Source organism: Pipistrellus kuhlii, unplaced genomic scaffold, assembly GCF_014108245.1.
Source record: "Pipistrellus kuhlii isolate mPipKuh1 unplaced genomic scaffold, mPipKuh1.p scaffold_m20_p_1, whole genome shotgun sequence".
NCBI classification, from domain to species: Eukaryota; Metazoa; Chordata; class Mammalia; order Chiroptera; family Vespertilionidae; genus Pipistrellus; species Pipistrellus kuhlii.
In genome coordinates this window covers 84,376,777-84,520,955 of record NW_023425404.1, presented here as the reverse complement: position 1 = coordinate 84,520,955, position 144,179 = coordinate 84,376,777, and the positions used below count along the sequence as shown (strand labels likewise).

Here is a 144,179-nt window from a genome sequence, read left to right as displayed (position 1 = left end):
TTGTTTGCAGACAAATACTAGTGACCATCTCAGTGCTACACAAACCACTCTATCATATCGCCATCATGGTGAAGGGCAAGATGAGGAAGAGGCGCAGTACACTGGAAGCCTGGGTACATCACATGTGCTCCAGAAGGTGGAAGAGAAACCCTCTGAAGATTCAGTGGGCAATTTAGTGAAGTTTTTAAGGGTCTGTTGGTAAGAGCCTGCTGGGATACCTCTTTCAAACAAATGCAAATTGCAACATCTTGAATCTTTCACAAACAAGAAATATGGTGTTTAGCAGGTCTCTTTGGGTTCTGGCTGCCACACATTTCACATCTGGGAAACTGGTCCAGTCCATGATGCAGTTAACAAAGAAGGCTGTCTGCTTTGAAAAGTACTCCAAGCAGGAAAGAGCACTGCATTTGGTCTAGGCCATGGTGTCATCAGCCCTGCCACTGGGAGCATCTGATCAAGTATATCCTGGGTTTTAGGAATTGCCAGTGGGACAAAGATGATGCAGTGTGGCACTCATGACAAGCTCCAGTAGGTCTCTATGATTCTGTAGGCCATTGTTAGCAAAGAATGACATGTCTTGGAAAACTTGGCCCTGCTAGAGATGAAACACTTAACAATGGACCTTTAAGTAACCATGAATCCAGAGCTCACATTATAAGTTAGGTTCTCTCAAAACTTTCAACTCCTAATTCAATAGAAAATATTTTTAAACTAGAGCCCTGGTGAACAAAATTTGTGAATGGGCCCTCACCGGTTTGGCTCAGTGGATAGAACATCGGCCTTCAGACTGAAAGGTATCAGGTTCGATTCTGGTCAAAGGCATGTATCTTGGGCACATCCCCAGTAGGACATGTGTAGGAGGCAGCTGATCAATGTCTCTCTCTCATCGATGTTTCTAACTATCCCTTTCTCTTTCTCTCTGTAAAAAATCAATAAAATATATACAGTATATATTTTAAATATTCATGAACGGGAGTTGGGGAGAGGTGTCCTCAGCCAGCCTGCACCCTCTTCAATTCAGGATTTCTCGCCTGCCTGCTTACCTGATTGACCCTAACCACTTCTGCCTGCCAGCCTGATAACCCCCTAACTATTCCCCTGCCAGCCTGATTGACCCCTAACTGCTCCCCTGTTAGCCCAATTGCCCCTAACTGCCCTCCCCTGCAGGCCTGGTCACCCATAACTGCCCTCCCTTGCAGGCTGGGTCCCCCCAATTGTCCTCTCCTGCAGGCCTGGTCACCCCCAACTGCATTCCTCTGCCAGCTCAATCACCCCTAACTGTCCTCCCATTGGCTTGGTCTCCCCCAGCTACCCTCCCTTTCAGGCCTTGTCCCTCCCAACTGCCATCCCCTGCAAGCTTGGTCACCCCTAACTGCCCTCCACTGCTGGCTTGATCACCCACACCTGCCCTCCACTGCCGGCCACCATGTGGTGGCCATCTTGTATTCAAATGGGGCTGGTCACCCTTGACCACATTGAGATGGCCATCTTGTGTGTTGGAGTGATGATCAATTTGCATATAACCTCTTTATTATATAGGATGCCTCACATTAAATGTAGTGGCTTATCACATTGAATTCTCACTTCCAAAGCGTACCTCACTACTGCTGGCCTAAAATGACCCACTGGTCAGCAATAGGTCTCAACATCAAGCCTCTGACATGACACAGAGAGACCAACAGGTCTTGTGGTGACAAATGAACCTTTCTCATCTTGGCAGGGCTAGAGTTTTATCCTCGTAGGAGTAGATATCTACCTGCTGTAGGTATGGATGCTGCCTACAGAATGTCAGCTATTTAAGCACCTCTCAAAGGCTCATACTGGCTGCTGTATAAAGGACTATACTCAGCAAGGTTGAAAGATAGCAGACTATTTAGAAGGACTTGACAGTAGCTCAGATAAGAGTTGATAAGAAATGATGGTCATTTGGCAGTGGAGATAGAGTTGATAGGATTCAACTTTAAAGAAATAATTAAAAGATAAACAGTATATTAAGATAAAAGGTAACTTCTTCTATGTCAGGCCTATGTTTCTATGTTTTAATAGGCAATATGTTCTCCTTGATTATCCTCTGACTCAGTGAATCCTTCGATAAAATTGCAAACAATGTTTCAATAGTCACAAAGAGAACAGGCAAATATCTAGTGAGTATATGCTCAGAAAGGGTGTTCCTTTTGGCAAATTGAACTAGAATAATTCCCAAAGTAGTATTTATTCTTTTCAAAATTATGCATAACAACAACTGTCTGGGTGAACTGACCTCTCTAACCCATGCACTAATGTATGGGTAGGCTTATAATTTAGAGCATTCACTCAGGAAATTCTGAAATTAATATCTTTTCAGAAGTGTTGTTTCATCCCCTCACACTTTCTGAATATATCAATTTAACACACCAATTAGTAATTCTACATTGCCTTCTAAATTCTGCACATGATTTTCTAATGAAATGCTACTTTGCCAATCCTAGTGATGTCCTTTAGAATTTGTTTTTGTACTAAAAATATCTTTTATTTTGTTTTTGATAAAAATAGTAACTATTTGAAAAGGTCCATCCAAGTGAGTGTTTTCTAGATATACCACTGTGACTTCAACACAGTCTACTTCTCTGTGAGATTTTCATTCACATATCGCATTCATACACATACACCATTCCCATTTGTAGGAAGCAAATTCTTGGCACAGGTTAGTTTATGAAACAACAACAAAAATAAAATACCCCTTGCTTTTAATCATCCATACACATTTTTCTAGAAACATGCATAAGATGTACTATAAAATATACAAGGCATACAACACAGCATGCATGTATTTATTAAACCATTTAATATTTTTCTAAGATATATTAATTTTATGCCATGATTGCTTACTACTCAATGTCAAACATTAATTTTAATTTAAAACTAATGATTTCAAACCTTGGATAAAAGATAACAGTTCTTACTAAGAGCCATTTATAAGGTAGATTTTTAGGTAATTTATTATGTTGGATGCATGCAGAAAGCTTCCATTCTGTAGGAGTTTTCAACTAACATGAGAAAAAGAAAACAAAGGTAAAGATAACAATTTAGCTACTCTCCTCTCATTTGGGTATTACCATGGTTTGAGAGCTAGGGATAAACATTTGTGATGGGAATCGAGAGCAAAAGTTTGGGGAAGAGATAGTTATAATGTGGGTGGAAGGCGTTTTAATCTATTTTATTTTTAAAAAATCTTTATTGTTTAAAGTATTACATTTGACCCCCTTTTTCCTCCAATGAACTCTTCTAGCCCACTCCTCCCCTCATTTCTGGCCTTCACTACCCTTTTGTCTGTGTCCATGAGTTATGAATATACAGTATATGCATATAAGTTCTTTGGTTCATCTCTTCCCATTCACCCAACCTTTCTGCCTTCCCTTTGAGGTTCTAAAGTCAGTTATATGCTAATATGAATCTGGATAATTTTGTTCAACAATTTATTTGTGCATTATTACCACCAAGCCTGCAATATAAGAAATGCTGAAGGGACTGTTATAAGAATAAATTGAGAGAGGAAAAGAATACAGGTATAAAGAATGAAAATGGAAATAAATAAGTAAATATCAATAATAACCTTAAATATAAATTAATTAAGTGTTCTAATGAAAATGGTAGCTGACTAATGAGCACATTTTCTATGTTTATTGACAATTTAGATTTTTTTGGTAAAATCCTTGTTCAATTATTTGTCAACTCCTCTATTGTCTTTTCATTTTGATTTGTAAGAGTGTAGTAGCCGGCTTGTAAAACTTGCCTCCAATGAGCCTTACCTTATGTGTTCGTGCCTTGTGTACCTCTCCCTTGAGTATGAGTGTGGATTGAACATACTAGTAGTGACTCACTTCTAATTAATAGACCATGGCTAATGTTATTAAATGTAATCTCTGACATTAGGTTGATAAAAAGACAGTTACTTTTGTCTTGCTGATCTCTCTCTCTCTCTCTCGCTCTCACTCTCGCTCTCTCTCTCTTGCTCTTTCCCTCCTCTCTCCCCCTGTCTCTTGGACAGCTGCCATGTTGTGAGCTGCCCTATGGAGAGGCCCACTGATATGTCCAGGCTATACCCCATAAGCACCTGATGCCTGCAATGGTCATGTGAGTGATTTTGGAAACAGAATATGAGCTATCAACTGTAACCCCAGTTGATAGCTCAACTGCAATCTCAGGAAAGACCTTGAGTCAGAAACACTCAGCTAAGCCAAGCTTGATTCCTGACTCACAGAAACTGTGAGATAAAAAATGTTTACTTTAAGCCCCCAAGGTTTGAGGTAATTTGCTTCACAGCAATAGATAAATAATAAAAGAGGTCCTTTATATATCCTGAATATGAGTCCTTTGCCATTTATAAATATTGTAAATATTTTCTCCCATTCTTGGCTTTTTTTTCTCATTATTGGTTTTTATTGATAAGTTCTTATTTTTCAGGTATTTTGATTATTATATTCTTTTCTGATGAGTGCTATGTTCTATTTAAGAAATTTTAAGAAATCTTAACTTTTCTAAAGCCATAACTTCAATTACTGCAGTTTCAAAAGAAAAAATTATTTATACAAGGATAATATGTTTCCATTAATCTATTTATCTATCTATCTATCTATCTATCTATCTATCTATCTATCTATCTATAAAAGCCTAAGTGACTATTGCACCAAACAACGACTGAACAGGCTGCAAGTGGAGCCTAGGCCAGCAGGACGGTTAGTGAGGGATGACCAAACTGTGCAGCAAGCTGTGTGGGGCAACCAGGCCAGCAGGGGGGTCAGTGAGGGTCAACCAAACGACAGAGCAGCAGACTGCATGGGCAACGAGGCCCACAGGGGGCGGATGGGGTGACCAGGCTAGCAGGGGGGCAGTAAGGGGCAACCAAGCCAGTGGGGGGTATGGGTGACCAACCAGTGGGAGGGGGGTGTTAGGGTAGACCAGGCCAGCTTAAGGGGGACAGTTGGGAGCAATCAAGCAGGCAGGTGAGCAGTTAGGAGCCAGTGGTCCTGGATTGTGAGAGGGATGTCAGACTGCTGGTTTAGACTGGATAAACCAGCAGTCGGACATCCCCCAAGGGAGCCGATTGGAGAGGGTACAGGCTGGGCTGAGGGGAGCCCTCCTCTCCCTCCCCCCATGTTCGAATTTTGTGCATTGGGACTCTAGTCACATTATAATAAAAAATATTTATTGAACAATCATTAAGAGAAAAGCAGCAAACTAGATGCTTTTTCCACATGATATCATTCAAACTTGCAAGGTACTATGTAACAGAGTGTGAGACCTGTATAAGCCTTTCAAAATCCATCAGTTGTTATTTATTTACTGACTATTTTCTAACATAAACTTGTCATTTGGAGTTTTGATTTGTCTAAAGGATTTTCTGTCCTAATGAGGCAAGGGAGAGATGGCCAGTATGTTTGAAATTAATAAATTTTGCTCCTCAAACATGTCAATATTTTGTTCTTTTCCTTTTTATTTCTGTGCAGTAATTTCAGATTTATAAGTACTAGAAGGTGCATTGGACTTCAGACGTTCTGTCTTATCGTCCAGGGGTGAGCATTTGGTAGTTATGTGAACTTGGGCAACTCATTTAATCTCTTTGAGAGTGTTTTGGTGTTTGTGAAGGGAACATTTTTCCTGTCTTGAGCACCCAATATTTTGCCTTTTTTATAGTGCTCTGGTTTTCCCTGGGTAGTGACCTTATTGCCATTGGGTGCAGCATTGGTGACACAGGGCAGGAGTACTGCCATCCTACTAGGAAGACAGCTGCATCCCTGCAGGCTTAGTCTCCCAGCTCTTCTCCCCATCACAGCATAGCTAAGGAATAGACATATACCCTACACTCTGCTAATCAGAAACTCATTCTGATGATGCAATGGGGTGAAGCAAAATTGGAAATTAACTTGTTTTGTTGTATTCATTCCAGTGCTCTTGACTGGCATTCAAGTACTCATGTTCTGTTTCCACCTGTGCTATGTAGTAGCTTCTGAGGACTGAATTACATTAGGTTGCTAAAGCAAGTAGCACAGTAACTTTCCCTTAGTTATTGTTCAATAAATGCTATGCATCATATTGTGGTTATTAGGAAACACATATTCTAGTCTGGTTAATGAATTTTTCTTTTGAAAATACAATAAAACAAATTGTGCAGTTCAATTTTAATTTTCAAAATGTTTATATTTAGCAAAACAGATCAGCTCCTTTGGGTGTCTGATTCATGCTTTAATTCAACTTCTTCATTATAACTGAAGGTCTTATCTCTGTAAGTAACTGAATGTATAGAATGAAAAACTTAGCCTAACCTGAAACAGCTGTTGAGAAACTGACTTCCAGGTTACTTGTGTGCATCTGTGCTTTGTTTCTCCTTATGGACTATGGCATCTAAAGCCTGTTAACAATTGGACAAATACATGTTTAATTATTGAATCTTCTCATTCTGAATATCTTGCTGGATGTAGGTGTTTACCTCTTTGACTTAAATCTTTATATTCTTTGAATGGAGCAAAATTTGAGATGTCAGATTGTTTATATGTATGAGTATAACATTTTTGGGGTCAAAAGTATCTCAGAAAAATTGTCTTTATCCTCACCTTTCTTTTCTAAAAGTGTTTGGGGCGGGGTTGGGCAGAATAGGACAGTCAGTGAAGAAGATTGAGGGCCCTGGAGGGGGCATGAAAAGGGGAAGTGGGGCTAAGACAAAAAGAAAGCCCCTGATCCTCATAACTAACAGGGCCTGTGATAGCCCACAATCTCCAGTTTGTGTCCTGTCTCCTCCTGTTCTCCTCCTAATCCAGGGCTTCCAGGACAGTGCAACAGATCATCTAGGCTTGCAGGTCCATCGGCACTGGCAGACTCTGGGGAGGAGATGGAAGGACAACCTGCAGACAGGACAGAGGAAAAGTTGGAGTTGCAGCAGGTGGCCTGGGAGGAAACTTGGGAAGTCCAGATGACCTCTGAGCTCCTGCTATAAAGAGACTGCTTATGAATTAAGGTTGTCTCTAAATATTTTGGAATAATACACCAAAAAGAATACAACAAAATGCAATATTTTGCTGGAGCAATAACTCTGTTACTCACTCTTTTGTATGAAGCATGATGAAATCACAAGCAGTACCTCACATCTCTACAGAAAATACCTCATCTCCAAGCTTGTTTTAAAACCCAAGGCTTGGCTTTGGCCCAGCTGAAGGAAACCCCAAGTACCAAATTTTTCTTGGAGCAAAGCAGCTCAGCAATGGCCACACAGAGCCCCTGTGTGCATACCTCAGACCAGGAGGGGAGCAGTGATCCATGCTGGCTCAGTGCCTTCCTGATTGTCCACCACCACAGGCCCTTGCTGTCCCCTTTGGGACTGTGGCTCCTGAGACCTGACCTTTGATACTTTCTCCATAGGTATTTCTGTCTAAATGTAGACATGTATCTTTCCCCTCTAGAAGCAGAGGTTCATAAAATTCTTTAGAAGGTAATAAAGGATAAAGTTGGAAATTTGTTTTAGGAAAATGGTGAAGACTCTAAAGTGCATAAAATAAAGCTTCCCCAAAGAGCAATTGCTAATGTGTAGAAATCAATGTTCTGTGTCCCAGGTTCATTACAATCCGATGGCACATTGGCTTGGCAGGAATAGTAGCCAACCCCTCCCCCCAACTCCTCTCACTTCTCCAGTTTGAATGCTGAACTCAGATATTTGAAGGTCCAGCCTCGTGTAGATGACATTGCTCTGCTGGACTTTCATTTCCTCCTAGAACCTTCTTCTTAATTTTCTTTCCAGAAACCCATCTGGTTATACCTCTATTTCCTTACTTGGCAGTATATTTGTATTGCAACTACCCTGGACACTATGAGTTCAGCTCTGATTCTTGGCTCAGGAATTGAGTCCAGGAAATTTATTTTATTCATTTTAAATGATTTGCATGGATCTTGAAGGGATCTATGGATTACAGGTTTTGAAGGATCTAAACTTTTATAATCTCTACTCTTGGTTTACTTAATTCTTACTGCCCTAGTTAATTAGTCTAAATTATATCTAGGGTGAGCTTGTTAAAACACACACACATTCCTTGGCTCTGGCCTAGCCCCTGATAGAGTAAATGTGGATGGGCCCAGGGTCTGCTTTCTCAGCACATTCACAGGAAAAGCTGAAGCTGCTGGGCGGAGACCACAAGGAGCCGTCTGCTGGGTAGAGCCTACCTACCCAAAATGCACAGGAACAACTGGAGATGTTTGGATAAACAGAATCTGGGATCCCTCCCTGGATGAACAGAATCAGAATCTACATTTTAACAAGGATTCAAAGGCTTTGGACAGGCTAAACGTATGCTTTTTGGTTGGTCCTTATTAAATGGAGGCACTTATGCTAGCAGTGTGCCAAGGATGAACAAACAGCAAGTGAAAACATTATTTTTATATTAAAGTGAACATGGGTATATTAGGGGGTGATATGAACAGTTAACACAGCTTTTTAAAGTGAGAACAAGAAACTGAAGTAACTTCTGCCTTGTAGCAGGTAATTTCAATCTTTATACCTAAGAATCTTGGACTTGTGTGATTATTGCCATCCTCTTTATAAATAATTATATTAGGAAGCTTGAGAAGCTGGAATTCTTTACCTGTTTCTGAAAGTTAGCACTTGAGCCTGGTTCTATTAAACATGATGTGGCTTTAAAAAATATGATGTGGCTTTAACAGTGACAGTATCTTCATGAAATGTTCTTGTCATAACTAACAGGAGCTAAACATTTGGTAACCTCATTGTACCATTCCCTATTCCCTGTGTCTAGCCCAAGTTTCCAGTTATTGCATCTTCTGTATCAGTAAGTACTGATGAGTAGTTTCCCTTTTCTCTCTTCCGTACTCCTCCCCCCACTAGAGAATTCACTTTTTTCAAATCCTATTTTACTTAGAATTATTATATGAATCACTTCTTTGCATGCAATCATAACAATAGACAGCACTAAAGAAAGACTGTCCTCTGTTCTCTCACAATAACTCTGACATGTTTCCCCAGAGAATTGGGTGGATTCTGCTTTGCTGAACATCTAAGGAAATGCAGTACCTAGAAAGCAGCCTTAGAGATGACACTAGAAGTTATCTATTCTTTAGAAGACAATGAAAAGATGCAGAGCAAAAACTGTAGAGTTATATATTTGAGAAAGAGGTAAGTGCATGGAAACACGTGAAAAGTCATATTTGAAATTTGATGGTGAAATCATAACCACCAAAATCCCTTGCTAGCAAACTGTTGCTTTTGAACTTCTGACTCCACAAGATGGAAAAGAGCAGAAAGACTTAGCAGTGAATTTAATATTTCAGTACTCAGAAAACAACCTTAAAATAAAAATAATTCTTATTATTTCTCTTATATAGATTAAGAATACTATTTATTGTAGAACTTCTTTCTGGTGATCGCTGATGTTAGTGATGAAATAAGGGGCACATAATGAAAAATCACAAGGGATTATCACCAAAAATTATACTTGTTCATTTGATTTGGTCTTGATACAAAATTGTTCAAGTGGTAAAAGCTCTTCTCAGCCACCGAGGAATTCTATCTGTGAATTTGAGAAGAAAATGTTTTGTAAAGAATGAATTTTCATAGGATATTCAGGATTATGGCCATTTGGGGGTTCACTTAAGAATCTGGGATCCACAGGAGGCACTTACATGCAAATCTAAGCCACACTGCATGGAAAGGAATATCAGCATTCCTTTCCCTGTTCTTAAAGCTGCCCTCTCTATGCCTACATCATTCCCCCTAAAAACTTCCAACCTTTTATTCTGATGTATGCTAATTAAATTGGAATGTTCTCTACTCTAGAGGTAAGGGAATGGAATTGTCCAGAAAAGGAGAATGGTTTCCACCTTTGGGTTTTAACCATGAGAGCAACATTGACCAGATTTCAGAACTCAAGAAATGCTCAGACAATGTGATGCTTGTTTTGCAGCAAATAGCAGTTTTGTCACAACCTTTCTTTTTGCATCTTTGCTATGTGCTTTTGAACTGCGTTACTCATACCCCTCTCAAAAGCAAGAATAATCACATGAGAAGAATCACTCTCAGGACTAATAATAGATGCATAAAACCTGATGTCCTTGGGATTTCTCACATGATCGTTAGAATGCAAAGTATAGAAGATGATGGAAGTTTAGTGATTATGAGTTTTGACTCTAATTTCAATGTTGTCATTAATACATCAAATGTGATAATGTCATTATACTTTGTGTCCATTATTTAGTAACAAAGAAACAGAGAAAAGCTCTTAGAAGGAAAACTTTTCATTTTGGATAATAAGCTAGAGCTGAAAGGAAGCAACATTGCTTTGTCTCTGCCTTTTAGGCAACCAAGATACCCACAGGACATGAAACTACTAAATGTTGCCTGGGTACAGATGCCTCCTGAGGGCCTAGGTGTCAAGGACATGTCAGAGAGCATTTGGCTCCATCTGCTTGTAAAAATAGTGGCATTAGGGTCCCCATATTCCTTTCAGCAAGTGAGAGGGCACACCCAGGGTGTCCTAAGGAAATGGGCTGCACTCTGTCTTGCTTCATTGGTGGTTGTAATGTCTTTCCTCTCAGGAAATCTTGGTATCAAAAGTGCTGAACACAAACAAAAGTGTGGTTTAGCTTCCTGGCCCCTTTTGGTTCTGTGTCTTTATTTTCTTGAACACAGAGATTGGGAAATTTTGTGAGTAAGCTTAAGTGAAATATTTCTTTTCAAATTCTCAGGAAATAATCTGTTATCAAGAGTTACTTTGATATAATAAACAATAAAATAAAATAACAACATTATAATAAGTTACCTAAAACCAGGCATAATGTATCCTAAAGACACTAACAACAGTAGTATTTGAGTGAGCAAAATAGATGAAAAAGAATATTTCATGTGAAACCCAGACCACACTCAACCCTTTTGATGTAATTAAAAACCTTTCAGTCTGCTTTAAGGGTTTGGCCTTTCCATGCTTTCTGTCGAGAATTTCCACCAGAATGCTAGAGTTCTGGGAAGCTGGCAGCATGTCAGATGTGCTGAGTGATATGGAGCTGGCTAATGTGGTTCCTGGAAGAAGCAATGACTTTTCTCTATGTGCTGCATCTTTTCTGACACACCTCAGACCACTCAGCGTACTCCTTATAGATCTTGGTTAAAAGCCATTTCCCAGCCCCTGAAGTGCAGCTATCATTCTTGTGACTGGTTATTTTTGAAGTTTTATGAGATGATGCGTGACCACATTACATTTGACAGGGTATATAACCTTAGATTTCATTTGGTAATACTTTTTCATTAAAAATAAGATGTAATAAAGTTTGAAATATTAAAAATAACTTAATCATAATTCTTGCACAGTTGCTATCTTTTTTGTTTATTATACATGTTCATGTTTTACATAATGGCAATCAGTATTTTTTTAACTGTGCTTTTTTAAAACAACACTTGATCACATTTTTCACATTGCCACATATTTTTCTGATCTTTTTTTTCTCAGTGACTGCATGTTAGTTCATTGTGTAATGTGCTCACATTGTGCTATTGTTGAACATTCAGATTGTCCCTTTTCCCCATTAATGCTGATAATGTTATAGAGAATATTCTATCTTCATAAAGAATTGGCTTCTAGAGAATTATGTTCTTAGAATGAAATCTTAGCAATAAAATTACTAAGCCAAATTTATGACCATCTTTGTTGTTCTGAACATGCTGTGTTATATTGCTTTCCCCCCCAAAAAAATATTATACCAATTTACAATGGCAACGGTAATACAGCAGTAGATTTATACATTTTTTTTTTTTTTAGCAAATCCCTGACATAACTTTTTGTTCATTCAGATGAAAATAGTTCCTCATATTTGCTTTACTAGTAGTATGCACTTCTTTGGTTATACTTGTGAAAATATCAATTATTTCTATGTGTTCTTTTGCCTTTCCTCTTACATAGATTATCAGTGACATATTCTATAATTTTTGCTCTGCAATGAATCCATCACTTTTGTAATGGGGTCTAGAGAACCCACAGAACTGATTAGATCTCCATAATCTACCTGTTTCTCCCTTTACCTTAAGAAATGGTTTTATAATGATACTAGAGGCCCAGTGTACGAAATTCATGCATGGGGAGAGGGTTTCTCCTCAACCCAGCCTGCACCCTCTTCAATCGGGGACACCTCAGGGGATACTCAACTGTCAGTTTAGTGGGATCAGGTCTAAACCAGCAGTTGGACATCCCTCTCACAATACGAGACCACTGGCTCCTAACTGCTCACCTGCCTGCCTGTCTGATCGCCCCTAACTGCACCCCCTAACAGCCTGATCACCCCCCCAACTGGCCTGGTTTCCTCCAAATGCCCTCCCTGCCCCACCCAGCCTGGTTGCCCCTTAGTGCCCCCCGCCTCCTGCTGGACTGGTTGTTCCTAACTGCCCCCCTGCTGGCCTGGTCATCACATACATTCTGCTGGTGAGTCGTTTGGTTGTCCCTGGCTAACCCCCCTGACAGCCTTGTTGCCCCTCACAGCCTGTTGTTTGGTTGTTACTGTGAGGGTGTTGTGACCAATTTGCATATTACCCTTTAATTAGTACATATTTTTGACTCATAGACATTAAGGCCAATTGTTTGTCAGGTCTATTCTACTATGAAGAAAGTTGTCAGTAGAAATAGCTTCAAGCCAGTTTTTCCTAGTGGAATATTTAAGTGCATATCTTAGCAGCAGAGCTCAACTTTCCCAGCACGAGCTATAATCTTAGTTAAAGACCTCTCTATTCTGATGGGAGTTTAGGCAGCCAGTGCTCCCCTAACCAAAAAATCTGCTATTTATCCTAACTTTAATCAGTATCCTGAGTGCCTAGCCTATAGATACTGCTGAGTGTCTTGACATATATTCCATCTGTTCCCTGGTCCAACCTGCCTATCTCCTAGTCCTCTTAGCAGACCACCATCTCTCAACTTAGTAGGAAGCCGAAAGCCTAGAGCACCTCTCCTAACCTTGATGTTTCTTCTTTTTCCCTGGGCCCAGGCTTCCTCATATTGAAGAAAAGCAAAGAATAAAAATTACCTACCATATTCCAAAATAGTCCCTCACTTAGATGAAAGAATGAAAAAAGAAGATCACAAACAAGTATATATTCCATGATCTTTAACATGAAAATCCTTACAGAGGTAGCTTAGAGGAGTGTCAGGATTTTTTTTAAAACCATCACTTGATATGTTTATTGATTTTAGAAAGAGAGAGAGAGAGAGAGAGAGAGAGAGAGAGAGAGAGAGAGAGAGAGAAAGATTAATGTGATAGAGAAACATTAATTATTTGTCTCCCATATGTGCCCCAACTGGGGATCCAACCTGGAACCTAGGCCAGTGGTCAGCAAACTGTGGCTTGCGAGCTATATGCAGCTCTTTGGCCCCTTGAATGTGGTTCTTCCACAAAATACCACAGCCTGGACGAGTCTATTTTAAAGAAGTGGCATTAGAAGTAGTTTAAGTTTATAAAATTTGGCTCTCAAAAAGAAATTTCAATCGTTGTACTGTTGATATTTGGCTCTGTTGACTAATGAGTTTGCCGACCACTGACCTAGGCATGTGCTCTGACTAGGAACCTGAAACATTGAGTGTCCTAGATTTTTAATCCGGTTCCCCATGCAGCCTCCCAAACTCAGATTTAAACATTCTTGCTTTGTTCTTGAGAATTCACTGCTCACTCTAGAATAGGGGTGTCGAACTCAATCAGAGAAGGGGCCAAAATCTATTGTAAAATCCAGCCTAAATCGCGGGCCGAATGGTTTACTGAACAGTCATAAACTGTCATTGTGATGGAAACGCAGCGGAGTGCAGTGATGACAGCGCGGTGCGGCCCACATTGCAAGGCCTGGTGGGACTGATTTGGCCCGCGGGCCTTGTGTTTGACACATGTGCTCTAGAAGAATGAGTGAAGGGGTGAAAATAAAGAGGCCAAGAGTCTGGTGCTAATGAAATCCTTCTCTAGGGAAGGCTCAGAAATGATCAGGACAGAATGTTGTCCTTTCACAGGGAATTCCTGGGCATAGATTGTCTCACACAGGCCTGAACAAAGGTGCCAGGAAGAAAGGAGCTAGCAGAACCTTTGCTTTTGCTAGGACTGGACCCACTCTCCTTTGCTTTTTTCTTACTGATTTTCTTTCTCACTTTAGTCCAACCTCCCACCCAAAGAAACAAGAAAGCTACACAATCCCTTTCCACTCTGTCTACCCTGCAACAGCTCAGATCACACCATAGTCTACATAGGTCTTTAATAAAATGGACTACCTTAAATACAAGGATAGATTTACTTTCATAAGATGTATGACTTCAAAATGCCGTTGTGTGTGTGTGTGTGTGTGTGTGTGTGTGTGTGTGTGTGTGTATCAATTTGTATTATTATTTAAGAAAAAAGTTTGGCCTGGTTAGTGTGGTTCAGAGGTTGAGCATCAACCCATGAACTAGAAGGTCATGGTTCAATTCCTGGTCAGGGTATATGCCTAGGTGTAAGCTGGATCCCCAGTAGTGAGTAGGCTGGAGGCAGCCAATCAATGGTTCTCTTTCTCTCATCATTGATATTTCTGTCCCTATCTCCTTCTCCTTTCATCACTCTGAAATCAATAAAAACATATTTTAAAAAGAAAATTAAAAAATTCTGGTAGTTATCTTTTGAAAGTAGGCTGCTAAGAAGATTTGTCTGAGTTTCCTGAGTTTGTGCCCGCAGGACAGTGGAAAACTGTTGGCAGTGAACCAGAAGGTGGGAGAACAAGAAGCCCAGGATCTGCCCTCTTCTGGGGGTAAACCCTCCCACAGAGGGTCAGGTGCTAAATGTTTCTCTGGGAGCCATTAAAGAAGGCAACCAAATGCTGTTTGACTCAGAAAAGCACATACCTTTTGAACCTTAGAAACAGCCTCTGGCTTGAGAGTGAAACTAAGGCTCAGAAAATGCTTCTGAGTAAATGTCCACCAAGTGAAATGGGATCTATTAAGAAGCACTTTATGGTTTCCAATGGAGCAAATATCAACCAGAGTAACCAGGCTCACTCAAGGAAAAGGTAATAGTGCCCCTGGCAAACTCAGGAAAATAAAAAACATTCCTGGATTTTGAGATGGGAGAGTGCAGGACATAGAGGCTGCCCAATTCACTTTTGTGAGTAACACTTCCCCGTATTACATAATTTCCCTCAGAGCCCATGCAGTACACAAAAATGTGTGCTAAAGAGGCTTTCCTTCACAATCTAATTTTCTGCACACCATGACCAGCAGAGCCTCTACACACCAAGAGTCTATGATTGGCCTTGATGACTTAGTAGTGGGAGATCAGAGATGGGTTCCTGGGATTCCTTTCACATCCTCTTCTTCCTCTCATTAAGCAGTAATCACCATGATTCTCAAATTTAAAATTCACTGCAGGTTGATTTGGCCTGCTTGCCTCTTATTCATATTCAATCAACTTAGCAGCAAGGCACTCTTAGGACCCAATTTCTAGTTTGAATTGTGTTATCCACATCTTAGAATAAATGAAGACCGATGGGAATGTGGACTATTGTATAGCTGGGTAAATCTCAGGTGAAGAATGGATTGGGTGTTGGCAGATATGGACATTGGAATATGGTGACATCCGTACCTTTCTTCACCTGCTTCCCTCTGAAGTGCCCACTAGTCCTTCTGGGTAAACACTGAGCAGCGTGGTAATGCCAGGACAAGCAGTGGGAAGAAAATTATAGAATGCCATGGAAGGTATTCCTGCTTTGCAGAAAAGAGAAGCTGGGACTCAGGGAGTTGTCTTTTGCAGACTCAGTGGGGCAGTGGCTCAGTGCCCACTGCTATTCTCATGCAGAAAGACATGTGGTCTGAATTCTTCTGGGGTATGTGTGGTAGGCTTAAGATTGCCCTTTCAAGTAGCTCTAACCTGGGGCCTTGAGAGGGTTTTCTCCAAGCCCTCTTATTTCCCATTTAATTTTTATCTCCCATTTTACATTCTTCTCCCTTTCTCAGTTTCCCTACCTTGAGTATTTGATACTATGTCAACCACTGAATACCCAAACTACTCATGGATATTTCCTAAAAAATATTTTAGCTGGCAAGAGAATCATTACTTTTTTCCCCCTGGTAAACTCTGTTTCTCTAATGTTTACTTGCCACTACCCCAAGTGCCCCATTGGATCCTTTGCCTTGATTCTTTCCTAGATTATCTTCTAATACCACATATCCAATCCCTTCACTCTGGCCATCTGGTTCAATGCAACAAAAATAAGATATTTATAGATACTAAAAAATAGCATATATTTGTCTTAATTGATAATATGATACCTTAATCCAGGGAAATGACTTCAATGCCAGGAATTTCAGGCTCTCAGGCAGGATGAGGCTGAATATATCAGTTTTTTTTGAGTCTTCAACTCCCCTTTGCTACCCCAGTGCCATGTGCTCTGATTATGCTTAGGGTATCTTAATCATCAGTCACACACGCTATTGTCCCAAACCTATATGTAGGTCAACTACTTAGAGTGGCCATATTTTCCAATCAGAAATGAATATATATATATGATCTGGAAAAAAAGAACTTTAGGTTGTAAATTTATAGATAGAACAAAGAGAAATCTATGAAAACACATTATTTAGATATAGAATAAAAAGAATTCTTGTTAAGGAGGAAAAAATAAGAAACTGGAAGTTTCTCAGATATTTAAGCTTGATGATTGTTTGGTTGCTACATCAAGTTGTAACACTACAGTGCTATAGTAATAATAAAAAAAGAGCCTTGGTTCCAGACACCTGCATGTTTTTTTGTTGTTGTTGTTGTTGTTGTTTTTACTTTCATTAGATTTATTTTATTTATTTATTTTTTTTAATTTTAATTTTATTTTATTTTCCCCCCTCCCTCCCTCCCACCCATCCCCTCCCTCCCCAGAGCTTTATGTCCATTGGTTGTACTTATATGCATGTATACAAGTCCTTCAGTTGATCTATTATCTCCCCCAGATCCTCCTCCCCTCCCCACTGAAATTTGACAATCTGCTTGTTGCTTTACTGTCTCTGTATCTATCTTTTGGTTCATCAGTTTATAATGATCTTTATTATCCACAAATGAGTGAGGTCATGTGGTGTTTCTCTTTCATTGATTGGCTTATTTCACTCAGCATGATGTTCTCCAATTCCATCCAGGTTGCTGCAAATAATGAGAATTCCTTCTTCTTTATGGCAGCATAGTATTCCATTGTGTAGATGTACCATGGTTTTTGGATCCAATCATCTGCTGACGGGCACCTAGGCTGTTTCCAAATTCTGGCTATTGTAGATTGTGCTGCTATGAACATAGGGGTGCATATATCCTTTCTGATTGGTGTTTCTAGTTTCTTGGGATATATTCCTAGGAGTAGGATTACTGGATCAAATGGGAGTTCCATTTTCAGTTTTTTGAGGAAATTCCACACTGTTCTCCACAGTGGTTGCACCAGTCTGCATTCCCACCAGCAGTGCACGAGGGTTCCTTTTTCTCCACAACCTCGCCAACACTTGTCGTTTGTTGATTTGTTGATGTTGGCCATTCTGACAGGTGTGAGGTGGTACCGCATTGTTGTTTTGATTTGCATCTCTCGGATAATTAGTGACTTTGAGCATGTTTTCATGTGCCTTTTGGCCTTCCTTCTGTCTTCTTTTGAAAATATTCTATTTAGGTCCATTGCCCATTTCTTAATTGGATCATTCACCTTCCTTTTATTTAGTTGTATCAGCTGTCTGTAGATGTTGGAGATTAAACCTTTATCAGTGGTGTTATTAGCAAATATGTTCTCCTACACCGTGGGCTTTCTTGTTGTTTTGTTGATGGTTTCTTTTGCTGTAAAAAAGCTTTAAATTTTGATGTAGTCCCATTTGTTTATTTTCTCTTTAGCTTCCATTGCCCTACGGGCAGTATCAGTGAAGAAGTTCTTTTGGCATACGTCTGAGATTTTGCTGCCTGTGGATGCTTCTAGTATTTTTATGGTTTCCTGTCTGATGTTTAAGTCCTGCATCCATTTTGAGTTTATTTTTGTGTATGGTGTAAGTTGGTGATCTAGTTTCATTCTTTTGCATGTGTCTGCCCAATTTTCCCAATACCATTTATTGAAGAAACTGTCTTGACTCCATTGTATATTCATGCCTCCTTTGTCAAATATTAATTGAGCATAGTGATTTGGGTTGATATCTGGGTTCTCAATTCTATTCCATTGATCTATATGTCTGTTCTTGTGCCAGTACCAGGCTGTTTTGAGAACAGTGGCTTTGTAATACAGTTTGAAGTCTAGTATTGAGATCCCTCCTACTTTACCCTTCTTTCTCAGGATTGCTGTGGCTATTCGGGGTCTTTTATTGTTCCAAATGAACTTTTGGAGAGTTCTTTCTAGGTCAGTGAAATATGCCGTTGGTATTTTAATGGGGAGGGCATTGAACCTATAGATTGCTTTAGGAAGTATGGACATTTTGATGATGTTGATTCTACCAATCCATGAACATGGTACATTCTTCCATCTCCTTACATCTTCCTCTATCACTTTTTTCAGTGTTGTGTAGTTTTCTGCATATAGGTCCTTTACTTCCTTAGTTGAATTTATTCCTAGGTATCTTAATTTTTTTGGTGCGATGGTAAATGGAATTGCTTTTTTAGTCTCTGTTTCTGTAGTTTCACTGTTGGTGTATAGAAATGCCATGGATTTCTTGGCATTAATTTTGTATCCTGCTACATTGCCAAATTCATTTATTAAGTCAATTAGTTTCTTAATGGAGTCTTTTGGGTTTTTTATGTACAATATCATGTCATCTGCAAATAAGGATAACTTTACTTCTTCTTTTCCAATTTGGATGCCTTTTATTTCCTCCTCTTGTCTAATTGCAATGGCTAGTACTTCCAGTACTATGTCAAACAGGAGTGGAGAGAGTGGGCATCCCTGTCCTGTTCCTGTTCTTAGAGGGAATGGTTTTAGTTTTTGCCCATTGAGTATAATGTTGGCTGTGGGTTTATCATATATGGCTTTTATTATTTTGAGGTATGATCCTTGTACTCCCACCTTGTTAAGAGTTTTTATCAGGAAAGGGTGTTGGGTTTTATCAAATGCTTTTTCTGCATCAATTGATATGACTATATGATTTTTATCTTTCAATTTGTTTATGTGATGTATCACATTTATTGATTTGCGGATATTGTACCATCCTTGCATTCCTGGAATAAATCCTACTTGGTCATGGTGTATGATCTTTGTGATGTTCTTCTGGAGACGATTTGCTAGAATTTTGTTGAGGATTTTGGCATCTATGTTCATGAGGGATATTGGCCTGTAATTCTCTTTCATTGAGTTTTCTTTATCTGGTTTTGGTATTAGGGTAATGCTGGCTTCATAGAAGGAGTTTGGAAGTGTTCCTTCCTCTTGGATTTTTTGGAATAGTCTGAGGAGGATAGGTTTTAGTTCTTCCTTGAATGTTTGGTAAAACTCTCCTGTGAAGCCATCTGGCCCTGGGCTTTTGTTTGCTGGAAGCTTTTTGATGACTGTTTCAATTTCTTCCCAAGACACTGGTCTATTGAGATTTTTAGATTCTTCCTGATTGAGTTTTGGAAGTTTGTATTTTTCTAGGAATATGTCCATTTCCTCCAGGTTTTCCAGTTTGTGGAATAGAGTTGTTCATAGTATTTTGTAACAATCTGTTGTATTTCGGTGGGGTCTGTTGTTATTTCACCTCTTTCATTTCTGATTTTGTTTATTTGGGTCCTCTCGCTTTGTTTCTTGGTTAGCCTGGCTAGAGGTCCATCTATTTTGTTTATTCTTTCAAAGAACCAGCTCTTGGTTTTGTTGATCTTATGTATTGTTTTTTTGGTCACTATGTCATTTATCTGTGCTCTGATTTTTGATATTTCCTTCCTTCTGCTTACACTGGGCTTTTCTTGTTGCTCCTTTTCTAACTCTTTGAGTTGTAGAGTTAGATCATCTGTTACCCTTTTTTCTAGTTTTTTGCAATAGGCTTGTAAGGATATGAACTTCCCTCTCAAAACTGCTTTTGCTGTGTCCCATAGATTTTGGATTGTTGTGTTTTCATTGTAATTTTTTTCCAGGATGTTTTTAATTTCTTCCTTGATTTCTCTGGTAACCCAATCCTTGTTTAATAGCATGCTGTTTAGTCTCCATGTGTTTGATTTCTTTGGATTATTTTTATTGAAGTTAATTTCCAGTTTTATGCCATTATGGTCTGAGAAGATACTTGATATGATTTCTACCTTCTTGAATTTGAAGAGACTTTGCCTATGACCCAAAATGTGGTCTATCTTTGAGAATGTCCCATGTGCACTTGAGAAGAATGTATATTCTGTGGCTTTGGGGTGCAGTGTTCTGAAGATGTCAATTAATTCCATCTGGTGTAGTGAGTCATTTAGGATTGATATTTCTTTGCTGATTTTTTGTTTAGATGATTTGTCGAAAGGTGACAATGGGGTATTAAAATCTCCTACTATGATTGTATTGCTATTAATCTCTCTCTTAATGTCCTCCAGCAGTTTTTTGATGTATTTGGTTGCTCCTGTATTGGGTGCATATATATTTACCAGGGTTATTTCTTCTTGTTGGATTGTTCCCTTTAGTATTATGAAGTGGCCTTCATTATCTCTTATTATGTCCTTCACTCTGAGATCTAATTTGTCAGATATAAGTATTGCTACCCCAGCTTTTTTTTTTCATTTCCATTTGCCTGGAAAACTTTTTTCCATCCCTTCACCCTCAGTCTGTGTGCATCTCTTTTTCTGAGGTGGGTTTCTTGTAGACAACAGATGTATGGGTCTTGTTTTCTTATCCAATCTGTTACCCTATGTCTTTTGATTGGAGCATTTAATCCATTTACATTTAAGGTTATTATTGATAGGTGCTCATTTGATGCCATTTTTATTCTATACCCGTGTTCCTTCTTCACTTCTTATTTCTTTATTTTTACAGTAGACCCTTTAGCATTTCTTGCATTGCTGGTTTGGTGGAGATAAATTCCTTCAGTCTTTTTTTATCTGTGAAGCTCCTGATTTCCCCTTCAATTTTGATTGATAGCCTTACTGGGTACAGTATTCTTGGATTCAGACCCTTTCTTTGCATGACTTTGTATATTTCATCCCATTCCCTTCTGGCCTGATAAGTTTCTGTTGAGAAATCAGTTGCTAGTCTGATGGGGGTTCCTTTGTATGTAACTTTCTGTCTCTCTCTGGCTGCTTTTAAGATTCTTACTTTGTCGATGTTGTTTGCCAATTTAATTATTGGATATAATGTGCCTTGGAGTCTGTCTTCTGGGATTCATTTTGCTTGCGACTCTGCGAGCATCTTGAATTTGTGTGGTTTTTTTCTTCTCTATTTCAGGAAAGTTTTCTGTCATTATTTCTTGAAATACTTTTTCCATGTCTACCTCAGTTTCCTTTCCTTCTGGAACCCCTATTATTCGAATATTATTTTGTTTTGTATTGTCCCAAAGCTCCCGTAGGCTCTCCTCCTGCTTTTTAATCTTTTTTTCTAGAAGTTGCTCTACTTGGGTATTTTTTTCCATCTTATCTTCTAGCTCACTGATGCAGTCCTCTGCTTCATCTAGTCTACTCTTGATGCTTTCTATTGAGTTCTTCATGGTAGCGATGTCATTTTTCATTTCTTCTTGGTTCTTCTTCAGTTCCTCATGGTTCTTCCACATTTCTTCTTGGCTATTGTCAAATTTCTCTTCCATTCTTTTTAGCCATCCTATGATCATTACTCTGAATTCTTGCTCTGACAGGCTGCTTGCCTCTGACTCGTTAACTTCCTTTTCTGGTGATGCCTGCTTTTCTTTCACGTGCGGACTATGTTTTTGTCTCCCCATGGCCTCTCTTTTCAGGATGTCTGGTTATGTGGTATTCCTTCTCCTGCGTTGATTTAAAGGAACAAAATGCAACAATACCAGGTACAACACAAGAGGCACTTAACAGGAATGTATTTACAATATTAATAACCTCTAATAAAGGTGACCACTAGAGAAAGGCAACTTAGGGGATAGGAGAGAAGGAAGAAAGGTAAAAATAAAACAAAGAGAAATTAAAAAAAAAAATTTAAAATTAAAATTAAAAAAAATAAGTAAATAAAAAAAAAGAGGGATAAAGAGATAGAAAAAGAAGAAAAAAAGTAATGACAAAATGAAGTTGGAAAACACGGGAAAAAAGAAAAGAGCGCGCGAGAGAGAGAGAGAGAGAGAGAGAGAGAGAGAGAGAGAGAGAGAGAGAGAAGAAGCAAACTAAAAGAGAAATGGGAAACAAACTATATATATGTGGAGAAAATTGCCATAGAACAACCTCTGAACCCAGCCAATGCCAGTAACAATACTTGGAGATTAATACAAACTACAATATCCACTATTATTAAGTAAGGCTATGATATACAGAAGTAAAAGAAACAAACAAAAACAGGGGATTTAAAAAAAATACAAAGCAACAATAACAATACAGGAATAAGCATAACAATTTCACTAAAAAGCATAAAAATGCACAATAATCAACCTTCACACAAACCTTCATGCAAAAAGGATAGAGGGGAGAACAGTTTTGTTTTATTTTTTTAACTAGATAATATAGTGCAGAGATTGGTATTTATACACTTGGATCAGGGGTTGGAACTTAGGTCTATAAGTATAGTGAGAGCTTTAGCAGGGGGTATACAGAAAGAGTAGAGGAAAAACTAAAGCTGGAAAGGGATAGGATAAACTGTAGACTAAAGGGTAAAGTTTAGTAAGAGAGTGATGGTTTAAAGGTTGAATTGAGATAGGGTTGAATAATGCTATAGTAGAGATTAAAATAGAATGAAGGTTACTCCCAATGTAAAATAAAGAAAAAATAAAATGGTACTGGAGAGGAAAGAAAAAAAAAAAAGAAAAAAAAATTGCCAAATAGCAGTAGTAATAATGATGATAGAGATTGAAAAATGTAATAATTGAAAAGGTAAAATCAAGTAAGGAAAAAAGAAAAAAAAATATTTCTTAAGTAAAAGATATGAAAAAATGAAAATTAAATAAAAGATGTAAAAAATGAAAATAAAATAAAGAATAGTAAAATTAGCATAAAAATGTCCAGTAGTGGTCATTCACTTCCTCAGTTAATGTATTTGGCACTCCTGATTCTCGGATCAGACAGTCTTGCAGTTCCCAGCATTCCACTGCACTTCAGTTTTGTAAGGTAATCCTTAATTTTAAGTAGGCTATATCTTAGTTATTAGTGTCCATTTATTTTTGATTAATTAAAAGAAAAAAGAAAAGAAAGAAAGAAGAAAAAAAAGGCGGTTTGTAATTCAGCTCTTAGGTGTCAGTGTTTCCGGTTTGATCTCCCAGTCTTTTTGGGTGCTCTGGCCTTCTTTCTCTATGGCTCTAGCTGGCAGGGTGCCATACTATCCCAGACTATCTCTTCTGGGTCCGATCCCTTGTTTCCAGGAAGGCAATTTCCCCCTGCAATTTCTAGGATATGCCCAACTGTGCAGTCCTTCCCTAGTATTCCGAAGCTAGGGGGTGAAGGGGATCAGGCGCCAAGGTGTCCAGATGTTCCGCTCTTGGCGGGACAGCCGCAATTCTTAACACTCTGTCCCGTGTCCCCTGGTGTTTTTTTTTTTGTTGTTTTTTTTTTAATCTCGCTTCTGGGGAAGCTTACATCAAACCCAGCCCTAGGTGTCGCTGCAGCCTTCTTTGGGCTCAGCTCGCAGGCGCTCCCCCCTACAGTGGAGGCGGGGCCTCGCCGGAGCTCCGGCTATGGCTGCCTGCGCTGCGGGACCAGGAAACCTCAGGCTTTCCCCGCAAACTCTGACCTTTCCGTGGGTGACCGAAGAGCTCCCTTGAATCCACGTGTCTGCGCTGATTAGGGCTTCTCAGCTGCTCGATGGACCTCTCCGCTGGGGTTTTCCAGGCCTCAGAGAAGCTACTCCTTTCCTGGTAAGGTGGCAGAGCCCCCGAGCTGCAGCCCTCAGCTCGCCGCCACCTCAGCCACCAAGGCAGTGCTGGCCACCTGGCCAGGAAATCCTGTCCAGCGGACAGCTCCCTACCTTCCTTGAGAACTCCGCTGCCCCTCAGCTGCCAATCAACATTCCCTGAGCTGCTCAGACGCTACTTTTGTCTGTTCTGGGACCAGAGTCAGAACAAGTCCGACTGTTCGGTCGCCATCTTCAAGCTCCGCCCCCAACCTGCATGTTTTTATCACAGCAGAGACAACCATGACTTAGAACAAATTTTTTAATACTTTTAAACAAGAGAAAAAAATGTGTAAAATACAGTGTTTGTGTTGGCATCAAGCGGATCTCAGTTTTGATCTTGGTTCTGCCTGGTTAAGCAAGTAACTTATGTCATCTCTTAGCTAAAGTTCACTCATATATAAGATAGAGATAGTAATAGTACTCATCTAATTGGTTTATTCATATTATGACTGATACATAATAAGTGTTCAGAAAAGAGTAGCTATAATTGCAAAACTAATACAATACTGTGATTAGATTAAATTTACAGTTCTTTTCTATCTCATTTATTAAGAGAGAAAGTAGAGGAAAGAAAAGGACATGTTTATAGGTTATGACCACAAACTTATTTTTTTCTCCATTTTTCCCCAGTGATCTAGAAGCAACCTAATTCAACTTCAGAATGAATGACTCAGCCAGTATCCTTCCTTCCCCAGCCAATCAAGAACATTTCTGGGGAAGAGGTAGATGGTACATTTTAAGTACAATTCTTCAGTTTCATTTCCCAGATGAGCTCTGTCAGAATTTAGAATCTACTTCTCTAATACTGGCCTTCTCCGGTGAAAAAAACTCAATCTATAGTTGGCCATATGTGAAATTGCACTTGTGGAAAAAAAAAAACCCACACAAACAAACACTAAACACCAGCTAAATCATCATCCTTCAACTTTGTGGCATGCAGGAAGCTTTTAACCTCCCAACACTTAAGAATTTGGGTTTTAGAAGCCATAACTCAAAGGTAATATATGAATCTTTTGCATAGAACTTCCTACCATGCTCTTTTTCTGTGGTTCTCTTCTCACTCACCTAAACCTCATGAGAGTAAAAATAATGATCAATCACACAAAGTTGGACTTGTCTAAAATAACTGAAATGTGATAGAAAATGAGTGCTAGGAACACACAGCAGCAGACACTTGTTATCAAGCCAGAAGATTACTCATTAATAGTTGGCTCTGGTTGATAGAGTGTCATCCCTGAGCCTCTGCACTGTGTCCTGTCAGTCTAGGGTCCTCTTATGCCCTTCAGCAGTCACATCAATTCAAGTGGCTTAGCTGTTAGTGTGAGCCAGTAGCTCCAGTCAGCAAAGGCAGTACATCCAGTTCAGTGTTTGTGGGCCCACAGCAATCAGGTGCACAGCAATCAGGTGCATGAGCATCATAAAAAGTTAGCTCATTTTTGTGTGTGATCATTTTAATCTTTTTCATTAAATAAGAATCTTATAAAGGATTAATGTGAAAATACTATGAAAAACTATATGCCAACAAGCTGAATAATGTAGGAGAAATGAACAAAATCCTAGAAAAATACAATCTCCAAAAACTGAATCAGGAAGAATCAGAAAACATAAATAGGACAATAAAAACTGATAAAATAGAAGCAGTATTTAAAAAAAATCACAACAGCCGAAACCGGTTTGGCTCAGTGGTAGAGCATTGGTCTGCAGACTGAAAGGTCCCAGGTTCGATTCTGATCAAAAGCATGTACATTGGTTGCAGGCACATCCATGGTAGGGGGTGTGCAAGAGGCAGCTGGTCAATGTTTCTCTCTCATCGATGATTTTAACTCTCTATCTCTCTCCCTTCCTCTCTGTAAAAAATCAATAAAAATATATTTTAAAAAATCACAACAAAAAAATCCCTGGTCCAAATGGATTAATAGGGGAGTTTTACCAAACATTCAAAGAAGAACTAACATTTATACCCCTCAAACAATTCCAAAAAATCCAAGAGGAAGGAATATTTCCAAGGTCTTTTAGGAAGTCAGTATTATTGTAATTCTAAAACCAGATAAAGACACTATAAGGAAAGAGAATTACAGGCCAATATCCCTGATCAACATAGATGCTAAAATTATCTACAAAATATTAGCAAATCAGATCCTGCAATACACTAAACAGGTCACACAACATGACTAAGTGGGATTTATTCTAGGAATGCAAGTCTGGTACAATATTTGCAAATCAATAAACATGATGTATCACACAAACAAATTGAAAGACAAAAATCATATCAATAGATGCAGAAAAAGCATTCAATAAAATCCAAAACCAATTTTGATAAAAAACAAAAAAAAAAACAAAAACACACACACACACACACACACAAACACACACACACAAAACAAAACAAAACAAAAAAAAAAAACCTCTTAGCAGAGTGGAAATAGAGGGGTCATTACAAAAATAAGTAAAGGCCATGTGTGACAAACCTACATTAAACATCATATTCAATGGGCAAAAACTAAAACCATTTCCCTTAAGAATAGGAACAAGACAGGAATGCTCAATCTCACCACTCTTATTCAACATAGTGGTGGAAGTCCTAGCCACGGTGATCAGGCAAGAAGAAAAGATGAAAGGCATCAAAATTGGAAAGGAGAAATTAGAACTCTCATTTTTCACAGAAGACATGATCTTAGTGATTAATATCACTAAAATGTCCATACTACCCAAAACAATCTATAGATTCAATGCAATTTCTATTAAAATGGCACATTTTACAGATCTAGAACATAGTATAGACCCTAAATAACTCCAGAAATCTTAAGAAAGAAGAACAAAGTTGGAGGGATCACAATACCAAATATCAAGTTATACCACAAAGCTACTGTAAGTAAAAGAATCTAGGAATGGCATAAGAACAAACATTTAGATTGATGGAACAGAATAGAGACCCCCATAATTGACCCAACCCATTATGCTCAATTAATATTTGTCAAAGGAGGCAAGAGCATACAACGGAATCAAGACAGTCTATTCAATAAATAGAATTTATTGAATAAAATTGAACAGATAAATGGAAAAAATAAAATGAAACTAGACCACCAACTTATATCATACACAAAAATAACTCAAGGTGGATAAAAGACTTATATGTAAGTTGTGAAACCCTAAAACCCCAGAAGAAACCATAGACAGCAAAATCTCAGACATCTCTCATAGAAAGATGATTACAGATACATCTTCTAGGGCAGTGGTTGGCAAACCACAGCTCATGAGCCACATGCAGTTCTTTGTCACCTTGATTGTGGCTCTTCCACAAAATACCACGTTCGGGTGTGCACATACAGTGCAACTGAAACTTCGTGGCCCATGCGCAGAAGTCGGTTGCACTGTTGATATCTGGCTCTGTTGACTAATGAGTTTGCTGATCACTGTCCTAGGGCAAAGGAAACTAAGGAGAAAATAAACAAATGGGACTACATCAAAATAAAAAGCTTCTGCACAACAAAAGAAACTATCAACAAAATGAAAAGGGAGCCCACTGCATGGGAGAACATATCTGACAATAATACATCTGATAAAGGGTTAACTTCCAAAATATATAAGAAACTCATACAACTTAATAAAAAGAATACAAAAAATCCAATTTTAAAAAAATGGGCAAAGGACCTAAATATACACTTCTCCACAGTGAATATATAAGAAGGCCAAATGACATATGAAAAAATGCTCAAAGCCATTGATCATCAGAGAGATTCAAATTAAAATGACATCTTCAGAATGGCTATCATCAACAAATGACAAGTGCTGCTGAAGATGTGAAGAAAAGGGAACCTTAATACATTGCTGGAGGGAATGCGGAATGGTACAGCCATTGTAGAAAAGAGTATGGAGTTTCCTAAAAAAATTAAATATGAAACAGCCATTTGACCCAGTGATCGTACTTCTAAGAATATATCAAAAGAAACCCAAAACACAATTCAGAAAGAATGTATGAACTCCTATGTTCATAGCAAACCAATTGACAATGGCTGAGATCTGGAAACAGCAGATAAGTGTATATAAAAGCTGTGGTATCCTTATTCCCCCATTGAGCCCTCTTCCCCACTCATGCCCTAACCTTCCAGGTATCTGTATCCATTGGTAAGCTTATATGCATACATACAAGCCCTTTGATTGATTTATCCTCCCTTCTCCCACCCTCCTTTTCCTTCCCTCTGAGGATTGACAGTTTGATCAATGCTTCTCTGTCTCTAGATCTATTTTTGTTCATCAGTTTATGTTGTTAATTATATTAAAAAGTGACTGAGATCATATTATATTTATCTTTCTCTGACTAGCTTATTTCACTTAGCATAAAGCTCTCCAGTTTCGTCCATGCTGTTGCAAATGGTAAGAATTCATTCTATTTTTACCGCAGTGTAGTATTCCATTGTGTAGATGTACCACAGTTTTTTAATCTACTCATCTGCTGATGGGCACTTAGGCTGTTTTCAAATCTTAGCTATTGTAAATTGTGCTGCTATGAACATAGGGGTGCATATATTCTTTCTGATTGGTATTTCTAGTTTCTTGGGATATATTCCTAGAAGTGGGATCAATAGGTCAAATGGGAGTTCCATTTTTAGTTTTTTGAGGAAATGCCATACTGTTCTCCACAGTGGCTGCACCAGTCTGCATTCCCACCAGCAGTGCATGAGGGTCCCTTTTTCTTTGCATCATCGCCAGCATTTGTCATTTGTCTATTCTAGGGGTGTCGAACTCAATCAGAGAAGGGGCCAAAATCTAAAATCCAGCCTAAATCGCGGGCCGAATGGTTTATTGAACATTCATAAACTGTCATTGTTATGGAAACGTAGCGGAGTGCAGTGATGACAGCGCGGTGCGGGCCACATTGCAAGGCCTGGCGGGACGGATTTGGCCCGCGGGCCTTGTGTTTGACACATGTGGTCTATTCGTTGATCATAGCCAGGACACATATGTAATACCTTAATCATTAAGAAAAAAAATACTTACTTTCTTTTAGTTCTAGCACATAAGGTTCTTAAATAATCCTTGAATCAAAGTGTAAATTATATGCCAGGCACTTGCAGCTATCTCATATAGAATGTCATTTAATCTTTATGATAATTCTATGATTATAAAATCATTTTGTTTGCTTCTTATGTTGTTGTGGTTTTGTTTTGTTTTTTTCCATGAAGAACAAAGCTGAAGCTTAGAGGATGTAACTGGTAGAAACTCACAGGTCTAATTAGTGGTTATGACAGGATTCGACTGTCACATCCTCTCCTCATTGGTTCTCTAATTTGAATGAGCATCACGATCACTAAAAGGTCTTGCTAAAACAGAATGATAGGTCATATACTTAGAGCTTCTGATTCAAGAGGCCTGAGGTGGGGCCAGATAATTAGTATTTTTAACAAGTTACCAGCATCAGCTGATGATGTTGATCCTGGGACAACACTTTGAGGACCTCTGCATGACATCATCCATGCATCCTAATCTGTGAGCATCTGCACTCTTAGTGAGACAGTGGATGGCTGACTTTGTAAGTAGGCTAATAGCTAATTTGTGTATCAAGCATATCAGTAAATTGAATAGTCCTAACTTCTTATCTGTCTATCTATCTATCTATCTATCTATCTATCTAGTTTTAAATACAAATAGTTGCTGTTCTGGTCACCAACTGACAAATTTTCTGAAGGTGTCACTGAATTTGTGGGATTGTTATCATTATGTGTTCTCTCCTTGTGATATTGGAAACACAAGCCTGTTGTGTTGAAGAGAAACAACAGATTTAACATTATAAAGGAAGATTGTAATAAGCTTCCAATAATTGTGTAAATTATGGCTTACCTGTATGATGGATAACTACACAGTCAATAAAAATATGCTAGTCAAGTATATTTTTATGGTCATGAAAAGATGGTACAGATCAGATGCTCTGTGAACATAATATATTTTTGAGATTTATGTATATTTTTACAGAACCTTAATTAAAATAGAATAAATAAAAGATGAATAGTACTTTAAAAAAAAAGCTGTGATACATTTTTATCATGGAATACTATTCAGCAGTAAAAAAGAAGGATCTCTTGTTCTTTGAGACAGCGTGAAGAAACATGGAGAGTATTATGTTAAGTGAATAAACCAGTCAGAGAAGAACATGTATCATATTATCTCACACATTTGTAGAATCTAATGAGCAAAATAAAATTATGAACAAAATAGATCCAGAGACATAGAAAAATAGAACAGACTGATGAATCTCAATGGAAAGGAGGGGGTGAGTGGTTGGATGGGAGGAGACCAACAAATGAATTTATATGCATATATGCACAACCCTTGGACACAGACAGTAGGGTGGTGAAGGCCTGGGGCAGGGACAGGCACAGACTAGAGGCAATCAAGGGGGAGGGGTGAGAGGGACAAATGTAATTCTTTCAACAATAAAGATTTAATTAAAAATAATAAAATAAATAAATTCACAGGTACCTTCCCAAGACCCTTTTCAAATAGTCTGAGAGATGATGCTTTTGTAGTGTAAAGATGGATGGAGAAGGAAAGCCTTTGCTGGTCAAAAATTAATTTTAACCACTTAGATTCAGACCATTATAGTCTTCTGAATGATGAGTCCCAGTGTTGATACAAGCCAGGATTGTGCTCATCTCTGCTTTTAGTTCGCTAAACTTACTGACTTATTTTAAAAAGATTTATTAGCTATGTGCTAGATGTCTAAAAGAAAAATGTAAAGAAATCATAATCCTTGCATCTAAAAAACTCTGTCTCCTAGGGGAGGTAAAGAACCAGTGATTGCACTATTGCTGTAAGGTGACCCATGGTATGTGGAAATACCACAAAGGTTCCTGGAAGAAGTGACATCTGAGGCCAAAGAAAAGAGTCACTCCAGAAGGAAGAGTATTGGCATTCATGAAGGAGTAGAATTCTAGATTGGAAATTTAATCTAAAAAACACAAATGACAGTTTTAATAATCCATTTGCTTTCAGAAATGTAGTGTCTCACTTGTAGTCAGAGATGAAACAAAAGTTGTTTGTGCTGAGTGACTAATGCTGAGTTCGAGTTGCAGTGCCAAGCCTCTCAAGGAAGAATATATTGCATTACAGTTGGCTTTCTAGACTGATGTGCGACTTTTCTAATCTGTCATGGGCCACAAACACGCTTGACAAATAAGTCCTTGCTGTGGAAGGCAGTGAACAAGATAGGCAGGCAGTAGTGAGGTCAAATTGGAGTAGGAGTGATAAAGTTGGATACTGTCACACCTCTCTAGGTGACAGACAATACAGATAGAGCTTTTACTAGGGATTATGGCAGTGAATAAATGAGTCTTTGTCCCAACCCTTTTTCATCCAACCCAATACAGCTCCTTGGTTCACCCAAATGCTCTGGGAAGCTAAAATGTTGCGACTGCAGTGCCCTGGAGTAGACTGAGAGAATTCAGGCCACTGACAGGAGATTCTAGCCACTTTGGTTCCCACTCTTTTCCTGAAAGATGCACACACATGGACACTTGTCATCATTTCTTACAGTTACATCATCAATAAGCATGCTATATTGTGTGATCCTCTCAACTCACACCAACTTACCCGTTCACTGGGTCATTGACAAGAATAAGTGAAAGCTCTTCCTTTGCAAACTATAAAGTACTATATGAACACAGATTACTTGTGTTTCTTATTATCATCAATCCTGTGAGGAAGGTGAGGCATATATTATTAATCTATATTTTTGCTTAGAAAGGAACATAAAGGACAGGAAAGAAAATCTATGGACTAAGGAAAGCCAGGATGGTTACCTTTACAGGAGAAAGACATCCAGATGGTAGATTTTCCAAATTCTTTCTAATTCAACAATTTCAAGTTTTAAATAATATGATTTTATTTTTTTTTTCTAAGTTTCTAAGGATTTTTCTGATAAAATAGTCAGACGTTTTTTTTTTTCTTCTTTATTTTTCTCCCTATAAACAGTAAATGTGGTATGCTACCACCAAAAACAAGGTAGCGCTGAATCAAACTGCAGATTTTTTTTTTTATTATTGTAGAAGATCAACTTAAAAAAATAAATGAGGAGTGTGTGTTTGAGAGGGACAGGTAGGCAGGTATGACTTTTACAAGCAAACTGGTCCCTTCACCATTCCATGTCAGACATAGCAGTTTCAGTACACATAGCAGTTTTGTTCCTGTCTGCTCTGGAATGTCTCTGTTCTAACCTGAACTGGACCCCCCTCTGTGACCTGTTTTTGTCATTTGTAGCTAATTCTGTAGTGGTTGTAGGGTTGGGGAGCAGGGCTGGTATGTTGGAGTCTAGAACTCTCTGTTGCAGAGTCTTACCTGATTAAAGGAGCCAGGCCAGACACAATGAATGTTTTTCTCCCACTTTGCATTAAATACAGGACATTGTAGCATTTAGAGTCTGCTGGCCTGTCAGCTAGGTAAAATCACTGGGCTTCCTTAGGTGGGGTCCAGGGGAGAAGGATGGAGAGTGGATGGATTTTCATTGGGCCCATCTGAGCCATGAAAGAGAAGGTGATGCTGAAAACAACCGTCATTTGAAAAGGATACACTTCCAAAAGCTTCAGGCGGGACCTATGCTGAAGAAGTAGGACATGATTTTAGTGGGGGCAGCCTAAGTCTGGAACTCATCTAGTTCATGCCTTTGTTCTAATATCCATAGGAATAATGCTCCCTCTCACCCTCCAAAGTTTCACTCTAATTTTAGATATGACACTTTACCTAAGATATTCCAATGTCCTGACACAGATTGTGCAGTAATAGAATCCTGGCTAACATTTACTGAATACCCATTATGTACCAGGCATAACTCCAAATCCTCTAAACGTACTTTAATCTTTAAACCAGCTCTACCTTGCAGATATCTTTCTTCATATTATATACATGAGGACACTGAAGTTTAGAGTGATAAAGTGTAAGTCTTCCATAATACCAGAGAATTATTAAAAATAATAACTTTTGGGGTTAAAAATGGTGGCAGAGTAAATGGATGCTACATAGACACACTTCCAGGATGATACTAAAATACAAACAAAACAAAACAAAACAAAAAACAAAAACAAAAAACCCAACCTAAATAATCAACTGTAGACTAGCTAGAGAGAACCCTGATAACCAAGGACAAACAGCAGAGACTGCATTCAGACTGGTCGGAAGAACAGAGATGTGAAAGGGCTGGCTGGGTTCCCACAGACAGCAGCTCAAGTTCTGGAGAGAAATCTCAGCTGTGGGGAGTTGCCATTGAAAACTCTGGGGTCTAATTCCCAAGCAGGCCACACCAGGATGGAGCATCAGAACTGAAAAAGGTGCCCACACAATAACCACAATAACTGGCTGTGAAAAACAGCAGTATGATTATTTGCAACAGAGAGATGGCTGGAAATGCAGGCATCCTCTTAAAGGGTCAATGCAAAAAAATCAGTGTGCAGCCATACACCTTTGTGCTTCAACAGAGGGAGGGAAGAATGGATGAAAGCTCTGTGAGCAGAATCTAGGGTTGGGTGATCTGGGGTTAGAACACTGAAGGCAGACACCCCTGTTTCCTGTGCTGAGTCATTCCCTCATGTTGTGGAGGTCCTCTTTCTCAGGCAAACATTTGCTATCCTGCTGTTTTTGCTTGAGAAAAAGACAGTTGACCTACACTATTGGAAATTCCCTTGCCCCACCCTGTGGAGTTTGTGAGGCCCATTAAGAGACTGAGAATAACAATTAGCCTCCAGGCAGAATAAATTGTCCCATATTGTTGGAAAACCTCTCACCCCATCTATGGCTGATTGCTTGAGAGCTATTCAAGACTGAATCCAATCAGTCTTTAGGCAAAGGTGGGGCTCTGGAGGCTTTGAGTCTTTGCTGATCTAATTAGTCAAAAACAGTAGTTGGGGTCCCTGCCTCATACACTATCCCAGATTGCTCAATTAGGGAAAAGCCAGCAGTACCCCAAGCACCTGAAGCTGGAACCTTCAGGACCAGCTCCATGGGGGAAGGAAGTACAACTGAGAACAAGGTCCATCAAAGTGTGAGACTCAAGGCAGACTGATCCTCTGGGACAAGGAATTCCTGACTACTGGATAGCTGAAAACATTGGGTTTAAATCTAATTGGCAGCAAGTTAGAGGGGAGATCTCTTACATACATGAGACATCAACAATCAAGTTCTGATTACAACAGGAGAAACAAACAATGCACACAAGGGGCATTCTTAGAGCATCCAGCTCAGGTGAACAAAGAGACTACATCATAGAATCCCTCAAAAAACTTTCTACATAAGGCCATCCCACAAAGACTGGGAGGCATAGCATTTCTATGTAATACATAGAAGCAAATACAAAAAGTCAGCTAAAATGGGGAGATTAAAAAAATCCTCAAATGAGAGAAAAGAGGGAACTCTCTAGATAAAAACTAAATGAGATGGAGGCAAGCAATCTATCAGATATAGAATTCTAAGCAATGGTTATAAAGATGATTATGGAACTTAAAGATGCAAATTACAATAGCATGAGAAGGGAAATAGAGACCATGAACAAGAATGAAACAGAAATGAAGAATGATATATCTGACATCAAGAACATGCTGGAAGGGATTAACAGTACCTTATATGAAGGAGATCATCAAATCAGAGATTTGGAAGACAAGGTAGAAATAATTACCCATTTAGAGCAGCAAATAGGAAAAAAAAAAAAAAAAGCCGAAACCGGTTTGGCTCAGTGGATAGAGCATTGGCCTGCAGACTGAAAGGTCCCAGGTTCGATTCCGGTCAAGGGCATGTACCTTGGTGGCAGGCACATCCCCAGTAGGGGGTGTGCAAGAGGCAGCTGATCGATAATTCTCTCTCATCGATGTTTCTAACTCTATCCCTCTCTCTTCGTCTCTGTTAAAAATCAATAAAATATATTTTTTTTAAAAAGAAAAAAAAATTAAAAAGCAAGAAGATAGCTTAAGAAAACTCAGGGACATCATGAAACATAACAACATCCGCATTACAAGAATACCAGAAGGGGAAGAAGATAAGCAAGGAACAGAGAACCTGTTTAAAGAAATAATAACAGGAAACTTGCCCAACTTGGTGAAGGGAAGTGTCACACAATTTCAGGACACACAAAGAGTTCCAATCAAGATGAACCTAAAGAAACCCACAACTAGACACATCATAATTAAAATGGCAAATGTTAAAAAACAAAGAAAGAATCTTAAGGCAACAAGAGAGAGAAACAGAAAATTAACTAAAGAGTTCCCACATGAATGTCAACTAACTTCTCAATAGAAACACTTCAGGCCACAAGAGAGTGGCATGAAGTACAAAAAGTAATGAAAGCAAGGGCCTAAATCCAAGACTACTATATACATCTAAGATACGATTTAAAATTGATGGTGAAATAAAAAGCTTTCCAGACTAAGCAAGATTAAAGCAGTACATTACCACCAAACCAGCAATTCAAGAAATGTTAAAGGGATTGCTTTAATAAAAAGTAAAGGAAAGAGAGAGGATCATAGGATTAAAGAAAATAAAAATGGCAATAAATAAATACCTATGAATAAATACCTTAAATGTAAATGGATTAAATTCTCCAGTGAAAAAAACATAGAGTGACTGAATGGATAAGAAAACATCACACACACACACACACACACACACACACACACACACATATATATCTACAAGAGACCCAGCACAGAACAAAAACTACCCTTATATGGAGAGTGAAAGAATGGAAAATTATATTCCATGATAATGGAAAGGAAAAAAAAAAGCTGGAATAGTAATACTCATAATAGTCAAAATACACTTTAAACAAAGGTCATAACAAGAGACAAATAAAGCCACTTCCTAATAGTAAAGGGAATGATGCAACAAGAAAATATAACCCTTGTAAACATATATGCACCCAATATAGGAGCACCCAAGTACATTAAAATACTCTTGATAGACTTTTAAGAGAGATATTTAAAACAAAACAGTCATAGTGAGGAACTTTAACTCCCCACTGACATTACTGGATATATCTTCCAGACAAAAAATTAATAAGAAAACAGTAGCCTTACATGCCACACTAGATAAGATGAATCTAACCAATATGTACAGAGAATTTCAACCCAAAGCAATAAAATACACATTCTTCTCAAGTGTGCATGGAACATTTTCAAAGATAGACCACATGTTAGGGCATCAAACAAGTCTATACAAATTCAAGAAGATTGATATAATTTCAAGCATCTTCTCAGATCACAATGGCATGAAGTTGGAAATCCAATATTAAAAAAAATTCAAAACAGTCAAATATTATTTGGAGGTTAAATAGCATGTTATTAAACAATGAATGGACTAACTATGAAATTAATCTGGAAATTAAAAACATCCTGAAATCAAATAAAAATGAACACAGAACCACCAAACCCTATGGGACACAGTAAAAGCATCCTGAGAGAGAAGTTCATAACACTACAGACCTACCTTAAGGAACAATAAAAATGACTAATAAACTATCTAATCCCACAATTAGAAAGAGAACAGCAAGAAAAGCCAAGAGGATATAGAAGGCAGGAAACAATAAAGATCAGAGTAAAAATAAATGGCATAAAGACTAAATAAACAATACAAAAGATCAATAAGCAAAATTTATGAACCCCTAGCCAGACTCATCAAGAAACATAGAAAGAGGACCCAAATAAATAAAATCAGAAATGAAAGAAGTGATATAACAATGGATTCCAAAGACATACAAAGGATTGTATGCTGTGGGGAAGCATGGGGCTTGGTTGGAAAGTTGGTAAGAAGGAATCTCCAAAAGGTCAGGGTCCTCCAGGAAGAACTGGCTAAAGATGGCCACCCCTGCCTTAACTTTTACAAACAAGTCTGAGCCCCTGGGTGTTTTACTGGAATCTTTATGTTTGTTTTTAGATGTGCTTGTTTAAAGGACACAGCAGAGACATGTGTCTTCTCAAGGATACTTACCCTGCTGCTAATATCTAGACGTTAATTTTAACTCAAGATGTTCTTTCAATAAAAGTCTAACTAAAATCAGTTTGGTTCAGTGGATAGAGTGTCAGTCTACAGACTGAAAGGTCCCAGGTTTGATTCTGGTCAAAGGCATGTACATTGGTTGTGGGCACATCCCCAGTAAGGGGTGAGCAAGAAGCAACTGGTTGATGTTTCTCTCTCATCTATGTTTCTAGCTCTCTATCCCTTTCCCTTCCTTTCTGTAAAAAAATCAATAGAATATATATTTTTTAAAAAGTATAATGAGGCAGGTGAATGGGGCTGTTTGGTTTTTTAAGCCAAGCAGTCCTTTATCCTCTCTTTCACAGAAACGTGTGTCAGATTAATCATTCATCCATTGCTCAGGGTCTGCAGGTCAACTTGGACAAGTGGCTCCCCATGTGAGGACTGAGGAATGCAACGAGACATGGTGTAAACCTCATAAACAAAGAGTAATAAAATAAAAGTAACTAATGTCCCAGTCCACCTTTTTGATTACTCATTCACTTACTGTAGAGATTTTTGTTTGTTTCTATTCTTAAGATCTCTTCTATATGCAAGATTTCATATTGTTAGTCTACTCAGAAAAAGAAAAATATGAGAAATAATTACTTAAACTCCCCAAGTATTTATCCTGGAGGGCTGGAGTTATAGAAGTACCCTTGAAAAGGCTGCAGAAGTGGCGGCAGCAGCAGTGGAGGGGGAGAAAGGAGGCACTCCTCTTGTAAAGAAAAAAATGGTACTTTCACATTAAAGTCATTAAAAGCCCAGGAATTACTACAGTCCTGAGAACAAATCCTGGGACCTTGCTTTCTCCCCACATACACCCACCCTTTCTCTAGCCTCCTGAGTGTTGTCAAGGTCATGTTTCCTCTGTTATGCTTCTTAAGAATATGTGTATATTTTCTACTGGAAAAATAAGCCCATTTCTGAAAGTAAGAAGAAAACAAAGTTTTTCCTGTACGTGCCTAGGAAGCAAAGGTTTTATATATATATCCTAGAGGCTCAATGCAAGAAATTCATGTAAGGGGCTTGGCCCTCACAGTCCCAGCTGCTTTAGCTGGCCCTCACAGCCCCTCATAGCTTTGGCCAGCCCTTGCAAAAAGGATGAAATTCCATATCATTTGCATTATTCTTTAAGTATCTGGATTTATAGAAATACTGGCAGGAAAAATTAGGAGAAAGAAAAATTTTATTATAAGACTGAATGAATGAAAAATAATTATGTAGTTTTTTAACTTTTGTTGAAAGTATTGCTGATTCGTACACTTCTTGATTTTCTGGTATAAGAAAGCAATTTGGTAAAATATATTTCTCTCCCTACTTGTTCCTCCCAATATCTCTTTTTATTCTAATTCACTAACCTTATGTGTTACCTCTTCCAATTCCTCTCTGTACTATATGAGAGCTCATAAGCAGATTTAGTTACATATAATTCCTAAACATGATCAGATTAAAACCAAGCTAACCTTTCTCTCTGCAGGCAGATTGTATTACAGCAATCTGATTAATGCTACTGTGCCTCCTATCCCTCCGTGTAAGTAAAATAAGTGGTGTGACTCCTCTGCTGAAGCATTCCATTGGACAGTTTGTTGAGGAAATCATGCCCATTTGATGGTCCTAGGGGACCAACAGGTTATAGAGTGAAGCCCATATGGTCATTTGCAAGCCAACCACACGAATATTCTGGCACACCGTGCATATAATACTAGTTAAATCAGTTATGCATGCATGCCTATATTTTGGACTGAGGGAGGGATGAGTCCTTCATGATCTCGAATTCTAGGCATGCCAGGACACTTTATGGAGATTAGGCAATACTTTCAGCCCTTTGAAATTGTGGCACAGTGACTAGCAGAACTCCTCTGGCCACTCTAGTATAACTTTTACTGATAATAATAATATTGACAATAGCCTGATTTACACCACTCACCTCTGCCTTTGTTAAGGGCCCCAATCCACTAATAAGCCATAGTTCATCTTTTCTAATACAGGTTGGAGAAGGAGCTTATTTTGCATCCTGTATTGTTACCCAGAGTATTATCCCATTGAACACCAGCACTATTATGGTACTCAGGAGACAACCAGAAATCCTAATACCTGTTAATCTCACCAGGAAATTGCAAGGCTCATAAACTCTTAAAATATTAGAAAAAGCATTGAACTAATTATGGCTCAAAATATTTTTGGGAATGTTCATTGCAGCAATCATCTCAGCTAATGTTATTCTTACTACCTCCAGCATCACTGTGGAGGCCCTTTCTAAATCTGTACAGGCTGCCACATTTGTAGACAATATGGCCTATAATGTAACTAGAGAATTCAATATAGAACAACACATAATAAAAAAGTAAATATTAGCTAGATTACAGGCAATAGAAGCACCAGTGAATATTTGGGGAAGACAGGATGTTATAGCATACAGGCAAGTACTCAATTGTTATTGAGAGCATAAGCACATATGTGTCACCCCTTTAAAATGAGAGAATAGTCACAATAAGTGGATTGATGTTAAAAAGCAATTATGAGGAGTCTTTCATGATAACCTTACGGAAGAAGTAAACATGTTGCAAAGGCAAATTAAAGAGTCTTTACTTGCTATCAATGAACATGAATAGCAAACTATGACTTGGAATACATTAAAGGAGAATTTGGAGTAGATAGACCCCACCACATGATTTCCTAGAATCAATTGGTACCTGATAGGACTAACCATTGCTGTTATTGTAATTCTTTTTGTTTTCCTTGTAATCTACAAAATCAGAACTTGAGAGTGAACGTGCTTCTTGGGCGCTGACATTCCAAAGCAGAAAGTTCACCAAGACTTGGTTGGAAAGTTTGTAAGGAGGAATCTCTGAAAGGTCGAGCCCTCCAGGAGGAGCTGGTGAAAGCAGTGGCCCCTGCCCTGACTTTTCCAAATAAGTTTGAGCCCCTGGGTGTTTTACCAGAATCTCTATGTTTAGTCTATAGACATCCTTGCTTACAAGACACTGTAGATGAATGAATCACCTGCTGATAGTATCGAGAAGTTAATTTTAGTTCAAGCTGTTATTACAATAAAAGCCTAAGGAGGCAGGTGAATGGGACTATTTGGTTACTCAAGCCAAGCAGTCCTTTATTCCTCTAATTCACAGAAATGTATGTCAAAGTAATCATACATCCATTGCTAAGGGTCTGCAAATACTATGAACAACTAAATGCCAACAAACTGTACAACCTGGGTGAAATGGGAAATTCATAGAAACAAAAAATCTTTCAAAATTTAAACAAGAAGAATCAGAAAACCTGAGTAGGCCAATAATAACTGTTGAAATAAAGCAGTTATTTAAAATATTCCAGCAAACAAAAGTCCTGTACTAGCCGAAGCCAGTTTGGCTCAGTGATGGAACGTCGGTCTGCGGACTGAAAGGTCCCAGGTTCAATTCTGGTCAGGGGCAAGTACATTGGTTGCAGGCACATCCCCGGTGGGGAGTGTGCAGGAGGCAACTGGTCGATGTTTCTTTCTCATAGATGTTTCTAGCTTTCTATCTCTCTCCCTTCCTCTCCGTAAAAAATCAATAATATATATATTTTTTAAAAAAGTCCTGTACTGGATGGATTTACAGGTGAATTTTACCAACCACTCAAAAAGGAAATAACACCCATCCTCCTCAAACTATTCCAAAAAAATTCAGGAGGAAGGAACACTTCCAATCTTTTTTTAAGAAGCCAGCATTATCCTAATTCCAAAACTTGATAAAGACACTACAAAGAAAGAAAATGATAGGCCGATATGATATCCCTGATGAACACATATACTAAAATCCTCAACAAAATATTAGCAAATTAGATCCAGCAATATATTAAAAAGATATATACCGTGATCAAGTGGGGTTTATTCCAGGTATTCAAGGCTGGTATAATATTCACAAATCAATAAATGTGATATATATATCACGTAAACAAATTGAAAGATAAGAATCACATGATCATATCAATAGATGCAAAAAAACATTTAACAAAAATCCAGCTCTTTTTTTTTTTTTTTTCATAAAAACTCTCAGTAAATTGGGGATAAAGAGATCATACCTCAACATAATTTAGGCCACATATGACAAATCTACAGTCAACATAATACTTAATGGGCAAAAACTAAAAGCATTTTCTTTAAAAACATTAACAAAATAAGGATGCTCACTTGCACCACTCTTATTTAACATTACACTGGAAATGCTAGCTGCAGTAATCAGACAGCGAGAGGAATAGCATGGCAACAAAATTAGAAAGGAGGAAGTAAAATTGTTATTACTTGGAGAAAACCCTAAAGATTGCACTAGGAAACTACTGGACTTAATAAATGAATTCAGTAAAATAGCAGGATACAAAATCAACATCTACAAATCAATGGCATTTTAATCCACCAATAATAAATTCTAACAAAAAGAAATTTAAACTAAATCCCAATTACCATTACAATAAAAATAAGATACCTAGAAATAAACAACCAAGGAGGTAAAAGACCTGTACTTGAAAAGCTGTTAGACATTGAAAAAAAGAAACCAAGAAAGATATAAACAAATATAAGTATATACCATGTTCATGGATAGGAAGAATTAACATCATTAAAATGTCTATACTACACAAAGCAATCTACAGATTCACTGTAGTCCCTATTAAAATACCAATAGCATATTTCACAGACCTAGAACAAATTTATGTGGAACCATAAAAGACCCCAAATAGCTGCAGTAATTTTAAGAAGAAATAATGAAGTAAGAGGGATCATAATACTGGATATCAAACTGTCCTACAAAGCCATTATAATCAACACAGTGTGGTACTAGAACAGGCTTATAGACCAATGGATCAGAATAGAGACCCCAGAAATTGACCCAAACCATTATGGTCAAATAATATTTGACAAAGGAGGTAAGGACTTACAATGGCATCAAGACAGTCTCTTCAACAAATGGTGCTGGGAAAATTGGACAGAAACACGCAAAAAGATGAAATTAGAGAACTAACTTTTACCACACACAAGAATAAACTCAAGGTAAATAAAAGAAGGCAAACCATAAAAATTTTAGAGGAATACACAGGCAACAAAATCTCAGACATATGCCAAAGCAATATCTTCATTGATATAGCTCCTCGGGCAATGGAAACTAAATAAAAAATAAAAAAATGGTATAATATAGAAATAAAAAGCTTCCGCACAGCAAAATAAACCATCAGCAAAACAACAAGAAACCCCACTGCATGGGAGAACACATTTGCCAATGATATCAAATATAAGGGTTTAATCTCCAACATTTACAGGGAACTCATACAACTTAACAAAAGAAAGACAAACAACCCAATTAAAAAAAATTGGTCAACAGACCTAAATAGATACTTTTCTAAAGAAAACATAAGGAAGGCCAAGAGACATATGAAAACATGTTCACAGTCACTAATTACCCCAGAGATGGAAATCAAAATGACAATGAGGTACCATCTTACACCTGTTAGAATGGCTATCATCAACAAATCAACAAATGACAGGTGCTGGCAAGGATGTAGAGAAAAAGGAAGCCTTGTGCACTGCTGGTGGGAATGCAGACTGGTGCAGCCACTGTGGAGAACAGTATGAAGTTTTCTCAAAAAACTAAAAGTGGAACTCTCATTTGATCCAGTGATCCCACTTCTAGGAAAATATCCCAAGAAACTAAAAACACCAATCAGAAAGGACATATGCACTCCTATGTTGATAGCAGCATGATTTACAACAGCTAAGATTTGGAATCAGCCTAAGTGCCCATCAGCAGATGAGTGGATTAAAAATACTGTGGTACACCTACACAATGGAATACCAGGCTGCTGGAAAAAGGAAGGAACTACAACCATTTGCAACAGCATGGATGGACCTGGATAGCAATATGCTAAGCAAAATAAGTCAGTCAGAGAAAGATAAATATTACATGATTTCATTCCTTTGTGGACTATAATAAACAACATAAACTGATGAACAAAAAACATATCCAGAGACACAGAGGCATTGATCAGACTGTCAAACCTCAGAGGGAAGGTAGGGGAGGTTGGGGTAAGGGGGAAGAGATCAACCAAAGGACTCGTATGTATGCATGTAAGCCTAACCAATGGACATAGACACCAGGAGGCTGTGGGGATGAGCAGGGGGGGGAGAAGGATGGGTAAGGGGAGATAAGGACACATTTGTAATACCTTAAACAATAAAGGGAAAAAAAGAAATTTAATTCTAAGGCATAAAACCTTAAAAATCTTAGATAACATAGGCAGTAAAATCCCAGATATCTCACTTAGAAATATGTTTATAGATACACTAAAGTCCTGGTACATGGTTTCTTATACCAGTGGCATCCCTTGGTATGGCCTGCAGGGATCAGGCCAAAATAGGCAGTCTAATGCCACCTGCTGCTCCTGCCTGCAGCTCCTGCTTATCCTGGCCCTGCTGTGCCTGCTGCTGCAGCTCAGTAGTCTCTCTGCTGCTCCAATGCGGTCTCCAGGCTGCAGGGGCAAGCCTTGAGCTCTGTATCTGGTGCACCTTGGTCAACTGAGTGGCACTCTTGCTGTGAGAGCACACTGACCACCAGGGGGCAGCTCCTGCATTGAGAATCTGCCCCCTGGTGGTCAGTGCAAATCATATTTACCAGTGGACCAGTCACTTAGTCTTTTATATATATAGATCTCCTAGGGCAAAGGAAACTAAAGAAAAAATAAATAAATGGGACAACATCAAAATAAAAAGCTTCTGCATAGCAAATGAAACAACTACATCAAGTTGAAAAAGGAACTCAATGAATAAGAGAACATATGTGCTAAAGATACCTCTGATTAAGGGTTAATATCCAAAATATATAAAGCATTCATACAACTCAACAAAAGGAAGATAAACAATCCAGTTAAAAAATGGGCAGAAGTCCCAAATAGACATTTTTTCAGAGAGGACATACAATTGGCCAAGAATCACATAAAAAAATGTTCAAAGTCACTAATCATCAGATTAATGCAAATTAAAGCCACAATGAGATATAACCTCACACCTGCTGGAAAGGCTATCATAAAAACCAACAAACAATAAGTGCTGGTGAGGATGTGGTAAAAAAGGAACACTAGTGGGGGAGAATGCAGATTGGTGCAGCCAATATGGAAAACTTCCATTTGACCCAACAATCCCACTTCTGAGAATATTTCCTAAAAACCCAAAATACCAATCAGAAAGAGTATATGCACCTTTATGTTCATAGCAGCATTATTTATAATAGCTAATATTTGGACACACTCCATGCTTCCATCAGTAGATGAATGGATAAAAAAAAAAATCTGTGGACATTCACACTATGGAATACTATGCAGCTGTAAAAAGAAGAGATATTTTTCCTTTTGGGATAACACTGACGGTCCTGGAAAATATTATGCTAAGTGAAATAAATCAAATAGAGAAGGACAAATATCACATGATCTCACTTATTTGTGGAATCTGATGAACAAAATGAGACCCTAAGTAGGGAGACATGGAATAGACTTACATACCTGGATATGGGGTTGGGTGGGTAAGAAAAGATAAAGCAAAGAATTTATATACTTATTTGCATAGCCCATGGACGTGGGCAATAAGGTAGTGAAGGCCCTGGGGGAGGGGGAAGAGGGAGAAAAAATTAAAACTCCTTAGGTGGCCCATTTCTTGTGAATTTTAAGCAACTGAGGTTAATGTAAGTATGCCTTTACATGAGAGAATTGGACTTAGAGAAGATAGCCTTGGTCTAAGGAATTTTTTGATTAAGTGTTGTCCTTTGAATGTGACACCAATAAGAAGATTTATTGCCATTAGGGATTGTCTTGGGGACACTTGCACTCACATAGAAAGATCCTTACTCATAGGCCTCCATTTAGGCCCCCTTCATTCTTTGTGTGGACTTGGCTCTTTGACTTAGGGTTTTGTTTTCTTTTTTACATATTTTCATTGATTTCTTAGAGGAAGAGAGAGATAGAAACATCAATAAGAGAGAATCATTGATTGGCTACCTCCAGCACTAAGCCCACAACCCAGGCATGTGTCCCAACCAGGAATCAAACTGCAACCTTCTGGTTCCTAAGTCAATTCTCAGTCACTGAGCCATGCTGGCTGGGCACTGACTTTTGGTTTTTAATTTGCATCTGCACCTGCCTCAAAAGAATTCCTGCTTCTGTGGAGCTGGGCATTTGCCTGTCAGAGATGTTAGTCATTTAAATGGTAAACTCAGAGAAGACTTGCTATCAACTAATCCCCTTTGCCATTTCAAATCATTCTGAAAAGCTTCCCAATTTAACTACAGTGAGAAGGCTCATCTCTTCTGAGGTCTCCACTGTGGAGCCAGGCTTCCCTCAGAGTCAAAGCCCAAATGGTGAGGAGTTTCTTAGAGAAAACTACTTTGGCCTCCAAAATGGTGGCAAGAAGCCTTGAAGCACTCCACTCGGGGGGCTTCTGCTCTCTCATCTGGGGTTCTTGGCTGGGATGGGAGTGGGACAGAAGAACACCTGAGAGCTCAGTGAGAAGGTCACACTTCTTCAGATTTTTTTATTACTACTGTTTAGAAAAGAGGATTATTCATTGACATAAATGCTTTTGTTTCAATTTATGTTATCTAATAAAGAAATTTTTATACCAAAAATTGGTGTAAGAATACATTTATGAACATAATTAAAGCACCATTTTAACTGTGGAAATGGTTCAATTTATAATTCTGCCTAAAAAAGAAAACAAATTATCTTGGCATTAAGATAGTGGATTAACTTGCCTGTTAAAACTAAAAATCTATCCCAACTCTGTATCATGGGCCTGATCCTTCAACTCTATTCCAATTTCCCAAAAGGGTAGGCATTTTTCTTTAATACTTTATTATTTCACTCACCACCAATTACATAGATAGATTCAAAGTCTCCTAAGGTGTCTCTATAAAATTTTGCCTATATTTCTCAAGTTGAATTTTTGTTTCTCCCCCAAGTCTCTGGAAGCAGGATCTGCACTGTGTGGTCCTCACTGGCATCTTCTGTATTTCTGACACAAGCCAGAGCTTTTGGAATCCTTGATTGAGGTACAGTACATTTAGATTTAATACAAGAAACCAATGAAATGCACATCATCCCCTCTCCTATGGCTTATCAAGAAGGTACTTGGGACTGCAATTCTTTATCCAATGTCTGCTTCTTTATGCCAAGATTACTAAGTTTAAAGAACTGTCTTAAACAACAAAAACCCCTACCTACATTAGCAATTAACATTTACTTCCTTATACAGTAATTCCATTTTCCCTCCTGCTGTTCTAGGAAAATGTGAATTAAAAAGTCTGGTGCTGCTCAAGGGCAGTTAATAGCACTGAGATGACAAAAGATCTTAGAACAGCTGACAAAGGGAACTGGGCTCTGGTTCAAAGTCACGGCAGGAAGAATGTGCCCTGTGCAGCCTGTGCTTTCTGCATGAAGAATGAAAAGAGTCCCATCACCCAGGATAATGCAATTAAAAAGTACACCACTGGAATCCACCCCATGCCACCTTGTTCAAAATTGGGCCTCAAACCTAGGGTCCCAACTGAAATTTGAAGCTTACGCATCTTGATCCACAGGGAAGGAGAGGGGGAATTTGGTCTGCTTCCTTGTGTAGACAAGTGCCTGTTATCAGAACAGAGGGACATATGTTCATTGCCTATGGTAAAAAAATTATTAGAGTACTCAGGATGGGTGGATACAGAGAGACATACTAATGTCAGAGGAGAAGCTAATTAAAAGCAGGGTCTCAGGACTCTCTTCCTCCTTTCCACTCAGTGTTTCTGCTGTACACACACAATTTAACATGCACAGAGAAAGGAAAGCGGCCATCTCTAATTGCCCCAAAATGACATAGTGTTTGTTGTGGAGAGGGCTGCTCTGTCCAGGTGAAAATGGCTTTCCTGACTAGTGTGCTCACACAGACTCTCTGGGGTCTGATATAAAGCTGGGATTTTTTTTCTCTAATTTTATTGAGGAGATAAAATTCAGGGTGCTGATTCCTGAAACACGGAAGTAATCTTTTAGGCAATTGCTATGACATTGGATTGGCAAGAGCTCCCAGAAGAGAGGAAGGCCTCTCTCACTAACCAGAGCCCCATGTGATGAAACAGTAGAGAAGTAAGCATGGCTGCGCACTGTCACATGGTTTTATGTGCCTCACCAGCAATCTTTAAGCTCAACTGCTTTGCTGCAGGATGCTCACTGCAAAATTTACACTTATTCTGACTCCTGATATGTTTCCAGCACACACATTCCATTAGGAAGTCAGGCTGAATGAGCAAGCTTATATCAGTGGACACTGTGCTGCAGTTGGCAGAGAAAGATTCACAGTATTTGTTCCCATGAAGGCTTTAATGCAAAGGGACAATTTACAGCATGCTTCTGTCCAATCACACATTTTCTCTATAAAATATGCATTTGCAAAGAGTAGAGGAACATGAAGAAGCTGGGGAAAATATATTCACACACACACACACACATACACACACATACACACACACAATTAAGGCAATCAAAGAGGTTTGATTACCATATAATGGCAGTTAAAATGTACTGAGGGCTGCCTCTGTATCAGGTACTGTCCTAAAGCTTTTCTAGGTAAACCAAGTGATGGATCTTCCTAACCAGTCACCATTTATGAATTTTCTTCTCTTTGTCTTACCTTATGCAGAGTAGCAGCTATGGGGCCTCTCCATTGACAATGGTTCATAATTCCTTGGGGAAGGCACAGAGTCACAGACTGAGACTTAGAGCATAGGGAGGCAATGTTTTCAGTATATACAACTAAAACTGTACTTCAGAGGGAAGGCAGAGAAGGTGGAAGGAGAGTGGAGAGAAGTATTTTTTAAAAGGTGCAACTCCTTTGGGAAGAGTTTGAGCATCAGAATGAATGATAAGGGTAGGAAGAAGGGCTACTCTAAAAGCTAATACTCTTCTATCTACACTCTATTGGCAATTAATTACACACCACTACATCACATCTTTCTACTACTATCTAGCATTACTGCCTTTAACTTTTATTGTTTCATTCTTTGTGTGTTATTGGCCTATCTGTTTAACTATCTGGTAAGCTCTTTGAGAGGGAAAATTAAGTTTTTAAATCACTTTTAACCCCTGTAGACCTAATAAAAAACCTGGCCCATATATATCAATTGATAAATACATTTATGTTCATTTTTCTTCTAGTTTGAAGTAACAAAAGGATTTTTTAAAATATATATTTTATTGATTTTTAACAGAGAGGAAGGGAGAGGGATAGAGAGTCAGAAACATCGATGAGTGAGAATCATGGATCAGCTGCCTCCTGCACACCCCTCACTGGGAGATGCGCCCTCAACCAAAGTACATGCCCTTGACCAGAATCAAACCTGGAACCCTTCAGTCCACAGGCTGACACTCTATCCACTGAGCCAAACCAGTCTCAGCAACAAAAGTATTTTGATCTAGGACATACCAGAGGAGAAATCCTACTTTTCCCATCTTTTGACATTCAAGGCATACCCATGGGGCCTATATTAATCTAATCACTAATCCTGAGTCTCTGAATCTGGAGAAGAATGTAAAGTTAAAGAAAGAATTTAGAAGTCATTCATGGCAGTGGCATACCATGGCATCAAGCAATGGCAGTAGAATTATCTGGTGCCCTGTCCTTATAGATTATTCCTTCCATCTGGCCTTCAGAGCCCCCTATGTTATCATTTCCCAAACCTCCCAGAGATTCTGTGAACTGAATACCATCTTCCAAAAAGCTCCCTCTGTTTGTCTAGGATCAGCAGAACTAGTTGCTTGCAACTCAGACTGGAGGACAGAGATAAAGAGATATGTTAACTTATGGACATCAGAAGTTTTAAAGGATTTTAGCCAAGATGTAACAAGAATGAATTTGAATTTTAACATTATTAAAAGTCTATTGTAGTTTTCAAGCTATGTCCACAGGACTCATTTGGTTTTTACAGAAACCAGAGAGGCAGGTACTATCTATTATCTTTCTTTTTTGTACCAAAATGAGAATGTAATTGGGAGACTCCAAGCCATTGTTTTCCAATGAGAAACAGCTAATTACTGCTTATGTCTATGCCTCCCTTGTCTTACCTTACAATTAGTGCACAGCTCCTTCTATTACCCCATGTGGTGAGTGCAAAACCGGGTATATGGGAAGTGAGAGAGCAGATTTCAGGGCTACTATTAGAAGTAGCATGTTGTTTCAGCTTTACACATACACTCCCCTTCAGAAATTCTTATAAACTCTGTTATCATACACAACACCATTTATTCAGAGGGTATATCCACATGAGAAAAAAGATAGAATTCCCAGAACACAGTAAGTCTGAAAATTCTTCTAAGAGCCCAAAGTTGTAGTTAGGAATTTATAGGTTCACACATTTATCTAACTGCAGAGACATGCACTCTCATTAGGGAAAAGTTTAAAGTTTGGAATCCTTAGATACCCAACAACGAAAAGAGGTATATTAATAAATGGATTGAGTATGGTATTATGTAGCCCTCTGAGAAGTAGAAAAAATTGATAGTTAAATCATAATCTATGACTTGAGATATGGAGACAGTACTTACTTTGTAGGATTATTATCAGGATTAAATCCAGTAGTCTGTGGAAAGCTCTTAGCATAAGACCCAATATAGAGCAGATACTCTGTTCATTCTCTTATTTTGTCTCCAGAGGCATTAGGGGGAAAGCAGGGACTTGTTTCCTATATTGACAGAGGTCAGAGAAGATCTTAGCACAGAGATCCATGGTTCTAATCCAAGTCTGTCAGGCAAAGGCTATGGAGAGAGGCTGGAAAGGCCAATCATGCTGCCAGAATTTTTTTTGTAATAATTTACCTGGAACTTATATGACCTATTCAACCTTCCGGGGTGTTAGAAGAAATAAACTGGTATATAGCTTGAAATAAAACACACAGAAATCATTTCATTTTTTATTTTTATATTTTCTAAAAATCAATCAAAATTTTTTTTCAAGACACAAGATACTTTCAAAAATGAAGAGTATTTTTTATATGAAACAAATTATTTTTCTAAAAGCAAATTTTATTTTCCCAAATATTTGACATGAACAAGCTATAAAACTCTTAAGGAGTTTAGTCAGCTGTGCAGATTGACTTTTGAAATGTAAAATAAACCTTTACTTAACAGATGTCAGAAGTGTGACTTTGAGAGATAATGACAGTTTTTATAGTAGGTTGGTGACAGAATTTCTAAGAAGAATGAATAAAGATTTTGGTGCCAAGTCTGGGGAAAAATGACAACATGATTATTAACAATTGACTGAATTGAGGAAAGCAAAAATAAGTGTTTTAATTTGTTTGATTAGACAGCATAAATTGTTCCATAAATATCAGTAAAATACATTTAACAAAAGGATAGGCTGCACCTACAGGTAAGAATTAGAGCAACTCAAAGACCCTTCATTCCTCCAAAATCTTCATGAATAAAGTTGATTTATAATCATTTCAAAGGCTTCAGACAAGAATTAAACAGCCAGCTGAAACTGGTTTGGCTCAATGGATAGAGCGTCGGCTTGGGGACTGAAGGGCCCCAGGTTCGATTCCAATCAAGGGCATGTACCTTGGTTGCGGGCATATCCCCAGTAGGGGGTGTGCAAGAGGCAGCTGACCGATGACTCTCTCTCATCGATGTTTCTAGCTCTCTATCTCTCTCCTTTCCTCTCTGTACAAAATCAATAAAATATATTTTTTTTTAAAAAAAGAATTAAACAGCCAGGGAAGACTTTAAATAATGATATTCAGACCTGTACCCCCAAGCAGCAAATAGAGAAGAGTATTCAGTGCTGACACAGTCATTCCAACTGGATGACATATGGTTAGCAGCCACTGCAATATTTAGTAAAAATAAAATTTTAAGCAAAATCAAATATGCTATTTCAGCATTTCACAATTTTCCCCTCAATCCAGCTTTCCTGCAACCAAGCAACTTCTGATGCAACTCAAGTTCTGCATTTCTGCAAAGCCTTTTGGACTCCTCTGTTCTCCAGGCAGCTCTCTCCAAGAATCTACAGATTTCTGGTATATAGTCTGCACTGCAGCATTGAGCATTGGCCTGCCATAGTCTCCTTGAGCCAGAATCCCTATATCTTGAGTTCCACTCTAGGCAACTTTCTCTGCACTCTGTGGTGTCTCTCAGGAGATGATACACAGGGGATGATAGCTTCACACAGGGATCCTGCTCATTGCAGGAGAGGTGAGTTTGGGGAATAAAATAGATAACTTCACCTTTTTCTCAGTCTCCTGGACTATGCTTGATCTTTCCGACCTAACAACCGTGGTGCCAAAGGAATGAAAAGGGACCCATTAAAAGAGAATATTTTGATGAGTCCCATGAAAGGACAAAGTTTTGGTTACTTGACTCCTTTCACAAATATTTATCCCCAGGATTAAGCAGGCCAGAGCCCCTCCTTGTATTTCAGTGGGGAGAGCAATGTTTGATTTAGTTCCCAAGTCACCATATATGTTAGTTTTGTGTCATAAGTTGGTCTTTCAAAGAAGGTGCACAGCCTACTACTCCTTTCCCCTTAAGTTATGAAAACATGGGAGGTTTTATCTACATCAGACAGTTTTGGGAACAAAGTAAACTGACAAATGGCAATAAATAATGTTTAATATACAAAAATTTGATAAAATATCTGAAACCAGTTTGGCCTAGTGAATAGTGTTGGTCTGCAAACTGAAAGGTCCCAAGTTTGATTCCGGTCAAGGGCATGTACATTGGTTGCGGGCACATCCCAGTAGGGGGTGTGCAGGAGGCAGCTGGTTGATGTTTCTAGCTCTCTATCCCTCTCCCTTCCTCTCTGTAAAAAATCAATAAAATATATTTTTTAAAAATATTAAAATTGTTTTTGATAAAACATAAATTCTTGTAAAGTTTTTGTAGATTGTTGAGACATAACTTGCCATGTAATCATTAAGATAAAGTTATCAGAGGACTGGGTAATAATTCTGTAAGGTCATAAAATTCTAATATTAACCATTGTCCTTAGAAAACTTGAAAAGTATTTATATCTGGATTACAAACAACATTCCTGCTAGCCACACTTATAATATATCACAGTAACACCAAATTTTAATTTTTTCTATCATTATTATTTATTCTTATACTTTCCTGGAGAGATCATCTTTGTATCCTAAGGACCTAAACATATTTTTTGGGAAAGGCCAATGTGGCCAAGTCCAAAAAGACTGGCACTTCAAATTTGGTTGTGAACAGATTTACAAATTGGTTACCTCCTTTAATTAAGCAATCATAATTCATTTCATCTCCTCTATTGAATAATTTAACTTCTTTAAAATAATTGCTAGTGGTATTCTTAGAATTTACAACATATATTTTAAATAATGTATGTCTAATTTTAAATAAATTATACTGCTTCATATATAAGAAAAGCACCTCAAAATGATATACTTCCAATTCCTCCCTCTTGTCCTTTTCGGTATTATAATAAATTTTATTTTTACATGTGCTGAAAACATGCATGCAGCAGAGACCGGTTTGGCTCAGTGTATAGAGCCTCGGCTTGGGGACTGAAGGGTCCCGGGTTCGATTCCGGTCAAGGGCATGTACCTTGGTTGCGGGCACATCCCCAGGAGGGGGTGTGCAAGAGGCAGCTGATTGATAACTCTCTCTCATCGATGTTTCTAACTTGCTATCTCTCTCCCTTTCTCTCTGTACAAAATCAATAAAATATATTAAAAGAAAACATGCATGCAATACATTACTATTTTTCTAAAAGAGATATTTTAAAGAAATTCATAAGAAAAAAAAGTAAGTTATATTTTCTCTTATTTCTTTGTATAGATCCAAATTCTGACAACTATCATATTCCTTTTTCCTGAAGAAGTTCCTTTAATATTTATATAGTAGGTCTGCCAAGGGATTCATTCCCTCAGTTTTTGCCAGCCTAAGAAAGTCTCACTTATTGTTCTTTAATCTTGTTTCTCCTTCACTTCTGAAGGCTATTTTCATTGTATATAGAAATCTGGGTTGAGAGTTATCTTTAGCATGTTAAAAACATCATGCCATTTTCTCCTTGCTTATATGTTTTCTGATGAAAAGACTGCTGCAATTTTTATCCTTGTTCTTCTGTAGGTAATGTGCCTTTTTCTTTATGGCTGCCTTCAATATTTTCTTATTGTCTTTAGTCTTTAGAAGTTTGAATATGACATGCCTATATAGTTTTGGGTGTTTACTTTTCTATGTATTTTACTTGATATTCTCTGAGATATGTGGTTTGGTATTTGTTATTAATTTTGAAAAATCCTCTGCTATTATTTCTTAAAATATTTCTTCAGCCCAATTTTCTTCTCTCTTTCTGGAATTTTAAAAAATATATATTTTTTATTGATTTTTTACAGAGAGGAGGAGAGAGGGATAGAGAGCTAGAAACGTTGATGAGAGAGAAACACCGACCAGCTGCCTCTTGCACACCCCCCACCAGGGATGTGCCTGCAACCAATGTACATGCCCTTGACCGGAATCGAACCTGAGACCTTTCAGTCCACAGACTGATCCTCTACCACTGAGCCAAACCAGTTTCGGCTCTTTCTGGGATTTTAATTATGCATATATTAGGTGATTTAATATTGTGTGAAATTCTTAGATGCTATATTCTAGTTCCCACCTGCACCTAATTTTTGTTTTGTACTTCCATTTGAAGAATTTCTATTGATCTATATTAAAGTTCACTTATTCATTCATTTTCTATATCAAGCCTACTGATAAACTCATGGAAGATAATTTTCACCTCTATTGTGATTTTTTTCCTAACACTTCATTTGATTCTTTTACATTTAAAAAATATATTTTATTGATTTTTTTACAGAGAGGAAGGGAGAGATATAAAGAGCTAGAAAGGTCTATGAGAGAGAAACATCGACCAGCTGCCTCTTGCACACCCCCTACTGGGGAGGTGTCCACAACCCAGGTGCATGCCCTTGACCAGAATCGAACCCGGGACCTTTCAGTTCACAGACCGACGCTCTACCACTGAGCCAAACTGGTTTCGGCTGATTCTTTTACAGTTTTAATCTCTCTGCTGATATTACCTATGTTATCTTTCTAAAAATTCTTTATTATTTAAAGTACTAGAGACCAAATGCATGAAATTAATGCATGGGTTGAGGGGAAGGTGTCCCTCAGCCCAGCCTGCACCCTCTCCAATCTGGGACCCCTCGAGGGATGTCCACTTGCCTGTTCATGAGATTGGACATGAACAGGCAGTTGGACATCCCTCTCACAATCCAGGACTACTGGCTCCCAACTGCTAGCCTGATTGCCCCTAACTGCTTCTCCCAGAAAGCCTGATCACCCCCTAACCACTCCCATGCCAGCCTGATTTATGTCTAACTGCTCCCCTGCCAAACTGTTTGCCCCATCTTCCCTCCTCTGCCAGCCTGGTGACCTCTAACTGCCCTCCCCTGCAGGGTTGATTCCTTGCAGGTCTGGTTCCTCTCAACTTCCCTTCCTTGCAGGTCTGGTGCCTCCCAACTGCCCTCCCCTGCTGACCATTTATGGCATCTATCTTGTGTCCACATGGGGGCAGAATTTCTAACCACATGGGGGCAGCCATCTTGTGTGTTGGAGTGATGGTGAATCTGCATATTACTCTTTTATTAGATAGGATAGAGGCCTGGTGCATGGGTGGGGGCCAGCTGGTTTGCCCTTAAGGGTGTCCTTGATTAGGGTGAGGTTTCCTTTGGGGTGTGGGGTGGTCTGAGCAAGGGGCTTGTGGTGATTTTCAGGCCAGCCATCCCCCCTGGCAACCTAAGTGGAGGCCCTGGTATCTGGAATTTATTTACCTTCTACAATTGGAATTTTGTAGCCTGGAGAGGAGCCAAGTCTTCTGCTCACTCCTTGGCCATCAACCATTTCTGTTTGGATTTGTTTACCTTCTATAATTGAAACTTTGTAGCCTTGAGTGGAGGCTTATGCCAATTAGGGCAGGCAGAAAGCTTGGCTTCCTCCTTGCCTGTGAAACCCATGCCTCCCTCCTATTCTCTGTGGCTGTAGCCATCTTGGTTGGGTTTATTTGCATACTCTCTCTAATTGGCTGGTGAGTGTATCTGGTGGGTGTGGCTTGTGGGTGTAGCGGAGTGATAGTTAATTTGCATATTACTCTTTTATTAGGTAGTATTACATGACTCTCCTTTTTCCCTCCATTGACCTCTCCCCCAACACCCCACCCTAAGCACAAGCCCTCATCCCCCACTACTGGCTGTGTCCATTGGTTTTGCTCATATGCATAAATACAAGTCCTTTGATTGATCTCTTAGCTTCTCTCTCCCCCTACATCCCCCCCCCCCCCCCCCCCCCCCCCAGTTCTCTCTGCCTTCCCTCTGAAGTTTGATGGTCTGTTCAATGTTTCTATGTCTCTGGTTCTATTTTTGTTCATCAGTTTATGTTGTTCATTATATTCCACAAATGAGTGAGATCATGTGATATTTATCTTTCTCTGACTGGCTTAGCATAATGCTCTCTAGTTCTATCCATGCTATCGCAAATTGTAAAAATTCCTTCTTTTTTATAGCAACACAGAATTCCATTGTGTAGATATACCAAGTTTTCTAATCCACTCATTTGCTGATGGGCACTTAAGCTGTTTCCAAATCTTAGCTATGGTAAAATGTGCTGCTATAAACATAAGGGTGCATATATCCTTTCTGATTGGTGTTTCTGGTTTCTTGGGATATATTCCTAAAAGTGGGATCACTGGGTCAAATGAAGTTCAATTTTTAATTTTTTGAGGATATGCCATACTGTTATCCACAGTGGCTACACCAGTCTACATTCCCACCAGCAGTGCAAAGAGTTCCTTTTTCTCCACATCTTCGCCAACACTTGTCATTTGTTAATTTGTTTATGATAGCCATTCTGAGATGGCACTTCATTGTCATTTTAATTTGCATCTCTCTGATGATTAGTGACTAGGAGCATGCTTTCATATGTCTCTTGGCCTTTGTATATCCTCTTTCAAAAAGTGTCTATTTAGGTCTTTGCCCTTTTTTTGATTTGATTATTTATCTTTCTTTTGTTGAATATATTTGTCCAATTTTCCTAACACCATTCATTGAATGGACTGTCTTGACTCCATTGTATGTTCTTTCCTCTTTTGTAAAATATTAATTGAATATAATGACTTGGGTTGATTTCTGGGTTCTCTGATCTGTTCCATTGGTCTATATGCCTGTTCTTGTGCCACTACTATGATGTTTTGTAATATAACATGAAATCTGGTATTTGTGATTCTGCCAACTCTTTTTTTTTCTTCTTTCTCAAGATAGCAGGGTCTTTTTTGATTCCATATGAATTTTTGGAGTATTTGTTCTCACTCTGAAATGTGCTGTTGTTATTTTAATAGAGATTGCATTGAATCTTTGGATTATCTTGAGTAGTATGGATATATTAATGACTACAGGTCCAGTGCACAAATGGGGTGTTGGGGGTGTCCCTCAGCCCAGTCTGTACCCTCTCCAATCTGACTGCCTGTTTAAGCCTGATCTCAAATAGGCAATTGGATATCCCTCTCTAATCCAGGAATGCTGGCTCCCAGTGGTGCGCCTGCCTTCCTATCTGATTGCCCCTAACTGCTTCTGCCTGCCAGCCTTATCATACCCTAAACACTCCCCTGCCAGCCTGATCAATGCCCAACTTCTCCCCTACCAACCCGATTGCCCCTAACTGCCCTCCCCTGCAGGCCTGGTCACCCCTAACTGCCCCCCTGCCAGTCTGGTCACCCCCAACTGCCTTCCCCTGCTGGCCCAGTAACCCCTAACTGACCTTCTTTGCCATCCTGGTTGCTCTTAACTGCTCTCCTTTGCTAGCCTGGTACCCCCCAACTGCCCTCACCTACAAGCCTGGATCCCCCCCCAACTGTCCTCTCCTTCAGATCTGTTTGCCCCCATCTACCTTCCCTTGCCGACCTGGTTACCCCCAACTGCCTTCCCCTGCAGGCATGTTTGCCCCTAACTATGCTCCCCTGCTGACCTGCCCATCCCTAATTGTTCTCCCCTGCAGGCCTGGTTCCCTCCAACTGCCCTCCCCTGCAGGCCTGGTCTCCCCCAACTGCCCTCCTGTGCTGGCCCAGTAACCCCTAACTTCCCTCCCCTGGGTCCCAGGTGCAGGGTGAGGCAGAGGCATTTAGGGTCAATTAAGTCAGTAGGTGAGCAGTTAGGTGTGATCAGGCAGGCATAGGTGGTTAGGGGCAATCAGGCAGGCAGGCAAGCGAGCGGTTAGGAGCCAGCAGTCCCAGATTGGGAGAGGCAGTTGGACATCCCCCGAGGGGTCCCAGATTGGAGAGAGTACAGGGACTCACCCTCCCCCCATGCAGAATTTGATGCACTGGGCCTCTAAGAAATAGTAATACAAGAATAAACTATTTTTCATGTTCTCACAACTATAAGCATACTTTTGCCAACCTCTGTATACACATTGATTAAAATATGATATTAAGGATTAACTCATATTTGATTATTGTAAGAAAACTATTTTTTTTTTACCATCTTATCTGTGGAAATACACCTGAAAGAATGTATCTATTGTATTAAATAGATGGTTATTTCTACAGTTTCATAAGGGTTTTTTTTTTTTACTTAGAGAAATATAAAAGCTAGAATATAATGTGTGGGTTTATGTGAGAGAAAGGATAGTCAAAATAAAATAAAATAAAATAAATAATAATAAGAGCAACATAGAAAGTATTAGACATTATACATATAAAAAAGATACCAGGTTGATGCCTACTAAGTAACAGTAGAATTATATTACTCTCGTGTCATTTCTAGGATTAACAGCAACAACATAAAAAGTTTCTGGGATGCTAATTTTGTAAAGAGGAAGGTTAAATTTTATAAAAAATAAACTAAAAGACAATATTTTCAAGAAGTTTCATACACTCTAGTTCTGGTGCTCTGCCTTATAAAGACATGTTAAATTAGCGATGTTTGTCATTGCTTCTCACATTGCAAATGATTGAAATGTTGTTGCAGAAAAACTGTGAGGCAGGACCAACAGGTTCATCAGCCTGAGGGACTGTGCAGCCACTGCTTGTGGCTTCTGATTTTACTAGCATTTTCACCTCCTCAAAATGAGCACCACAGTTTTCTATCCCCCACTACATCTGTCATACAAGCTTCAGATCAGAGCAAAGAATAGGGACAAATGCCACCCACTCAAGTGCACTTGATGCTCTACCAACTGTTAGCAGTCTCTCCATTCACACATTTCTAAAGGTAAATGACTGGTAAAGAACATTATTTTCCTGCAAAAATCCCCCTCCCTACAGTGCAAGAAGCTATTGCTGTTATCTTGAGATAAACAGAGAACATAGAGGAAAAATATAAAAATAGGAAAATGGGAATCATAGCACCAGAAGCCTGAAAATAAAGGAGGGAGGCCATCTCATCTATTCAGATATATATATCATCTATTCACTCATTTATTCATTCAACAGGTATTTGTTGAGCAGACTGTGCACATAACTGATACTTAAATAGATAAATATAAAAAATAGTTAATATTCAGGTATAGTTGAAGAGGCAACAATAAATGACTAGTTTCATTATATTATATTACTAGTGATCTGGTGCACAAAATTTGTGTACATTAAAATATAATTAATTAGAGGAAATATTTTAATATTTTCCCTTTCTCTATAATGGAAGTGTCAGTGATGAAAGAAAATTAGTAAAATATATATGAAAATCTTCCTCTTATCAAAGTCTGGGGTGCACTATGGGAACTAGAGTCAAGTCCCCACCCACCCATGTGTGCCTTGAAATTGCATGAGACCCAGACCCAGCCAGCCCACCCCCATTGGGCTAGATCCAGACCCTCTGGCCCCACCCCTGTCAAGCCCCAGCAGGGGTGGGACATGGCCTCAGGTCACCTGGCCTGGTGCTGGGGCAAGAGGTGCAGCCTGAGATCCCCTGGCCCGAAACAGGGGCATGGTCTGAGGTCTCCCATCAAGCCCTGCCAGGCAGGGGGTGCAGCCTCAGGTACCCTGGCCTGGGCTGTGGCAGAGGCCACTCATTGAGGTCTTGGTCAAGCCTTGCCAGGCAGGGGGCAATGCCTCAGGTCTCCTGGCCCACCACCAGGGTGGGGACATGGCCTCAGGTCTCCAGACCTGCGCTTGGGTGGGGGCCGCACCTTGAGGTTCTCCTTCAAGCCTTGTGGGCAGGGGCCTCCGCCTGAGGTCCACTGGCCTGGTGCCACTGTGGGGGGCATGGCCTGAGGCCCCCTGTCAAGCCCCACCAGGTGGGGGCACAGTCTCTGGTCCCTGCTGATTGCTCGTTAAGGCCCCTTATGGGAACTCGGCCTCTGCTGTGGGCACATCCATTTTGACCGTTATGGTGTGATGGTCAATTTGCATCTCTTTATTAGATAAGATTATATTAGAGGACCTCAATTATATGTTATTTTTACAGATTTGATATTCTTGTGTTCCTCCTGTGATGAGTATTTCAGCATAAATAGGAAAAAATATATCTATATAGGAAGATAGATTAAAAAAAAAAAAAGTCAACTTTCTTAGACCATAACTACAAAGGCAGGGTTAAACACAGGTGCACCTGGCTGAGATGAGGGGAAGATCATAGGCAGAGGAGGATACAGCTTTGGAGAAAGTAAATCAACCCCCAACCCTATTCAATGTCATTACAAAAACTCTCTTGGAGATATATCAAGATCTCAGTAAGACCCTGGGGAGACTATAGTGACTTCCTACCTCCTACCTGGGTGGTGATCACTTATGCTTCAGGACCTCCGAGTATTATGGACAACCAGTTTAATGATCAGCAAATGAGTTGATTTTTGAGTAGATAACTGACACCTGGCAGATATGAAATCTGCTCATTTTAATATGAGTCTCAGGGAAATGAGTCCCAAGGCTTGCTCAGGGACACACAGCAGATGAAGAACAGTAGATATTTAAAGTGCAGATTTCCTGAAGGCCAACCTTTTCTAAAGGGCTGTTTTTCAGGAATCTTCTGAAAAAAGTGACCTAGCACCCTTTGCCAATTCAAGTGTGTTGTCTAAAAAATAATTCTCCTGGAATTTCAACTACAGGTAGGCCATTCTCTTCCTTATTCCTTAAGTTACATCCAGCAGTACTGGAGTTGTTTCAGCTTGACAGCTGATTGTTGAATTCCAGCTGTTCCCTCTGTGCAACTAGATGACATCACACTTGTTGCCCATGAGGGAAGGGTCTGCACTATAAAAACCAGTGCTGGAAAGATCATTGTCAAACATTTACCAGCACACCACTGATTATATCAGTTGCTAAATTTATAATTGGATGAAATATTCACTGCATCAATTTTGAACATTCATTCATTGGACCAACTCTTTGCAGCAGAAGCATGGTCTAAATATAATGACCACACTTATCAAATATTAACAATGGGTATTATTTTGTTTCTGAGTCACCTCAAACTTCCTGTGAATGGACCACTTGAATAATAAGAATACAAGTTAAAGTCAGCATCATCTTTAAGTCTTGGTCTTTAAAAGCTTAAGAATCTACTAAATATCCAAATCCTGTAAACAACTAGAATTTGAATGTTTGGGATCATAAATGTTCAACTCAATGCCAGTTCTTTGCCTTCCCACAAATCTGAACATGCAGCCCATTCCAGATTTGAAAAATGTACCTTAGGGGAGGAAAAGACCACGTGTTACTTCTCTCCCCTGCCTCAGTACAATGACATAAACCACCCCAGAGAAAGAAGCTCAAACCCTGTTTACACAGAAGGTTTCTAATTTTACCTGCTTTCTTAAAGTAATTTTGGTTTATCATTTTATATGCTAAGTTATCTTGAATCACTATATCTGCTAAATCAGATGATCTGCTCATTTTCTTCTGTATAGAAGGAATAACACTTTGAATTTACCATGAAATTGAAGTCTTGCAGCAAATAGTAAGTAGTGGTGGGTAACTTTTTAAGTCTGAATGTTTTCCCATTTGATTTACTTAATTGAGCTAATGGTTCGATTCTAGGATCAGTTGAACAATCTGGTAGCTAAAGTCATCATTAGATATTTTCTTAGCTACCCCAATATTGACCCTTACATTTTTTCCCTTTATTTCAAATTACCTTTGAAAACATGCGGCATGTCAGAAGCCCTAATAGGAAGCATGTATGAAATGATGTTTATGGGAAATCTTTTTTATACTAGTAGGTTTTATAAAGTCCTTTTAAGTGTTGAGAGAAAATAGTGAAACAAATTACAAAACAAAACAAACATAGTGCAGAATCTAAGAAGAGGATTTTGTCTTGGAAAATACCAGAATCAACAGATACTAGAATTATTTAGAAATTCGTTACCTCAATCATTTCATGTTATGGTTGAGAAAAACAAGGCTGCAGATGATAATTAACTTATAAAGATAACACAGCTAATAGATGGCAGCTAAAATTAGAATCCATTTGTTTTCCATTAAAACATATACTTCTTGTACTAGTCTATTAAAATATGTTTTACTTAGGATGCACTTACACTCTAAATTCCAAGTGGCTTAAGCCATTTCTTCCACTTCATATCCTCTCCTAGTCTCCCTTCCCCACCCCTCCTTCTCATAAACATAAATTATAATTCATTTGCAATATCACTTTGAAAGCACTGAACTAGCTGCTGAGGATGGGAGGAACCATATCACTACTGACAGTTTCTGACCTCAGTTTGCAGCTTGGTGAGGACAGTGTGTTGTATCACAGATGATATAAGTGGTAAACAAGGAGAGAGAGAGAAAGAAGCATTGCTGAGTGTGGGTTGAGTATGAAGGAAACCACTTTTTGGACTCCAAGGTGGGCTATTAATGTTATGTTAAAGGCTGGAAACTCACAAGTGAGCAATTAATTGCCTATTGGCTTAGTCAGTTTAAGGTATAATCCTCAGTTTCATAATTTTTTTTCTGTGTAATAAAATTTAGGGATGATGATTTTTGTTAAATTCACAAGAGAATGACTGACTGCACCTAACAGCATCTTGTTAAATTGCAACATGGGAAATCATTGCCATAGGGACTGGAATACCTGTCAACTGGCCATCACATTCTCTACCCTGCAGGAAAACCTCTGTGCTGCTCAAACATGCATTATTTATCTTGTATGTCCAGCACTTGGTGTAATGTTTGTTACAATGAAGGTGCTGGAGAAATGTATAGTAAATAAATGGATAAATAAAAGGAGTACCCAAAGGCTGCTTGTTGAGTGAGTTGGATGCTTCTAAGAAAGAGTGTTAGCTCACAATCGTAAGTGTACATTGAGGCTATGAAGGATCTTCACTACATTCTGCATCCAATCAAGTCAGAAGCAATGACAAGGCCACATATCTGGCCTTCCAAGGATGAGAGTTATACTGTGTACCATGGTGAAATTATTCAGGCAGTACCTTCTTGTGAGGACAAATGAAAACTTGGCAGCTGGTCCTCCTTGGCATTTTCCTACCCTCATCTCCTATCTCCATTTGAAACATCTCGAGCCTCTGTTATCTGAGGAAGCCCTCTCTTCTGTAGGAATTATTTCCAGAGTTAGCAGAACACCCATGTGAACTGAACTGAGCAGGATAGCTTCCTTCTTCACAAGTTCCTGGGATGATTGCAGCAGGCTGCTGGGGTGTGGTGGCAGTTGCTGAATTCCAAAATGACTGAATTATTGCTGGTGGATGTTTTCCTTCAATCTACCCAAAGCATGAGGACAGCAAAATGAACTGCAGGTAGGTCATACTGGCTCATCCTCTGCCAGTGGTTCTTTTGCATTTTCTCTTTCCATTTAGAAGGTAAATTGACTAATTTATAATATAGTTGAGTTTTTTTCTGTTAATTTTAAAATTATGTACAATAATACTGACTTTTTTAGTACAGTTCTATGAATTTGAACATATGAATAGAATCATGTAACCTCAACTACAATTAGGACAGAGTTTAGTTACATTGGTTTCCCTAAATTCCCTCACACTGTCATTTTGTAGTCAGACACCCTGCCCACCCCCCAACCTTTGGCAATTGCTGATTTAGTCTTTGTCACTAGAATTTGTCTTTTTCAGGAATGCTGCATAAATTGAATCATACCTTTGAGACTAGCTTCTTTCACTCAAACATAGTGCCTTCAATATTCATTTAAATTGTTGCATGCATCAACAGTTCATGTTGAGTAATATTCCATTGTATGACTGTCAGGTGTCTTCCAGAGTGGCTGGACCATCTTCCTACCAGCAGTGTATGAGAATTCCTTGCCAGCATCCTTGCCAGCCCTTTGTATTGTTTGACATTGTGATAGGAATGCAATACTCACTTGCTGTGGTTTTAATTTGTATTTTCTTAATGACTAATAATGTGGAGCATCTTTTTCATGTGCAGATTTGCCTTGTCTATACCCTCTTTGGTGAAGTGTCCATGTGAGTATTTTGGGTTGTTTGCTTTATTATAGTTGGATTTTATGCATAGAGCAAATATTTTTAATTTTCACAAAGTCCAGTTCTCACATTTTTATTCATTGCTGTCATGTGTAAAACTGCTCTTGGCCTAACTCCAGATCTTAAAGATGTTCGCCTATGTTTTCTTCTAAACATTGTCTAGTTTTACAGTTTACTTTTATACCTATGATCCATCTGGGTTAAATGTTTTTAGCCCAAGAATGAAGTCAAAGTTTATATTTATTTTTTGCAAGTGAATGTCCAATTGTTTCAAACACATTTATTAAAAACGTCCTTTTCCCATTGAATTGCCTTTGCTCCTTTGTCAAAATTCAACAGGCCACATTTGTGTGTGTCCATTTCTAGACCCTCAATTCTGTCTCATTAATCAATATCTATTCTTTATCAATAACATACTGTCTTGATTACGATGGTTTTATAAAATCAGTTTTAAAATCATATTGTATGATTGCTTCAACTTTTCTTTTTAAATAACATTTTGGCTATTTTAGTTCTTTTTTATACCATATAAATTTTAGAGTCAACTTGTTGATATTTACATAATTCCCTGCTGGGATTTTTAGAGGAATTGCATTAAACCTGTTCATTAATTTATCTTTACTATGTTGATCCTTTTAATCCATGATCATGATATGTCTCTCCACTTATTTAGGTACTTGATTTCTTCTCCTGGTGTTTTATGTTTTCTGCATGCATATTCTGCACACATTTTATTAGATTTATACATAACCCCTCTATTTTTATGAGCTATTATAAAGTATATATTTTATTTATTTCAGTTTCCAATTATCTGTTGTTTTTATTAATATGTAGAAACACAATTATTTTTTCAATATTTATTTGTTGAAAGTTTTACAGATGCCCCTTATTTTTCCCCCATTCACTCCCTCTACCCTGCTCCCACCCCTTCCCCAGGCATTCACTGCACTATTGTCTGTGTCCATGGCTCATGCATATATGCATGTAAGTTCCAAGGTTAACCTCTCCCCACACCCCTGCCCTCTTCACTGTGAAATACATCACTCTGTCCCATGCTTCAATGTCTGTGGCTCTATTTGGTTCATCAGTTTATTTTGTTCATTAGATTCCACATATAAATGAGATCATGCCTTTTTCTGATTGGCTTATTTCACTTAGCATAATACTCTCCAGATCCCTCCATACTATCTCAAAGGCTAAGAGGTCCTTTTTTTTTTTTTTTTTTAAAGCTGCATATTATTCCATTGTGTAAAAGTACCACAGCTTTTTATCCATTCATCTATTGATGGGTATTTGGAATGTTTCCAGATCTTAACTATTGTAAATAATGCTTTGAACACAGGGTGCATATATTATTTCTGATTGGTATTTCAGGATTCTTAGGATATATTTCTGGAAGTGGGATCACTGGGTCAAATGGCAGTTCCATTTTGAATTTTTTGAGGAAACTCCATACTGTTTTCCATAGTGGTTGTACCAGTCTGCATTCCCATGAAGAGTGTAAAAGGGTTTCTTTTTTATCTACAGCCTCACAAATACTTGGTTTTTGTTGATTTATTGATAGCCATTTTGTAAAGTGTGAGTTGGTGCCTCATTGTAATTTTAATTTGCATCTCTCTGATGATTAGTGATATTGAGTCCTTTTTCCTGTCTCTTGGTCATTGATATGTCCTCATTGAAGAAGTGTGGAGGGGGAAAAGGGTGAAGGGAGTCAATGGGGAAAAAATAGGGGACATCTGTAATACTTTCAACAATAAATATGCATTTAAAAATTAATTCTGCATGCACATTTTGCATATGCTTTGTTAGATTTATAACAGTAAATTAAAAAGCGAATTGGCTTTTTTTGTCTTTCTTTTGTTGAATTGTATGAGTATTTTATATATTTTGGTTATTAATCCCTTATCAGATATATTATTGGCAAATATGTTCTTCTATTCAATGGGTTCCTTTTTCATTTTGATGCTGGTTTCCTTTGCTGTGCAGAAGCTTTTTAGTTTGATATAGTTCCATTTGTTTATTTTTCTTTTGTTTCTCTTAACCTAAGTGAAAATGTGAGATGGCTGATATTTTACTGCCATTGTTTTCTTCTATAATTTTATGGTTTCATGACTTACATTTAAATATTTTAACCATTTTGAGTTTATTCTTGTGTATGGTGTAAGTTGGTGGTCTACTTTTATATTTTTGCATGTACCTATCCTATTTTCCTGGCACTATTTATTGAAGAGACTGTTTTTACTCTATTGTATGCTCTTGCTTTCAATGTCAAATATAAATTGAGCATAATGGTTTGGGTATATTTCTGAATTTGTGGAAACACAATTAATTTAGGGATATTGACCTTATATCTTGAAATCTAGCCAAACTTATTTATTAATTTTAGAAGTATTTTTTGTGAATTTCTTGGGATTGTCTCTAAATCCCTTGATATATCTGATTTAAAAAAATCTATAGTTATTTGCCTTGTTGTTCCCCTATATAAATAATTTAATGTTTTCCCTGGTTGCTTTCTTGTTCTTCATTTAGTTCTCAGAAGTTTTACTATGATATATTTGTATGAATTTTTTTTGTTATATCTAGCTTAGGGGTCACTGAGTTTCTTGTCTTTCACCAAATTATGAAAGTTTTAGCCATTATTTCTGCAAAATGTTTCTTTTTCTAAATCTTATTTTTCTTCTGGAATTCTGATTATATGCAGATTAGAACTTTGGCATTGTTTCATGCCCTCCAACCCACTTCATGGTTTTTAACTTTTTTTTTCCTGTGTTTAGATCACATAATGTCTATCCTGTCATCAAGTGCACTAATTTATTTTTTTTTCTCTGAGCATAAATAGTGTGTGTGTGTGTGTGTGTGTGTGTGTGTGTGTGTGTGTGTTTTCATGTTGGCTACTATATTTAACTAGAGGCCCAGTGCATGAAATCATGAGCATGTAGGGTCTCTAGGTCTAGCCTGCGATCAAGGCCATCTTGCAGCTGCTCATCAGTCCTCAGTCCCATCCCGCTGCCACCCACCTTGGTTCCCTGTGGTTCCCTGTTCGCCATCCAGCAATGGCAGCCTGTGGGCCAGGGGAAAGGACAAAGAGGTCTGCCTTCTGCCTACTTGCCAGTCCCCAGTCTAGGGGGGAGGGCCTAAGAGGTGGTCAGTGCAGCTCATAGCAACTGATTTTTACACCATTATGGTCGCTGGGTTTTTATTATATAAGAATAATTCTAAAGTTTTCATTTAACAGTTCTGAAGTTTTCTTTTTTTTTTTTTTAATATCTTCTCTTTCTTTGATGATATTTTCTATTTTAATTTTGTTTCAAGAATGTTGTTATTGTTCAACCATTTTTATAGTAGCTGCTTTAAAGTCTTTTGTTAGAGAATCCAACATCTATATAATCTCATTGTTGTATCCATTGTCTTTTTTCCATATCAATTGATATTTTCCAGATACTTTTTGTCACATAATTTTGAGTTTTATTCAGAATATGCCAAGTAATATATCATGAAGCTTTGCATCTTGATTAAATTCTATGAAAAATGTTTGAACTATTTTTGTTTCTGCAAACAAACATCTGGTCTGGTTCGGTGATAACTATCCTCATTTGAATTGTCATTGCAACAGCAGTGCTACTGATTGGTTTTCAAAACCTCTGCAGTGCTCCTCAGACCTGTCACACATGTGTACACCCCACCTAAAGGCCAGTCTGGGACATTGGAGGTAGTTTATCCTTTAGCTGAACTCTCATCTCTCAAGGTCTACCTGCCTATGCCCTTTAGATATAGATCCAGACATGATCAGCTGGTTAGCAAGGTAGCGCAAGGAAGGGGTTCATAAACAACTTTAAAAGTTTGCTTCGCTAAGCTCCTTCTTCTCAGTAATAACCACAGTACTTTTACTTCTCTGTGCTCTCCTTTTTACTCCTTTAGCAAGGAAGTGAAAAGTTACCTCACTCTAATATGTACTTCCTGTGACTATGCCTGTATCCACCCACACACTGACAAAAAATTTAATTAGCTATTGTAAAAATAAATAAATAAATAAATAAATAAATAAATAAAGCAATTAGGATTTCCCCTCCCTTCTTTGGATCACAGTTTCCTCTCTTACAGTTTTAGATAATTACACAATCTTATTTCCCAAACCACCACTGCAAACAGTAGGATGGCTTTGGGGCTAAAGTGTGAGGAAACAGAGAAAGCATAAAAACAAAGAAGATAAAAACAATAACAGGATTTTCCCAACTCTCTCTGAAAGTTAAGGGTATCCCTCATGCTCTCAGAGCCAGACCTTGAGGTGTCCTGGAGCTCTCTGAGTCTGCCTCTAGATCTCTACTTCTGCTTTCAGGCTGCACTGAGTTTACACCAGGTACACCAAAGAAGAGGTAAAATGGCAAACTTGCTTCCAGTTTAGTGGCACATGGAATTTGGACATGGTCCCAATTTGTCTGCTTCTATTTACTTTGCAGAGTTCTCAAACAGCTGCCAAATTATGCAATCAGGCAGAAAGTACTTCCTCCATCTCAATGAGCTGGAGCCTTGCTGGTGGATTTTTAAGTCTTATTCTCAAAGGAAAGGCTGATGACTGACTATGGCCTTGAATCCAATAGATTCAATATTGAGGACACTTGTTTGAACACTTTTATTTTAATATATAAAAACACTGGGTCCATCACATCCACAAGAGGAAGCTCGACCAACCCGAAGTCAGTCCTGTAGTCAGTGCTGGGTTGCCGTGGCAACAACCCAGCACTGACTGCTACAGCTGCAGGCACTGTGACCAAGCACTGAATGCTGAAAGGTCTTTGAATCAGACTGGGAGAGAGGCCTGAAGAGAGAAGCAGGTTCTGATCTGTAGCCTCTGTGGCAGCTATTGATCAACACTTGCCTCTCTCTTTCTCTCTGGTCCTGGCCAGCAGCTACATCTCCATTTCTCTCCAAACCTCCATCAGCCCCACCTTTCTGATCAGGCCCCATTGATAGACCCAGAGATGCTGACTGGCATGGAAACTGACCAATCAGAACCAAATCTGGGTGAAATGTGGGGAACCAATGGCTTCCTAGGAGGCAGAGCTTTTGACCTGACTGTCATAGAAACTGACCAATCAGAACCAAATTGACCAGTAGAGGAGGGCAGTTGGGGATGAGATCAGGCCAGCAGGGGAGGGCAGTTAGGGGTGACTAGGCCAGCAGGGGAGTGGTTAAGGGCAATCAAGCAGGCAGACAGGTGAGTGGTTAGGAACCAGCAGTCCCAGATTGTGAGAGATATGTCCAAATGTTTATACTGGCATTTGTACATCCTCCACAGCATCCCAGATTGAAGAGGGTGAGGCTGGGCTGAGGGACACTGCCTGTCAGTGCACAAATTTCATGCACTGGGCCTCTAGTTTTTATATATTTTCAAACTTCAAGAAAAGTTGCAAGAATAGTAAGGATAGTATAAGAAACTCATAATCTTTACTCAGATTTATTAAATGTTTTACATTTTGTCCCATCTGTTATATCATTCTCTCTTTTCCTCCTCCTCCTACTCCTCCACCTACTCCTCCTCTTTCTTTCTTCTTCTTCTTCCCCTTCTTCTTCTTCTTCTTCTTCTTCTTCTTCTTCTTCTTCTTCTTCTTCTTCTTCTTCTTCTTCTTCCTCTTCTTCTTCTTCTTTTTCTTCTTCTTCTTCCTCTCTCTGTCTCTCTTTCTCTCTCCAATTAATTTCTCTCCCTGGGTCATTGAAGACTAAGTTGGAGACATTATATATTTCCTAAGAACAGAGAACATACTTTGACCTTGGAATAGTACACTATCAAAGTCAAGGATTTTAAAATTGACATAATGCCATTGTTTAACCCACAGTACATATTTAAATTTCAAGATAATGCATTTCATTTAGTTTTTGTTTCTTTAGTATCCTTAATCAGGAACGAGTTTACTTATATTTTCTCATACCTAGTGTCCGTCTATGAATTTTTGGTAGGAATACCACAAAAATGATGTTTTGTCTTTCTCAGTGAATCACAGCAGGAGTGTCTTGCTGTCAATTTGTCCAAATATTTGTTTTATAACTTGAGGTAGCATTGACCAAGCTTATGCATAAATAACTAATAGTGTTTCTTCCCTAGAACAAGTTTAAGGGAGTGGTGGAGGCTTGCTCTTGTGAAATTTCTTTCTCTTGCTTTGTTTAGATTAGTAGTTGTTTTGACCTAACATCTAGGGAAAAAATTACTTGCAATCTGCCTGGAATAAAAATAAGCCCTGGATATACTCTTCTGCAGTGTGCTTGTTATTCCCAGCTGAGAGCTGTGTGGATGCCTGGGTAGCAGTGGGTCTCTCCTCACCACCTTCTGGGCAACCACCCATAATTCTTCATTCCTGTGGTGCCCAAATGAATGGAGACTAACCAGCTCTGTGAGTGGAAAGGAAAAGATTTGTAGTATGACCTGGCCCCAATTTTCATGGGAAAAAAAAGTCTATCTTAAATTTTACTTTTGGTTTTCACAATAGTCCACTGAAAAAAAAGAGCATGTTTTTTTTTAAATCAATTTTAGCCACATAACCATTCAAGAGAGTTCACTTCCTGAAAGCATTCACAACCCCACCCCTCAGCCTCTGCTGCTATGTAGTGTCTGATCTTGCACAAGCTGTAGATGAGTTGAGACAAGTAATCAATATTTCACTTATATATTTATAACTCTACTGTAATGCAAGTCTGACAAAGTAAATGTCCATTAAGGAAAAAAAAAAAAAGAAATTTGCACCAGGGCTTTTCACATGGCTTCCTGCATGTATTTGCTTTGCACTAACGAATTGAGGCCAGGTCCTCAAAGACTTCATGATATTCAGGTCAGTCCTGATTGAATGTGATTCCATCTCACTGTGCACCTCACAGCTATTAGTATCCAACTTCCAAAGTTACAGAAGGGAGATGAGGAAACAAATATAGCACTGAGCCCATGCCAGGTGAAGACTATTGACTTAAATTTCATTTCCCCAGCAGTTTAAAACATTTAAAGGATAAATTATGGATTAGATCTTTGTTCTGGTTTACTAGTCATAATATTTTGATATACTCCTTTCAGATACTTGAGGACTTCATCTCAGCACTTTAATAGCAAGTAGCTTACATTCCTGGATTTTTCTAGATTTTTCTCTCAATGGAATTCAGACATATTACAAACAAAGAAATACCCAATATTTGACTTGTGGTAAGTGGAGAGGAGAATGACTCAGGGCTATGGAATACTTTCTCCAGTTCTTGCTGCTTGAGTGGCCAGAAGTTCCTTAGTACACATATGCAAAGTCTATGCATTTTCTCTCAGTTTAAGAAAAGTGATGTGCCCTGGGAAAGACCATAGTGAGGATTTCTCTACCCAACGTGGAGTATTTTGTCACCTTTCGTGGCATTCTACTGCTTTAACTCTGGCTCTCACTAGTGATGCTACCCACTTTCACCATGAGCAAATTTGCAATTTTTGGTATGTTTATACAAGTTTGTGGCCATAATCTGTTATATTACAATATTTCACCTTTTGTCTGGCATTCCTGTGATGCTTTCTTTTTTACACTCCTCTTTGCCGTATATGTTCAGATTCACACTTCACTCTTCATTTCTCACCTTTCTTTCCTAATCTGTCTCTTATTAGAATTTCTTATTCTTTTCAGGCATCTGCTGGAGAGATGAAATACATTTGAAACAAGCCCCCAGAGACCTTGGGCTATATCTGTTTTGGAAAGGCCACTCAGTCCCAACCAGTCTGGGACTTTGGCAGCAGACATGGGCAGAAAAAGGGTGCTTCCTGAGGTGTCCTGAGAAACTGACCTACCACGTTTTTGGGTTGATCTTCATATTTGATGGGGGCAATCACATAAATGGAATCTAACTCCAAATTAGTTCTGAGGGCCTGGATTTCTCACGTCCTAGTTAGAGAAAGAATTTGCAGTAGTTACTGCAAATGCATGCAGGAAGGTGGCAAGAAAGAGAGTATGAGTCAGTGTTATTTCATCAGAATTTTCTCATCAATGTTCTTTCAGAGCTCCAAGGAACTCTTCAGCTTCTCACTTTTCTGTTTGTTTTTATTTTCTCTTTATTTATAATCTTAGACTCATGACACTTTGAAGTTAACATGTACCTCAAAGGTGATCTAGTCTAGGCCCCTGTTTTAGTAGTTGAAAATGTACCTAAAGAGGACACAGGACCATGGAAAAGAATAATGGGAAAAAATACGGGTTTTTAAGTCAGAGGGACTGGAGCTCATTTTGGCCCCATTTATTTAATTTCTCTGTGCCTTAGTGACTCATCTGTAAAATGATATTGGTCACACATACATGCCGTTTTAGAGGAATGAATGAGATAACATGCTGAGCACCTGGGACAGTGACTGGAATGTATTGGGCTTTGAATAACTAGTAACCTCCTTTTTTTCCCTCCAAAATAAATTTTTTCTCTTTATTTTCTTAAATGACTCTTTCAAGAAACTACCTTTCTTATTCTCTTGCTTTCTAGCTAGTTCTGTCTTTCTCCCTGTTTCTGTTCATAATGAATTCACAATCCTACTTATAGCTCTCCTCTGGCTTTCATGTTCATCCATTCACCAGAGGTTTTTTTGTTTTATTTTTTAATAGATTTTTTATTGATTTTGGAGAGGAAGGGAGGGGGGCAAGAGAGAAACATCAATGATGAGAGAGAATCATTGAGCAGTTGCCGCTTGATGCCCCATACTGGAGATTGAGCCCAAAACCTGGGCATGTGCCCTTACCAGGATTTGAATTTTAAACCTCCTGGTTTATACTCCATTGCTCAACCATTGAGTGACACTGTTCAGGTACCAGAAGTTGTTTTTTTTTTGTTTTTTTGTTTTTTGTTTTTTTAAAGACAACTGGAAGCATTTCTTTATTCCTACCCTCAAACGATTTCTCTCCCTTTGAGTTCTCATCTTACTTCCTGTTTCCATTACTCACATCATCTTTCAATCCTGGTATCACTGGTTCTCCTTGTGTGCATGTGTTATACCTATTGAAGCTAGACTGGAAAATTCATGAGAGCTAGAATCACCCTATATATTATTTAGTTATTATTCCTTATTAGATCTCCTGATTTTCTCCCTCACATGATAGATACACAATTAATATTCATTAATGGATTAATGTATTCCTGTTACCCTTTCCAAAGACACCTTCTCCTATAGCTTCTTTACTAAGGGGACACATAAACATGGAGTAAATATTTGGCTGCATCTTTACAGCTAATTAAATGTCTCTGAGTAAAACCACACTAAGTAAAGGGTGCAGTCCTTGACTTTGGTGTCCAGCAAACTCACACTGTCATGGTGAATGGTTATGGAGAGACCACTGCCTCTCCACGTTGGCTTCCTATATTTGCATCAAGGAAGCACAGAAGCTTGTGTCCATAGTGATGAACTCTGCATTTCCTTCTTGAAACAAAACTATTTCATATTTATCTATAGGCCATCTCAGAGATGCATCAATTAGCAATGTCAAGGCCTTAGTAAGTCATCCAGGCTGTCCCCTGTTCCCCACTGTGCCTTTTCAGGCAGCTTCATCCCTTTCACTTCAAGCCCTTCAGATTGAATTTACAAATAGATTTTAAATGGGATCACCTCAAGTTGAATTCCTGTGCTCAGTGAGATGTTAGCAATGTATTATTTGGGTTGTATAAAATGGGAGTTTAGTGAGGTTAATTTCTCCTTCTTCCTTACCTTGGGCTCATTATTTAATAAAGTATGTGCAGACTTAGAACTTCTCATAATTCATCCTGCTTTCTGTTTCTTTAGAGTCCAAACTCATAAATCACTCTTTGTGATGACATAATCAGTTCCTAGGGGCATGTGTTGGTACTGCCAGCTGAGAATTACAGCTCCAGACTCCAAGCAAACTTAGAGACTCATTCAAAGAGTTATACCCCATCCTTTGCTTCCTTTACTTGATGAAGTATCAAGAGCTAATGTACCCAAACACATTCACAAGTGGGAGTAGCCACAACATATCCAACTAAGAGAACTTGATGATTATTTGGAAACACAAACTCCCCAAATTTTATGACAACAACAGAAAATGAACATGCCCCACAGGAAACAAAATTTGTCTATTAGAAAGTGCAAAATTTTAAATATATGAAATTAACAACATTCTCAAATTAACATTGTTCTCTTTAGAGAACACTTAGCTTTGAAATACAGCCAAGAGTAATCTATTTTCTATTTTTTTATTTCTGCTTCCTTCCTGTCTTTATAGTGTTTGTGAATTTGTATTTCTATGAAGTTTGTATATATTATGCATTTGAAAAAAATTAAATAAAAAAAGAAAATTGTAGCACACTAGACTTCTAAGAACATTTAAAAGACTAAGTCCAATTCCTAATTTTAGAGATGAAGACACTGAGGTCCAAAAACATGTCTGAGAGCTGGATACTGAAAGCAGGGGCAGTGTCATAGAAGCCGTGAGACCCAGTCTCTCAGGCCCAGCCCAGCATTCCACATGCCATCCTATTGAGGTACACATTAGCCAAACATCACTTAGACAAACAGACACTTCCATTCATGTTGGAAGGTTCCCTTCAGGGGTTTTACTATTAGAAAAAGCATGTGCAAGTATTTTTATTTCAAACTCAGGAAATGGAAACAACATTGAAAAGTATTTAAGTTCTCTAAATAGAACATTGAAATGATTCTAATGTTACTGTCCTCATTTTTAAAATGAGAGGGTTGCCCGTCCCTCCACCTATGAGCCAGGAGGTCACAGTTTGATTCCTGATCAGGGCACATGTCTGGGTTACAGGCTCAACCCCCAGTGTGGGGCATACAGGAGGCAGCCATTTAACTATTCTCTCTCTTCATTGATGTTACTATTTTTCTCTCCCCCTCAGTTACTCTCTGAAATCAATAAAAATATTAAAATGAGAGGGTTAACCATATGATTCTTGAGTCCTCTCCACCTTGACTACTCAAGAATTCTAAATATTGTTCCTTAACAATCCTGAACCTTCAATTATCACAATTATAAAACAGAGCTAATTGTATTTAAGAGGACAATGGTGACAGTTAATAAGAGGATACATAGAAAGTACATTTAATTCCTTCAATAAAAAAACAGTGTAAGAATAAACAGTAAACCACTTACAGCAACTCAAAAGTAATAGGAACTATAGAACATAATCAACTTTAGATTAAATTGTATGGATTATTATTTCTTGGAGGGTTATTTCTAACAAATGTTCAATTTCAGGTTGATTCTCTGCCACTTAGCATGCATCAGGATAGTGAGATGAACTAAAAAAACACTAGCCACTTTGATATTTAACAAAACTAGCTATTATTAAAAAAGTAATTTGTTATATTTTAAAAATATAAATGCCAGAACTATGGTTTAATAGCATTTTGCTTGCTGTTGGAAGTATTTACTTAACAGTGTCCTCCATTAGCAAAGATAAGGAAGGGCAATTATAATATACTAGAGACCTGGTGCACAAAATTTGTGCATGGGGTGGGGGTTGCCCCTCAGCCCAGCCTGCACCTTCTCCAATCTGGGACCCTGTTATAGGCATTCAGACATCCCTCTCACAATCCAGGATTGCTGGCTTCAAACCACTTGCCTGCCTGCCAGCGTAATCACCCCATAACCACTCTCCTGCCAGCCTGATCAACAACTAAGTGGTCCTCTGCCAGCCCAATTGCCCCTATCTGCCCTCCCCTGCAGGCCTGATCACCCCCAACTACTCTCCCCCACAGGCCTGGTCCCCCCAACTGCCCTTCCCTGCAGGTCTGGTCCCCCCCTGTCCTCCTCTGATGGCCAGGTCACCCCTAACTGTCCCCCACTACTGGCCTGTTAGCCTCCAACTTCCCTCCCTTTCAGGCCTAGTCCTTCCCAACTGCTCTCCCCTGCTGGCCTGATATCTCCCAACTGTCTTCCCCTGTAGGCCTGCACCCCCCACCCCAACTCCCCTGTAGGCTTGATCATCCCCAACTGCCTTCTCTTTCAGGCCTGGTCCCTCCCAACTGCCCTCTCCTGACAGCCTGATCAGCCCCAACTGCTCTTCTGTGCCAGCCTGATTGCCCCTAACTGCTCTCCCTTGCTGGCCTGGTTGTCCCCTAATTGCTTGCTCCCCTGCACTGGCCTGATCTCACCCTGAACTGCTTGCTCCCCCTCACCAGCCTGATCTCACCTCTAACTGCTTGTTCCTCCACTGGCATGATAAGCCCTAACTGCTTGCTCCCCTGAGGGCCTGATTGCCCCTAACTGCCTCTGCCTAGGCCCCCACCACTGTGGCTTTGTCTGGAAGGAAATCGGACCAATCTAATTAGCACATTACTCTTTTATTAGTATAGATTACTTTAAATTCTGCATTTCTCTTTAAAGGGATATAAAGAAATGGACACCTTTTTGAAGTAGAGCAACCAGACTTGAATGAAACCATGTTGTCCAAGGAATAGTTAAGGGAGAGATGATAAACTCAGTGGGAATATGTCAGGAGTCTTCAAATATCTAAAGCATTGTCATTTGGAAGAATGACTCTCATTATGTTACTTGGCTTTAGTAACGTGGAAGGACAAATTTTAGCTTATTATAAGGAAACTAGAGGCCTGGTGCATGAAATTCATGCACTGAAGTGTGCACAGGGGTAGGGGGGTCTCCCAGCTTGGCCTGTGCCCTCTTACTGTCTGAGACCCAGATAGGGGATTGGTTTAAGCCAGGAGTCAGACATCCTTCTTGCAATCTGGGGCTCTTGCAGTTCTAGACCCCTTGCTCCTTATCACCTGCCTGCAGAGGAGGAGGGAGAGGCTCTTGCCACCACTGCTGCACTTGCCAGCCATGAGCCCGGCTTCTGGCTTCTCCTTAGTGCTGCTGTGGAGGGGCTTTTGGCTGAGTGGTGCTCCCCCTGTGGCAGTGCACTGACCACCAAGGGGCAGCTTCTGCATTGAGCATCTGCACCCTGGTTGTCAGCATGCATCATAGCAGCCAGTTGTTCTGCTGGTCGTTCCACCATTCAGTCGATTTGCATATTAGGGTTTTATTATATAGGATACTTTCTAAGAACCAGAAAGATGGGAATATTTGGTGAACTGTGACCCTTACCTTGTCCCATGATGGAGTGTTTAGGCCCAGTGTGGGTGAACAATGGTAGATGGTTGGACCAAATAACTTCCCTCATGGGTACTCCAAGCTCAGAGATGCTATGATTTTAATAGAGTGACTTTGGCTAAATTACTATTTAGGTCTCTGTTTTCTCATTTATACTACACTTGATCTTAGCCAAAAGGCCGAGAAGCGATTGTTTTCTCATTTATAAAGTGAAACATTTAGACTAGCTCAGTGATTGTGACCAGTTTTTTCAGATGGTAAACCTGTTTCCAGTAAATGGAATCTTCAGTAGAACTCCCACATGTGATGAGTTGAGAGAAGGTTCGATCTCTGGAGGGAGGGTTGAAAGCCCTGACCTCTGTCCCCAGGGCCTGCCCACCTCCAGTCCATTTGTTCCTCCCTTGGGCAGCCTTTGAGTACCTGGGAGAAATCCAAGAACTACAGGTTAAAAATCACAATACTTCCTAATATTCCTAGCAGAACTACAATTTTATGATTGTCATGTAATTCTACAACTATTATTTAACCAAATTAATAAACATAATACTTTTTTTCAGCCTGTTTCTGGCTGGAAGCTTACTCCAAGAACTGCTTGGAGTACCCATGAGGGAGGTTATCTGGTCCAACCATCTACCATTATTGGCACAGTGGTAAGAATATGAAATTTACAACCAGGAGAGCTTGGGTTCAAGTCTCAGTGCTATGTTTTATTAGTTTAGTAACACTGGGTAATTTTATTAGCCTCTCTAAGCATTAGGAGGTAAATCACCTCATGGCATTTGGGGAAAGATAAACTAGATCACTTATTGAAAAATACTTAAGGTAAATACGATTTGTGTTGAAATATGAAATACTCAACTATGTAGCTGCTTTATTAATACAAGACCAAATGAAATTGGGGGAAAAGAAGTTTCTTCCTATAACAATAATTTCTTATCACTGGTAGTAACAATTTGAAGCCAAAGACCTTACTATTACCTTGCAAAGCTTTCAATAGCACAGGCCCACTAGAGGAGGAAAGCTAATGCATTTATATCAGCCTCCAGCATCCCCACAGATCTTTCTGTGTGACCTTAACTAAAGTCTGTGGTCACTTGGTGACTTTTACACAATAGAATGAAACTGCAATATAAAGAGATATCTCTAAGAAGGATTGGGGTTTGGTTTATCAGAGACCCTCACTTTGGCACAACTTTTCCGAAAGCCAAAAGCTTTCTTGGTAAAATCCCCAAGCTACCTCTTATAACCCCTTCCAAATATTCTTGTTAATTTTTTAAATCTAAGCATTGCCTACTCTTTTTGCCTAAAGTGAATGTATATTTGTTCAGCAAACATTTCCTGCACATTTACTCTGCACAAGAGTTTTAGAGGAAAACAAAGTAACTCATATGTTTGCAGAGCTTACAGATTAGTCTAGACACTTGCAACCACAACTACACATCAGAGGTTCTTCAAAGGTGATTTGCAGTGCTCTTCATGCCCCTGTCACTCATGTTTCCAGCCTACTTATTCTTTATTTCTTGCCTTAGAAGGTTCTGAAGTTCTCTTGCTGCTGTCCATCTAAAGCACCCTTCTACACCAGCTTATGTGGCATGACTTCCGGACTTCCTGCTCCAAAACTAACTCCTGTTTTCTCCCATACCCCTCCCACTCTGCAGAATCTGACCCTTAATGTTTAAGGAAGAAATCTAAATAGTGAGTAAGGTCAGTAGGCTTAATTCTTCCCCTTTCTACTTCTCACTTAGGGGTAATTTATGTTTTAAATAACCTTAGTAAATTTGAATTAATTAGAAGCAATGTTCTGTGGATGGGATGCACAAGGACACTTCCTTGATGCATTCCATAATGAAGTTCTACTGACCTTTTTATGGAACCAGAGAGGAATATGACTGATTTAACAGCCACATAGAGGAACATATCTATAAGCAAAAGTAATACTTAGTAAAAACCACCTCAGAACATCTGAGAGCAAGCAAAATACAGAAAGATAAATCAAGGACAGGTTATATTGGGAAAGATACAGATATATCTTTATTCTGGTCTTGAAGGAGATAATAGGCATATACAAACTTGATCTATTTTTCCCTCTTTTTGGAACTATTAAAGAGGGATGAGAGCTCATATATAGATTAGGATGGTCTGACTAAGGATAATACTAAAGGTAAGTGTTATTTAGGGTTTAAAATATTTCCTGGAAGTTATTTACTTATTGGTTACAAGGAGGTAGCATGACTCATTGCTTACATCCTTCCTGTGGCCAACTTCCAGTCATTTATCGCCTGACATATTGGATCAAGACTGATAGAATCTTTAGGGAAAATACAGAGTGCTCTATTCTAGTAAGAAGGCACTAAACCAAGGAAATAAAATGATCCCTGAAGATGAGGTCTACTAAGAACGCATTCCTATGTATCCTATAGACATGAATAGTCCAGGGATTTAATAGTGGTGGAGAGATATACACTAGATAAAACATCAGCAATATATTAAGAAAAACCACACATGGAAACATTGAAACCAATATGGATAATAAATAATATAAATACCATATCTTCCCTACAGGTCCCCCACCTCACTTTCTGAATAAATATATTTATACTAGGGGCCTGAAGCATGAATTTATGCACCAGTGGATTCTCTTGGTCTGGCCTTTGGGATTGAGCTGAAACCAGCTCTCCAACATCCCCTGAAGGGTCCCAGATTGTGGGAGGGCATAGGCCAGGCTGAAGGACCCCACCAGTGTATGATCCGGGCTGGGGAGGGATGCAGGAGGTTGGCCAGCTGGGAGGGACCACAGAAGGGTTCTGGGGCATGTCCAACTTATTTTGTTCAGTCTGATCAGCCAGACCACAGCAGTAAGCTAACCTACCAGTCAGAGCGTCTGACTCCTGATAGTCAGTGCACATTATAGCAAGCAGTTGAGTGGCATTAGCATGTCATTAGCATATTGTGCTTTGATTGGTTGAACAGATGACTGGACACTTAGCATATTAGGCTTTCATTATATAGAATTGTGATGCAGTGTACCCAGTTTCTATGAAGTGAGATATTTAAATATTTCTTTAAATTTTTTTCTAAAGATTCAAATAAATTGGATAAGCATGAATTCCAAACACTCAGATCTTCCAAGATAACTCATAAATTAAAATATAAATTATAAGGTATATTAAAAAGTACTGGGGCACAAATTGACTTATAGGAAAAAGTGAAATCATGAGCATCAACTATGATATACAATTAAATAATATAAGCTTCACTTGATAGGAGAAGAAATACTATTAAATATCTAAAGAATGAGATATTATATACTCGTGGGTATGTTTGTGTATGAGCATGAGAACAAGATCAAGCAGGGGGGCACTCATCACTAATGTGAGGAATCTATCTCAATGTCTGAATTTGTGGGTCAAGCCTCCAAACCCTACTACAACCTGCTGAAGGTGATAATGAGAATCCTTGAGAATGGTTGAGCTAGTACTTCCTTAAGCCCAGAAGGAAAAGGCTCAGAGATGATACTAAGTGATTTATGGAGAATAAACCATCTGAGTTTATAGACTAAGATTTATACTTGCTACAAAAGTATAAATCTTTTATCCTGTGTATCCTGGAGAGCACAAAATCCTGAGATAGATTCCTGGTTCTGATCCCAACTCCACCATTAACCAGCCACATGTGACCTTAGCAAGTCTCTTAACCTCACTAACCCCAGCTTCTTTTTCTATAAAACTGGGATTAATATCAGTACTGATTTCAGAGGGCTGTTGCAAGGATAAAATAAGATCATCTGTATCTTTGGCATAGAATAGAGGCTCAATAATTATCAGCTATTATTATTATTGTTAATTATTATTCAGTTCTTTCTTATAACTATCCCAATTGTTACCTAATTGTGAGGGAGATATCTATGCCTAAAAATATATTTTAATTCACATTTCTGGTTATTCATGAATATTTTTCACTATAGGCTTAAAAAGTAAACGTTAAAAAAAAAAATCTCCTTTTTTGTGCCTCCAGAATACTAAATTGCATGTGAAACAAAACACCTTTAGGAAGATGTTTCTGGAGAAAAAAACAGATTTTCCCCCCTAGATCTTAAGTAGTTAATTGCTTGAATCCTGCCTCCCCACTGCCAGGTAAGAATGCCAACTGCGAATGTAGGAAGTCCAACCTGCTCTGTATTCTCCCAACAAATGGAAGTTAGCCAAATTTCTGATCTCTGAGGATCCAATGGGCTAGTCAGGGTCTGGGAACACATGAAAAATAGCAGGATGCAGAAGGAGAATTCTTTCTTATAAATTCCATGCTGGAGTGCTCTGAAATTAGCCAACTTTAATTCTGCGGAAATTCAGCGATCAGTTTAGGGCAGAAGTCTATGAACTTTTATCTCTAAGTTATACTGGGGGGACCATTTATATTCCTGTATCCTTAAATTGCTATGAAAATAAGGAATGGTTGTGAATGAAATAATAAACTGATTTGTGTAAAGAATTGCCTGAGCTAAAGAGAGGGGTTGTAGACAGTTCTCAGGTATATTGTCCAGATCTGGCCCCTAATTTCTAAGTAAGTGGGAACCTAATGGCCTCTGTGCCTGGTGACTGACTTTCCTGAGTAGATGTGATGCATGTAGACAGAGTTGGGGGTGTGCACACCTCTGTCCATGCTACAGGTCATGCCAGATGTTCATAGATATATCTTAATTTATGGCCTTTTTTTAACCTTATTTCTCCTCCAGACACTCAAAATCTGAGTCCACAAACTCTGCTTGCACAAGTGAGACCATCTTAATGAATTCCCCACCTTCTCCATTTAGCATCTGCATGGGTATTCACTCTCAGGTTCTCCCACCTGGTGCCTGTTGAAAGTATCAGGGCTTGATGTCTCACAGTTTTGACCTATTGAGCTATCTAAGCTCTCAAGTTCCATTTTATAAGCCTAGGGCAACAAAGGACCAGCCCACCTGCTTGTAGACATTTCTTCTGTGTTCAGTCAAAATGTATTTAAATAAATATTACCCCTCAAGGTGCAAAGCCCAGGTCAGGCACCTTGTAGGATACAAAGGTTTTTTCTTTTCTAGGGGTCATGCCCTTACCAGTGAGGTGACTACTCAACCAGGTATATCTATGGCAAATGGCTCAGAGAGTTAAAATAGATACAAGTTATTTGAGAAAGGAGAATATTCTCAGGCAAGAGCCTCGAGGAAAACTCTGAAAGAAGTGGACCTGTAAATGAAAGCAGAAGTTTGGCTGTGTAGTCAGTGGGTAGCAAGGATGAAGACAGGCCTAGACTTATAAATGGAGCACACGTCTCCCCCACTATCTGAAAGTAGAGCGTTCCAATGAATCCTTTCCTAAGCCCAAATATAATAGTGTAAAGTGAAGGAGCAATTATCTTAAGACGGACATATCTTGCTAACAATACAAAAAGTAAATGGAGATACAGCACAGATGTTCTCAGACAGAATTAAAACCTCTGGCAGCTTCATGCAGAGATGCTGAGGACAGTTCCTGAAAAAGGAGCTTGGTGTTGCTCTCACTGCTTGGGGTGTTGCCTCTATAACACTCACTGAAGGCTCTTTTCCCTTTCCACTTTTTTTTTAAATAAAAGTGAAAATTATCTTGGGATTTTTCAGTTAGCAAAAACAGGTGCTAACGTAGGTCTTTCATAAAAGCCAAGTTGTGTAATATGAACCTTCAAATAGCATTTTTTGTGAGACTGTATTTGTGAGACGTTGAATCTGTGTCTTAGGTTTCCTCAGGGAACTATAGCAATAGCAAAAAGACAGCAACTGAGTGGTACTTATAAATTTTAATCTTTGGAATTCTTTGTAAGTAGAATATTACATAGGAATAAATCCATAATGTTTCTGGAGAAAAAAACGGAATGGTCATGGAAGGGGCAGGACCTTTGTTTCCTGTAGCTGCCATAACAAATTACCACAGAATGGGAGGCTTAAAACAACACAAATTTATTCTTTTTTAATTACTGAGGCCAAACGTTCAAAAATAGCATTGTTGTACACACAAAGTATCACTGGGTCTGTGCTCCATCCAAGATTCTAGGAGCAAATTGGGTCCTTGTCTATTCCAATTTCTAGGGGCTACCAACATTCCTTGGCTTGTGGGTGCTTTACTTTAACTTCTTGGAGTCACCTGGCTTTCTTGTCTGGTGTCTGTGTGTAAAATCTCCCTCTGTCTGTCTCTGCTAAAGAAATGTGTGAATGCACTTAGGGCCCACTTGGACAATCTAGGATAAACTCTCCATTTCAAGAACCCGACTTAGTCATATCTACAAAGCATCTTTTTGCTATATACGGTGACAGTCCCAGGTTCCAGGAGAAAGAGGTATCTTTTAGAAGGCTATTTTCAAGCCTACCTCAGGGTTTATCTTTATGCAGATTGTCTTGAATTTCTCTGCATTTACTTAATAGGGTGTTATTGACCCAAAGGGGTTCTGGGCCTTCTTAATACCTCTGTCCCATTCAGACCTTGTGCCTAATTCTAGAAACCAATACAGACCCCCCAATTAGTCACCTGTCTGGCAGAGTCCTATTCTCAAATGAAACATTTTCAGTTCTTACCAACTTTATTTAAAATTTTAGAGAAATTGGTCAGAGTTTTTTGTACACTATCTGTGGTTGTGCATGAGAAAGCAGCAGAACTTTGTAAAGTGATAACCATTTGGAAATGTCTTCAGAAACTCAAATGCAAATTCTTAGGATTGTTTGACATTGATTTCACTCATCACCAATGTCCACATATGTCTTTGTTCCTTATTTTCTTCACTTTAATGTATCCATCTTACAATATTAATAAGATGCCCAAGCTGTGAATTTCAGGATCATTATCACACTTCTTAGGAAGTTAAAGCCCTCCTCTTTGACCTATGCTTTCGAATACCATGTAAGATATGCCATAATTGCCCACAAAGGCACAGTATGTTAGGTCTTATTGCCTAAATAAAACCCACTTCCACAGTAGGAGAAGAAGAGAGGGGGTAGATCTCCTGCTATTTACATCAGCACTTTTCCTCAGGAAATGCTGAATCTTAGCACCAAAAGAAAGTGTAAAAATGATAAATTTGTTCCCCAATGTGGACCACTGAACTCACAAGACTGCAATTCCTATATTATTGGATATTAGGATATAACTTCTTTTAATTTGGAGTCTCATTGCATAATATAAATAAAAAAGCCCCAGCTATATCAACTTTAATTGCCTTTAGACAGAATGCTGATTACCTACTGAGGTCTTGCCATGTTTTTCTGGGGAGCTAGCAGAGTTTGTTCCCTGCTTTGAAAGCAAAGTTGGAAAAGATTTTATGATTATTATTAGAGAGGGTAGAGCTGTATGTCTGCAGTCCTTCCTGCTAATATAACAATTGAACAAAATGTGTGGACAAAGACATGAAGGGATCGTCAAGATGATGACTTTGTGTGTGTATGTGAAGTTTGGAGAGTCATTTACATCCACCCACCTAAATTTAAGGAGTCTTCTAGCTAGTTCTACTTAGTATTCTTGTTAGCAAGAGTTTCAAAACAGCCACAAGTTTTCATTCTGATCCTGGCAGAGACCCAGAGGGAGAGGCTCATATTCAAAGTAATGATTGCTGAGTCTTTTAGTATCCCTTGGTACAACTGATTAAAGCAAGTAATCAATACCAAACTTTGAGAAAAAACTAGTGTGGGCATGTTATAGATGACATCCCATGAATAAATAACTCTGATAATGGCATTTATCTTACAGTCAAGCTCATCTATAATTTAGCAAATATAATATCCATTAAAAGAACACCTAGGATGATCACTGCCAAAATAAAGAGTTAATTCTGGGAAGTCACTCAAATAAGATAGGGAAAGTAAATTGGCTAATCACTGTAAAAATAAATGTAAAGCAGCTTCTACACCACATTCTACCCTGCTGTAAGACTATCCTTCAATAGCATTTCATATTGTACTTATTTGATTCAATTTCAGCCCAAAGAAGCTTTCAAAAAGGATTTTTTCTTTTCCTTGAAGGAATCAAATCTGTATAATAGAAAAATATAATTCACTGCACTAAATAAGTTAATTCACTGATCACCAAGTATAAAGGAGTATAAATAACATCCCTCTGGGACTGAAATGCTTTTGTAATATAAATTAAGCACAAGGTACTCTCCATTCTTCCTGATATATCATTGTGCTTGGCATCTCATGAGTAATGATATCTCATTCACATGTTCCAAATGGGCAAGAGAAATGAGGACCTATCCCAGGGTGTGAATAATGACAAGACTAAGCTGGAAAGGCAGGCAGAAATGATCAAGGCCCAAACTATCCACTGAAGCCAGTGTCCCTGCTTTACAACCAAAGAAGTTAGGCACAAGGATATCAAAGAGATTTGAGCAAGTCATACTGTGGGTCCAGTTTACTTTGAGGTGCCTTGGACATTTCTAAATGTTGATGAGGTAAAGCAAGTCATAGGCCATGCAGTTGAGTCTGGGAAGCTTGATTATCACAGGATTTAAAAAAATGACAACCTTGTCAGAGTATCGACTGCATCAGGTTTTGCCTCACTAGTTGATCTGTCAGTAGATTTCTTTGGGCACTTTTATCATCTCCAAAAACTTATTTGAGGGAAAATAATGTCTCTCAAATAATGCCCATGGTTATACTGAGTCAGTAATTCTAGATAATAATCCTATATAATAAAATGCTAATATGCAAATTGATTGAATGGCAGAACAACCGGTTGCTGTGATACACACTGACCACAGGGGGCAGGCATTCAACACAGGAGCTGCCCCCTGATGTTCACTGCACACTCCCACAGGGGAAGGAGCTGGGCTCAAGGCTGGAGAGTGCAGCGGTGATGGCGGGAGCTTCTCCTGCCTCTGCAACAGCTCTAAGGATGTCCTAGAGGGAGTGGGCCTAAGTTGTCAGTCAGACATTTCCCAGGGCTCCCAAACTGTGAGAGGGTGCAGGCCAGGTTGAGGGACCCCTTCCCCAAGTGCAAGAATTTTGTGCACTGGGCCTCTAGTTGTTGTATAAAATAAAACTAAGTGTATTTCCAATGTTCTCTAGAGATAATATAAATACTACTTGCTGTTATTTACGGTCTGCAATCAAACACGAGTTAAGGCCATAAATCATTACCCTGAATATAATATGTTTGTTTCATGAAAGTCTGAGCTTTCAACCCCAAAGCAACAAATCAATCCACTCCTTATTGAGCCTGTCACAGTCCTATCCTTGAGTATGACCACATTTATTACCATTGTCAACTGCCTCATGTGGAAGAACAGGAAAGAAGGATAGGGAATGTAAATATAAATTGTAAAGCAGATATTTGGGGGATGGCCAGGCTGAGGGGAGAGGGAACACAACATGGGACTTTCTCCTCAGGGTCACATATTTGATGGCCTGTGTACTGATGTAGTAATTGAGTTTTCATGTCACCAAGAATCCAGCTATTAACTGTCACCGGAGCTGAGAGGCTTGACACAAGGGCAAAGTGCTCAGAAGAGTTGGAGGCTGAACTTTCAGCCTTTTGACTGACCCCTAAAACACTTGGGTCTTTCTTAGGACAAGCCTGCTTCTCTAGGAGCCCGTATCTTCTAAGGGATGTTGGCAAGACTGCAGATGGGGAGCTACTAGCTTGCTTGTGGAAGAAGGCCTGTAGTGCTTTTTACCTGACAGACTTGAGGAAACCCTAGAAATGCTTCCAAAATAAGAAAGCACTTTCTGGCCAGTGATGCTCAGTGGTTGAGCATCAAACCATGCACCAAGAGGTTACTGGTTCAATTGCTGATCAGGGTACATGCCTAGGTTATAGGCTTGTTCCCCCATGTATCAGGCCTATAGGAAGCACCTCTCTCTCCCTTCCTCTATACCTAAAATCAATAAAAAAAATATTTAAAATATATATTAAAAAATAAAATAAGAAACCACTGCTCACTTTTCCCAGGGAGAGCACTACCTTTCAGGAGTGATGCCACCAGAGGAGAGGGAAAGGAGATTTCTAAAGGCAGGAGCTAAGTCTGTAATTGAGACAACAATCTGGATGTAGTAAGCAATATTTATAAGACTCATTGCCAGAAACTCTTCAAAATGTAGAGCTTTTTTTGGATGTCTAAATGAAATAATCACTTTTGGTATATCTTCTTCATACTTAAAATATTTATAAGAACATGAAAAAGTAAGTCAAGGCCTCTGCTGACACCTTAGCTGTAGATGCAATGACATAAATTTATTTTCATCATCTTCATTCAAAAACAAACTCTAATATGAACATAGGGTTTTATGAAGTAAATTACCCAATAAGAGGACATTAAGCAACAACATGGACAATACTGGAACACAACAGATAGACAGAATATGTCATATGTCATTAAGGAATTACATTCAGACAAATACTTCCAGAACCTTCTACCCTAGTCACTTTTTATCCTTTTTTTTCAACCTTATAGTTCCCAATTTAACATGGCTAAAGAATTTATTTTATTCTGTTTTAAGTTGTTTTGATAATAATGGTTTAAAAGTCTCAATTGAATCAGAAAAATATACTCAGCAAGAACTTGAACTGAGAAGTTTTGTTTGCAAAATTTCATCTGTACTTTATTTTTACATCAATGTGATTCTAATCATTACACTTATAGCACTCTGCCCAAGGCTAATCGCCCTTTGCTATATAAAAATTCAAACACTGTTCATGTACTTATAAAGCAAAAAGCCAACATCTCATGCATTTTAATTTTACAAAAAGCTTCTTGCTGTAATTTCCTTAAGAGAACAAATAGAGAGAGAGAGTTTTGGTATTTAATGAAAATTATATTGGAGAGAGAAAGCTAAATTGCTGCTGGGTTTGTAGGATGTCAGCACCAGGCATTTGTTTTCTTTGTGCCGCAGCTTCTCCGTTAGGAACTGAGGACTCACTGTTTCACCGGGATATGTGGGGCCTAGAGCACAGGCATATAGCCTACAAGACACACAGGCTAATCCCTCTCTGTAACTCAGCTTCAGACAGGCCATTGTTAGGGAATTGTGTTTTGCTGGGAGATAATTTAAAATTAATTATTAAGATTTATTCATGATTCAGAAAGAACAGTGAATATGATTCAATGCCTCAAAAAATGAAAAGAACAAAAAAAACAGGGGTATTTGGGTGCTGATAATATAGGCTGAGCCAAGCCTGGAAGTGAGTAGCATTCACAAACAATATGTGTAATATCACACATAAAACCTCAACATCCATAAACACTCATTTTAAAAGTTACCTTAAGAACTTTTCACACAATGATCAGTACCAGATCGCAATTGAACAGAGGCTTTGAACAGAGGCTTACTGAGTGGCCAGATTATTATGACCACCTGACGTTTGTAGGCAAATGATTTGTACACTGCATCATATGGAATATGGAAGCCAAAGGCCTGTTCGAACACCTTTGCTGTCTGCAGTTACCAAGATAAAATGTCTCCAACTCGCACAGGAACACAACGATTGGACAGTTGAGCATTGGAAAAAAGTCAAGTGGTCTGATGAATGACGTTTCCAGTTGCATCATGCAAATGGCAGAGTGAGAATTTCACCAAAACAACATGAAAGCATGCACCCCACATGCATGCATACAAACCTTCAAGCTGGTGGGGGCAGTGTTATGGTTTGGGGCATGTTTTTTCTGGCATGATTTAGGGCCTTTAATTCATGTGGAACAACATCTGAACACCACAATATACCTAAATATCATTGCTGATCAAGTTCATCCTATCATGTGGATGGTGTATCCCAATGGAGATGGCTTCTTCCAACAAGACAATGCATCATGCCACGGTGCTCGTATTGTGCAGGAGTGGTTTCAAGAGCGTGATGGAGACTTTACTTGTTTAGGTGGCCCCCACAATCACCAGACCTCAATCCAATTGAACATTTGTGGGACAAAGTTAAAAGAGCCATCAGGCAGCTGATTCCGCAACCATCAAATCTCACAGAACTGGACAGTGCTATTCCTCAGGTGTGGTGTCAGATTCCTTGCATCATCTTTCAACATCTTGTGGGTCAATGCCAAGAAAAATTGCCCCAGTATTGAAGGCAAAAGGTGGCCCAACAAAGTACTGATGGGGGGTCATAATAATCTGGCCACTCAGTGTGTGTGTGTGCGTGTGTGTGTGTGTGTGTGTGTGTGTGTGTGTGTTAGTATATATTGTGGCACAGAATTTTTTTTTTTTTAATTTATTTATTTATTTATTTTTTTACATATTTTAATGATTTTTTTTTGCCCCCCTCCCTCCCTCCCCCATAGCCCCTCCCTCCCCATAGTTTTATGTCCATTGGTTGTACTTATATGCATGTATACAAGTCCTTCGGTTGATCTATTATCTCCCCCAGATCCTCCTCCCCTCCCCGCTGTAATTTGACAATCTGCTTGTTGCTTTACTGTCTCTATATCTATCTTTTGGTTCATCAGTTTATAATGCTCTTTATTATCCACAAATGAGTGAGGTCATGTGGTGTTTCTCTTTCATTGATTGGCTTATTTCACTCAGCATGATGTTCTCCAATTCCATCCAGGTTGCTGCAAATGATGAGAATTCCTTCTTCTTTATGGCAGCATAGTATTCCATTGTGTAGATGTACCATAGTTTTTTGATCCAATCATCTGCTGACGGGCACCTGGGCTGTTTCCAAATTCTGGCTATTGTAGATTGTGCTGCTATGAACATAGGGGTGCATATATCCTTTCTGATTGGTGTTTCTAGTTTCTTGGGATATATTCCTAGGAGTGGGATTACTGGGTCAAATGGGAGTTCCATTTTCAGTTTTTTGAGGAAACTCCACACTGTTCTCCACAGTGGTTGCACCAGTCTGCATTCCCACCAGCAGTGCACGAGGGTTCCTTTTTCTCCGCAACCTCGCCAACACTTGTCGTTTGTCCATTTGTTGATGTTGGCCATTCTGACAGGTGTGAGATGGTACCGCATTGTTGTTTTGATTTGCATCTCTCGTATAATTAGTGACTTTGAGCATGTTTTCATGTGCCTTTTGGCCTTCCTTCTGTCTTCTTTTGAAAATATTCTATTTAGGTCCCTTGCCCATTTCTTAATTGGATCATTCATCTTCCTTTTATTTAGTTGTATCAGCTGTCTGTAGATGTTAGAGATTAAACCTTTATCAGTGGTGTTATTTGCAAATATGTTCTCCCACACCGTGGGCTTTCTTGTTGTTTTGTTGATGGTTTCTTTTGCTGTAAAAAAGCTTTTTATTTTGATGTAGTCCCATTTGTTTATTTTCTCTTTAGCTTCCATTGCCCTAGGGGCAGTATCAGTGAAGAAGTTCTTTTGGCATACGTCTGAGATTTTGCTGCCTGAAGATGCTTCTAGTATTTTTATGGTTTCCCGTCTGATGTTTAAGTCCTGTATCCATTTTGAGTTTATTTTTGTGTATGGTGTAAGTTGGTGATCTAGTTTCATTCTTTTGCATGTGTCTACCCAATTTTCCCAACACCATTTATTGAAGAAACTGTCTTGACTCCATTGTATATTCTTTCCTCCTTTGTCAAATATTAATTGAGCATATTGATTTGGGTTGATATCTGGATTCTCGATTCTATTCCATTGATCTATATGTCTGTTCTTGTGCCAGTACCAGGCTGTTTTGAGAACAGTGGCTTTGTAATACAGTTTGAAGTCCGGTATTGAGATCCCTCCTACTTTACCCTTCTTTCTCAGGATTGCTGTGGCTATTCGGGGTCTTTTATTGTTCCAAATGAACTGTTGGAGAGTTCTTTCTAGGTCAGTGAAATATGCCCTTGGTATTTTAATGGGGAGTGCATTGAACCTATAGATTGCTTTAGGAAGTATGGACATTTTGATGATGTTGATTCTACCAATCCATGAACATGGTATGTTCTTCCATCTCCTTACATCATCCTCTACCTCTTTTTTCAGTGTCGTGTAATTTTCTGCATATAGATCCTTTACTTCCTTAGTTAAATTTATTCCTAGGTATCTTAATTTTTTTGGTGCGATGGTAAATGGAATTGCTTTTTTAGTCTCTGTTTCTGTAGTTTCACTGTTGGTGTATAGAAATGCCATGGATTTCTTGGCGTTAATTTTGTATCCTGCTACATTGCCAAATTCATTTATTAAGTCAATTAGTTTCTTAATGGAGTCTTTTGGGTTCTTTATGTACAATATCATGTCATCTGCAAATAAGGATAACTTTACTTCTTCTTTTCCAATTTGGATGCCTTTTATTTCGTCCTCTTGTCTAATTGCAATGGCTAGTACTTCCAGTACTATGTCAAACAGGAGTGGCGAAAGTGGGCATCCCTGTCTTGTTCCTGTTCTTAGAGGGAATGGTTTTAGTTTTGTGGCACAGAATTTTAGTAATTACTTTATGTGTGCCATGAAATGAAAAAGGTTGAAAATTATTGGTTTGAGCCATTATTTTTGCTAGTTATCTGCCCACTTCACCAGCCTTTCTGAAGTTAAATGAAACTAGTAGTTAAAAAAGCCAGCAAATTAGAACAATCACTGTGGATTGTTGTGAAACAGTTTGCAGCAAGACTTTTCAAACTAGATTGCTTTGATGACTTAAACTGTTGCTGCCATGGTCCCTTCCTCCTGCCCTGTTCCCATTACATGTCACTATGCATTTAGTCATTGTGTCAAATACAATCATTTTATGATTGTTTTAATAGTATACTATGAATATCTTTGTATTAGGAAGAATTTACACTTTTATTTCTATAGGTAATTTTAAAAGGGTGTTGTATGTGTGCGCATATATATTTATGTCTCTGTGTGTAGGCATACCTTATGTTGTTTGCACTTTCCTTCATTGTGCTTTACAGATATTGAATTTTTTTTTTACATATTGAAGGAGCCTGAAGATGTGAATGAAATGCTTCAATCTCATGATAAAACTTTAACAGATGACTTGCTTCTCATGGATGAACAAGGAAAGTAGTATCCTGAGATAGAATCTACTCCTGGTGAAGAGGGTGTGAGGACTATTAAAATGACAACAAATAATGTTCATTATTACATAAACTTAGGGTTTTAGAAGGTTGGCTCCAATTTTGAAAGAAGTTTTATTGTAGGTAAAATGCTATCAAACATAATCATATGCTATATAGAGAGAAGTTGTTTTGCAAAGACAATCCACTACAACAAACTTCATTGTTGTCTTATTTTAAGAAATTGTCACAGCTACTCCAATTTTCAGCAACCATCAGCACCATCAACACTGAAGCAAGACCCTCCCTTAGCAAAAGGATCATGATTCACTGAAGGCTCAGATATTGGCTAGCATTGTTTAACAATAAATTATTTTTATTTTTTTAGATATAATGCTCATTACACACTCAATAGACTACAAGACAGCATAAACATAACTTTTATGTGAACTGGGAAATAAAATTCCTGTGGGTTGTTTTATTGTAATATTTGTTTTATTTTGATGGTCTGACACCAAACCCATAACATCTCCAAAGTGTGCTTTTATAGGAATTGTTAACGAAAAAAACCATTGAAACCTGTAAAGATTTGTGTGTGTGTGTGTGTGTGTGTGTGTGTGTGTGTGGGTTTCTTTGAGCCTTACTGTGGATAATGCCAGGAAGCGGAACCTCAACGGATTGAGATAATGCTCCAGAGAATGGCAGGTTACATTTCTCTATTTATACACTGAAATCAAAGGAGGGACATAGGTGGGTAACATGAAATTCATTGGTGATGGAGTAAGGAGGCAGGAGAAAGCAAAGTGGTGGGAAACTCCTGGGACTGGATAAAAAGTAAAATGATGGATGTGTACTCAGGTGAGTGCAGGAACAATTAAGATGATAACAAAGGAATTTGAGGCATCAGTCCTGGCACACAAGGCATTTGGTTGTGCCCCAGAGGCTCCAGAAAAAGGAAAGTTACAAGTTACCCAGACATCTCATAGATATGGTATCTTAGAGGCAAAAAGGCAAATGGGCTCAGTGAAAGACCAAAGTTGATCTTTGTCTGGGAAAACATCTGGGACATGACTACTTACTATAATCTGTTAGATATTTAATTTTCAAACCATCTTTTGTGGTTATCTTAGGTCTCTGGGTTTGCAAGACTGCCATGCAGGCCTTCCCTGAGCTTGTCAGGTTAGCATGTGGCTCTTTTCTTTCACAGAATACATACATACATTTGATTTTTTCTGGAATATTCCACAGGAAACATGTAAATCAGAGTACTCTAATTATAAATTACAAAACAAACAAACAAATAAATAGCCTGTGTGAACCAAATACAAGGTCTTCAAATGGCCGCAAACACTGTGTCTTTTCCATGTTCTGTCACTATACGTGTGTTTAGCGCTGGATGAGATTTCAGTGATTCGGCAGATAAAAGCAGACAGTAAGAGTAATTGTTTTCAAAGTTAAGAATATTTAGAAAATGAAGAGAAGACGGTTTCTTTTTTAACCATGATAGTCAAATTGTAATACTCAGTAAACTGGAGTGCCAGAAAGAAGATGCTGAAAGATCATGAGACAGTCTGTTATCCTAGGCTGCCAGCAGTAAAGAACTGAAGTCAAAGAAGCTGAGGAACTTGTCCCTGGAAGCTGAAAATGTTCTTCTAAATTCAGCACTTCCACAGCTCTACTTTAGTGAATTTTAAGTCTACTTTAGTGAATTTCATTCTGTTGAAAACTGCCAATATCCAAATATCCAAAAATATACCAACAACAAATATCCATAATTAGGAAGAGAATAACACAATACTCAACTACTTTAGGCATTCCCCTTTTTCATTTCACATCTTCCTCACAGCTAACTCCTCTCTTCCCCATCTATGCAGTGACTAAGTCTGTAAGGTGACAACACAAGACAATTAGTTTAATCAATTAAGTCAATCAACTTGTAAGTTCCCTGGGAACTGACACATTGAATTCACTTGTAAATCAAGTCAAAATGTTCCAATATGTATGCCTTCTTATAGGATCTGAGTCTTCATAGACTAATGTCAAGATTGGATTCCAATTTTAGTGCTTCTAAATGAAGGTTAGTGCTCTTTGAACATTAAGTGATAATTATTGAGATGGTTGTAATTATGATTTGCACAGCTTAAAAGTTATGAGGATCATTTGATTTGCTAAATAGTGTTTTTTCTTCTACATGCTTACATTTACCAAGCAAAAATAGAGAGCATTGAAAGTACCTATTATCTTTTGGGATCCTAGGAAAATGAAGTGCTGTGTGTCACAAGACATTCTTGGCAAAAGTAGTATAAAAACCAAAAAAATAAAAAATAAAAAATCCATATGGTACACAACTTCTCTCAAATGAAAAATAAGGCTTCCCAAGGAAGGAGCCTTGGGGAATTCTAAAGTCAAATTGCAAGGAACAAATGTGCTATTTTAATTTTGGCCTTAAAACTTCCTTTCCTGGAATGGTCTCAATATTGCAATCTCTGCTCAACAGCATACTCTAAACTAAAAATTCTCCTTGTGTTCTGGTTTGCTTTACTTCAGAAAAAAATCATCAGAGCTTTGGATGAGATTTGCAACCCTTCCTACACCAACTTTAGAAGCCCAAGAAGATGCTATACAGACAGAATTCTCCATGAGATAAAACTGTTTCTTTTCTTTCTTTCTTCCCCTACCTCATTTGATTTAGGTTTAGAGGCATTTCCTGGCTTCCCACTGCTCACAAAGGCGTGGGCCCCGCCCTTGCCTGCTTCCCATCACTGAGGCACCTGCCTCCACCATGGAGGAGTCCTTGACCAGCAGCTCATAGTGGACTTGGCAGTCTGCCCTGCACCAGGGAAATGTGTGTCTTCTTCCTGATGCTTGGTGTGATTAAGACCATGAGGGAGCATATTGAAAGTCTACATCCAGCTGCAGCAATTTGTCAGTCTTCATTATAGCAAGCTGTGTGGCAGCACCACTGGAGAAAAGGGTCAGTGTGGCTTCCAATTAAAACTCCCTATTGAAGATGGATTTATGTTTGGTCTATTTCAAACCACATTGGGCTGCAACTTATCATCTAGGTTGTCAAGCTGGAAGCACTTTCCTTTTTTAGTGCAAAGGGTTTAAAAGCCATTAATTCGTTTTTGTTTAAGATGTAAAGATACAAACAAATGAGTGTGTGTTTTTTAAAGGGGGGCGGAAACCTTTGGTCCAGATGTTTTCTGGATACATTTAAACATTTAGGATGTGAGTCAAATTTGCAGGTGTTTTGACCTATATATTGGGCATTTCTGCTTTTAATGTGCTTATTATGGGAAATTTATGGTGAAAGGAAAGAATAGACCCTCCTAGATGATCCTCAAAATCATACTCTAGGAATTTCTAACAGAGCCCAAGTCTTTTAGGGATGGGTTGCTTCTCTAAAAGAGAAATATAATTTCCTGTTTTGTTGTTTTTTAGGACAAGAAGTACATATTTTAATCATCTTGGACATGAAGTCAAATTAATGTTCTGACATTTTGATGATGTAAAAATAATTACTTTTAGGAAAAAAATTCTATTACATTTCTGTGCTTTAAAAATTTAAAGAGAAGAGCAAATGGAAAGGAGGAAAATGTTTAGGGGAGTATCTTGGCAAAACATTTGGGTCTGGAGATAGTCTCTGTTTACAATAAATGAGAACTGAAAAAAGAAAACAGTAGCAAGTCCCTTGCCAAGAAAGACCCAAATGTTTAAATACAATACAATACAATACAATACAATACAATACAATACAATACAATACGTTTTGGCTCATATATCTTTGGTATGATCTGTCTTTAACTTTCCTTTAACCTTAATTCCTTGTTTTTTAGAGGGGGTCCTAGTTGAGATCCTGCTTAATGTACAATGAAAATATAAATTTCTTGTCTCTCTCTCTTTTAAAAAAATATTTTATTGATACAGAGAGGAAGGGAGAGAGATGGAGAACCAGAAACATAGATGAAAGAGAAACATCGATCAGCAGCCTCTTACACACCCCTACTGGAGATGTACCTGCAACCAAGGTACATGTCCTTGACAGGAATTGAACCTGGGACCTTTCAGTCTGCAGGCTGATGCTCTATCCATTGAGCCAAACCAGTTTCAGCTCTTGTCTCTTTTTTATAGCCTTAAATTTAGTCTTCTTTGGGAATTCATTCTTGGCAGTTTCCACCCTTTCCACATGTAACTTGGGCAAAATCAATTAAGCTCACTCACTTCATCTATTTAGCTATGTCCATTAACTGTGAAACATAGTGTCCTGACATTCACAATCCCCATCAGGCGACCTCATGATGGGAGGAGGAGGACACAGTTATGTCAGGTCAAAAGAGCCTGAAACATTAGCGATAGCTGGAGGATGGGGAGAGCCTGCACCTGCTCCCTGAGCTCAACTCAAGACTCTTGACACCACCCAGATAGGTTCTGGTATAATACAGAACCCCAGTTTTTACCTTCTAACTACTCTGAAGCAGAAAAAAAAAGAAAAAGAATTTGTTGTGGTAGGAAAACTGGGAGATTTTCCCACAACCTCAGAGAAACAACCTTAAATGTCATCATGAGAATTAAGGAATTTCCTTTTTAAAATCTGATTTAATCCTGGAAATGCCACTGAGTTTTTCAGCATCCTGTCAAAGTTAAATAAATATAATGATAGGACAATGATAACAGCTAATATTGAGGTATTTATTAAACCATCCTTTCCACTTGCCATATTCAGGATTTTGAGCACTTGACAGTCTTGATCTCACTGAACTACATAGCAGGGACTATTTATAATTATTTTTTAAATGAAGCAACTAAGGTTTTGAGAGGTCAAGTTATTGCCCCCAGACATAAAACAGCAAAACTGTGATTTTAACACTGGAGTCTGATTCCTGAATATTTAGCCTTAACCACATTACACTAAGTGTAACAGATAGAATGCCTGGTTATTCCAAATGTGTCTAAGTAAGCCACCCTAGTTGCATTCTCTGGTTGTAGGTTTTTGTTCCCATAGGATGTGTAGTCCATTCTGATTCAAAGAAAAATGACTTTTCAAGTCTTAAAGGAAGAGAGAACATTACATGTAGGCAACTGGAATGCAAGTTTACAGGGTAGACAGGCCATTTAGATAGGAGAAAAATTCATTAAAAGAGGCACTTGGGATCAAGTTTGTCACCATTAAACCTATAAATATAAGAATTCTTGGTCAGAAAAGTGTTACTGGTTAAGGACCCCATGTGTGCCAGGGTAAACACTGAGACCTTGCAGTACTGAGTGAGTGTTCGGGTGACTCAGAGACAGCATAGCTCTAAGATGAGGTACAGGATTGGATTGGTTCAATTTCTTTCTGTAGAATTCTGTTCAGCTTTTCAGTTATTTTTGTCTATGAGTGAGTATTAACAAGAAGGGGTGTTAAGAAATACTGAATGAAATTAGGTCTGAATATGCTCTGTCACTGATTAAACATTGTAGACTTTCATCTGACCAGGATCATGGGGAGATCTTGGTGGAGCATGTTTATATTTGTTTTTAGTCTCAAGTTATCTCTTCCCTTTTTCACATAGAGGGCATTGAATTAGTCAAATCACGGAATGAAACTCCATCTGCAGTGAAAGAACTTAATCTGAAAAGTCTTTGGGTTTGTCACTAAGGCTTCCCAGACTCGGGGACTCGGGAGGTTTGCCTGATTCATGGGCTAGGAATGGTAAGTGCTTCCTCCAAGTAGCCCTTGCTTCTCCTCTGGGTAGAGGAAGTGAGTCAGACTGTCAGAGGTGCCGAAATGGAGTGTGTTGTCCAAGTCACCCTGCAATATACAAGGACCCACGAGAGTAATCGTGTTTCTGCCTTATCAGCACCAGAATCACTCATCAGTCCAGGCTTTCTCACGAATCCAGTGGAGAAACTGCAAGGTTAGCACTGTAACAAGGCAGGAACTCTGGGCTAACCACACTTTCCTCCTTGCCCCTCCTTCCACCCTGGCTTGGGAGTCAAGAAAGCCAGCATTTTAAAAATGAGGCAGTCTCAGAGGGCTATATAACAGGGCTTTTTCGGGGGTACACGTTAGGTTCACATTAGCATCTTCCCATGATTCAGAACCTGCTTGTGTTTGTTGTCACCTGAGACTTTTCTTCATAAGGTAAACAATCGCTTTCCCCACTGGAGTGTGAATTTTAATGTCTTCAAATGGCCCATGAGAACTGCTGGGGTTTCCTATCTAAGATATTAAAAGGCAATTCCCAATTTTTGTCTGTGTTCCTGCCTCACAAAAAAACAACCCTGCTGTTTAAACTGATGAGGTGCAGCCTCTGACTGCTGGAGACTTAATCAAATGGCAAAAGTTCCTCAACATCTAGATCCTTGGGCCAAGCTTCCCAGGTCCAGAAATTGAGCTGGAACCTTTGCAGAATTCTGTGGGAAGACTGTTTGAATAGTTTTAAATCATTCTTTATTTTAATCAGGCTAAAAATACTCAAACACTGCCTCTCAGTATCCTGCCATTGGTCTCTGTCTCCTTTGTCAGCACAACACATCAACAGTGTGGAAGAATTAATAACCCTCTAAATATGTGGCCTCTCTCATATATATCATGGCTTGGGCTTGGATTGGCTCCAGTTTGGGAGAAAGATCCAGATTAATGATTTAGTAACTTTGATCCAGAGCAGATTTTTCTAGTTGGAATTTGATTTTTTTAAGATATATATTTACCAGAGAGAATCTAGTGATATTGGAGGAACACAGTCCAGGAGATCACAAAGCAGTTATCAAATATAAAGATGTGATCTCCACATAGTGTTGAATGCCAGAGCATTAATGAATGCTTCCTCCATGTTCACTGCTACTTAGGTTTCTGAACTGCAAGGAAGCCCCTTTCCCATCAACTTTGCCATCCAGCAAATCTTTACATAATAAATGAGCAAGGTGCTAATAAATGCCAACTCATATTTGAAATCGGTGGGTAATTATTTTAAGGATTTAAAAAAAAATTAGGTTAGTTATTCCCAAGCCTAGATGCACATGAGAAGTAGCTGGGGATTGTTAAAGTGTTGAAATATAGGACCCTCTCCAGTAAATTCTGATATAATTGGTCTGTTATGAGGTGCTAATGTAGTGAAACAAAAACAGCTTAGGAGTTAGACAGAGCTGGGTTCAAACCCCAGATCTAACCCTTATTAGCATATGACCTTGGTCAAGGTATTTAACTCTCTAAGAACCAGTTTTCTAGCCTGTAAAATGACCTTACTTTGGAAATATACATGCAAAGATCTTAGAAGAATGTCAGGAATATCTATTAAGTACTCAATAAATATTTCTGAATGAATAGACAGAAAACCTCAAAAATGCTGACTATTCTTCGTGGCATTTAGTTACAAAACAGATCCCTCTTAAGTATCATTTCAGAGTTTGTCCTCAACTATCTCTTGTTTCAGCCATCAATGGAGCACCATCCATTTCTGCACAGTTTTTTGCTATCTTTCACAATATGATATCTGTCACCTCCCGCATTTCCATGCTGTGTTCCTCTCACCTGCTGTCCAAGAGTGTCCTTGTTGATCAAGGGAGACCGTGTCCAGAGGCCATGTATGTGCAACCAAAGAAAGGGAGGATTAATGCACCCTGGGAGATGGAAATGGTATATAAATTTCTCCCCCAGATGTGCTGTCCAAATACAGTCTACGTAGCTTCTTGAAGGATGGACCCACCAAATAGTCACAGTCAGCAGAGATCCACTTTATGATGTATCTTATGTTCACTGTCTTTCTCTATTTCTCATTCTCTCCCCCCCCTTTTTTTCCACCCTCAATTGAGGATTTTTCCATTGATTATTGATTTTGAGAGAGAGTGAAAGGAAGAGAAGAGGGAGAGAGAGAGAGAGAGAGAGAGAGAGAGAGAGAGAGAGAGAGAGAGAGAGAGAGAAGAATGACACATCAAACCTGGGACAAGGATTAAACCTGCAACTCATGTATGTACCCTTAACCCAGAATACTTCAGTCCACAGTCTGACATTCTAACCACTGAGCAAAACAAGCTAGGACTGTTTCTCTGTTCCCTTCTCTCTGTAACTTGGAATTGTACCTTCTAATGAAGAAACCAGGCTCTTATTTTTTAAGAACTAGGCTAAACAATTATCCTCTTAACAAAATTCATACTTTGATTTATGGGGCTGAACATTGTAAGATGTTTATCTTTCTTTCCCAATGTCCATGTCTCCCTGCTTGAAATTAGGTTTATTTTATAGATATCAGATATTAGATCTAATAGTTACTGTTATGAATGAATATTTGTGCCTGCCCCTTCCCCCCCCAAAAAAATTCAGAAGTTTAGAGTCTATCCCCAATGTAATAGTATTAGGAGATAGGGCCTTTGGGTGGTAACTAAGTTACATGAGGTCCTGAGTATGGAGCAAGAAGTTGGCAGACTGCAACCCAGAATCAGACTCTCATCAGAACTTGACTGTACTGGCACCCTGATCTCAGATTTCCAGCCTCCAGAACAATGAGAAATAAATGTGTGTTGTTTGTAAGCCGCCTAAGTCTCTGGTACTTTGTAGCCCGAGAAGAGCAACAGTCACCTTAGAGATATTCTTATCCAGTCAGTCTCCTCAGACTCTTGTTCTTCACTAAACTTTAAGATTTTTTTGTTCCCAGAAGTCTCTCCTTAGTATATTTTTTCTTGTTCTGGATTTCCAACTACATATTAATTCATGGCATCTCATCTCTCCTGCAGCTGTCACTTTTATCCAGATATAGATTACTTCCATAGCAGCATCTTAAGTCCAGGCCTTTGTTTTGAGACTGGCTATCAGAATATCTATTCTATAGGGGCAACTGTGTCTGAAGCCCAAATGACCAACTTTTTTTCTTCTTCTATTCTATTCCTGCCTTCATGTAGGTTTATCTTTGAACTATCTCTTATATTGATAATAATTACTTCTTGACTAGTTCTCCTTGATCCAATCTTGCTATTATTTGAGCTATCTATACTCTTGTCAAGGTGAGTGTTTGGAAACTAAAATCTGGTAATTTTAGTCTCTTAATTCAGGTTCCCCATACTTCTCATTGCCTATAGTTCAAATCCAACTTCATGTGTTACTCAATTCTTTCCTTGATCTGGTCCTTGCCTATATCTGTAGCCTAGTCTTGACTGCTTCCTACTCACATGCACTAACCTAACTACCAATCACCAGGTACAGTTAAAAGAATGTGTCTGCTTTTCTTTAAGCTTATTCCACATCTATGATTAAGCATTCAATAAGCACTTCAAACTTAACATACCTAAAACAGAACTTTTCATTGTCTCCTTGTAATGTGTTCTACTCTGAGCCGCTTTCATCTCAATGAAAGGCACTACCATATTTTTTGTGCCATAAAGTTATGTCATCTTTCCCCCCTCTCTTTCCCTCACTCACTACATGCATGTAAATATAGCTTACTTAATGAAAAAACCATGTTTCAAATAACCTCAAAATTTCTCATCGTCTCCACTAGTGACATCCTAGTTAAACTCATATTTCACTATTGTGAAAACATTGTCTTAATTGTTTCCATCGTTACCCTCACCTCCTAGCACCTAATCTACCTTCTGTCTTCTATGCCACCCGCTACTTATTTATAAGTAATCTTTTAAGAATATTAATCGTTTCCTTTTATTCATCTGCTCAAATTCTTCATAGACTCTCTACACTTAAAATAAAACTAAAACTCCATAGCATGCTTACAGGACTCTAAAAAGATGTGGCCCTGATTAACGTCGACTTCACCTGTACCCAGTTGCCCCCTAGCTCAGCATTCCACTGCTATGACCAACTTAGGCTCCATCCTCATGGCCTTGTCTTAACTAATCCTCCTTCATCCAGTCTTGCTATCCTTTCAGCCATCTGTACTGTTGTCAGGCTGATTGTTTGGAAATGGATAATATTAGTCCTTAGTTGAGCTGATCTCCCTCTGAGTAGAATTACTTCAGATATTTTCATGACTGTCTCCTTCTGGTCTCTAGATGTTTGCTCAAATGCTACATTCTCATAAAGGTCATCTGTGGTACCCAATCTAAAATAGTTGCCATCTTTATCTTAGTTATAAATTAGATTACACTGCTTTACTTCTCTCATAGCATTTACCATTTTAAACTTTATTATTTATCATATTATTTTGTAATTGTTGCACTTTTTCCCTTATTCTATTTTCTTTCTTTGCCACTAGATTTTATACTCTGAGGATAAAGAAATTATCTGTCTTGTTTATTGCTTTATTATAGTGTCTAAAACAGTATTATAAAATACTAATAATCTATAATAATAAAAGTATAATACGCTAATTAGACCAGATGTCTTCCATACATCCTTCCTGATGAAGCTGGGGTTGGAGGGAAGCCAGCCTGGGTTCCAGGTGCCTGTGGGTGGCCGGAGGGAAGCCAGCCTGAGCCCTGGGTGCCTACGGGTGGCCAGAGGAAGGAAGCCCTGGTCCTGGGTGCCAGAGAGAAGCTGATGCCGGCAGCTGAGGAAAAGAAGGCCTACTCTTGCATGAATTTTTGTGCATTGGGCCTCTAGTTAATGTATAATAAGTGAACAAGAATTAGTAATATATTCTCACTAAATATTTGTTAAAAAATGAATTAACTCTTCAAGGCCTTTATAAATGGTATTTCCTCTGCTCTCAGCCAGAAACATACTAGTCATTATTTCCATTTGCCTTATGAAGGTGTATCCACTGGTCAAGACCCAGTCCAAATGTTTGTGAAGCTACTCTAATCTCTCATCCAGGCACAGATGGCCTCTCTGTCTTCTATGTCACCCCTCTACTTGTTTATACTCTATTGTAATTCCCACAGTCTATAAGACAATTATGCCCTTCTTACTAAACTGTGATAATAAACCATCTTGGCCTTTAGGAGTAGAAACTGAGTCAGCAAAATTGAGAGACTTGCTCAAAATTGAGAGACTTGTTTGCTCAATGCTGAGATAGAATTCTCAAATATCTTTTCTCACTGAATCCCTTTGGTATCTGGTTAAAAATTCAATGTCTCATTCTGGCTTATATTGCTCAGTGGTTAAAGCATCAGACTCAGGTTTGATTACCAGGCAAAGGCAGGTACCTGGTTTGCAGGTTCTATCCAGCCCTAGTCAGGATGTGGCTCTTATGGGAGGAACCAATCGCTGTGTCTCTCTCACATTGATGTTTCTCTCTCAGTCTTCCCCCTCTTTTCTCTCTCCTCCCCCTTTACTCCTTCCACTCTTTCACTTTCTCTAAAATCAATGGAAAACTATCTTCGAATGGAGATTAACAAAAACAAACCAAAAGAAAAAACAAGAAGCAATTCCTCATACTTTGAAAATACTCAACAAATGTTTGAATAGGTACACACATGTTTTCTTGTCTATTTACATTTCTTCTTTTATATTATTAAAATTTTAACTATTTCTCTGTCATTACTTACTTCTTTCTTTGAGCTTCAGCTTATCTCCTTCCTCACTTAGCTCCTCTCTTAGACAAGAATAGATGTTGTGATCCTCCTTATTAGTAAGGGAAGCTCTAGAGAGGGATAGTCTTTTTTTTTTTTTTTTTTTCTTCAGATAAAGATATTGGAAATATTCAACAACAGAACTTAATGTATTGATTTGATGGTGTGTTTAAGATTATATATGTTTATATCTAAAGTTATCAGAGGGCCTTAAAGATCACTGAAAGTTGGAGGCCCTGTAGTAATGTTTTCTGGACATTAATACCGTATTTCCCCAAAAATAAGACATCCTCTGAAAATAAGACCTAGTGCATGGAAAGATAAGATATCCCCTGAAAATAAGACCTAGCACAACTTTGGGAGAAAAATTAATATAAGACACTATCTTATTTTTGGGGAAACAGGGTAATATATGCAAGTATTTAACCTAATGGTGAAATTGCATGACCTAAATAATACAATTTTCATTTGTCACTTATACCTCAATAAAGTTAGGGAAAAATGAATGAAAAATAGAAAAGGTCCATATTAGGTAACAGAAACCATGAAAAATGAGTTTATCCAGTAGAGCCATTTTAATATTCCATTATATCCGCATCAGTAGCAGCCTTTCTTTTTAGGTTCTGGACTGGATAACAATGAGAAAGACTTCTGCCCCACAGAAACACAGTTGCAAGTCTTTTTTTTTTTTTAATATATTTTTATTGATTTTTTACAGAGAGGAAGAGAGAGGGATAGAGAGTTAGAAACATTGATGAGAGAGAAACATCGATCAGCTGCCTCTTGCACACCCCCTACTGGGGATGTGCCTGCAACCAAGGTACATGTCCTTGATCAGAATCGAACCTGGGACCTTTCAGTCTGCAGGCCGAGGCTCTATCAACTGAGCCAAACCTGTTTCGGCCAGTTGCAAGTCTTGTCCCACATGCTTTATGAATGGAGTTCTAGACATCAGCAGGTTTCCACCTTCTGTTTTGTTTTGACCTTGGAATTTGGGTATTTGGACTCTTTTCTTGAAAATTTTCCTGCTTGCTAAGTGTCTGTTGTATTGTATCTTGATACTCATGCATTATGACTCCTGACTTCAAACTCCTTACTTGTTAAGAGTCCACAGCTTTCTAAAGGCCTGGTTTCTGTATTTCATGTTCTGATAACTTACCTGGTATGGAAGGGATACCATTATCCAAGGGCTGTTATAACAATAAAAAAGAAAAGTACACTAAATAGCCTGGAGTCAGAGAGTTTTCTCCTACTGTAGACTTCACTGGGAAAGAATAAATGGGTATTTCTTTTTGGAGGAGAAAAAAAGTTTCCTTTTCTACTATTTTTTATTTGTTGTTTGCTTTCTCCAGGAGGATTACCTTCCTGTTTTTCTCAGCTGAGACTTAGTAAATGCTTTCTGTTATCTGCTTCCTAAGTTAGCCAGACTTTGAATAAATGAGGATCATAAAAGAAGAGACAGTCTTTTCAGAAAATGCAACAGATTTCTTAATGTATTACCAAGAGTGTAACCAGTGGATTGCAACTTGGGAGATTCTTGAAGCCTTAAGAAATTTATTTTGTACCTGTGTAAAAATATCAAGGATATTAATAAAAAATAGTAGGCATCGGATAGTAAGTCTTAGAAAAGAAGATAAGCATAGTTAGAGCTATTTAAACTGGAGAGCAGGAGACCCCAAGAGGTAGAGCCTTATTTCCTAAAGAAATGGGTGCGATGAGCTCCTGGAAACTAGGGGAGTAGCGAGCCATAGTGGACACTACTGGTAAACCTGTCCACATACATCTTTACACTGGCCCTTGAGAATGCCCAACATCAGTGGTAAAAATTATTAAAGGAAACAGTAAGTGTTATGAGAAACAAAGTATTGGAATTGACTAGTAGAGGTTGATTGAGACAAGCAAAAATCTTGAAGTAAAAATAAATTAATAAGCATATAAAGATTGCCATGGTCAAAATAAGTTATGCTACCTATTATTTTTTCTTCTAGTAACAATAGTGATTGCACTGATACCTTGATTGTATTTCAATAAGAATTTTGTTTTGTGACCATTCCAAGCAATACGAGTCTCATATGTTCTTAGGAAAAAGATCTGCCTTCCTAAAAGCAAAATATGACATTGAATGTTTTCTGAGTAGAAACAAGAGAACAATGTCACAAATAAATACACAAAAGCAAGCTGATCTTTGGAACAGGAGAAGTTGCTGAGAAATAGGCATTTTGGTTCCTGCTTTGCCTAAATGCTTACACCAGTGAATCCTTTCTAAAGTTATCTGATACTCCTGAATTTGAACTCAGATTCTCTAAATCACATTATACTATACTGCATGCTTTATGGTATAATGCTAGAATGCTCTATATTGACATGGCTGGATCTGTCAAGTGTCCAGGATACAGTTACTGCTCTTACCCAAGAGTCCTGTACAACTGGATCGAGGAGAATATATTAGGGAGCAGTGTCAGTTTTTGTTGCTTTTTTTCACGTGCGCGCAAGAGCGTGTGTGTGTGTGTGTGTGTGTGTGTGTGTGTGTGTGTGTGTGTGTGTGTTTTAAATTATTATTATTGTTTTACCTTCTCACTGAAACTTCAGCAACCAGACCAGCCCTCTGCTTGTGCTGATACAATGCTCTTTGAGAAGTGCTCTGTGTTAATTACCCTGATGGCTGATAGAGCATTTGCATGCCTTTTTTAATGAAAATATATGGGCTGCTGTATTCCCTGATTCCATGTTGTGTCTGGTGGTCTGAGTGACACAGCTGCTCCTGACACTAGCCAAAGGATGTGACCACCTCTGAGTGCAGGGGTTGGAACTGAAAGTGTGCTTGCACTGTACATTATTTCCACCCCCTCCAAATCTTGCAGCACTAAACTTCAGTAAACATGTCTAGTGAACCATTTTATAATGCAGGGTCTTGGGCTTGCATGCATGCAGCAGCTAATTCTCATTCAAATTAAACAATGAGAATGAGTCTTTTGGCAGCTCTGTTAGAAGTTGAATCACTCAGGCATGGCATTAAGCTTGAGTCCAAAATGAGCTGTCTCAAACGGAGTGGCTCACTTTAGCACAGTAAACAATGACCACCTGCTATTCTCTCTAACACAACCAGAGGATAAGAAGCAGTTTATTATTTTAATTAGTATGCAACCGTAGAGGTAGTTTTAGTAGACATCAATAACTAAATTTACAGCTTGTAATGACATCTAGGAGTACATAGAATGCATTATCTTTAAAAGTCTCTTTCATAAAATATGAAGTTAAATTGAACTTTAATCTTTAGTGCAAAGAAAATATATCCTTTCCCTGGAGAATAAAAAAATTGAGAGCAAATTGCAAGGGACTATTAAAGCATGCAATAAGACTGCCAGCCTTATGCATGGGAAAAATAATTGGCACTTTATGTCAGTATTTTCCTTGAATTATTTGAAAAACAGATAAAACATGTCATTTATATGGAACTGTGTCCCACTGTTCTTCAAAGCTCCTCTCTACTGAATAAGTAATCACCTTTCACTGGTGATTGCCACATGTGTTGAACTCCATAGTGGGTAAAATATGTCACAAAAACCAGGGTTTTATAAGATACAACACAGCCACAGTTCTTAGATGGGGAAAAAAAGAATTGGAAAAACAGAAGAAGATGCTTAACTCTGTCACCCTAGGGTAACAAGTGGAGGTGCCTATTCTTCCTCTAGACACTGAATTCTGGGGAGAGAGTTCTGTGCAAATAAAAGCCTCATGCTGCCAGAGTCACAGACCATGATTTTTGTCTTTGGGATTTTAGCACCTCAGTTCCAGTATAGTGAAACTCTTCTCTGAAATTTACCCTTAAATTAGATGGAAAACATTCTGAAGATAAGGTAATTTACTGGAGAATGGTGTGTGTTCCTTTTGTTTTTCATCTTTTAGATGAGAAAAGCTGAACAACTAAGTAAAAAGATTTCCATCCTCCATTGAAGAGAAGGGGGATTGCCTAAAGCTCGACAATGCAGTGTGTTGAAGATTGTGTATGAGAGAGAAGTTAACTTTCTTGAAGACAAATATTTTGTTAATTCTTTGCAGAAGCATTGAAGTTAAAATCCTGAGTTCTGCTTTTAAATGTTTCCATGTTCATTTTCTAGGAGCTTTTTCACATTAAAACCTTTAGCAAATTAAGCAAATGAGTAGAACATGTACCACACTGAGTTGTAGAGAGCTTTATCCATCAATCTTTCTCTGCATGAAAAACATGGCCATCTCTTGAAATTATTTTATGAGATCTTTCTCAAGAAATTTTACATACCCTATGACTACAAATATCAAAAGTGTTAATTAACTTAGAAGAGACAGACCAATAGTGTTAATTTGTTATCAGAAAACACAAAATTTCAACCCATCTCTCTTTATTTTGGCTCAGGCACTATGCGTTACTAGAGCTGAGTAGTTTTCTCCTCTCATGAATTGCTCACACTGTGAGGAAGGGTTAAGAGAGATACCACTACTGAGCAAGAGGCACTCAGATGTCCCCTCCACACAAATATCTTTCAGAGAAAGTGGGACATTCTAATGATTCCTGTTATTCTCTCCCAGCAGAGGCCACATCCTCAGAGCTCCAGGAAATCCTTCAAGTACCACTAAAGCTTAAGCTTAGAAAGCAATCCTGAACTGGTCAGGAGGACCATGAAGGCCTGGCTCAGTAGCTCATAGAACTTACTATCCCCCTTTTCTCAGACATGGAGCTTTATACTAAGAACTGGGATTCTCTCTTGTTGAATTCCTGTTTATTTCCTCTTCTCTTAAAGTTGTTTAATTTTTTCCATTAGCATCTATAGCATTTATGCCCTTTTCTACCTCCACCCCACCCCATAGGCACCACATTATTGTCCATGACCATGAGTCCCCCCCCCCCCTTTCTCTCTCTCTCTCTTGCTCAGTCCTTCCACTACACCTCCAACACCTCCCATCAGAGCTGACTGCCTGCTCTCTATTAGTCTGCCTCTATTTTTCTTGGAAGTTCATTTTGTTCATTAAGTTCCACATATGTGTAAAATAATATTGTCCTTGTCTTTCTCTGACTGGCTTATTTCACTTAGCATAATGTTCCCCAAGTTGATCCAAAGGAAACCATCAATGAAATAAAAAGATAACCCACTGAATGGGAGAGCATATTCACCAATAATACATCTGATAAGGGTTAATACCAAAAATACATAAAGAACCTATAAAACTCAATGCCAAAGGAAAAACAAAACAAAACAAAACAATCCAATTTAAAAATGGGCAAATAACCTGAATAGATACTTTTCCAAAGAGGTTATACAGATGACCAATAGACATATGAAAAGATGATCAACATCACCAATCATCAGAGAAACCCAAATTAAAACCACAAATAGCTATCACCTCACACCTGTCAGAAAGACTAATCCTACCTTATAAAAGAGTAATATGCAAATTAACCATCACCCCATTCAAGCCATGCCCACCAGTCACGCCCTCCAGCCAATCAAAGTGAGCATGTAAATTAACCGCAGCCAAGATGGCTGCAGCCACAGAGAGCAGTTGAGAGAGGCTTGTGTTTCCCTGGCATTGGAAGCCAAGCTTTCCATACACCCTGGCCAGCCTAGGTCTCCACTCAAGACTACAAAGTTTCAATTATAGAAGATACATAAACCCCAACAGAAATGGGGGCAGCCAGAGTGAGCAGGGGGCTTGGTTCTGCTCCAGGCTACAAAGTTTCAATTGTAGAAGGAAAATAAAACCCAGATACTGAGGCCCCTGGTTGGGTCACCGGGGGATGTGGTGGGCCTACAAATCACCACAGGCCCCTGGCGCAGGCTACCCCACACCCTAAGGGAACTCCCACTTTGATCCAGGACACCCTTCAGGGCAAACCAGCTGGCCCCCATGCACCAGGTCTCTATCCTATCTAATAAAAGAGTAATATGCATATTGTTATGGCATAATGACCAAAAAAAACAACCAGATCACCACACCAACCAGTAGCTATGACAAGCTCTGACCCAGACCTTGCTGTCAGTGCCCTGACAGCTCTGAATTACATTTACCTGCACCCCGGACTCAGACAAGAGGGAGGAGGGAGCCAGATACCTTCACCCCAGACCCTGACAGCAAGGAGACATGAGCCCCATGCCTTGCAGAATTGGCTGTTAGTCAGCTTGCTGTCCACACCACACACAGTGACAGCCCAGAATCTGTTCACCCACACCTGGGACCCTAACAGCAGGGAGGAGGGAATATGTCTAAAGACCAACTATTGGCATAAAGTACCTTTGAAGCTGAAAGAAGCCAGCATCGGTAACAGAATGCATCTGAAAACTAATTATTGGCACAATGTACCTCTGCAGCTGAAAGAAGCCAGTGTCGTCAACAGAATATGTCTAAAGAAGTCAACAAGTACTACCAATACTGGTAGGAACTGCCTTCACAGCAAAAATGGAGTAAATGAGGATGCAATTATTGAACATAGTTGTGGTAGAATGACTATTACATGTCAATTTTGCTTATCACTAAATTTCTCTGGTGAAAAACCATCTGATGGAAAATTTACTTAATGTTGTAGCAAAGTTTGTTCAAATGATGTACATTTTCCAGAATACTCAGAATATTTTTTTAAATTAATGATAAACGAAGATTCTGACAGTAAAAATTTCATGGAAAATATTCATTCAATAAATAGTTCTTTTGCTTTTGCTTCAAAGCGTGCAAATATTACATCACCATCAGGATATGGACCATACTGTTTTAGAATACATGGACAAGTTTATCACAGTACTGGAACTTTACATCCTTTGGATGGTGTTTCTCAGAAGTTTGCTCAATTCTATATTTTAGATATGGCTGAAATGATGAGTAAAAGATTAGCAATACCAGAAAAACCAAGGATGCTCAGAAAGAGTCATGATCAACATCAATAGCTCATACATGAAATAAATGAATTAGTAAAATCACACAAGATGCTACATGACATAGAAAAGGAAGCCCAACCTGAAGCAGAACAAAGGTATTACTCTCACGGAAGTAACAATGGCTATTAAATATAATCATAATAGTGACCCAGGTAGATATGATTATCCCTGTGTAACCAAAGTTTCTATCATATTCAGAAACAAAGATGAAAAACCTCCTTTTGAAAGGGCTTGCTCATTCATTGTAAACCAGATCCTAATAATCTGAATGCCATTTACATGAAACAAATCAGTATCCTGTTTCTTACATTAGTTGCAGTGATGTATCCTATTCTTTTTCCACATGATGAAAAAGGCTGGGAACAGATATTGCATTAAGACTCAGAGACAACAGTGTAATCAACAATAATACTAGACAAAATGTAAGGGCAGGAGTCACACAAATACAGTATTATGGATTTCATCAGTCTATCTGGGACACATTCAATCCCATTTTAAATGCAGGAAAATTAACTCAACAATATATTGTCGATTCATATAAAAAATGAACGCAAATCAGATAAGTTTAATTAAAGCAAACCAGACTAAGTAGAGACATGAAAAATATAGTGGTTTGATGGATTATATCACAGCTAGATCTGAAAATGACAATATACCAATTGGTAAAATGATAATGCTTCCGTCATCTTTTGAGGGTAGTCCCAGAAATATGCAGCATCGATATCAGGATGCTATGGCAATTGTAACAAAGCATGGCAAGCTCAATTCATTCATAACCATGACATGAAACCACAAATGGGCAGATAGTACAATTTATAATGTTGGCAAAAAGTTTAAAACAGACCTGACTTGGTAACCAGGGTTTTTAATATTAAGCTGAATTCTCTTTTAAATGATTTATATAAATTCCATTTATTTGGCAAAGTTACAGCTAAAATTCATGTCATTAAGTTTCAGAAATGGGGACTGCCTCATGCTCACATATTATTGATATTAGATAATGAATCCAAATTATAAATGGAAGATGACATTTACTGAATAGTTAAGGAAAAAATTCTGGATGAAGATCAGTGTCCTCAACTTTTTCAAACTGTAAAATCAAATCAAATATGGTACACTGACCATGTGGAATACAAAACCAAAATAGTTCATGTATGGAAAATGTTCAAAGGGATACTGAAAGAATTTCAAAATGTGACCATTGAAAATATTGAGGGATATCCCAAATACAAGTGAAGATCTGGTAGCACAATGTCTATTGGAAATAAAGTCGATAATACTTTGTCTCTTATAACTTGTATTTGTGCCTTAAATATAATTGTCATATAAATATTGAAGTCTGCACATTGATTAAGGGTGTCAAATATTTATTTAAATACATCTATAAAGGGCATTTTTTGTGCAAATATTCAAATTTCTGAAAGAATATTTATCAATCATGATGAAGTACAGGACTTCATTGACACCAGGTATGTGAGCGCTCCTGAGACTGTTTGGAGACATTTTGCAATGGGAATACATGACCAATCTCATGCAATCACAAGATTAGCTATTCATTTGATAAATGATCAGAATTTTCATTTCATACCAATGATTTTTCTGAAGTTATAGATAAGACTAAAGGCATAACTCCATTTTGATGGCTTGGTTTTTATTGAATAGAGAAGATTTTATCATGCATAATTATTATTATTGGGAGATTCCACAGCATTATGTGATTAATAATCCTTTGTGGAAAATATGCCAAAAGGATCTGAACAAAGTATTAAGTAGACTGTTCACTGTGAGCTTGAGAGAACCAGAATGATATTTCCTTAGGCTTTTGCTTCTGCATGTAAAAGGTGCAATAAGTTTTGCTGATCTGTGAATTGTAAGTGGTATAATTTATGATACATTTGTGAAGCTGCTAAACATAGAGGGTTATTAATTGATGATATTATCTGGAAAGATACGATTGATTATGCAAACATCCTTAACATGCCCAAACAACTGCGGCAACTTTTTGCATACATATATGTTTGAATGTCCTTCTGATGCAAACAAATTATGGGTTCAGAATAAAATCTCATTTTATTAAATATTTTTGTTGGAAATTACAACAAAGAGAAGGTTCCTGTGTAAACTGTGAAATGCATGTTCTTAATGAAATTCAAGAAGTATTCATGTTGCATGGAATGAAATGTTCACATTTCAAACTTCCAGACTATCCTTTATTAACGAATACAACTACATGTGATGAATCGTACAAGCAACAACAGGCAGAGGTTTTGGTAAGTTCTCTGAATGATGAACAATTGGCAGCCTTTCAGACTATAACTTCAGCCATTGAAAATCAAATTGTACACCCCAAATGCTTTTTCTTGGATGTTCCAGGTGGTAATGGAAAAACATATCTTTATAAAGTTTTAATACATTATATTAGAGGTCATGGTGGTACTCTTTTACCCACAGTGTCTACAGGAATTGCTGCAATTTTACTTCTTGGTAGAAGAACCTTTCATTCCCAATATAAATTACCAATTCCATGAAATGAAACTTCAATTTCTAGACTCAATATAAAAAGTGAAGTTGTTAAAACCATTAAAAAGGCCCAACTTCTCATTATTTGTTTTTTATTAAAAATATATTTTATTGATTTTTTACAGAGAGGAAGGGAGAGAGATAAAGAGCCAGAAACGTCGATGAGAGAGAAACATCGACCAGCCGCCTCCTGCACACCCCCTACCAGGGATGTGCCCGCAACCAACGTACATGCCCTTGACCGGAATCGAACCCGGGACCTTTCAGTCCGCAGACCGACACTCTACCACTGAGCCAAACTAGTTTCGGCCCAACTTCTCATTATTGATGAATGCACCATGGCATCCAGTAATGGTACAAATGACATATGTAGATTACTAAGAGAAATTATGAATTTAAATATTGCATTTGGTGAGAAAATTATTCTCAGAGAGGATTTTCAACAACGTCTCAGTATTGTGCCACATGCTTTGTGATCAGCCATAGTACAAATGAGTTTAAAGTACTTTACTACTTGAGGATGTTTCAGAAAGTTGTCTCTTAAAACAAATATGGTACCAGAGGATTTTGCTTATAGTAAATGGTTAATAAAACAAATATGGTACCAGAGGATTTTGCTTATAGTAAATGGTTAATAAAAACTGCTATCAAATGGCAAATATGATAGCAGTTTTTATTTAGAAATGGACATTATTGAAATCCCCCATGAAATAATTTGTAATACATCTATTATTGAAGCTACCTTTGGAAATAGTATATCTATAGATAATATTAAAATATATCTAAATGTGCAATTCTTTGTCCTAAAAATGAGCACATTCATAAATTAAATGAAAAATTTTGGATATACTTAATGGAGATTTTTACATCTATTTGAGTGATGATTCCATAGATTTAACAGATGATGACAAGATGAAAAAATTTCCCATCAATTTCTTAAAAATATATTTTATTGATTTTTTTTACAGAGGGAAAGAGGAATAAAGAGTTAGAAACATTGATGAGAGAGAAACATAGATCAGCCACCTCCTGCCCACCCTCTACTGGGGATGTGCCCACAACCAAGGTATATGCCCTTAATCAGAACCAAACCTGGGACCCCTCAGTCCACAGGCCGACACTCTATCCACTGAGCCAAACTGATTAGGGCCCATCAAATTTCTTAATAGTATTACACCTTCTGGAATGCTGTGTCATAAATTAAAATTGAAAGTAGGTGCAATCATCATGCTACTGAGAAATCTTAATAGTAAATGGGGGTCTTTGTAATGGTACTAGATTTATTATCAAATGATTGAGACCTAACATAATTGAAGCTGAAGTATTAACAGGATCTACAGAAGGAGAAGTTGTTCTGATTCCAAGAATTGATTTGTCCCCATCTGACACTGACCTCCCATTTAAATTAATTCAAAGACAGTTTCCCATAATGTCAGCATTTGTGATGACAATGAATAAATCAAAAAAACAAACAAACTCTAGACAGTAGGAATATTCCTACCTGAACCCATTTTTGGACATGGTCAGTTATATGTTGCTTTCTTTCCATTTCAAAGAGCATGTGATGTTAACCTTAAAGTTGTAAATACTTCATCACAAGAGAAATTAGTCAAACTCTCTAAAAGTGTTTTTACTCTTAATGTGATATGTAGGAAGATATTAGAATACTTTTAATCAATTTGCCAGTCATTGTTTGTATCAATGTTGTTTTTATATAAAGTTTCATTGTTTTTATCTCAAGTTTTTATTTTTTATCATGTTGTTATTATTTATTTATTAATAAATTTATATATTATTTTCATATACATTTTTCTACTTTTATTTAATCTCTGACACTTCTATTATAGAGAAAGGGCGAATAGCAATATTAAAATATTTCTTCTAATTAATTCCCTTTCAATGTGCATGAATTTGTGCACTGGGCCACTTTCATCAATAAAGCAACAAACTACAAGTATTGGTGAGGATGTGGAGAAAAGGGCACTATTGGTGAGAATGCAGATTGGTGCAGCCACTATGGAAAGCAGTATGCAGTTACCTAAAAAAATTAATAATAAAACTGCCTTTTGACCCAGAAATTCCTGTTTATGTCAAAACCACTTTCCTCATTTCCAGTTATTTCAAGACTAGAGGCCCAGTGCACAAAATGTGTGCATGGGGAGAGGGGTGTCTCTCAGCCTAGCCTAATACATCCTCTCCAATCTGGGACCCCTCGATCCAACCTAAACGGGCAGTCAGACATCCTTCTCACAATCCAGGAGTGCTGGCTCCCAACTGTTCACCTGCCTGCCTTCCTGATTGCCCCTAACTGCTTCTGCCTGCCATTCTGATCACCCCCTAACCACTTCTCTGCCAGCCTGATTGATGCCTAACTGCTCCCCTGCCAGTCTAATTGCCCCCAAATACCCTTCCTTGCAGGCTTGGTCCCTCCCATCTGCCCTCCCCTGCTAGCCATCTTGTGTGTTGGAGTGATGGTCAATCTGCATATTACTCTCTTATTAGATAGGATAGGGCCATGCTTTACTCTGGCTCACAGAACCTGGAGGTTGGTCTCTGAACCTCAGCTAGAAGTGAGGGCCCAGGAGCATGCTTGGAAAGTCCCTGTTGCTGTCTGCCAGCTTCTCATAGTGCCTGCCCTGGGTTGCCATTGCCATGTTGTCTGGGGTCTTAGAGACCATCCCTTATCTCCTAATGAACTTTTTAGATGGCAAGCATCAGTGCCTTTGCTGACCTCTGGCAGCCATTGATCTCAGAATTATGCTCAGATATCTCAGCCTGTGTGTCTGTATTTTCTGTAACTCAGTTGGATTCCAATTTCTTGCCCCATCCCAGTATGTGTGTCTTTACTTACAACATAATATTTCAGTATTTTTCAAACTGCTGGATGACCTAGTCAACGCTTCTCTGGAAACTGACTCCCAATTTATAGTTAGCTATGCTTGCACTATATAACCCTGCCCTCCCATTTTTTCTACACCAGTGGTCTGCAAACTGTGGCTTATAAGCCACATGTGGATCTTTGGCCCCTTGAGTGTGGCTCTTTCACAATAAACCACGTGCGGGCACGTGGTTTATTGTGAAAGAGCCACACTAAATCTTGCAAAAGTCGCACATACAGTGCGACTGAAACTTTGTGGCCCATGTGCAGAAGTTGGTTTTCGGCTCTCAAAAGAAATTTCAATCGTTGTACTGTTGATATTTGGCTCTGTTGACTAATGGAGTTTGACCTCCACCATCATAGTTGATGGGCCCTAACAAAACTGAACCAATCATATTTTTTTTTCTCATAGAATTTGGAAGTGTATGTGTGTGTGTAAAGTGGAAGATATATAGAGAGAGATAGCAAGATCCAATGACCAAATAACCCAGTTTTAGTCTCTCTAATTAAGATGCCTTACTCCTCTGGGTCTATGAGATAATTATTGTCACCATCATTATCATTTTGCTTGATCTCATTCTTATTCAGATGGAGTCCTTTATTTTGCACCAAAACAGTCCTAGCTCATGCAGTTTCCTAGAGAGCTAGGTGTCTGGTAACTACCCATAAGAAAGCTGCAGAGTGGAGGGTATGGAGCCTACTGGGTAGGAGTTCTTCTCCACCCTTTTTGCCTTCAACCCAAGCATCTCTATTTTATGTTTTACACATTGGTAATTCATATATTATTTTATCTAAAACACTTTCTGTTGACTTTCTGCTGCTAAAAAGTAGAACTATACCCTGTGAACCTAGGGGCCTCCCTATGGGCCTCCCTAGGTTATTAACATTTTTTATGGCTGGGCAACCTGGATCCTCAGTTTCAGGCCTCATCTCATCTCTGACTGGGAGAACTTATCAGGGTTTGACAACCACTGAAGTCCTTTCAAAGTCTAAGATGCTATCAATTAGCCAAAATTCAAATGTTCTCATTTTTAGTATCTTTTTTTTTTTTTTTTACTCAGACGGGTAGTAAACCATTTGTAAACCAACTGTTAGGTATGGGTAGTACACCATATTTTTACAATTGCTTGGACTTGCTAAAACAAATGTTATGTGACTATCATTACCACTTATCTCCTCCTTCTGCAATTTGATAAGAGCAGTGATAAAATGCAACAGACATGAAAACCACACATACAAACATTTTCATCTAATGGATGTTGTGATTAAAGTAGTGGGCAGATAAGAAATAGTCTCAAATATTCTGGAAGGCCAGAAGTTCCCTGATTTTGTTTATCTGATGTTAATCTTGCAAAAGTCTAAGACTAAATTGACATTCACAGAGTGCTGCTCAAATCCAACACTCATTTACAGTGCTTGGAACTTACCCATTAGCCTTGGAATTTGGAAAAGTTCATTATAATTGGGGTCGGAGGGTTAGTTCATGCACTTCATTAACTTCTGTGCCAAAAATCTCTTCACAGTAATGACATCTCCACCCAACTTATTACATTTTTTTCCTGAAGCTTATGGGGCAATAAATGTTCGAACATAACTCACGTGAGACAATAATGGAATTAATGTAAGTGGGGATCTAATGGCCTCTTTGATTAATGGATTCTTGGACAACACAGCCAGCTGAGAACGTAATACCTTTTAATTAGAAGTGAGAACAATTTTCTCTTTCAAATATTGGTACAGGTTTATACCTGACCACAGGTGAGAATTATTAATAGTCTAAATGAAAGTACTTATCTGGCAAACTGGAAGCTGGGTTTTGATCCAATCCCCTTATTCATGGCATAATTTCTTTGCTTTATCTTGTGTCATGTAAGCAGAAGTGTCCTCACCCCACCCTTCTTTTCCCAAGTCCTTCGCTTTCTGTACTGAACAGAACAAACTCCATCTTGACTTTTTAGATGCCTCACACCCACCTCCTTTAATTTTGTTTTCCCAGTTTTGTCATCACCAGAACCACATAAGACAAGATAGTCTTACCTTGATATATTAAATTTTTACAGAAACTCTTTATGAAATTTGGCTAATTTTATACTCACTAGTTTCCTTTTCTCAACTGAAAAAAAACACACACAGATATTTGCAAATGCTTTCATGTTTTTCTTTTTCTTATTTTGCAGACTATTTCATTGAAGAAACTAGACACTTTGATCTGTGGAATCAGAAATCCCTATCCAAGGAAAATAGACTCAATTGTAAAATATTAATTAAAACTATTATGTCCTTTCTTTCATCATTCACTGTGAATGTGTTTAATGAACTGGTGTCTGTCATTGGCCACAGTCCTGGAAACACGTCAAGAGACAGGAATATTCTCACTGTCATGCTATAAGACAAAGTGTTTTGAGAGATAAGAAGGCAGTGCTGGGTGTCAATAGTTTGGGAGTGGTCAGTGGTGGGGACTGTTCAAGTTTCCCTGAATAAGATTTGTTTTTGAGACAAAACCGGTTTGGCTCAGTGGATAGAGTGTCAACCTGTGGACTGAAAGTTCCTGGGTTTGATTCCAGTCAAGGGCATGTTCCTTGGTTGAAGGCACCTCGCCAGTAGGGGGTGTGCAAGAGGCAGCTGATCGATGATTCTCTCTCATTGATGTTTCTCTCTATCCCTCTCTCTTCCTATCTGTAAAAAATCAATAAAATATATATTTTAAAATGTGTTTAAAAAAAAAAAAAGATTTGTTTTTGAGAAAGAGGGGCCAGCGAAGCTTAAAGTCTAACTACTCAGTATAATTAATTAAACCCTGCAGTAGAAGCACACAAAAACCCAGGGTGTGAACATAATAGAACAAATGGTAGGGGCCATTTTATTTCATTCTTCCAGTTCTAACACAGGTTTTTGTGTGATCACTCCAACATGCTCAATAGATTGTTTCCTCTGCCATAGGAAGAGGGACTATAAAAGTCTGTCCTATTGTACCCAAGAATATCAGGTAAGCTCCTACAAAGATAGTCCAACATATTGTGCCTTTTTCATAGGTTACCTGAATTAAAATTCTGTAGCTCTTAGAAATAGTAGTGGTAATAGTCACTGCAGACTCTCTGCTGTTATAGCCTTTGATAGTATAGCTGGTGGCAGTGCAGCTTATCAGGGAAGGTGCCCACACAAGCAGGTGGCTCCTTGGCATTTAGGCATTTCCAAGACCTTGGACTATCCTGCCTTTTAGGTAAATTAGGAAAATTCAGCACTAAAATCAAAGCCAATTGAAAATTTAAAAATCCATGCCTGCTGAGCATCCAACTTAAGTATCCAACATAAATAAACTAGAACATTAGAGCTCAGCTTCATTCTGCTCTTCATTTTTCTCTGAACTAGGTCACCTTTTCCTAATTATGAGTAAAAACTATTCAAGCATAGAATTATCATAACATTTAAAGACTACTGTGTTCAGGTGCTGCCATTGTCTTATAAAAATCTGCATGTAGAATTCAGCTCTAAGCCAAGGATATTTGACCTCTGCTGTACTAAATACTCCTCAGAAGCTCAGTGGCTACAACTTATTTGCATGAATATGCACATAAGTCTACATATGCATAATTAGCAAGTTTGGACATGAATTTTTTAATGTTTTATTTTCTTGGAAAGTTTAAAATTTATAATAAAAGTGAAGATGATAGCTATCCAAGAGAAAATATATTTGTTGTTCAATAAATATAGCTGGTTTTGTTATCAGGATAATGCTGGTATCATGGAATAACTTTGGATGTGTAACTTCTCCCTTATTTTTAATAGTTTGAGAAGGATAAGTATCAATTCTTTTAAATGTTTGGTTGAATTCCCCTGTAAAGCACCTGGCCCTGGATGTGTTCCCTCAAGCAAGGGAAACAAAAGCAAAAATAAACAAATGGGACTACATCAAACTAAAAAGCTTCTGCACAGCAAAAGAAGCCACCAACAAAATGAAAAGACAACCTACTGAAATAAAAAATATATTTTCAAATGTTATCTCTGGTAAGGGTTAATATCCAAAATATATAAGGCACTCATACAACTCAATAACAACAACAACAACAAAAATAAACAATCCAAACAAAAAAAAAATGAGCAGAGGACATAAATAGACATTACTTCAAGACAACACATAGATGGCCAACAGACATAAGAAAGGATGCTCAGCATCAGTAATCGTCAGGGCAATGCAAATCAAAATAATAATTAGATATCTCCTCTCACTTGTCAGAATGGCTGTCATCAATTACTTTTAAGAGTCTCATCCTGAATATATCTTTTACAAATGAGGATGTGACTAAAACACAAATTCACTGGGAACTAAAAAGCCCTTTAAAAGTAATTGTGGCCCTGACCAGTTTGGCTCAGTGGATAGAGCATTGGCCTGCGGAATCAAGGGTCCCAGATTTTATTCCAGTCAAGGGCATGTACCCAGTGGGGGGTGTGCAGGAGGCAGCTAATTGATGTTTCTCTCCCATCAATGTTAAGTGTTCTTAAATAAATATTATTAGTATAGATTAAGTTATCATCCTGAAACTGAGAATTTATAACTAGATGCTTGCCTAGTGTTAAATGCTTAGAGAAAAATATAAACAAAGCCTTTGGTTCCTAGGCCATCTCTATTACTGGGAAATCCAAGATTGGTCTATTCTAACTGAAGCCTTCCCTCAGGATTCTTAGGTCCTCACTTCACCAGTCTTTCACCCCACTCTACCCCTGCCCTCAGATGGCCAGTTTAAAAACTCCTTTATGAGGGAGATTCACACGGGCTCTTTTCTTGAATACAAGATCATTCTTCTGCCTTTATACCTTTGTGTAGAAGACATAGAACATGAGGATTAAGAATAGGAGCTCTAAAATCACAAAAGGTTTGAAATCTGACTCTGTTAGTTATGCCCTGTGAGATTCCTGTTAAGCTGCTTAAACTCTGCCTCAGTTTCCCACTCAGTAAAATGACTTAATGACACTTACATCAAAGAGTAGTTAAAAGTATTAGATGAGATAATGTACATAGTGTTGATCCATAACGAGAATTAATCAATGATGAGTGTTATTCTTATTGTATTTATTATTGTTACTTTTGCAGAATTGATCAGTTTTCTCCTAGTTCTGAGAATGCCATCTTCTACTATTCATCATCCCCCTTCTGTTATCATGTGTTTGTATTTACCTCACATGATTTTCCTCATTTTGTTCATTTCAGAAGCTTGCTAACTAGGCTTAGTGAGAAGAGAAAAAAATGAGTTTCACACCCAACTGTGTTAGACATAATTGTAGAATGTTTTTGGTCAGGATTTCTTTTAAAAACATATTTTTAAAATACATTTTTATTGGTTTCAGAGAGGAAGATAGAAACATCAATGATGAGAGAGAATCATTGATTGGCTACCTCATGCATGCCCCATGCTAAGGACAGAATTCATAACCTGGGCATGTACTCTGACCAAGAATCAAATCCTGACCTCCTGGTTCATACATAGGTTGATGCTCAACCACTGAGGAACACTGGCTGGGCTGCTCAGGATTCTTACTTTCAAGATTGAGATAGTGCAATTCTGGGATAGAATTTATATAGAAATATCAAACCGAGATGGAGAGATTTCTGTTACTTTGACACTTCATTATTTTCACCACTGTTTGTTGCTTAACAGGACTGTTTTTTGTTGTTGTTGTTTGTTTTGTTTTTTTGCTTTTTTAAAAAAATTCTTTATTAAGCTATGTATTATTAGGTATAGTAATAATTAATGTCGTTTTCTAATACTTTTTTAAATCAAATTTATTTAAACAATACAACAAAATTTAAATCAACAATATAGTTGCCGTTGTTTTCTACTACTTGTGCCCAACGCTCAGGAAGCATTTTAATCCCTCTGTTGTAAAATTCTTGTGATTTTGATGCAAAAAATTCGGTCAATGCATTTTTGAGGCATTCTTCATTATTAAATTTTTTCCCAAGAAGAAAGTTTTGCAAAGAACGAAACAAATGGTAATCGGAAGGGGCAATATCAGGAGAATATGCAGTTGAGGGAGAACTTCCCATTCCAACTGGTGCATTTTTTCAGCAGTGATTCTTGCAGTATGCGGTCGTGCGTTATCGTGGTGAAGAATTACGCCCTTCCGATTAATCAGCGCGGGTTCTTTTTCTCTTAAAGCTTGGGCTAACCTTTCCAATTGGGCACTATACACTGCACTTGTAATGGTTTGGGTAGATGGTAAAAGTTCATAATGAAGAATTCCTTTAAAATTCCACCAAACACACAACATCACTTTTTTCGCATGCAAGTCAGGTTTTGGCGTGGGCTGTGGAGCCTCATTTTTGTCCAACCATTGAGGCCGCCTTTTCAAATTAACATACAGCACCCATTGTTCATCTCCGGTAACAATTTGCTCTAAAAATGGCAAACGGTTTTGACGAGAGAGGAGCGAACTGCAAATTGTGACTCTTTGATTACAGTTGTTGTCGGTCAACTCATGAGGAACCCATTTTCCAAACTTTTGGACTTTGCCAAGTGCACGCAATTGATTGGAAATTGTCTTTTGTGAACAATTTAAAGTTGTCGCAAGCTCTTGTTGGGTAATTTGAGGATTTTGCACCAAAAGAGGTTGAAGAGCTTCTTGATCAAAATTGGACACACGGCCTCGACCACTCTTGTCATCTAACGAAAAATTTCCCTCGCGAAATTTCTCAAACCTATGCTGGCATTTTCTGGGCGCTAACTGCATCTTGACCAAGAGCACTACAGATGTTTTTTGCAGCCTCACTTGCTTTTCTTCCTAATTGGAGCTCTTAAAGCATGCAGTGCCGAATATGCTCTTCATCCGCCATCTTCTTAGCCCTAGTTTTGCAACAAAAACCAAACCAAACACAAACTTTTTCAAGCAAAACTTGTTAATTGCACTTCACACGTTCTGTAGATACCACATGTTTGAAGGTTATGTCAATACAAGTCAACGCCAAACAAGATTTTAAACAAATGTTTAAAAACGATATTAATTATTACTAGACCCGATATATTATTCTCCCATTATCCCCCCCACCACCACCACCATTCATGCCCCCATGCCCCTGTTGTCTGTGTCCATTGGTTAGGCTTATATGAATGCATATAAGTCCTTTGATTGATCTCTTCCCCTTATCCCCACATCCCCTGCAGTCCCTGAGGTTTGATGTTCTGATTGATGTTTCTCTGTCTCTGAATCTGTTTTTGTTCATCAGTTTATGTTGTTCATTATATTCCACAAATGAGTGAGATCATGTGATATCTTTCTCTACTGGCTTATTTCACTTAGCATAATGCTCTCTAGTTCCATCCACGTTGTTGCAAATCGTAATAACTCCTTATTTTTTACTGAAGCTTAGTATTCCACTGTGTAGATGTACCACAGTTTTTAATCCACTCATCTGCTGATGGGCACTTAGGCCGTTTCCAAATCTTAGCTGTGGTGAATTGTGCTGCTATGAACATAGGGGTGCATATATCCTTTCTGATCAATGTTTCTAGTTTCTTGGGATATATATTTCTAGAAGTGAGATCACTGGGTCAAATGGGGGTTCCATTTTTACTCTTTTGAGGAAACTCCATACTGTTCTCCACAGTGGCTGCACCAGTCTGCATTCCCACCAGCAGTGCACACTGGTTCCTTTTTCTCTGCATTCTCACCCGCACTTTACATTTGTTGATTTGTTGATGATAGCCATTCTGACAGGTGTGAGATGATACAAATTGTTGTTTTCATTTGCATCTCTCTGATGATTAGTGACTTTGAGCAGGTTTTTATATGTATGTTGGCCTTCCTTCTGTCTTCTTTCGAAAAGTGTCTATTTAGATCAGTTGTCCATTTTTAATTGGGTTTTTATCTTCTTTTTATTAATTTGTATGAGTTCCCTGTAAATGTTGGAGATTAAACCCTTATCTTTGATATCACTGGCAAATATGTTCTCCCATGCAGTGGGCTTTCTTGTTGTTTTATTGATGGTTTCCTTTGCTGTGCAAAAGCTTTTTATTTTTTTATAGTCCCATTCATTTATTTTCTCTTTAGTTTCTATTGCCCTAGGAGCAATATCAGTGAAGAAATTGGTTCAGTATATGTCAGATTTCTCTGCCTGTGGATTCCTCTAGTATTTTTATTGTTTCCCATTGTATGTTTAAGTCCTTAGTCAATTTTGAGTTTATTTTTGTGAATGATGTAAGTTGGTGGGTCTAGTTTCTTTTTTTTTTTTTTTTGCATGTACTGGAAGTACTACTAGCTATTGCAATCATACAAGAAGAAGAGATAAAAGGCACCCAAATTGGAAAAGAAGAAGTAAAATTGTCCTTATTTGCAGATGACATAATACTGTACATAGAAACCCCTAAAGACTTCATAAAAAATTATTAGACTTAATAAATGAATTCGGCTATGTAGCAGGATACAAAATTAATGCAAGAAATCTATGGCATTTCTATACACCAATAGTGAACTTAGAGAAAGAGAGACTAAGAAAACAATCCATTTACAATCACACCAAAAAAATTAAGTTACCTAGGAATAAACTTAACTAAAGAGGTAAAAGACCTATACGCATAAAACTCCAGGACACTGACAAAATAGATAGAGGGAGACATAAACAGATGGAAGAACATACCATGTTTATGGATTGGTAGAATCAACATTATCAAAATGTTCATACTACCCAAAGCAATCTATAAGTTCAATGCACTTCCCATTAAAATACCAAGGGCATATTTCACAGAGACTTTCCAAAAATTCATCTGGGATAAAAAAACGATCCCGAATAGCTACAGCAATCCTGAGAAAGAAGAACAAAGTAGGTGGAATCTCAATACCAGATATTGAGCCACTGTTCTCAAAACAGCCTGGCACTGGCAGAAACATATAGATCAAAGGAATAGAATAGATTACACAGAAATTGACCCAAATCACTATGCTCAATTAATATTTGACAAAGGAGGCATGAACATACAATGGAGTCAAGACAGTGTCTTCAGTAAATGGTGTTGGGATGCATGCAAAAAACTTAAACTAGACCACCAATTTACACCATACACAAAAATAAACTCAAAATGGACTGTTGAAAAAGGCTGTGAGTCAGCTCTGACCTCCCTTTTCCCTACTAAAATAGCCAAAGAGATATTTTAATAGAAATCAGATCACATCACCCCCTGTCAAAGTCTTGCATGTCTTGCCATTACACTTAGAATAAAATTCAAACTTCAACTTGGGTCATTTTACCCTGCTCTTCTCCACTCCCCTTCTTTCTTAGAACTGCAGCCCTCATGTCCAGATAAGGTTTTCCTTTCTGACATTTCTCTTCATGTCACTCAGGTCTCCATGGGGATGTTGCTCCTCAGACAAATGCTTACCCTTAAAAAGACTTTGCCATGCTTTTGTTTTTCTTCACAGCATTAACTGAAATCACATTAAACAATTGGTTTGTAAATAAACTGTCTCTCTTATTATTGCAGAGAACTTTGTTGGTATCATTTACTGCTATATTCCCAGAAACTAAAACCATGTCTGCTATGTAATAAGTGCTTTATAAAATTTATCAGACAAATTAATAAATTCTTACACACATGCTATATAGATTGTTGTTGTTTTTTTGCCCACTGTTATTCTTCTTCAGGGGGGGAAATAAATGTCACTCTTATTTTTATGAATAAACTCTTTTGGGAAGATAAAAATAATTTTGTCATCTATTTATATGAAAGCTGTTAATTCACTTCATAGAAAAAGTTTCTATGTATGTGTTTTTCTTTTTAGTGTTCTTAATAATGTTGAAGATTTTCAAGATTAAAAATGTAAGAGTAATGCTCAGCCACTCACCAGGCAACTCTCCTCTGTACATAGGAACAAGAAGGGAGAAGAACAAAGGCGGTGGTAGCATAAAATGCTTTTCTTTGTCCTGCTCTGTCTGGCTCTAGAAGAAATGACAAGATGCTGGCAGAATTCATAGTAATTGAACCCAGGATTACCAAAGCTATGACTGGACTTAGATGAGGGGAAAAAGAGGTAGCTTTCCTTTGATTCCATGTTATTTTTTGCAAAGTAAATTTGGCTACAATAATATCTTTCATTTTAGAAGAATTTACTGAAAGACATTGAGAGAAAAATATCTAACCTTGAACTTTCTTAGAAATGACCCTGGGGGAGAGAGGGTCTCTATGGCAAAAATAAACTACATTAGGAAAAAATGCTGTTCTCATTTTTAGTGAACCTAACAGAGCATTTTTTCTAGACATTGTGTACAGGCATTTAATGAAAATTTAATTATCAGAAATTAACAAAACTTCAGATCTGCCAGTACCAGTTTGAATTAGTAGAGTGGATATTCTTAGATTTTCTATGAAATTTATAATTATAATTGATAATTATCCAGTAGAATTATGCTACAGTCTCTGAATGGAATTGACTAACCAAAACATACAGAATGATACAAAGCATCACAATGAATCACTAAAGTATTTGCAAGCTCCGTTTATCCATACATTATTAGGGTCTCCAAATTCTTTGATTCTTTCATTAATTCATTAATTTAATAACCTTATTTAATAAACAATTAATAAGCATCTAACAGTATCAGGGATCACACCAGCTTAGGGATACAAAAACATTTCTCTTTTCTCATGTAGTTTAGAGTAGAGTTTATTTTGAGTTTTCCTATCCTGTGGTAGAAAGTCTGTCTGGATAAAAACAGGAATCTTCCTCAAGGAGAGAAAAACAATACATTTAGAACTCTTAGAGAAAAATCAAGTTAAAAATGGCATTTAAGATACAGAGAATAAGATAGCTGTCCACATGGGGGCAGCTATCTTTGACCACATGGGGACAGCCATTTTGTGTATTGGAGTGATGGTCAATCTGCATATTACTTTTATTAGATAGGATATGATGTATTAATGTATATGAATTCTTTAATCACTTAGTGTGCAGAGAAAGAGCTATCTTTGTCCTTGAGTGATATGTGTTGTATTTTGAAACACATGCACTCAAAGTTGAGTTTTTCATTAATATTTAATTTTGATCTTATAGAGTAATATGAATTTAGCAAGACAAGATTATAGATCCAAACGTCAAGTGAATCAGTTAGTTTTCTTTATCTCTGAATTCAGGCTATCATTTTCCAAAGGCCTATGTACTTAGGACACAGGAGATATACAAGTAGAAATAGTTGTACCCAAATATTACATCATTAGAAAATACATAACAAAGACACAGGAAAATCTTTTTTTTTAATTTAATAAAGTATCAATTCCATAATATTGTAATTGTTGGATACATTTATTGGACTTCTTGAGTTCTGACTCTTCCCCAAGTTGCAAAATTATAAATGCTTCCTCTTACTACAAAGGAAGAGGGCAGAGTCCTGTAGTCAGAGAGCACCAGATCTGGGATTGCCACAGCCAGTAGCCCAGGTATCCAGAGGTGTATCATTTCTGACTTGTAACTCCAGGGGGTAATTGTGACCAGTGTGTATGGACTTTTGTCACTCTAGAACAGAGTTGAGGAGTAGTTGTAATGCACATAGCTTGGACCATTTATACAACTACTAAAGGCTCGGTGCACATAATTTGTGCATGGGGTGGGGGGTGTCCCTCAGTCCAGCCTGTACCCTTTCCAATCTGGGACCCCTAAAGGGATGTTCAACTGGCCATTTAGTAGGATAGGGTCTAAACGGGCAGTCGGACATCCCTCTCACAATCCAGGACTGCTGGCTCCCAGCTGCTTGTCTTCCTTCCTGATTGCCCCTAACCACTTCTGCCTGCCAGCCTGATCATCCCTTAACCACTCCCCTGCCAGCCTGATTGATGTCTAACTGCTCCCCTGCCATCCTTTTTGCCCTTAACTTCCCTCACCTGCTGGCCTGGTCACCCCTAACTGCCCTCCCTTGCAGGGTTGATTGCCTCCAACTGCCCTCCCTTGAAGACCTGGTCCCTCCCCTGCTGGCCATCTTGTGGTGCCCTCTTGTGTCCACATGGGGGCAGCTATCTTTGACCACATGGGGACAGCCATTTTGTGTATTGGAGTGATGGTCAATCTGCATATTACTTTTATTAGATAGGATATGATGTATTAATGTATATGAATTCTTTAATCACTTAGTGTGCAGAGAAAGAGCTATCTTTGTCCTTGAGTGATATGTGTTGTATTTTGAAACACATGCACTCAAAGTTGAGTTTTTCATTAATGCAGATATTTCATTTTGTCCACTTCTACAAACTAGAATATTTGAATTGGAAAGATCTTTTAAAAAATACAATTTAACCAAATCCCTTTAAATGCACAAGGCCACACAGTGAATTAGCAGCTGGGCTGATATTAAAGCACAGAACAAGCACTTGATTCCCAAACCTTTGGATACAGACTGAATTGGGAGCCTCTCTAACACTGAACAGCCCAAAACCATGGACCTAAGGAATTCACATCCCTCTTGAGTTTCTCCTGCTCATTTCAGGCTTTGGGAGATTTTCATTACCTTCAGTTCTGGTGGAATCTAATACTTTAATTTGTTTGAGCCCCATGAAGTTCAAAGGTGATAAGTGGGAGAGGGTTGAGAGGTTAGCTAGGGCTCTTTCCCCAATTTTTTTACATAGATAAGTTTATATAGAGAAGACACATGGTAATCTTCAATGGCACCAAGCTACCACTCCCACTCTGACACATTGTTAGGATTCTGGGTGTCCAGAATGAACTAAAGGAAATGTTTAGAAATGGGAATGAACACTTTCTTTCAAAGTGAAATAAAATCTTTACATTTGAAATAGATTAAATAGAAGGTTCTCTTTCTCTAAGCTCCCAACACAAAATGATGTTCTTCAAGAAAATAAAAAAAAGAGAGTATTTTACACCTGAAAGTTTTCCTGACAAGATGGAGGACCTGTGTCCCTCATAGGTATTCATAAAATCAGCAAAATGGTATTCTGTTACTTTGTGGGATATATTTTACCACTTTTTAAAAATTTTTTAAAAGGATACCGCTTTGCTCAATGGTTAGAGCATCAGCCCTTGGACCAAAGGCTCACAGGGTTAATTCCTGATTCTTGGTCAAGGGCTCTCACCTGGACTGCAGGTTCCCCAGCTCGGTAGCAGCATGTGCATGTGCAGGAGGCAACCAATTGATGTGTGTTTTTCTCTCCCTCTTCCCTCCCTTCCACTCTCTCTCTAGAAATCCAATGGAAAAAATATCCTCAGGAGAGGATTTAAAAAGAGGGAAGGGACTCTAATTAGGGGTCTCTGGGTTTCCAAAAGACGTCATGGTTACTGATATATGATCTGATAAAGTAGCTTGATAGTTCATGGAGAGGACTCAAGAGTCCATTTAAGTTAGGGCTCACACTGAGTAATAAAGGAAGGTCAAGTTCAAACATGTATCTGGGAGAGAGCAAACATTAAAAATTGTTGTTCTTCATATGAGGTTGAAATAAGTCTTGGAGCCTTTCTCCTCTCCACATTTCTGACCTACTCTCATTATCCAACTCCAGGAATGTCCGACCTGCAAGCTGTATAAGGCCTGCAAATCATTTGTTCTGGCCCTGCCAAGGCATTATAGGTGAGCTAATTAAATGTTTGATCAAATATAGCAGGCTAATTTTTAAATTGATAATTTTGTATGGCCCACAAATAATGTTATAAATCTCCAAATGGCCCTTGGTAGAAAAAGGGTTCCCACCCTTGATGGCTTTTCCATTCTTGGGAGACATCCCCCTCTTTTTTTTTTTTCTCTCAAGGTCAACTCACTCCCCTGTGATCTTGATTTGATCCTTCCTATAAAACCCAGTTCTCTCAATTTAGCCTCTTCTCAGATCACCATTTTTCCATTTCATTAATCCCTTCTTTCTGCCTATATTAATTTTTAAACCTGATTTTAAAGGTAGTGTGATGCAAGAGTCATATAGACCTGCATCTGAATTCTTTCTGTCATCTGCAACTATATATCCTTGAAGGAATCATCAACCTTTGTAAATCTTAGAGTCCTTATTGTGAACTGAAAACAATAATAGAATCAATGTTTTAAGGGTTTTTATAGAGTCCATCACACAGTAGGGACCTAAAAAATAGAAGTAATTAATTTATGCTATTATTACCATATATGTAATAATTATAATTACATTATAATTACTAATAAATTATTATATCTCATGACTTGCTAGACAAAATTTTTCTTTAGTATAAGGGAGCATTTCTTCTTCATTACTGGACAGTATATGTCACAGTATTATTTGTTATATGACATATCTTTACTAAATGTTTATTGTGTAAACGTGGCCAATGACTTGCTACAATGATTTAAGTGGTAAGGGTTAGTTCAGATGTTTAAGGCTTTGGCCATTTGTCTTTTTGTGCTTTTTAAAATATGTTTAGTAATTAAGTAAATTTTAACCTAATAGTGGTAATTTGCTTCTTCCTCAGATGTCTTAGTGACTTAAATATTATGGTCTATGATGTATGCATAAATTTATTTCTTTTGGTTTCATGGAAATGAAAAAATTGGGACTGGAAATATATTATTAGAAAACATAAAAAGAGTTTAATACATGCATTGGATTCCAATTTTGTTATCAAAAGAAGGAAAGATTTTCATTTCCTTGCCTTGAATCACATAGACAACAAAATATGGGATCTCAAGCACACCCTGTAGATCATTTAGCTGGAATTTCTCAAAGCTTGTTCCAAGTATGTTAATTGTTATACAAAGAAAATGAGAAAGAGATCTATGTTCAGATGGTTTTAGTAAATTTTGCTGTAAACAAAGAAAAGCAAGTTCCATTACTGGAGAATTCAATCTAAATATACTATAAGGATACACTGTGTAGTGATTTCCAAATTTATTTGATCAAGGAACTCTTTTGTAGAGAATATCTGGAGTGATTTACTTCTAGCCTCTTTATTTTATAGCTGTGGAAATCAAGTTCCAGAAAATTAAAGCAATTCGCCAAAGATTGCTTAGTGGTAGAGTGAAAAGAACCTACATGTCCTTATTCATATCTGAAATTAGTCTCTTTATTTTTGCTTTCTTGGAGAGATAGTAAAATTCACATAATAATTATGTCATTCTGCCTGTATTTTCCAAATAAGCTTACACTAAAAATACTGCAACTAGCTTTTGAGAATTAAACACATTAATAATAATGAAATGATTTCTCCATAAAATTGGGAATATAATTACCTCCATAGCTCTATTAGGGAAATTAGTAACTTTTTTTAAAAAAAAAACTAGAATTCCCCAAACAATTTTTAAAATATTTTACTCATTATTTTTATAATGAAATAAAATGATTCATACTTTATTTATAATTTAGCAGGGCTTTTTGGTTATTTCCAAATAAGATTAGTATTTCTGCATATTATAGATAAACAGCCAGTTATATGTTCCCTAAAGTTTTTCTTAAAAATAGTTTTACAATATGATATTTAGAACTTATCAAATTATCCTATGGAAATAAATAATAAAAAATAATAAGAATTTAAAGACCTGCATTCAGTGTGATGAAACCAAAGGAATGTAAAAATAAAGTAATAGTATCTCAGCCACTGAAAGACGATTTCCCTAGCTGCAAGGTTTTCATGATTTTCAACCAAGAGAAGCTAATGTTTACTACTTTTTCTCTAGGTTTTAAAGAAGTAAATATAGTTTAGAATCTGAGCCCAAGATTATATTTTAAATAAAAATAATTGTGTGTTGTTACTGTTGTTCTAAATGCATCGATCACAGGCCACTGGAGCTGGTAATGAGTATTTTCACATGTGGGGTCTCCACACATAACAGCTAACGACTAGAAAACCATAAATGAAATAGTCAAGTGATAAAGACTACTTGTGCTTTGATCACTAAAACAGGAAGTGACTTTATTACTTTTTCCCATTTTTATTATAGGAGAAAATCTTCATCCAAATAGCTGGTAGAGTGTGGCTCACCTTTCCACGCATTCTGATGCTAATGATTATATCCCTGAGGAGCAAGGAGCTGCCTGATGACACACAGTCTACAATTACTGTGAAAAGTCAGTTACTTTGTTCTTCCCTAGGAAATTGGATCATTACTGGTAAATGAGGAATAATCACCTCTACCTAACTTAGCTAAAGAATTTCTTTAAAGATTTGAAACAAATATTTGACAATATCTGTGCTGCCAGCTAGAAAAATCACATAGATGTTGTTAGATTTCCAAGACAGATTAGAATCTTTTTGGAGTAAAAGTGCCAGAAAATGTGTCTCTAAAAATGGAACTCGAGATTTGAGATGTGAGAAGGTTGTGAACCTTGTCATTCAATATGCTGCCCATTGACATCAATAATTTACTTGGTTTAGCTTTAAGTCACATTCCAAATGTGCAAAGGAATGGGCCATGTGGATTATTTCTATGTAGTAGCCCTGTTTGAGTTGTCATTACACTTCCACATGAACAAAGGCAGATACCCAACATAGATCTCATACTTCTCACCATATGTAGTCACATGGTATCAGGCACATTTTACATTGCCAATAAATACTAATTCATTGGGTGATTGATAATCTCCTGACTTTACCTATTAGTCTCAAAAGTTCTATTTTTCTGTGGGCTCTCTGTACACTCTATAAACTCTTCATATTTAGCATTCATCTGGTGTTCCTTTAAGCCATTCTGTTATTTCAGATACTGCATTAGCAGAATTTATAAGTGCCAAAATTAAAAAGAAAAAAAAAAGCTTAGAAGGGAAGTTGAGAATCATAAGTACACTGCCAGCCTTGGAAAGTTTGCCTAGTGACCTAATTTTATGAGAATTTGCCAGGCTTGGTCTGTGGAAGAAATCAAGTCCTATTCCTTCCGTCCCTGTGGGTTATTCAGCTGACACTGTACACAGCCAGCCTCTTCACATTGTTGTGACCTTCAAGAGACTCTCCCTTAATACTGCTCTCTTCTAATTTTGCTCCATAAAATAACTTAAATAAAGATGTCATCATTCATGTGGCTTAGACAAATTTATTCAATACAAATATCCTAACTCAAATGGAATTTCTTACACTGAATTATAACATGCACTTGTTTCTCATTACTTTAAACTTCTATCATATGCATTTTGAAAAATTCCAGAAATTTATTAATATAAGTTATCCAGTATGTTATCAAGACTTGTTCTCTAAATAAACTACTTGTTGTCAAATGGGCTTTCATGTAACTTCTTTTCTCTTTCTCCCAATTCCTTCTCAAGCCGTATCTCAGACCTCGAGTTATTTTAAACAACAATCAATTTGACATGGCAGTGTATTGATCTGACATTCTCTTCAGAAAATCAGTGCCAAAATATTGTGTGGTGGTACATTCAGAACTGTACTCTAATTCAGTTCTGTGTAGCAGATTGTAACCTTTTCAGAAGAACACTCTGTACCTGTGTTATCCCTCCATCTGGCAGCACTGCAATGGCCTCTGGCCAACAGCAGTGAAGTTGTGGTTTTCTAACTTCTATTTAGTCTGCCCAGGGACATTAATGAGAGAAAAGTAAACCCACTCTATTACTCAAAATGGATTTTCAAATAATTAGGACATTTTAATAATAGTATCTGTGGATGTGCTCAGGTTTCCCACAGGCATAACGACATTTCAGGAATAAGAGAGTACTAATGCTTCAGGACAGATGACCTCATTATCACTAAGAATGACCTTCCATTCATGTAATGCTGAAACAGCACGAGGCATCCCATTATTGAAATGGACTGGTTGGCAACAGTGTTTATAGTTTTGGAATTTGACACCATTCTGCGAACATAACTTTAAGAATAGAAGTGATTCAGAATTTTTAAAAGGCAGACATTTTTAGAAGTTGGATTTTGACATTTTGATTTTTTCCCCAGCTGACCCAAAAATTCATTGAATCATCTCTGACTTCTTTTTTATATAGAATATAACAAAAACACAGGGTAGGGTAAAAGTAGGTTTACAGTTGTTCCTATGAAAATTAATTAATAAATTAATAAATAAGAATATAAGAATAAACACTTTCATGTACTCACAACTGTAATCCTACTTTTGCCCCACCTTGTATATGCCAAGATCTTAGGTACCTTCAAAGGAGTGAAGGAATGATGTTAAAATGATCTCAAAGTGAATATGTATCAATATCCTTAAAAATTACAAACTCATAACTAGCAACTTTACTACTAAAAGTTTATCTTCATTGATTATAATAAAAAATGCACACACATATTTAAATACAAAGATAATTAATCACAGCATTCTTTGCAATATTGAATTTTGTAAAAAAAAATAAATAACCAGAAACAGGAAAATAGTTAAACAATGTAATACATTGTAGCTATAAAACATTTCTTCTTTTTTGTAAAAGTATGTTATTGGCTTTCACAATATTTGGCTAGAAATAAAAAGCAGGTTATAAAGCGGGTTCTATGAGCTTTTTCTTTTTCTTTTTTTTTTTTTTTAAGAAACAGAAATAAAACATGGCTGACATTTCAATGGTGGTATTTTAAAAATTTTATCTGCATTTTTTAATTATCCTATGGGAAATATGCATTCCATTCTATATTAAAGTTGATGGGTTTTTTCCTTTATTTTGAAGAAGATTTTAAAGGGGAGAGGAATATAGTTGTTCCGAAGGCAGATAAGAATTTCCTGATCAGCTACTTGTGCCCTAACATGAGGAAATGGGGAAAGAGATACTTATTTGAGGAGAAAAAGGAGGCAAGTAAGCAATCTTTTAGCATCACCCAGGGAGGTGCAGCGCTTCTGAGTATCTGTTCTTGCCCATCCGCACAGAGTGGACTGTGACTAGATGGAAGGAGAATGGAAAAGAGCCAACAAGTTCCAAATAGCATCAACAGAGAAAATTTTTAACATATTGGCTTCTTGAAGAGTTTCCACAAACAATATAAATGTTTTACCTTCAAGAGGCCAATGTTCTAACTTCAAGAATGCATGTATGCATACACACATCACACACACACACACACACACACACACACACACACACTCACAAATAGATGACAACATTTCAATTTCTACTTCAGAGAGTAAATAGAAGCCATGAGATGGGAATTTTATCATTGTGCTTCTTCCCCTGTTATTTTGTCCTTTTCTTCTATAAAAAGGGAGGAATGTATTTAGCTTTTGAAAACCAGCCCCTTCATTTCTGCTCCTTACCCTGCTCCCTCCTACTATCTCAGGGACCTGTTCTTCAGATCATTTCAGCTGTTAAGCAATATAGGTAAATCACCTGGAATATGTGAACTATTCCAGGACCTACAGACATGTTTGTGTCCAGAAAGGAAATTATTGAATTCAAGTTATAAATACTGAAAATCAAATATAGTAAGTGATAGAATTATATGAAATGTAATATTATATCAACATTTTAAACTTAGCATTCATAAACATTTCCCTGTATTTGAAAATAATTTATAAGTTGGATATTCTCCATTTTCTAAAATTCTTCAGAGTGCACATTCAATTTTGATAAACAATACTGAATTATAAAGTGAGTTTTCCATAGCCAACTAATTTTGAAAGCAAAATTACAAAAATCCCAATTTTTTTAATTGTATAAAATGTACTTAAGTTGAGCTGGGGTTATATTTTAGTATGTTTGATATGAGGTCAGGAAGGACCTCTAAAATTAAGAATACTGGAGAGAGAACCAAGATGGTGGCCTAGGTAAGCGCCTAAACTGCCGCTTGCACAACAATTTCAAAATAACAACTAAAAGAAAGAACTGACATAATCCAAAACCACAGGAAAGCTGGCTGAGCAGGAAATCTACAACTAGAAAGAAGGAGAGAGGCTCAGGGATCAGATCGGGAGCAGCAAAGTGCTGAGGTAGGGAGATCCTCGCACAGAGAAGAAGGGCGGCTGAGTGCCCAGCTGGCGGGAGGGGAAAAGAAGCCCCAGACTGCATTGAACCCTTTCCAACTGCATTGTACCCCAGTTCCAACTGCACTGAACCGCAGCCATGGCTGAAACCCTGTGGACCCATGCTCATATGGGTAGAGTCTGGACTGTAGAGAAACGCACCCAGTGACTCAGAGAATGGGAGATGTGGGGGAGCTGGGAGCCAGAGCACGCAAGTGAGTGCATGCAGAGAGGTCTGATTGTGGGAGTTGTTGCAGCCTCTCCATAGTGGAAGGAGTCCAAAGCTTAACTGCACTGAACCCCCAGTTCTGACTGTACTGAGCACTGAAATCCAGTTCAGGGTAAGCCCCTGGGGCACTCACGCTCTTACAAGGGGAATCTGGACTGTCAGGAGGAAACTCAGGGGATCCGTGGAAGGCAGAGGTCTGAGGCACACAAGGGCACAAGGGCAGGACTGATGGGAAGGCAAGACTGGTGGCTCAGCCCTGAGAATCCTCCTCATCCAAGCTGAGCTTAGAGGCTTTTGCAATTTTGCAAGTCTGATCCTATAAGACTGTCTCCAATACAGAAGGTATCCTGGTGTAGACACAGTTGATACATCCAATAGGCCTGGAGGTCAATTCCTCTGAGTAATACCAACAACAATCAAGACTTAACTACAAAAAGGCTGTAAATGCAGTACACAAAGGGGAGCACCAAGAGTGTCAACCTCAGATAACTGGGGAGGCTGATCCACTGGACCATATAGGACACCAAGCACACAAAACCACCCTACCAATTCAGGGAAGCATTGAAAATGCCAAGACAAGCAAGGACATCTCAAACAAAAGAAATGGGGAGAACAAAAGACTGCATGTAGAGTTCAAAATCACAGTTATAAGGTTTTTCAAGAATTTCCTAGAAAAGACCAATAAATTTAATGAGGATATGAAAAGGACCAACTAGAAATTGAACATACACTGATGGAAATAAAAAATAGTATACAGAGACCCAACAGAAGACTAGAGGAATGCAAGAAACGAGTCAAAGATTTGAAATACAAAGAGGCAAAGGACACTTCTCTGGAGAAGCAAGAAGAGAAGAGGAGCTAGAAAGTTGAAGATAGTGTAAGAAGCATCTGGGACAACTTCAAGCGTACCAACATCAGACTTATGGGTGTGCCAGAAGAGTGACAGCAAGATACTGAAAACCTATTTGAAGAAATAATGTCAGAAAACTAGTGAAAGAAATAGACTTACAAGTCCAGGAAGTGCACAGAACCCCAAACAAAAGGAATCCAAAGAGGACCACACCAAGACACATCATAATTAAAATGCCAAGGTCAAAAGACAAAGGGAGAATCTCACAAACAGGAAGAGAAAAACAGTTAGTTACCTATAAGGGAGCTCCAATATGACTATCAGCTGATTTTTCAACAGAAACTATGTAGGCCAGACGGGAGTGGCAAGAAATATTCAAAGTGATGAATAACCTACAACCAAGATTACGCTACCAAGCAAAGTTATCATTCAGAATTGAAGGGCAGATAAAGAGCTTCACAGATAAGAAAAAGCTAAAGAAGTTCATCACCACCAAACCAGTATTATATGAAATGCTGAAAGGTGCCAAAACCGGTTTGGCTCAGTGGTAGAGCATCGGTCTGCAGACTGAAAGGTCCCGGGTTCAATTCCGGTCAAGGGCATGTACCTTGGTTGCGGGCACATCCCCAGTAGGGGGTGTGCAAGAGGCAGCTGGTCGATGTTTCTATCTCATCAACATTTCAGCAGGAACTGGAAAAGGGTGTGGGAGGTATAGGAAGAAACTGGACTAAAATCATACACCTATGGATGAGGACAATTGGGGGGGGGGAAGTAAGGGCAGAGGGTGAGGTGGGAACCAGGTGGAAGGGAGTTATGGGGGAGGGAGGGAAAGAAACAATTTTAATAATCTGAGCATTAAAGATTTAATTAAAAAAATAAAAATTAAATTAAATTAAATTAAGAATGCTGATCCCTCAAATCCTGCTTGCTCTATAAACTATGTGCTCTCCACCCTGTATCTTTCTCATTTTCTTAGCTCCTTTCTTTAAACTAAAAATGCTTAATTTTGTCACATTTTAAAATTACTGTATGTCCAACCTCCTCACCTTTCAATTACTATCCTATTTCTCTTCTCATCTTCCCTACTTCTCAAATGAAGAATATACAAGAAGGAATAAACAGATTAGATGAAGCAGTGTATTCAATCAGTGATTTATTTTTTTTAAATATATTTTATTGATTTTTTACAGAGAAGAAGGGAGAGAGATAGAGAGTTAGAAACATTGATGAGAGAGAGTCATTGATCAGCTGCCTCTTGCACACCCCCTACTGGGGACATGCCCGCAATCAAGGTACATGCCCTTGACTGGAATCGAACCCGGGACCCTTCAGTCCCCAAGCAGACGCTCTATCCATTGAGCCAAACCGGTTTCGGCTCAATCAGTGATTTAGAAGACAAGGTATCAGAAAACCCAGTCAGAGAAGATTTTTCTTTAATGACCTTAAAAAATGAAGATAGTTTAAAGGATGCTTGGGCCCTAGCTGACTGCAGACTGAAAGCTACCAGGTTTGATTCAGTCAAGGGCACATGCCTCAGCTGTGGGCTTGATCTCCAGTAGGGGGCATGCAGAAGGTAGCCAATCAATGATTCTCTCTCAGAATTGATGTTTCTATCCCTCTTTACCCTCTCCTTTCTCTCTGAAATAAATAAAAATTTATTTTTTAAAAGTAAAAGTAAAAAACAAACAAACAAACAAAAAAATGAAGGATGTTTAGGACAAAATGAAGCATAATAAGGCCCATATCATAGAAGTACCAAGAGATGTAGAGAGAAAGGGAGGAATCAAGAGCCTATTTGAAAGAGCAAGGCTGAAACTTCCCTAACATAGTGAAAGAACTAAGCATAAAAGTCCAGGAAGTTTAGAGATTCCCAAACAATATGATAATAAAGAGACCCACACCAAAATACATTATAATTGAAATGGCAAAGGTTAAAGTCAAAGAGAATCTTAAAAGCTGTAAGAGAAAGTTAGTTGCCTACATGGGAGCTGCCATAACACTCTCAGCTGATTTCTCAATAGAAACATTTCAGGCCAGAAAGGATTGGCATAAAATATTCAAAGTGATGAAGAGCAGGAACTGACAAACAAGACAACTTTAACCAGCAAGGTTATCATTTAAAATTGAGAGAGCAATAAAGAGGTTCCCAGAGAAGAAAAAGCTATATAAACAAGTTCATTACCACCAAATCTTTATTACAAGAAATGTTAAAGGGGCTTCTTCAAGAAGATGTAAAAGTGAAACAAACAAACAAAAAACAGGAGAATAATTATAAAGAATAAATGGCCATAAATATGTATCTATCAATAATCACTTTAATATAAATGTCTTAAATTCTCCAATAAAAAGGACATAAGGTAGCTGAATGAATAAGAATATAAGACCAATATATGTGCTGTATACTGGAGACCCACAACATAACAAAAGATACAAATAGACTAAAAGTAAAGAGATGAGAAAAAATGTCATACAGGTGGAAATGGAAATAAAAAAATCTGAAGCTGAAATACTTATATCAAATAAACTAGACTTTAAAACAAAGGGTATAGTAAGAGACAAAGAATGACACTACATAATGATAAAGAGATAAATCTAACAAGGACATAAAAATGATATAAACCTTATAAATAGGTATACACCCAACATAGGAATACCTAAATATATAAAGCAAGTCTTGATTGACATAAAGGGAGATATAGACCGTGATACAGTCATAGTAGAGGATTTTAACACCTCCTTGACATCAATGAATAGATTTTCCAGACAGAAAAATGATAAGCAAACTGTGTCCTTAAATGACACACTACATTAGATGGACTTATGTAATTTTTTTATCTTCAGAAAATTTTACTCCAAAGAAGCATAATATCCATTCTCTTCAAGTGTACATGGAACATTTTCTAGATTTAACCATATATTAGGACATAAAACATAAAACAAGTCTCCATAAATATTATATACAAAGATTAAAATCATATTAAGCATCTTCTCTAACTGGAATGGTGTGAAGCTAAAAATCAATCATAAGAAAAAAACTGAAAAGTATACAAATACATTGCATCTAAATAACATGTTATTAGACAATGAATAGATTAACAATGAGATCAAGGAAGATATTAAGAGATACCTTGAAATAAATGAGAATACAACAACCCAATATATATATGGGACACAGCAAAAGCAGTCCTCAGAGAAAAATTCATAGCATTACAGGCCTATCTCAAGAAACAACAAAATAATCTCAAATAAATAATCTAATGGAACTAGACAATGAACAACAAACCAAGTCCAAAGTGAGTAAAAGGAAGGAGATAATAAAGATAAGAGCAGAAATAAATGAAATAGAATCTAAATAACAATACAAAAAAATCAATGAATATAAAAGCTGATTCTTTTGAAAAATAAACAATATTGACAAACCTTTAACTAGACTGAGAGGGGAAGTGTTGGAGGGGGAAGGATCCAAATAAATAAAATTAGAAATGAAAAGCGAGAAATAACAACTAATACCAAAGAAATAAAGGGGACTGTAAAAAATAATTTTAAAAAACTATATGCCAACAAATTGGACAATCTGGATGACATGGATAAATTCCTAGAAATATAAAACCTTCCAAAACAAAATCAGGAAAAATCAGAGAACCCAAACAGACAGATTACAGTGGTGCCTCACACAACGAACTTAATTCGTTCCAGGAGCAAGTTTGTTATGCGAAAAGTTCGTTATGTGAAACGCGTTTTCCCATAACAATACATGTTAAAAAAAATAATTCGTTCTGTAGCATAAAATATGCTAAGATGACATAAAAAAAGATAAATTTTTTGTTATTATTTTTATTTAGATACATCTAAAAACATAATTTAAAAAAAACAAACACATTTTTTTTAATTTTAAGACAGACTAAGTAGAGTCTACCGAATCTTGCACATCTTCATCCATTTTCTGCTTTTTGGCCGATGGTTTCATGAAAAACCTGTCCAAAGTCGTTTGTTTTTCTCTTTTCTCCAACATCTGCCAGAAATAACGGATAAGAGTATCGGAGTAAAGATCATTGATCCTGTTTGCTTCAGCTGAATCCGGATAGTGGGCATTGGTAAACTCCTGAACTGCTTTCCATTTGACCAGGATGTTCTTGATGTCAGCAGTTGGGATTGGTTGATTGTTTGATTGTTTCTCCTCGTTATCAGATGACGCTTCCCTTTGAGCATTGTTCTGTTGCTGGACCAGAAGTGCTTGGAGCTCTTCAGTTGTCAGCTCTTCTTCGTGTTCCTCAATAAGCTCCTCTACATCCTCTTCCTCTACCTCTAATTCAAACCTTTGGGCCACTGTGATGATGTCCCTCACCACTTCTGTGTCATCAACTACTGCTTCTTCCTGGGTCCACGAAGGCACAAGCATCTTCCAAGCAGAAATGAGGGTCCTTTGTGACACTTCTTCCCAGGCCTTCTGTATAAGTCGTATTGCCATAAGGACATCAAATTTCTCCTTCCAAAACTTTCGGACAGTCATATTGTCTCCACCAAACTCGCATTCTTCAAACACCTTATTAAAGAGGGCTCTAGTGTAGAGTTTTTTAAAGTTCGCAATAACTTGCTGATCCATTGGCTGAAGAATGGATGCGGTGTTTGGTGGCAAATACTGCACCTTGATAAAAGGATAATTTTCCTGCAATATTTCCTCTAGGTCTTTTGGGTGAGAAGGGGCATTGTCAAGTATCAGAAGGGCTTTGAGCGGCAGTTCTTTTTCCAGCAAGAATTTCTTCACGGCAGGAGCCATTCGTTGAAGATAACTTGGGTCACCCAGGCTTTTTGATTGGACTTCCAATGGACGGGCAGTTTGGACTTAATAACGTTATTTTTCTTGAAAATTCTTGGATTTTCAGAGTGATAAACCAATAGAGGTTTGATCTTGAGGTCTCCGCTGGCATTAGACGAAAACATAAGGGTAAGTCTGTCCTTCATGGCTTTGTGTCCTGGCAATTTCTTCTCCTCTTTTGTAATGAAGGTTCTGCTCGGCATTCTTTTCCAGAAAAGACCCGTTTCATCGGCATTGAACACTTGTTGTGGGCAGTATCCTTCATCCTTAATACATTTTTTAAAGTTAATAGAGAACATTTCTGCTTTTTTCTTGTCAGCACTGCCAGCCTCACCATGCATAGTAACGCTGTGGATTCCACACCTTTTCTTAAATCTAAAAAACCACCCCCTGTTGGCTTTGAATTCTTCTTCATTATCTTGATTGCTGCTACTTCCAGGGACGTTTTTCTTTAGATCGTCATAAATTCTCTTGGCTTTGTGACAGATAATATCTTGGGTTGTTATGTCACCTTTCACCTGCCTGTCCTTAATCCAAATCGCTAATAGCCTCTCCATTTCCTCGTGGATTGAAGACCTATGTTTTTCATGAAATAGTTTTGATACTCTTTTGGCTACTTTGGCTGATTTGATTGCATCCTTATTTGTCAAAATGGTGAAAATGGTGGTCTTGCTGAGGCCAAACTCTTTGACGAGGTCACACTGTTTTACCCCACATTCACTCCTTCTAATTATTTCCTGTTTCATTTCAACAGAAATCACCTTCCTGCTTTTTTTAGAAGCCATGACATAAAAAAATATTGAGTTTAACTTAAAAGGACGACTGCCGTGATACGTGCGTGATTTAATTCGTAATGAAGAACGATTGCCGCGATACGTGCTTAAGTTAAGCGCAGTGACTAACGACTGCCTGCAGTGCCTGCGAGGAAGGATGCAATACATAGGCAGCGATCGTGGAAGCTCGGGCGAAGCAGTCGTGGAAGCTCGGGCAAAGTGGTCGTGGAAGCTCGGGCGACTTCGTTGTGTGAAACGAAGTTCGTTGTATGAATCATGAAATGAAGTTCGCTGTGTGCAGCGTTCGCTGTGCGAGGCGTTCTTTATGCGAGGCACCACTGTACAAGGAGTGAAATTGAAGCAGAAATAAAAAAATTTAAAGACCTCCCAAGAAATAAAAGTTCTAAATCCTCTGGCTTCACTGGTGAATTTTACCAAACATTCAAAGAAGAACTAATATCAATCCTTCTCAAACTATTCAAAAATATTCATGAGGAGAGAACACTTCCAATCTCATTTTATAAGGCCATCATTATTCTTATTCCAAAATCAGAAAAAGACACTACAGAAAAAGAAAATTATAGGCCAATCTCCCTGATGAACATTGATACTAAAATTCTCAACAAAATAATAGCAAACTAAATTCAGCAATACATTTGAAAAATAATAAACCATGATCTAGTAGGACTTATTTCTAAGATGAAAAATTTGTACTGTATTGGCAAATCAATAAATTTGATACAGGACATAAATAAAATAAAGGACATGATCATATCACTAGATGGGGAAAATGCATTTGATGAAGTCCAGCACCCTTTTATAATAAAAACTTCTACAAAGTGAGAATAGAGAAAACGTACCTCAATATATAGCAAACTTGGAGGAATCACGCTACCTGATATCAAACTATACTACAGAGCCTTAGAAATCACAACAACATGATACTGGTATAAAAAACGAAATATGGATCAATGGAACAGAATAGAAACCCCAGGAATAATTCCATGCCTTTATTGTAAGTTAATATTTGACAAAGGTGTTAAAAATATACAATGGGATAAATATAGTCTATTCAATACGTGGTATTAGGAAATTTGGACACATACATGCAAAACAATGAAACTAGGCTACCTTCATACACCATACACAGGAGTAAATTCAAAATGGATTGACTCAAAACCATAAAAATCTTATAAAAATTCACATGCAATAAAATCTTAGACATTTCTTGTAGCAATATTCAGACAAGGGAAATAAAAGTGAAAATAAACAATAGGATTACATCAAATTATAATGGAAACCACAGCAAAGTAAACCATCAACAAAATGAAAAGACAACCCATTGAACATAACATATTTGTTAATGATACATCTGATAAGGAGTTAATAGCCAAAATTTATATAGAACTTATATAAATCAACATCAAAACACCACACAAACAATTCAATTAAGAAATTAGCAAAGAGCCTGAATAGACTCTTTGCCAAATAGGACATACAGATGGCCAATAGACACATGAAAAGATGCTTAACATCACTAATCATGAGAGAAAAGCAAATTAATATCACTAAAATATTACCTCACACCTTTCAGAATGGCTATCATCAATAAAGCAACAGACAAAAAGTGTTGGTGAGAATGTGGAGAAAAGGGAATTGCCATGCACTGTTGATGTGAATTCATATTGGTGCAGTCACTTTGACAAAAACAGTATGCTGATTCCTAAAAATATTAAAAATTAAACTGCCTTAAGACCCAGTGATTTCATTTCTGTTTATATAGTCAAAGAAACCCACTAATTGGAAAGAATATCTGTACTACCATGTTCATTGCAGCATTATTTACAACTAGAGGCCTGGTGCATAGAATTCATAGACTGGAGGTGGGAGGGGGCGTCCCTCAGCCAAGCCTGCTCCCTCTCGCAGTCCAGGAACACTTGGGGAATGTCCAACTGCTGGCTTGTGCCTGGATGGCCATCTGCTGCTACACTGCCTGCTGCTTGAGCTTCAGCAGCAGCTTCACATGCACAGCTGGGCTATCGTAGTTTGTCCTGCCAACACCATTGATTGGGTGAATCAAGCACAGAGGCAGGCTCACCATGAGTCCCTGTGCTTCCCTGAGTCACTGAGTTGTTCAGACTGACTGCCTTCTACAGAGAATGACACTTGGATCAGTTGGACATCCCTCTCAGAGTGAGGGACCCCTCAGAGGATGTAGCAGTGCTGAGCAGTATTCCCCCTGTGGGAGCACACTGACCACCAGGGGGCAGCTCATGTGTTGAGTGTCTGCTCCCTGGTGATCAGTGTGCATCATAGTGACTGGTCGTTCCGGTCATTCTGCCATAATGGTCACTTAAGCTTTTTTATATATAGATAGCCAAGATTTGGAAGCAGCCCAAGCACCCATCAGTGGATGAGTGAATAATGAAGCTGTGGTACATTTACAGAATGGAGTGCTACTCGGCTATGAAAAAGATGGAAATCTTGCCATTTGTAACAGTATGGGTAGACCTTGA

At 38.1% G+C, this 144,179-nt stretch overlaps 1 long non-coding RNA gene and 1 pseudogene across 2 annotated transcripts; one reads left to right on the top strand and one right to left on the bottom strand.

Moving 5' to 3' along the window:
- The first annotated feature begins 62,563 nt into the window (after nucleotides 1–62,563).
- Nucleotides 62,564–94,573, top strand: LOC123652863. Of its 2 annotated transcripts, XR_006742429.1 has the most exons (4): nucleotides 62,564–62,698; nucleotides 63,342–63,379; nucleotides 69,651–69,783; nucleotides 94,097–94,573. It is a non-coding gene; the product is annotated as an uncharacterized LOC123652863 (long non-coding RNA). The 2 variants fall into 2 exon arrangements; XR_006742459.1 differs by lacking the exon at nucleotides 69,651–69,783.
- LOC118709692 lies at nucleotides 76,574–76,661 on the bottom strand (annotated as a pseudogene).
- Nucleotides 94,574–144,179: the final 49,606 nt, after the last annotated feature.